The 142,746-nt window shown below is 53.5% G+C and overlaps 2 protein-coding genes and 1 long non-coding RNA gene across 4 annotated transcripts in view; 1 reads left to right on the top strand and 2 right to left on the bottom strand.

The window, feature by feature from the left end:
- The window catches only part of LOC140411751 (uncharacterized), a 94,450-nt gene extending 92,414 nt beyond the window's left edge, over positions 1 to 2,036 (bottom strand). Inside the window, exon 1 of the mRNA XM_072500738.1 lies at positions 2,009 to 2,036. Coding sequence (XP_072356839.1) covers positions 2,009 to 2,036 — 28 coding nt within the window. The remainder of the gene's footprint in view (positions 1 to 2,008) is intronic.
- The window catches only part of LOC140410097 (uncharacterized), a 116,241-nt gene extending 93,046 nt beyond the window's left edge, over positions 1 to 23,195 (bottom strand). The window contains exon 1 of the long non-coding RNA XR_011940501.1: positions 22,680 to 23,195. This is a non-coding gene — a long non-coding RNA (uncharacterized lncRNA). The remainder of the gene's footprint in view (positions 1 to 22,679) is intronic.
- An 11,527-nt stretch (positions 23,196 to 34,722) lies between these two features.
- clp1 (cleavage factor polyribonucleotide kinase subunit 1) lies at positions 34,723 to 108,961 on the top strand. Of its 2 annotated transcripts, none has more exons than XM_072498032.1 (3): positions 34,723 to 34,867; positions 36,465 to 37,089; positions 106,902 to 108,961. In XM_072498032.1, exons 2-3 carry the CDS (start codon positions 36,487 to 36,489, stop codon positions 107,571 to 107,573), a joined length of 1,275 nt encoding a protein of 424 aa, XP_072354133.1. In that variant the 5' UTR covers positions 34,723 to 34,867; positions 36,465 to 36,486; the 3' UTR covers positions 107,574 to 108,961. The 2 variants fall into 2 exon arrangements, with proteins under 2 accessions (XP_072354133.1, XP_072354132.1); XM_072498031.1 differs by having other exon boundaries at positions 34,817 to 34,905.
- Positions 108,962 to 142,746: the final 33,785 nt, after the last annotated feature.

Raw genomic sequence — 142,746 nt, 5'->3', positions numbered from 1 at the left:
ACCAGATCACCGCCTTCCGGGCCAATTCATTGGCCGTCAGCCCAACCAATCCGACTGAGACTCGGCCAATCTCCATCACTTTGCCGGTCAGTGCTCCAGTTTGAACCAGCGCAGGCTTCTGCTCGAACTAATGGCGCAGGCCGCTCTCCTTAAAGACACAGGTCCATTAATCATCCATGGATCAAAAACGTAGCGGCACAAATAAGGGGAAGGGGAAAATGAGGGAGTAAGCAGGGAATAAACCGGAACGATCAGGAAGAACCCTTAAAGAACCTATAGGTGTTGGATGCTCGTGGTCATATCCTGTCTTGATGTGGAGATGCCGGCGTTGGACTGGGGTGAGCACAGTAAGAAGTCTTACAACACCAGGTTAACTCAGCCGTACGACTCGGCCAACGTTGTCTACCTCATACGCTGCAGGAAAGGATGTCCCGAAGCGTGGTACATTGGCGAGACCATGCAGACGCTGCGACAACGGATGAACGGACATCGCGCGACAATCATCAGGCAGGAATGTTCCCTTCCAGTCGGGAACACTTCAGCAGTCAAGGGCATTCAGCCTCTGATCTCCGGGTAAGCATTCTCCAAGGCGGCCTTCAGGACCCGCGACAACGCAGAATCGCCGAGCAGAAACTTATAGACAAGTTCCGCACACATGAGTGCGGCCTCAACCGGGACCTGGGATTCATGTCGCATTACATTCATCCCCCACCATCTGGCCTGCAAAATCCTACCAACTGTCCTGGCTTGACACAATTCACACCTCTTTAACCTGGGGTTACCCCTCTCTCTGGATCTGTAAAGATTTAATTACCTACAACTAGGGGCTGGTTTAGCACAGGGCTAAATCGCTGGCTTTTAAAGCAGACCCAGGCAGGCCAACAGCACGGTTCAATTCCCGTACCAGCCTCCCCGAACAGGTGCCGGAATGTGGCGACTAGGGGCTTTTCACAGTAACTTCATTGAAGCCTACTTGTGACAATAAGCGATTTTCATTTCATTTCATGTTCGCATTCCAAGCATTGTCTGGCATCTTTGAATCTGTCTATATATATGTTTCTGGAACCTACCTCTTCATTCACCTGAGGAAGGAGCAGCGCTCCGAAAGCTCGTGATTCAAACCAAACCTGTTGGACTTTAACCTGGTGTAAAGCTTCTTACTGTAATATCCTGTCTTGTGGCTGATTCAACGTTGGACTCGTCAATCAATTAATCAACCTGTCCAATTGAATGTAGTCCACCGGGCACACATGACGGTGGCCCGGATGAGCAGGTTTTTTGGGGTAGAGGACAGGTGTGCGAGGTGCGCGGGAAGCCCAGCAAACCATGTCCACATGTTCTGGGCATGCCCGAAGCTTAGAGGGTTTTGTCAGGGTTTCGCTGAGGTAATGTCCACGGTGCTCAAAACACGGGTGGTGCCGAGTCCGGAGGTGGCGATCTTTGGATGACCCGGGAGTTCAGGGGGCGAAAGAGGCCCACGTCCTGGCCTTTGCCTCCCTGGTAGCCCGGAGACGGATCTTGTTAATGTGGAGGGACTCGAAGCCCCCGAGCGCAGAGACCTGGGTCAGTGAAGTGGCTGGTGTCATAATACACACCAGTATATCATGGTGCAGACACACACTGATGGACACGCAGTGGGACCAATCAGCACACACAACACCGCAGCCAATCACCAGTGAGAGCACACGCACTATAAAGACAGGAGAGTTCCCGCTCATTCTAGTAGCAGCCAGCTCGGAGCACAGAGCTCACAGCCTGCAACACAGACATTCACCCTGTGCTGAGTGCATCGACTGGTTAGGACTAGGCAAGGGTCAACAGTTAAAGCTGGTATTGCATTTACCCACAGTTCAAGTATGTTAATACAGTTAACCTTATAATAAAATAGAGTTGCACCACTTCCAGTGTTGGTGACCTGTTTGCGATCCTGAACACCCGACACATCAGCAGGGTTTCTCAGTCTCCAGAAAATAAAGTTCGCCTTAAGAGGGTCAATGGTCGGGCTCACCCGGAGGGGGCAGCCGTTTGTCGCACATGCAGTATTCCAAGGGGGGGGGGGAATTGTTGCATGGTTGGGGGGGAGGGGGGGTGAAGATTGAGATGGAGGGGGAAATGTTTATTGTACCACGCTGATGTCATTGACCATGTTATTTTTATTAACATTTTCAAATACCTTTAATGAAAGTGTTTACAAAAAAATAAAAAATTGATCAACCCCTCAAAGGTCTGATTCCATTCGCGAAGGAGATAGCTGTAGACGCTAGAGTGAGAGCAATGGTTTAATCGACCAGGCGGAGAAGTGGCAAATGGAATTAAATCCGGGTAAATGTGAGGGAAGGTATTTGGGGCGGGAAAAGAAAGGAAGGGAACACTCAATGAGCAGGAGGACATTACGAGGGGTTGAGGAAGTGAGAGTATTCGGACTCTGCCTCCACGGGTCCCTGAAGGTGCATGGTACCCAGAATCCCATTCACCGCATTCAGGACGTCAAGGAGGCCTGTACCTTAGGGGGGGGGGGGCTGGACGATTGCAGCTGTGAGGAGGGATGGGAGAGGGTCGGGTTGTTTCCCTTAGAACAGAGGAGGCCCCAACGAGGTGTACGAAATTCTGAGGGGCCCAGGGTGGACTAGAAGGACTTGTTCCCCCTTAGCCGAAGGGTCAATTAACAGGGGGGGGGCATAGATTGATGGTGATTGGGGGCAGGATTAGACGGGAGGTGAGGAAAAACGTTCTCACGCAAAGGGCGGTGGGAAAGTCGCTGCCTGGGCGGGTGTTTGAGGCTGGAACGTCGAGCGCATTTACAACGTCCCTGCACCTTCTTCTGACCACCCCGCGGGGCTGGCGAGTCTAGAACGGGGCTGGAGAATCTAGAACGGGGCTGGAGAATCGAGAACATTTACAAGGTCCCTGCATCTCCACGGGGCTGGAGAATCTAGAACCAGGGGAGGCTTCACACTCTCAGCACGAGGGGTCGGCCATTTTGGACGGAGACCAGGAGAAACGTCTCCATTCCGAGGCTGGGGAATCTTTGGAATTCTCGCCCCCCCCCCCCCCCCCCCCCCCCACCACCACCACCTCACGCGTGGGAGCTCAGCCGCCGAGAAGGTTCCAGACTTGAGCTGGGAGAGGTTTTCTCGGGAGGCTGAGGGGGGAATCGAGGGTTTGCGGGGGGGGGGGGGGGGGGGGGGGGGGGGAGTGGAGTTGAGGGAGGAGGTCGCCCGCGAATGGGGAGGCAAGCTGGCTCGAAAGGGAGCCAGAAGGCCTCCTCCAGCTCCTTTCCCTTGTGACCGTTGGTCCACGGCACCGTGTGAATGCAGTTTGTTTTTGTAAGTAACAAGTGGATGGTGTGGAAGTCAACTTTAGGAGGACATAGATGCACAAATTATTAACGATGGTGGAACAGGTGGAGAGACCAGTGAGTGACGCATCCTGTGTCCCGGGGCATCATTAGGGAGTCAAGAAGGCAGACGGCATGCTTGCCTTCATCGGCCGGGGCATTGAGTATAAGAATTGGCAAGTCATGTTGCAGCTGTACAGAACCTTAGTTAGGCCACACTTGGAGTATAGTGTTCAATTCTGGTCGCCACACTACCAGAAGGATGTGGAGGCTTTAGATGCAGAAGAGATTTACCAGGATGTTGCCTGGTATGGAGGGCATTAGCTATGAGGAGCGGTTGAATAAACTCAGTTTGTTCTCACTGGAACGACGGAGGTTGAGGGGCGACCTGATAGAGGTCTACAAAATTATGAGGGGCAGAGACAGAGTGGATAGTCAGAGGCTTTTCCCCAGGGTAGAGGGGTCAATTACTAGGGGGCATAGGTTTAAGGTGCGAGGGGCAAGGTTTAGAGTAGATGTACGAGGCGAGTTTTCCACACAGAGGGTAGTGGGTGCCTGGAACTCGCTGCCGGAGGAGGTGGTGGAAGCAGGGACGATAGTGACATTTAAGGGGCATCTTAACAAATACATGAACAGGATGGGAATAGAGGGATACGGACCCAGGAAGTGTAGATTTTAGTTTCGACGGGCAGCATGGTCGGCACAGGCTTGGAGGGCCGAAGGGCCTGATCCTGTGCTGTACTTTTCTTTGTTCTTTTATTAGGGGTAGGGAGTGCAAAGAGCAAGGAGCTCATGATAAAACTGTCCAAACTTGGGCTGCACTGGAGTATCGTGTCCAGTTCCGGGGCGGCCCACTTCAGCAAGGATGTCAAGGCCTCGGAGAGGGTGCACGAGGGCAACTGACCAGAACGGTGCCGGAGGTCAGAGAGCTTCACCGAACGCAGAGGGACCAGGAGGAGCCCGGAACGTTCTCCCCTGAGCGGAGGAGGTTAAGGGGGAGATTGAATCGAGGGGTTTGGAATCAGGAAGGGTTTTCCGTCGAGGGGATGAGGAGACAGTGCCTCCGGTGGTAGGAGGAGGCGGTCGGTAACCAGGAGGGGAGGAGACAGATTGAAGAGAATGGGGACCAGAGTCAGAGGGAGGAGGTGGGGAGGAGGATAAATTTTTTTTTTTATAGACACGGCGAGTTGTCGTCACGTGGAACCCGCTGTCCGGGAGGGAAGCAGATCGAACAGGAACGCCCAAAATGGCGGATTGGATAAAGACCTGAAGGGTAAAGGTTAGTCAGTGAAGTTAGGGTGGGGGGGGAGGGGGGGGGCGAGGAAAGCAGGAGTGGGCCCAACTGGATTGCCCTTCGAAAGAACCAGCACATTGTCAAAGGGCTCAAGGACGAGCTCAGATCCTGCTGAGAGAAAAAAAAAACACGCGTTAGAAAAGCTGCCCTTAAACACGGGGAGCGGGAGGCCGTCAGGGGGTATGTTGGCGACTTTCCGCGCGACTGCTTCCTCCGCCTGGCCCTCCTCCTGACGTTTGTCCGACGCGAGGGTCTCCCGCTGTCCAGAACCCTATAAGCAACATTGCACTACTGTGAGAATATCCGAACAGCAGAGGCAACATTGATAGGGTCTCGGCCTACCGGGAAAGGCTTCAGGCTAATTCAGATGTTTGACTCCATTCGACGGCGGGGGGGGGGGCTTTGGGCCCAGTTCAGGAGATAATGATCGTGGCCCACAGCGAAAGCTTCTGTCGCTGACTCCGATCTCGGGCCACCACAGGAAAAAGCTTCCGAACAGATCTGGTGCAGCACAGGAACAGGCCTCTCGGCCTACAGGAAGAGGCTTCTATCAGTCCACAGAATCAGAGCAGAGGTCTCGACCTACAGGAGGAGGCTTCTATTGTCTCCCCACAATCAGAGACCGCGGTCTCGGCCGACAGGAAGAGGCTTCTATCACTCCCCAGAATCAGAGACAGAGGTCTCGGCCTACAGGAAGAGGCTTCTATTGCTCCCCACAATCAGAGACTGAGGCCTCGGCCTACAGGAAGAGGCTTCTATTGCTCCCCACAATCAGAGACTGAGGCCTCGGCCTACAGGAAGAGGCTTCTATTGCTCCCCACAATCAGAGACTGAGGCCTCGGCCTACAGGAAGAGGCTTCTATTGCTCTCCACCATCAGAGACCGCGGTCTCGGCCGACAGGAAGAGGCTTCTATCACTCCCCAGAATCAGAGACAGAGGTCTCGGCCTCCAGGAAGAGGCTTCTATTGTTCCCCACAATCAGAGACTGAGGCCTCGGCCTACAGGAAGAGGCTTCTATTGCTCCCCACCATCAGAGACTGAGGCCTCGGCCTACAGGAAGAGGCTTCTATTGCTCCCCACCATCAGAGACTGAGGCCTCGGCCTCCAGGAAGAGGCTTCTATTGTTCCCCACAATCAGAGACTGAGGCCTCGGCCTACAGGAAGAGGCTTCTATTGCTCCCCACCATCAGAGACTGAGGCCTCGGCCTACAGGAAGAGGCTTCTATCGTTCCCCAGAATCAGAGACAGAGGTCTGGGCCTGCAGGAAGAGGCTTCTACCATTGCATGCAACCAGAGACTTGGGCCTCGGACTGGAGAAGGAGGCTTCTATCACCGGCCTCGGGCAACACAAAGCTCAGGAAGCGTTGCTATTTTTGTCACTTGCCAACCTTCTGAAAACCGGAAGTCTTTACTCCAAGGCCTCCGGCCTGCCTTGTCGTCGAGCCCAGTCCAAATGGTTGCTCCGGTTGTTGGTACGGGGCGCCTAGGCTTTTCCCCCACTTGCGAAATGATCCCCTTTCAACGTCTAGGTGGTGGTGAGGCTTAATCTCGCTCGGTCCAATGCCCCTTTAATATTGCACTGCCTACCAATATACACAGTAGCACAACCTGAAAAGGGCATTGGCCAGGGAGGGAACCAACCAGTCAACCATCCAGCGTCTGCTGGTCCTTTAATCACCAGTGCCACATTCACCCCCCCCCCCCCCCCCCCCCCCGCCACGGCCGGGCCCAGCCCCCTCCAGCCCCCGCTCCCCCCTGATACAGGCCTCCTTGACGTCCTGAATGTGGTGAATGGGATTCTGGGTACCACGGCCTCCCATTCCCATGCGCAGGTCCCACCCAACCTTTTCGCCCTGGCGATGACGGGAGAGATTCACGCACACAGGGCAGCGATGCAGGGCGGACTGGGAGAGCACCCTCGGGCCTTCAACTTCACCCCACCCTCGCTTCCCGAAGTGGGGCCCTTTGCAACGGGAGTCCTCCTGGGCACCGGCTGGACCTGCGGCAAGGGAGAGAGAGAGAGGACAGGAGACTTGAGATTGCAAGCAGCACACCAGCTGACAAACTGGACAGCCTCATTTCAGACAGCTGTGACCCTGACGTAACGGTCTATTCTCAAGCTTCATGTCCGATTTAATTCCGGGGCGAACTCCCGACCTCTAATCCCGAAGAGCGGAGATTTCAACCTCGGTAATGACTCCTGACTCTGCCTCGTCCCTCATCTGCTACTGAAATCTCAGTCAACCTTCCCTATCTCTGTCACCTCCTCGAACCCCTCCAGCTCCCCCAACCCTCCCTATCTCTGTCACCTCGAACTCCCCCAACCCTCCCTATCTCTGTCACCTCGAACTCCCCCAACCCTCCCTATCTCTGTCACCTCGAACTCCCCCAACCTTCCCTATCTCTGTCACCTCGAACTCCCCCAACCCTCCCTATCTCTGTCACCTCGAACTCCCCCAACCCTCCCTATCTCTGTCACCACAAACTCCCCCAACCCTCCCTATCTCTGTCACCTCGAACTCCCCCAACCCTCCCTATCTCTGTCACCTCGAACTCCCCCAACCTTCCCTATCTCTGTCACCTCGAACTCCCCCAACCCTCCCTATCTCTGTCACCTCCTCGAACCCCTCCAGCTCCTACAACCCTCCCTATCTCTGTCACCTCCTCGAACCCCTACAACCCTCCCTATCTCTGTAACCTCCAGCCCCTACAACCCTCCCTATCTCTGTAACCTCCTCCAGCTCCTACAACCCTCCCTATCTCTGTAACCTCCAGCCCCTACAACCCTCCCTATCTCTGTAACCTCCTCCAGTCCCTACAACCCTCCCTATCTTTTTAACCACCTCCAGCCCCTACAACCCTCCCTATCTCTGTAACCTCCTCCAGCCCCTACAAGCCTCCCTATCTCTGTAACCTCCTCCAGCTCCTACACCCCTCCCTATCTCTGTAACCTCCTCCAGCCCCTACACCCCTCCCTATCTCTGTAACCTCCTACAGCCCCTGCAACACTCCCTTTCTCTGTAACCTCCTCCAGCCCCTACAACCCTCCCTATCTCTGTAACCTCCTCCAGCCCCTACAACCCTCCCTATCTCTGTAACCTCCTACAGCCCCTGCAACACTCCCTTTCTCTGTAACCTCCTCCAGCCCCTACAACCCTCCCTATCTCTGTAACCTCCTCCAGCCCCTACACCCCTCCCTATCTCTGTAACCTCCTCCAGCCCCTACAACCCTCCCTATCTCTGTAACCTCCTACAGCCCCTGCAACACTCCCTATCTCTGTAACCTCCTCCAGCCCCTACAACCCTCCCCATCTCGGTCACCTCCTCCAGCCCCCTACAACACTCCCTATCTCTGTAACCTCCTCCAGTCCCGACAACCCTCCCTATCTCTGTAACCTCTTCCAGCCCCTACAACCCTCCCTATCTCTGTAACCTCCTACAGCCCCTGCAACACTCCCTTTCTCTGTAACCTCCTCCAGCCCCTACAACCCTCCCTATCTCTGTAACCTCCTCCAGCCCCTACAACCCTCCCTATCTCTGTAACCTCCTCCAGCCCTTACAACCCTCACTATCTCTGTAACCTCCTACAGCCCCGGCTACCCTCCCTTTCTCTGTAACCCTCAATATCTCTGTAACCTCCTCCAGCCCCTACAGCCCTCCCATCTCTGTAACCCTCCCTATCTCTGTAACCTCCTCCAGCCCCGGCAACCCTCCCTTTCTCTGTAACATCCTCCAGCCCCGACAACCCTCCCTATCTCTGTAACCTCCTCCAGCCCCGGCAACCCTCCCTTTCTCTGTAACCTCCTCCAGCCCCGACAACTCTCCCTATCTCTGTAACCTCCTCCAGCTCCTACAACCCTCCCTTTCTCTGTAAGCTCCTCCAGTTCCTACAACTCTCCCTATCTCTGTAACCTCCTCCAGCCCCGACAACTCTCCCTATCTCTGTAACCTCCTCCAGCTCCTACAACCCTCCCTTTCTCTGTAACCTCCTCCAGCCCCGACAACTCTCCCTATCTCTGTAACCTCCTCCAGCTCCTACAACCCTCCCTTTCTCTGTAAGCTCCTCCAGTTCCTACAACTCTCCCTATCTCTGTAACCTCCTCCAGCCCCGACAACTCTCCCTATCTCTGTAACCTCCTCCAGCTCCTACAACCCTCCCTTTCTCTGTAACCTCCTCCAGCCCCGACAACTCTCCCTATCTCTGTAACCTCCTCCAGCTCCTACAACCCTCCCTATCTCTGTAACCTCCTCCAGCTCCTACAACCCTCCCTTTCTCTGTAAGCTCCTCCAGTTCCTACAACTCTCCCTATCTCTGTAACCTCCTCCAGCCCCGACACCTCTCCCTATCTCTGTAACCTCCTCCAGCTCCTACAACCCTCCCTTTCTCTGTAACCTCCTCCAGCCCCGACAACTCTCCCTATCTCTGTAACCTCCTCCAGCTCCTACAACCCTCCCTTTCTCTGTAAGCTCCTCCAGTTCCTACAACTCTCCCTATCTCTGTAACCTCCTCCAGCCCCGACAACTCTCCCTATCTCTGTAACCTCCTCCAGCTCCTACAACCCTCCCTTTCTCTGTAACCTCCTCCAGCCCCGACAACTCTCCCTATCTCTGTAACCTCCTCCAGCTCCTACAACCCTCCCTATCTCTGTAACCTCCTCCAGCTCCTACAACCCTCCCTTTCTCTGTAACCTCCTCCAGCCCCGACAACTCTCCCTATCTCTGTAACCTCCTCCAGCTCCTACAACCCTCCCTTTCTCTGTAACCTCCTCCAGCCCCGACAACTCTCCCTATCTCTGTAACCTCCTCCAGCCCCTACAACCCTCCCTTTCTCTGTAACCTCCTCCAGCCCCTACAACCCTCCCCATCTCTGTAACCTCCTCCAGCCCCTACAACCCTCCCTATCTCTGGAACCTCCTCCAGCCCCTACAACCTTCCCTATCTCTGTAACCTCCTCCAGCCCCTACAACCCTCCCTATCTCTGTAACCTCCTCCAACCCCCTACAACCCTCCCTATCTCTGCAACCCCCTACAACCCTCCCTATCTCTGTAACCTCCTCCAGTCCCTACAACCCTATCTCTGTAACCTTCTCCAACCCCCTACAACCCTCCCTATCTCTGTAACCTCCTCCAGCCCCTACACCCCTCCCTATCTCTGTAACCTCCTCCAGCCCCTACACCCCTCCCTATCTCTGTAACCTCCTACAGCCCCTGCAACACTCCCTTTCTCTGAAACCTCCTCCAGCCCCTACAACCCTCCCTATCTCTGTAACCTCCTCCAGCCCCTACAACCCTCCCTATCTCTGTAACCTCCTACAGCCCCTGCAACACTCCCTTTCTCTGTAACCTCCTCCAGCCCCTACAACCCTCCCTATCTCTGTAACCTCCTCCAGCCCCTACACCCCTCCCTATCTCTGTAACCTCCTCCAGCCCCTACAACCCTCCCTATCTCTGTAACCTCCTACAGCCCCTGCAACACTCCCTATCTCTGTAACCTCCTCCAGCCCCTACAACCCTCCCCATCTCGGTCACCTCCTCCAGCCCCCTACAACACTCCCTATCTCTGTAACCTCCTCCAGTCCCGACAACCCTCCCTATCTCTGTAACCTCTTCCAGCCCCTACAACCCTCCCTATCTCTGTAACCTCCTACAGCCCCTGCAACACTCCCTTTCTCTGTAACCTCCTCCAGCCCCTACAACCCTCCCTATCTCTGTAACCTCCTCCAGCCCCTACAACCCTCCCTATCTCTGTAACCTCCTCCAGCCCTTACAACCCTCACTATCTCTGTAACCTCCTACAGCCCCGGCAACCCTCCCTTTCTCTGTAACCCTCAATATCTCTGTAACCTCCTCCAGCCCCTACAGCCCTCCCATCTCTGTAACCCTCCCTATCTCTGTAACCTCCTCCAGCCCCGGCAACCCTCCCTTTCTCTGTAACCTCCTCCAGCCCCGACAACCCTCCCTATCTCTGTAACCTCCTCCAGCCCCGGCAACCCTCCCTTTCTCTGTAACCTCCTCCAGCCCCGACAACTCTCCCTATCTCTGTAACCTCCTCCAGCTCCTACAACCCTCCCTTTCTCTGTAAGCTCCTCCAGTTCCTACAACTCTCCCTATCTCTGTAACCTCCTCCAGCCCCGACAACTCTCCCTATCTCTGTAACCTCCTCCAGCTCCTACAACCCTCCCTTTCTCTCTAACCTCCTCCAGCCCCGACAACTCTCCCTATCTCTGTAACCTCCTCCAGCTCCTACAACCCTCCCTATCTCTGTAACCTCCTCCAGCTCCTACAACCCTCCCTTTCTCTGTAACCTCCTCCAGCCCCGACAACTCTCCCTATCTCTGTAACCTCCTCCAGCTCCTACAACCCTCCCTTTCTCTGTAACCTCCTCCAGCCCCGACAACTCTCCCTATCTCTGTAACCTCCTCCAGCCCCTACAACCCTCCCTTTCTCTGTAACCTCCTCCAGCCCCTACAACCCTCCCTATCTCTGTAACCTCCTCCAACCCCCTACAACCCTCCCTATCTCTGCAACCCCCTACAACCCTCCCTATCTCTGTAACCTCCTCCAGTCCCTACAACCCTATCTCTGTAACCTCCTCCAACCCCCTACAACCCTCCCTATCTCTGTAACCTCCTCCAGTCCCTACAACTCTCCCTATCTCTGTAACCTCCTCCAGCTCCTACAACCCTCCCTTTCTCTGTAACCTCCTCCAGCCCCGACAACTCTCCCTATCTCTGTAACCTCCTCCAGCCCCTACAACCCACCCTTTCTCTGTAACCTCCTCCAGCCTCTACAACCCTCCCTTTCTCTGTAACCTCCTACAGTCCCTACACCCCTCCCTATCTCTGTAACCTCCTCCAGCTCCTACAACCCTCCCTTTCTCTGTAACCTCCTTCAGCCCCGACAACTCTCCCTATCTCTGTAACCTCCTCCAGCTCCTACAACCCTCCCTTTCTCTGTAACCTCCTCCAGCCCCGACAACTCTCCCTATCTCTGTAACCTCCTCCAGCTCCTACAACCCTCCCTATCTCTGTAACCTCCTCCAGCTCCTACAACCCTCCCTTTCTCTGTAACCTCCTCCAGCCCCGACAACTCTCCCTATCTCTGTAACCTCCTCCAGCTCCTACAACCCTCCCTTTCTCTGTAACCTCCTCCAGCCCCGACAACTCTCCCTATCTCTGTAACCTCCTCCAGCCCCTACAACCCTCCCTATCTCTGTAACCTCCTCCAGCCCCGGCAACCCTCCCTTTCTCTGTAACCTCCTCCAGCCCCGACAACTCTCCCTATCTCTGTAACCTCCTCCAGCTCCTACAACCCTCCCTTTCTCTGTAAGCTCCTCCAGTTCCTACAACTCTCCCTATCTCTGTAACCTCCTCCAGCCCCGACAACTCTCCCTATCTCTGTAACCTCCTCCAGCTCCTACAACCCTCCCTTTCTCTGTAACCTCCTCCAGCCCCGACAACTCTCCCTATCTCTGTAACCTCCTCCAGCTCCTACAACCCTCCCTTTCTCTGTAACCTCCTCCAGCCCCGACAACTCTCCCTATCTCTGTAACCTCCTCCAGCCCCTACAACCCTCCCTATCTCTGTAACCTCCTCCAGCCCCTACCACCCTCCCTATCTCTGTAACCTCCTCCAGTCCCTACAACCCTCCCTATCTCTGTAACCTCCTCCAGTCCCTACAACTCTCCCTATCTCAGAAACCTCCTCCAGCCCCTACAACCCTCCCTATCTCTGTAACCTCCTCCAGCCCCTACAACCCTCCCTCTCTCTGTAACCTCCTCCAGTCCCTACACCCCTCCCTATCTCTGTAACCTCCTCCAGCCCCTACAACCCTCCCTATCTCTGTAACCTCCTCCAGCCCCTACAACCCTCCCTATCTCTGTAACCTCCTCCAGCCCCAACAACCCTCCCTATCTCTGTAACCTCCTCCAGCCCCTACAACCCTCCCTATCTCTGTAACCTCCTCCAGCCCCTACAACCCTCCCTATCTCTGTAACCTCCTCCAGTCCCTACACCCCTCCCTATCTCTGTAACCTCCTCCAGCCCCTACAACCCTCCCTATCTCTGTAACCTCCTCCAGCCCCAACAACCCTCCCTATCTCTGTAACCTCCTCTAGCCTCTACAACCCTCCCTATCTCTGTAACCTCCTCCAGTCCCTACACCCCTCCCTATCTCTGTAACCTCCTCCAGCCCCTACAACCCTCCCTATCTCTGTAACCTCCTCCAGCCCCAACAACCCTCCCTATCTCTGTAACCTCCTCCAGCCTCTACAACCCTCCCTATCGCTCTAACCTCCTCCAGCCCCGACAACCCTCCCTATCTCTGTAACCTCCTCCAGCCCCTACAACCCTCCCTTTCTCTGTAACCTCCTCCAGCCCCTACAACCCTCCCTATCTCTGTAACCTCCTCCAACCCCCTACAACCCTCCCTATCTCTGCAACCCCCTACAACCCTCCCTATCTCTGTAACCTCCTCCAGTCCCTACAACCCTATCTCTGTAACCTCCTCCAACCCCCTACAACCCTCCCTATCTCTGTAACCTCCTCCAGTCCCTACAACTCTCCCTATCTCTGTAACCTCCTCCAGCTCCTACAACCCTCCCTTTCTCTGTAACCTCCTCCAGCCCCGACAACTCTCCCTATCTCTGTAACCTCCGCCAGCCCCTACAACCCACCCTTTCTCTGTAACCTCCTCCAGCCTCTACAACCCTCCCTTTCTCTGTAACCTCCTACAGTCCCTACACCCCTCCCTATCTCTGTAACCTCCTCCAGCTCCTACAACCCTCCCTTTCTCTGTAACCTCCTTCAGCCCCGACAACTCTCCCTATCTCTGTAACCTCCTCCAGCTCCTACAACCCTCCCTTTCTCTGTAACCTCCTCCAGCCCCGACAACTCTCCCTATCTCTGTAACCTCCTCCAGCTCCTACAACCCTCCCTATCTCTGTAACCTCCTCCAGCTCCTACAACCCTCCCTTTCTCTGTAACCTCCTCCAGCCCCGACAACTCTCCCTATCTCTGTAACCTCCTCCAGCTCCTACAACCCTCCCTTTCTCTGTAACCTCCTCCAGCCCCGACAACTCTCCCTATCTCTGTAACCTCCTCCAGCCCCTACAACCCTCCCTATCTCTGTAACCTCCTCCAGCCCCGGCAACCCTCCCTTTCTCTGTAACCTCCTCCAGCCCCGACAACTCTCCCTATCTCTGTAACCTCCTCCAGCTCCTACAACCCTCCCTTTCTCTGTAAGCTCCTCCAGTTCCTACAACTCTCCCTATCTCTGTAACCTCCTCCAGCCCCGACAACTCTCCCTATCTCTGTAACCTCCTCCAGCTCCTACAACCCTCCCTTTCTCTGTAACCTCCTCCAGCCCCGACAACTCTCCCTATCTCTGTAACCTCCTCCAGCTCCTACAACCCTCCCTTTCTCTGTAACCTCCTCCAGCCCCGACAACTCTCCCTATCTCTGTAACCTCCTCCAGCCCCTACAACCCTCCCTATCTCTGTACCCTCCTCCAGCCCCTACCACCCTCCCTATCTCTGTAACCTCCTCCAGTCCCTACAACCCTCCCTATCTCTGTAACCTCCTCCAGTCCCTACAACTCTCCCTATCTCAGAAACCTCCTCCAGCCCCTACAACCCTCCCTATCTCTGTAACCTCCTCCAGCCCCTACAACCCTCCCTATCTCTGTAACCCCCTCCAGTCCCTACACCCCTCCCTATCTCTGTAACCTCCTCCAGCCCCTACAACCCTCCCTATCTCTGTAACCTCCTCCAGCCCCTCCAACCCTCCCTATCTCTGTAACCTCCTCCAGCCCCAACAACCCTCCCTATCTCTGTAACCTCCTCCAGCCCCTACAACCCTCCCCATCTCTGTAACCTCCTCCAGCCCCTACAACCCTCCCTATCTCTGTAACCTCCTCCAGTCCCTACACCCCTCCCTATCTCTGTAACCTCCTCCAGCCCCTACAACCCTCCCTATCTCTGTAACCTCCTCCAGCCCCAACAACCCTCCCTATCTCTGTAACCTCCTCCAGCCTCTACAACCCTCCCTATCTCTGTAACCTCCTCCAGTCCCTACACCCCTCCCTATCTCTGTAACCTCCTCCAGCCCCTACAACCCTCCCTATCTCTGTAACCTCCTCCAGCCCCAACAACCCTCCCTATCTCTGTAACCTCCTCCAGCCTCTACAACCCTCCCTATCGCTCTAACCTCCTCCAGCCCCGACAACCCTCCCTATCTCTGTAACCTCCTCCAGTCCCTACACCCCTCCCTATCTCTGTAACCTCCTCCAGCCCCTACAACCCTCCCTATCTCTGTAACCTCCTCCAGCCCCAACAACCCTCCCTATCTCTGTAACCTCCTCCAGCCCCTACAACCCTCCCTATCACTGTAACCTCCTCCAGCCCCTACAACCCTCCCTATCTCTGTAACCTCCTCCAGTCCCTACACTCCTCCCCATCTCTGTAACCTCCTCCAGCCTCTACAACCCTCCCTATCACTGTAACCTCCTCCAGCCTCTACAACCCTCCCTATCTCTATAACCTCCTCCAGCCCCTACAACCCTCCCTATCTCTGTAACCTCCTCCAGCCCCTACACCCTCCCTATCTCTGTAACCTCCTCCAGCCCCTACAACCCTCCCTATCTCTGTAACCTCCTCCAGCCCCTACAACCCTCCCTATCTCTGTAACCTCCTCCAGCCCCTACAACCCTCCCCATCTCTGTAACCTCCTCCAGCCCCTACAACTCTCCCTATCTCTGTAACCTCCTCCAGCCCCTACAACCCTCCCTATCACTGTAACCTCCTCCAGCCCCGACAACCCTCCCTATCTCTGTAACCTCCTCCAGTCCCTACACCCCTCCCCATCTCTGTAACCTCCTACAGCCCCTACACCCCTCCCTATCTCTGTAACCTCCTCCAGCCCCGACAACTCTCCCTATCTCTGTAACCTCCTCCAGCCCCTACAACCCTCCCCATCTCTGTAACCTCCTCCAGCCCCTACAACCCTCCCTATCTCTATAACCTCCTCCAGCCCCTACAACCCTCCCATCTCTGTAACCCTCAATATCTCTGTAACCTCCTCCAGCCCCTACAACCCTCCCTATCTCTGTAACCTCCTACAGCCCCGGCAACCCTCCCTTTCTCTGTAACCTCCTCCAGCCCCTACAGGAGAGGATCTAACCCCCGGCCCTTGACGTTCGACGGCATTACCGTCGCTGAATCCCCCACAATCCACATCCTGGGGGTTACCATTGATCAGAAACTGAACTGGACCCAGCCACATTAATACTGTGGCTACCAGGGCAGGTCAGAGGCTGGGAATCCTGCGAAGCGTCACTCCCAGAAGGACAAGAGCAGCAGATACCCGGGAACCCCTCCCACCTGGAGGCTCCCCTCCGAGTCACTCCCCACCCCGACTGGGAAAAATATCGGCCGTTCCTTCACTGCCGCCGGGGCAACACCCTGGAACTCCCTCCCTAACAGCACAGTGGGTGTAACTACACCTCAGGGACTGCAGCGGTTCGAGAAGGCAGCTCCCCCCCCACCTTCTGAAGGGGTAACGGGGGATGGGCAATGAATGCTGGGCCTACCCGGCGACGCCCACCCCCCCGGAAGCTTCTTGCAGGGTTCCATTCCTGTCGATACCCTCTCCGAGCTTTGGACATCGTTCCGCCAACGTGAGGCCTGGAATTGGACACGGGACGATCGCAGGACTCCCGCTTCCTGAATGGCCGTGAGCATCAGAACCGAGAAAGAGAGAGAGAGAAAGAGGGTGAACAGGGAGGAGCGAGCCAGTCATTCATGCACTCAGGGTCCCACATGAGGAATCACCAATGATTAATATTGTAATGCCACACAGCAAGATCCCACAAACACGGGACAAGGTGACAGAGGTGGTGTGGATTGAGGATTTAACTTTAGGCCCAGACCACCACAAGGTACACCTCGCACTATTCTACATCCAGCGCTGACCCTCTGACAGTGCAGCTCTCCCTCAGTACTGACCCGCTGACTGTGCAGCACTCCCTCAGTCCTGACCCTCTGACAGTGCAGCACTCCCTCAGTACTGATCCTCTGACAGTGCGGCACTCCCTCAGTACTGACCCTCTGACGGTGCGGTGCTCCTTCAGTACTGACCCTCTGACAGTGCAGCACTCCCTCAGTACTGACCCTCTGACAGTGCAGCACTCCCTCAGTACTGACCCTCTGAGAGTGCAGCTCTCCCTCAGTACTGATCCTCTGACAGTGCAGCACTCCTTCAGTACTGACCCTCTGAGAGTGCAGCACTCCCTCAGTACTGACCCTCTGACAGTGCAGCTCTCCCTCAGTATTGATCCTCTGACAGTGCAGCACTCCCTCAGTATTGACCCTCTGACAGTGCAGCACTCCCTCAGTACTGACCCTCTGACAGTGCAGCACTCCCTCAGTACTCACCGTCTGACAGTGCAGCACTCCCTCACTACTGACCCTCTGACAGTGCGGCACTCCCTCAGTACTGACCCTCTGACAATGCAGCACTCCCTCAGTATTGACCCTCTGACAGTGCGGCACTCCCTCAGTACTGACCATCTGACAGTGCAGCACTCCCTCAGTACTGACCCTCTGACAGTGCTGCACTCCCTCAGTACTGACCCTCTGACGGTGCGGTGCTCCTTCAGTACTGACCCTCTGACAGTGCAGCACTCCCTCAGTACTGACCCTCTGACAGTGCAGCACTCCCTCAGTACTGACCCTCTGACAGTGCGGCACTCCCTCAGTACTGACCCTCTGACAGTGCAGCGCTCCTTCAGTACTGACCCTCTGACAGTGCGGCACTCCCTCAGTACTGACCTTCTGACAGTGTAGCACTCCCTCAGTACTGACCCTCTGACAGTGCAGCACTCCCTCAGTACTGACCCTCTGACAGCGCAGCACTCCTTCAGTACTGACCCGTTGACAGTGCAGCACTCCCTCAGTACTGACCCTCTGACAGTGCAGCACTCCCTCAGTACTGACCCGTTGACAGTGCAGCACTCCCTCAGTACTGACCCTCTGACAGCGCAGCACTCCCTCAGTACTGACCCGTTGACAGTGCAGCACTCCCTCAGTACTGACCCTCTGATAGTGCAGCACTCCATCAGTACTGAGCCTCTGACAGTGCAGCACTCCCTCAGTACTGACCCGTTGACAGTGCAGCACTCCCTCAGTACTGACCCTCTGACAGCGCAGCACTCCCTCAGTACTGACCCGTTGACAGTGCAGCACTCCCTCAGTACTGACCCTCTGACAGTGCAGCACTCCCTCAGTACTGACCCGTTGACAGTGCAGCACTCCCTCAGTACTGACCCTCTGACAGTGCAGCACTCCCTCAGTATTGACCCTCTGACAGTGTAGCGCTCCATCAGTACTGACCCTCTGACAGTGCAGCACTCCCTCAGTACTGACCCGTTGACAGTGCAGCACTCCCTCAGTACTGACCCTCTGACAGTGCAGCACTCCCTCAGTACTCACCCTCTGACAGTGCAGCACTCCCTCAGCACTGACCCTCTGACAGTGCAGCTCTCCCTCAGTACTGACCCTCTGACAGTGCGGCACTCCCTCAGTACTGACCCTCCGACAGTGCAGCACTCCCTCAGTACTGACCCTCTGACAGTGCAGTACTCCCTCAGTATTGACCCTCTGACAGTGTAGCGCTCCATCAGTACTGACCCTCTGACAGTGCAGCACTCCCTCAGTACTGACCCGTTGACAGTGCAGCACTCCCTCAGTACTCACCCTCTGACAGTGCAGCAATCTCTCAGCACTGACCCTCTGACAGTGCAGCGCTCCCTCAGTATTGATCCTCTGACAGTGCAGCACTCCCTCAGTACTGACCCTCTGACAGTGCGGCACTCCCTCAGTACTGACGCTCTGAGAGTGCAGCACTCCCTCAGTACTGACCCTCTGACAGTGCAGCACTCCCTCAGTACAGACCCTCTGACAGTGCGGCACTCCCTCAGTACTGACCCTCTGACAGTGCAGCGCTCCCTCAGTACTGACCCTCTGACAGTGCGGCACTCCCTCAATACTACCCTCTGACAGTGCAGCACTCCTTCAGTACTGACCCTCTGACAGTGCAGCACTCCCTTAGTACTGACCCTCTGATAGTGCAGCACTCCCTCTGAACTGACCCTCTGACAGTGCAACACTCCCTCAGTACTGACCCCCTGACAGTGCAGCACTCCCTCAGTACTGACGCACTGGCTGTGCAGCACTCCCTCGGTACTGACCCGTTGACAGTAGCACTCCCTCAGTACTGACCCACTGACAGTGCAGCACTCCCTCAGTACTGACCGTCTGACAGTGCGGCACTCCCTCAGTACTGACCCTCTGACAGTGCGGCACTCCCCTCAGTACTGACCCTCTGACAGTGCAGCACTCCCTCAGTACTGACGCTCTGACAGTGCAGCACTCCCTCAGTACTGACCTTCTGACAGTGCAGAGCTCCCTCAGTACTGACCCTCTGATAGTGCAGGGCTCCCTCAGTACTGACCCTCTGACAGTGCTGCTCTCCCTCAGTACTGACGCTCTGACAGTGCAGCACTCCCTCAGTCCTGACCCTCTGACAGTGCAGCACTCCCTCAGTACTGACCCTCTGATAGTGCAGGGCTCCCTCAGTACTGACGCTCTGACAGTGCAGCACTCCCTCAGTACTGACCCTCTGGCAGTGCAGCGCCCCCTCAATACTGACCCTCTGACAGTGCAGCACTCCCTCAGTACTGTCCCTGTGACAGTGCGGCACTCCCTCAGTACTGACCCTCTTCCAGTGCGGCTCTCCCTCAGTACTGACCCTTTGACAGTGCAGCGCTCCCTCAGTACTGACCCTCTGACAGTGGAGCACTCCCTCAGTATTGACCCTCTGACAGTGCTGCTCTCCCTCAGTACTGACCCTCTGACAGTGCAGCACTCCCTCAGTACAGACCCTCTGACAGTGCAGCACTCCCTCAGTACTGACCCTCTGACAGTGCAGCTCTCCCTCAGTACTGACCCTCTGACAGTGCGGCATTCCCTCAGTACTGACCCTCTGACAGTGCGGCACTCCTTCAGTACTGACCCTGTGACAGTGCAGCACTCCCTCAGTACTGACCCTCTGACAGTGCAGCACTCCCTCAGAACTGACCCTCTGACAGTGCAGCACTCACTCAGTACTGACCCTCTGACAGTGCAGCACTGCCTCAGTACTGACCCTCTGACAGTGCGGCACTCCCTCAGTACTTACCCGTTGACAGTGCAGCACTCCCTCAGCACTGACCCTCTGACAGTGCGGCACTCCCTCAGTACTGACCCTCTGACAGTGCAGCACACCCTCAGTACTGACCCTCTGACAGTGCGGCACTCCCTCAGTACTGACCCTCTGACAGTGCGGCACTCCCTCAATACTGACCCTCTGACAGTGCAGCACTCCCTCAGTACTGACCCGTTGAGGGTAGCACTCCCTCAGTACTGAGCCTCTGACAGTGCGGCACTCCCTCAGTATTGACCCTCTGACAGTGCGGCACTCCCTCAGTACTGACCCTCTGACAGTGCGGCACTCCCTCAGTACTGACCCTCTGACAGTGCGGCACTCCCTCAGTACTGACCCTCTGACAGTGCAGCACTCCCTCAGTACTGACCCTCTGACAGTACGGCACTCCCTCAGTACTGACAGTGCAGCACTCCCTCAGCACTGACCCTCTGACAGTGCGGCACTCCCTCAGTCCTGACCCTCTGACAGTGCAGCACTCCCTCAGTACTGACCCTCTGACAGTGCAGCACTCCCTCAGTACTGACCCTCTGACAGTACGGCACTCCCTCAGTACTGACCCTCTGACAGTGCGGCACTCCCTCAGTACTGACCCTCTGACAGTGCGGCACTCCCTCAGTACTGACCCTCTGACAGTGCAGCACTCCCTCAGTACTGACCCTCTGATAGTACGGCACTCCCTCAGTACTGACCCTCTGATAGTGCAGCGCTCCCTCAGCACTGACCCTCTGACAGTGCAGCACTCCCTCAGTACTGACCCTCTGACGGTGCAGCACTCCCTCAGTACTGACCCTCTGACAGTGCAGCACTCCCTCAGTACTGACCCTCTGACAGTGCAGCGCTCCCTCAGTACTGACCCTCTGACAGTGCAGCACTCCCTCAGTACTGACCCGTTGAGGGGAGCACTCCCTCAGTACTGACCCTCTGACAGTGCGGCATTCCCCTCAGTACTGACCATCTGACAGTGCAGCACCCTCAGTACTGACCCTCTGACAGTGCGGCACTCCCTCAGTACTGACCCTCTGACAGTGCAGCACTCCCTCAGCACTGACCCTCTGACAGTGCAACACTCCTTCAGTACTGACGCTCTGACAGTGCAGCACTCCCTCAGGACTGACCCTCTGACAGTGCGGCACTCCCTCAGTACTGACACTCTGACAGTGCAGCACTCCCTCAGTACTGACCCTCTGACAGTGCAGCACTCCCTCGGTACTGACCCTCTGCCAGTGCAGCACTCCCTCAGAACTGACCGTCTGACAGTACGGCACTCCCTCAGTACTGACCCTCTGACAGTGCAGCACTCCCTCAGTACTGACCCTCTGACAGTGCGGCACTCCCTCAGTACTGACCCTCTGACAGTGCGGCACTCCCTCAGTACTGACCCTCTGACAGTGCAGCGCTCCCTCAGTACTCACCCTCTGATAGTGCAGCACTCCCTCAGTACTGACCCTCTGACAGTGCAGCACTCCCTCAGTACTGACCCGTTGAGGGTAGCACTCCCTCAGTACTGAGCCTCTGACAGTGCGGCACTCCCTCAGTACTGACCCTCTGACAGTGCGGCACTCCCTCAGTACTGACCCTCTGACAGTGCGGCACTCCCTCAGTACTGACCCTCTGACAGTGCAGCACTCCCTCAGTACTGACCCTCTGACAGTGCGGCGCTCCCTCAGTACTGACCCTCTGACAGTGCGGCACTCCCTCAGTACTGACCCTCTGACAGTGCAGCGCTCCCTCAGTACTGACCCTCTGACAGGACGGCACTCCCTCAGGACTGACAGTACAGCGCTCCCTCAGCACTGACCGTTTGACAGTGCGGCACTCCCTCAGTACTGACCCTCTGACAGCGCAGCACTCCCTCAGTACTGACCCTCTGACAGTGCGGCACTCCCTCAGTACTGACCCTCTGACAGTGCAGCACTCCCTCAGTACTGACCCTCTGACAGTACGGCACTCCCTCAGTACTGACCCTCTGACAGTGCGGCACTCCCGGTACTGACCCTCTGACAGTGCGGCACTCCCTCAGTACTGACCCTCTGACAGTGCAGCACTCCCTCAGTACTGACCCTCTGACAGTACGGCACTCCCTCAGTACTGACCCTCTGATAGTGCAGCGCTCCCTCAGCACTGACCCTCTGACAGTGCGGCCCTCCCTCAGTACTGACCCTCTGACAGTGCGGCACTCCCTCAGTACTGACTCTCTGACAGTGCAGCACTCCCTCAGTACTGACCCTCTGACAGTGCAGCGCTCCCTCAGTACTGACTCTCTCACAGTGCAGCACTCCCTCAGTACTGACCCGTTGAGGGGAGCACTCCCTCAGTACTGACCCTCTGACAGTGCGGCATTCCCCTCAGTACTGACCCTCTGACAGTGCAGCACCCTCAGTACTGACCCTCTGACAGTGCAGCACTCCCTCAGTACTGACCCTCTGGTAGTGCAGCACTCCCTCAGCACTGACCCTCTGACAGTGCAACACTCCCTCAGTACTGACGCTCTGACAGTGCAGATCTCCCTCAGTACTGATCCTCCAACAGCGCAGCACCTCCTCAGTACTGACCCTCTGACAGTGCAGCACTCCCTCAGCACTGACCCTCTGACAGTGCAACATTCCCTCAATACTGACGCTCTGACAGTGCAACACTCTCTCAGTACTGACCCTGTTCCTGCGTAACAGGCTGGAGAAGAGGCTGAATGGGCCCTCCTCCTGTTCCTGTGTAACAGGCTGGAGAAGGAGCTGAATGGGGCCTCCTCCTGTTCCTGTGGAACAGGCTGGAGAAGGGGCTGAATGGGGCCTCCTCCTGTTCCTGTGTAACGGGCTGGAGAAGGGGCTGAATGGGGCCTCCTCCTCTTCCTGTGTAACGGGCTGGAGAATGGGCTGAATGGGGCCTCCTCCTGTTCCTGTGTAACGGGCTGGAGAAGGTGCTGAATGGGGCCTCCTGTTTCTGTGTAACAGACTGGAGAAGGGGCTGAATGGGGCCTCCTCCTGTTCCTGTGTAATGGGCTGGAGAAGGGGCTGAATGGGGCCTCCTCCTGTTCCTGTGTAACAGGCTGGAGAAGGGGCTGAATGGGGCCTCCCCCTGTTCCTGTGTAACGGGCTGGAGAAGGGGCTGAATGGGGCCTCCTCCTGTTCCTGTGTAACAGGCTGGAGAAGGGGCTGAATGGGGCCTCCTCCTGTTCCTGTGTAACGGGCTGGAGAAGGGGCTGAATGGGGCCTCCCCCTGTTCCTGTGTAACGGGCTGGAGAAGGGGCTGAATGGGGCCTCCTCCTGTTCCTGTGTAACGGGCTGGAGAAGGGGCTGAATGGGGCCTCCCCCTGTTCCTGTGTAGGGTTTCAGTGAGTGAGAACAAAGGACAAAGAACAAAGAAAAGTACAGCACAGGAACAGGCCCTTCGGCCCTTCAAGCCCGTGTCGACCATGCTGCCCGACTAAACTAAAATCTTCTACACTTCCTGGGTCCGTATCCCTCTATTCCCATCCTATTCATGTATTTGTCAAGATGCCCCTTAAATGTCACTACCGTCCCTGCTTCCACCACCTCCTCCGTCAGCGAGTTCCAGGCACCCACTACCCTCTGTGTGAAAAACTCGCCTCGTACATCTCCTCTAAACCTTGCCCCTCGCACCTTAAACCTATGCCCCCTAGTAATTGACCCCTCTACCCTGGGGAAAAGCCTCTGACTATCCACTCTGTCTATGCCCCTCATAATTTTGTAGACCTCTATCAGGTCGCCCCTCAACCTCCGTCGTTCCAGTGAGAACAAACCAAGTTTATTCAACCGCTCCTCATAGCTAATGCCCTCCATACCAGGCAACATTCTGGTAAATCTCTTCTGCACCCTCTCTAAAGCCTCCACATCCTTCTGGTAGTGTGGCGAGCAGAATTGAACACTTTACTCCAAGTATGGCCTAACTAAGGTTCTACACAGCTGCAACATGACTTGCCAATTCTTATACTCAATGCCCCGGCCAAGGAAGGCAAGCATGCCGTATGCCTTCTTGACTACCTTCTCCACCTGTGTTGCCCCTTTCAGTGACCTGTGGACCTGTACTCCTAGATATCTTTGACTGTCAAAACTCTTGAGGGTTCTACCATTCACTGTATATTTCCTACCTGCATTAGACCCTCCAAATGCATTACCTCACATTTGTCCGGATTAAACTCCATCTGCCATCTCTCCGCCCAAGTCTCCAAACGATCTAAATCCTGCTGTATCCTCTGACAGTCCTCATCGCTATCCGCAATTCCACCAACCTTTGTGTCGTCTGCAAACTTACTAATCAGACCAGTTACATTTTCCTCCAAATCATTTATATATAGTACAAACCCTAAAGGTCCCAGCACTGATCCCTGTGGAACACCACTGGTCACAGCCCTCCAATCAGAAAAGCATCCTTCCATTGCTACTCTCTGCCTTCTATGACCGAGCCAGTTCTGTATCCAAGGTATTCAGTATCCATCTCTGGGTGGAAGGTTCTAGAACCACGGGGGTTACAGTCTCAGGATACAGGGACAGGCCATTTAGGACTGAGCCGAGGAGACAGTCCTTCACCCGGAGACTGGTGAACCCCTGGAATTTTCCACCACAGAGGTCACGGAGGCCGAGTCGCTGAGTACATTTCAGAAGGAAAAGGATTTCTAGACTCTGAAGGGACCAAGGGGATATGGGGAGAGAGCGGGAGTGCGATGTTGAAACAGGGGATCCGCCATGATCATGAGGGCGGTGCAGGCTCGCGTGCTGAATAGCCTCCTCCTATTCTCTGTGAGATCACCTCTCATCCTTCCAAACTCCACAGAATATAGATTCAATTTACTCAGCTTCTCATCAACGGACAACCTTCTCAATCCAAGCAAGCATGCTCTTCCGAAATAACAGGAATACATTTGTAAAAAACGTTTTCAATCCACCGTGCATGACCGTGGACATCTTTGGACACTAAGGGACAATTTAACACGGTCAATCCACCCAACCTCAACACCTTTGGACACTAAGGGACAATTTAACACGGCCAATCCACCTAACCTGCACATCTTTGGACACTAAGGGACAATTTATCATGGCCAATCCACCCAACCTGTACATCTTTGGACACTAAGGGACAATTTAACACGGCCAATCCACCCAACCTGCACATCTTTGGACACTAAGGGACAATTTAACACGGCCAATCCACCTAACCTGCACATCTTTGGACACTAAGGGACAATTTAACACGGTCAATCCACCTAACCTGCACATCTTTGGACACTAAGGGGCAATTTAACACGGCCAATCCACCTAACCTGCACATCTTTGGACACTAAGGGACAATTTAACACGGCCAATCCACCTAACCTGTACATCTTTGGACACTAAGGGACAATTTAACACGGTCAATCCACCCAACCTGCACATCTTTGGACACTAAGGGACAATTTAACACGGCCAATCCACCTAACCTGTACATCTTTGGACACTAAGGGACAATTTATCATGGCCAATCCACCTAACCTGCACATCTTTGGACACTAAGGGACAATTTAACACGGCCAATCCGCCTAACCTGCACATCTTTGGACACTAAGGGACAATTTAACACGGCCAATCCACCTTACCTGCACATCTTTGGACACTAAGGGGCAATTTAACATGGCCACTCCACCTAACCCGCACATCTTTGGACACTAAGGGACAATTTAACACGGCCAATCCACCTAACCTGCACATCTTTGGACACTAAGGGACAATTTAACACGGCCAATCCACCTAACCTGCACATCTTTGGACACTAAGGGGCAATTTAACATGGCCAATCCACCTAACCTGCACATCTTTGGACACTAAGGGACAATTTAACACGGCCAATCCACCTAACCCGCACATCTTTGGACACTAAGGGACAATTTAACACGGCCAATCCACCCAACGTGCACATCCTTGGACACTAAGGGACAATTTAACATGGTCAATCAGAATTCTTAATAATCTTTATTAGTGTCACAAGTGGGCTTACAGTAACACTGCAATGAAGTCACTGTGGACAGCCCCTAGTCGCCACATTCCGGCGCCTGTTCGGGTTCACAGAGGGAGAATTCAGAATGTCCAGTTCACCTCACAAGCACGTCTTTCGAGACTTGTGAGAGGAAGCCGGAGCACCCGGAGGAAACCCACGCTGACACGGGTGCAGATTGTGCACCCGAGGCCGGAATGAACCCGGTTCCCTCGCGCCGTGAGGCAGCAGTGCTAACCCACTGCTCCACCGTGCGATTTCGGGGAAATATCTTTTTAGAAAAATGAGCATCAAACCTACTGAAGAGCTTTATTTCTTTTTTTTAAGAAACAAACTCGTCCGGACAGACAGGACTGATTGAGACAATTTGCCCTCGCTGGTTCCTGCAGCATTCAAAGAAAATGACGCAGAAAAACCTTTGGCCAGAAACGAACTCTCGTTCGCCCCGACCTTTGCCCCTCGGCCCACTCCTGCAAACTCTGCCGGGACCCCCTCCCGGAACACTCGTCGGCAATTGGTCCAGGCTGGGAGTTGATGGGCTGAGGCTGTCAGGCCGGACTGGCCCAGTCTGTACGAGAGGGGGTGGCCTCAAGTTAGGATACGCTTTAAAGTTAAACCAGCCTCCCCCCACCCCCCCACCTCATCCCCCTCCCCCGACAACCCCTCCCCCTCACACATACACACACTCGCTGCTCCATCTCTAAACTTAAGGCAAAACGTTCGCTGGAAACTGGGGAGGGGGGAGAGTTCAAAAAAGAAGGAGGCAGTTTCAGAGACAGATAAAAAGTTTTGAAGACTTTACCTCACTGCTGCCATTGGTGGAAAGTTGATTCCTGCCCCCCCACCCCCCCACACCCCGGAGGGAAAACTCCACCTTTCCCAGCTGGGGACCTCCAGCAGGAATCTCTGCCCGCTGTCCCACTGGAGTTGACCCGATGCAGCGAGAGTTCTGGTGATTTTAAACTGCAGCTTGACTGTTGTGCTCTCACTGTCCCCTCTCCGAATCTTTCCCCTCGCTCCACCATCTTGCGAATATTTTGAATTCCTCAACGGGATCAGGTCGGAGACTCGCCTGCCATTGGTTCCAGCCCTGGGCTTTTTGAATGCAGACCGCTGCACTGATTGGTTGGGACTGCCCTGCCAGCCACACAGCCTTCGCTACCTCCCCCTCCCTTACCACCCACCCGCCACCAACCCCCCTCCCCCCCCCCCCCCTTACTCCCCACCTCCCCCTCCCAATGATGTAACAGCTTTTGCTGTATTTAACTTTGCAAAAGTAGAATCTAAGAGAGACTCTGTGTGTGTTTGTGGGGGGGGGGGGGGAGGAGATAATGGACAGAGAGCGAATGCGAGACAAAAGGAGGGAGAGAGATGGCACTGTCTGTGAGATAGTGTGAAAGTGAGAGAGAGAGAGTGTGTGTGTGTGTGTGGGGGGGGGGGGGAAAGAAGAAGGGACAGTGAAAGTGAGACAAAGGGAGAGAGAGAGCGAGAGAGAGAGAGCGATAGTGTGAAAGTGTGTGAGTGAGAGAGGGTGTGTGCGTTGTCATGATATGCAACCAATGAACACTCAGAACAGGACACAACCAATCGGCAGTCAGGACACTCAGAGGTGGCATCACCACAAGGGGGCATGACATAAACACTATAAAAGGGATGATTCACTCACACCCGGCCTCTTACCACAGACAGACATCCAGAGAGTTAGACAGGGTTGATCAGCAGCCGCACACCCCAGCACGTGGCTTAGAGCAAGCTGGTACAGTTAGACTGAGTTACTGCAGTTAGGTTAGCAGAGAGTCGAACTCATTTGAGAACTGTGTTAATAGTTCAATAAACACGTTGAACTGATTTCAGAGTCCGGAGCATCCTTTAGTTAAGACTGCATCAAGTAGCAGCCCGTGTTATCCGAAGCAGCAGAACACAACATGGTACCAGGAGTGACTGTTCAATCTATTTAGTTCAACTCAGCAAGATCCGTGACAACCAGCGACTGAATACAGGCACAATGGACAAGGTTCAGGCTCCTCATCAGCTCAGGACCACCGGCAATCTTAGTGCCAACTGGCGATCATTCAAGCAGAAATTCCAAGTATACGTGGAAGCATCCGACCTCAATGGCACGACCGATGCTCGGAAGATAGCTCTTCTGCTCACCACTGCGGGTGACCATGCGATAGAGATCTTCAACTCCTTTCACTCTTCCGAAGGGCAGGACAAAGCGAAGTACCAAAGAGTGTTCAGGCCATCTCCCGGACACAGCGCCTCCACATTGACGAAAGCGGCCATTTCGCGCGCGTCTTCCCGGGGCCCGGCGCATGCGCAATGCGGTCGGGAACACGAAGCGGCCGAAAACCGCGCTGTGCAGGTGCAGACGTCCGAGAACCGCACCGCGCATGCGCAACGACGCACTGAGCGTCATGACACCGACGTCATGACGTGTGCCAACTGCGGCACCGCCCGTTTTTGAAAAAACTGCCCTGCAAGAGACAAACGCTGTTTAAACTGCGGGAAGCCAGGCCGCTATGCAGCCCTGTGCAGATCTGCACCGCCAGTCAGGAGCCAGCGCTCCCGATTCCGACAGCGGCGCATCAGAAGTGTGCAACACCGAATGCATGACTCTGATCCAGGCAGTGCGACGGACCCAGATGCTGACTAGCTGGACAACACTTACCGAGTGGGCATTATTACGAAGTGCGAATACGCCACACCGGACACATCGCGAGTCCAATCAATCCTGGCCGTGGATTCCGAGGACGAATGGCGAGCAGTGATGAGGGTCAACCACCGCCCCATCCAGTTCAAACTGGACACAGGTGCCTCCGCCAACCTGATTTCGCAGGCGGACTTCAAGAGAATCAAGAAGCCCCCCCACAATCCTTCCAGCTGCCTGCAAACCCCTGGACTACAACAGAAACACAATCAAGGCACTGGGGTCCTGCCATCTGCAGGTGTCCAGCCGACACACACAAGCAAGCTTACGCTTCGAGATTGTTAAACCAGACAGAGCGTCCCTGCTAGGTGCGCACGCCTGCAAGCAACTGAACCTCATTCAAAGGGTCTACACCACAACGCCGTCCCATTCGGATCTTCAGGCCAGCATCGACGACATCCTAACCCAGTACCCAGGTGTATTTAGTGGGATGGGCATGCTGCCGTACGAGTACAAGATTCTACTGCGGCCCGATGCCAAGCCAGTGGTCCACGCACCACGACGAGTCCCTGCCCCACTGAGAGAGCGCCTGAAGGCAGAGCTCACGAGTCTACAACAAAAAGGCATCATCTCCAAGGTCACTGCACGAACCGACCGGGTCAGCTCGATGGTGTGCGTAAAGAAGCCTTCGGGGGACCTACGCATCTGCATTGACCCCAAGGATCTAAACAAAAACATTATGCGGGATCATTACCCCATCCCGAAGAGGGAAGAAATCACGAGTGAGATGACACACGCGCGCTTCTTCACAATATTGGACGCATCCCAAGGATTTTACGCAAATCCAACTTGAAGAATCCAGCAGAAGGCTCTGCACCTTCAACACGCCTTTTGGCAGATTCTGCTACAACCGAATGCCATTTGGCATCATCTCGGCATCAGAGATTTTCCATCGCATCATGGAACAGATGATGGAGGGAATAGACGGGGTTCGTGTCTACGTCGACGATTTCATAATCTAGTCCACAACCCCAGAGGAACATGTGTCGCGACTCAAGAAAGTATTCCGACGCATACATGAACATGGCCTCAAGCTAAACAGGTCCAAGAGCTGTTTTGGGACATCCACGCTGAAGTTCCTGGGCGATCAGATTTCCCAACACGGTGTCCGCCCGGACACAGACCAAATTAAAGCCATCAAGGCATTGAAAGTCCCCGAGGATAAGAAGGCAGTACTGCGCTTCCTGGAATGGTCAATTTCCTTGGCAAGTTCATCCCGAATTTGGCCACACACACCACGGCCCTACGCAACCTGGTGAAAAAATCAACCGCCTTTGAGTGGAAGGCGGAGCACTGAACAGAGTGGCTGGAGCTGAAAGCCAAGCTCACCACTACACCCGTCCTTGCATTCTTTGACCCAGACCGAGAGACCAAGATATCCACAGATGCGAGTCAGGGTGGCATTGGGGCGGTGTTGCTTCAAAGAGATGACACGTCATCCTGGGTACCAGTAACATACACGTCACGGGCAATGACAACCACTGAGACCAGATATACGCAGATTGAGAAGGAGTGTTTAGGTCTTCTCACCGGCATCCTCAAATTTCATGATTATGTCTACGGCTTGCCAACATTTACTGTTGAGACGGATCATAGGCCTCTGGTCTACATCACCCAAAAGGACCTGAGCGACATGACGCCCGTTTGCAGAGAATTCTGCTCAAACTCCGGAGGTATGATTTCAATTTGGTGTACACACCTGGCAAGGAGCTCATCATCGCCGATGCATTGTCCCGCTCCGTCAACTCACCCAGTGAACCACTGGAGATCATCCAGCACATTGAATTGCAGGTACAACTGTGTGCAAGCGCTCTCCCGGCAACAGGTGAGAAGATCGTTCTCAGCCGAGAAGAGATGGCCAAAGACCCCCTGTTGCAGCGAGTCATCCACAACCTCAGCAATGGCTGGCAGAAAGGGCAATGTCCTCAATTCTACAACGTCAAGGACGACCTGACGCTGATCGGCGGCATCCTGCTCAAGCTGGACAGGATAGTCCTCCTGCTACGTCTCCAGAGCATGGTGCTGCGGCAGATTCATGAGGGACACCTGGGCGTAGAAAAGTGCAGACGCAGGGCCCGGCAAGCTGTCTACTGGCCCGGCATCAACCAGGACATCACGGACATGGTCCTGAACAGCGAAACCTGTCAGACGTTCCAACCAGCGCAGAGCAAGGAGGCGCTCCAACCACATGGCATAGAGACCTCTCCGTGGTCCAAGGTTGGCATTGACCTATTCCATGCGAATGGTCGTGACTATACCTTAATCATCGATTACTTCTCGAACTATCCTGAGGTGCTGAAGCTGCCAGACCTCACCTCACGGACCGTCATCAAAGAGACATTCTCACGGCCTGGCATCCCGAACACTGTCACGAGCGACAATGGCCCCTGCTTCCACAGTCGAGAATGGTCCACGTTTGCCAAGAGCTACAATTTCAGGCCTGTCACCTCCAGTCCGCACTACCCGCAGTCCAATGGCAAAGTCGAGAAAGGGGTGCACATCGTTAAGCAGCTCATCCGCAAGGCCCCGGACTCCGCTTCCGACATACACCTTGCACTATTGCGTACCGGGCGACTCCCTTGTCCCCTGGCATGTCGCCAGCTCGACTGCTGATGAACAGGGACCTGCGGACGACGCTTCCAGCCATACACCTGCCCAACATTGATCACCTCCCGGTGCTGCAGAAGATGCAGCAGCTTCGCGACAGCCAGAAGCAGGGCTATGACGCACTTGCCACCGATCTGGATGTGCTATCCCCGGCAGGCACGGTCAGGATCAAGATACCTGCAGCACGGTAGCATTGTGGATAGCACAAATGCTTCACAGCTCCAGGGTCCCAGGTTCGATTCCGGCTTGGGTCACTGTCTGTGCGGAGTCTGCACATCCTCCCCGTGTGTGCGTGGGTTTCCTCCGGGTGCTCCGGTTTCCTCCCACAGCCCAAAGATGTACAGGTTAGGCGGATTGGCCATGATAAATTGCCCTTAAGTGTTCAAAATTGCCCATAGTGTTGGGTGGGGTTACTGGGTTATGGGGATAGGGTGGAGGTGTGGACCTTGGGTAGGGTGCTCTTTCCAAGAGCCGGTGCAGACTCGATGGGCCGAATGGCCTCCTTCTGCACTGTAAATTCTATGATACCGGATGGTGGGTGGTCTGCTCCGGCTGTCGTTGTTCGACAGGCCGCGCCCAGATCCTATGTCATACGTATGGCTGATGGCTCCATTGTGCGAAGGAATCGAAGGGCACTGCGAAAAGTTGCTTGCCCACAACCACTTTCCCCTCCATTTCCACATGTCAAATTGCCACCTCCAGACACTTCGATCCACGAGGCCACCAGTCGTGCCTCCCACTTGCCTGTCAAGACACCGTCATCCCCTCCACCACCTCTCCGGCGGTTGACGAGGATCAGACGCAAGCCTCAGAGACTGGACTTATGAGCATTTGTTTTGTTTGTTCTGTTCTGTATTCCTCAGTCAGTCACATTAGACACAATCACATGTATACACATCTACAAAAAAGGGGGAGATGTCATGATATGCAAACTTGCAACTCAGAATGGGACACAACCAATGGGCAGTCAGGACACTCAGAGGTGGCATCACCACAAGGGGGCATGACATAAACACTATAAAAGGGATGAGGCACTCACACCCTGCCTCTTTCCACAGACCGACGTCGAGAGAGTTAGACAGGGTTGATCAGCAGCATCACACCCCAGCACGTGGCTTAGAGCAAGCTGCTACAGTTAGACTGAGTTACTACAGTTAGATTAGCAGAGGGTCGAACTCATTTGAGAACTGTGTTAATAGTTCAATAAACACGTTGAACTAATTTCAGAGTCTGGAGCATCCTTTAGTTAAGACTGCATCAAGTAGCAGCCCGTGTTATCCAAAGCAGCAGAACACAACATGTGCGAGAGAGACATCAGGCAGCGTGAGATGGTGTGATAGTAGAGAAAGATAAGAGACAGAGAAATAGAGAGTGAAAAAGTGGGAGAGAGAGAGAGTCTGTGTGTGTACGATGTTGCTCGTTTTAGCCTTAGTTTAATTGCTCTTGTTCTATCACCTTTGCTCTTGAGTCGCCAGGTATCTTTCTGATACCGCCACGTGGGTCAAGTCCGAGTAATGATCAGTAATCCAACACACCGCTTAGTAAGAGTTAAATCAACGCTCATTTATTATATACAGCAATCAATACTTATACATTAATTCTACTTCTAAGCTACTTCCTACCACTAACAGGCCAATACTTAACTTTGGAAATGGCCCACCAAGTCAGGGAAATGAATGGCCTTTCGAATGGGCTCTGAGCCTGCGGGATTTAAAAGCTGGTACAGGTCGATAGTCAGGAGTGCCTATCTGGTAGCGATCGCTGGAGTAAAACTTACGTTCTCTTGCCGAAGGGTCTCGAAGGGTGTGGAGAGGAGAAGAAGGGTCGATTTGAACTTGGCCCCTATTCTTATAGTCCCCAGGGGCTTCCTGCCTCTCGGGGCGGACCTCGTACCTGGTTCCAAGTGATTGGACTTGGTCCCAATCACTTGGTTCGATATGCTCCAATGCTGGAGCGATTCCTTGATCGGGGGGGTGGTCGTTTACCTTTCTTTGTGTCAGCTCCTGCTGGCGCCGAAAGGTCTGGGTCGGCTTTGTGTTACTAATTTGTAGCAATTGTTCCCGGGGATGGCTGCTTAATATGCAGATGGCTGGGTTGTTGTGATGTTGATGGCTGCAGGTATCGGTCTGGGCTGACTCCCTCAGAGGCGAGTACACTGTTTTACCTGCAGCTGTCCGTTTGAGTCCTGTTGGCTGATTTTCCCATCAGCCTCTTCCGTTCGCCATTTTAAATCGGGGTTTGGCCATTCTAATCGGGAGTCAGCCATTTTACATGGCTACAAAATAGAGAGGGGAGAGAGACAGAGACAAAAACAATAAAGACAAAGAGATAGCGATACATAGACCGGGAAGTGGGAAAAGGAGAAATACGTGGCGAGGGAGAAAAACAGGAAAAGAAAGATGGAGAGAGAGAGAAATACACGGAGAAGAGAATGTGATTATATGGAGAGAGATAGCAGGAAAACATTTCGCGGCCTCCTAATCACAAGCTATGCCTGTGGAACACCTTTTGTTGTGTGATTCATCCACTAGGGACCACTGTGCGGCTCAGTGACACAGTGGTTAGCACTGCTGCCTCACAGCGCTGGGGACCCAGATTCTATTCCCGCCTGTGCGGAGTCTGCACGCTCTCCCCGCGTCTGCGTTTCTTTCCTCCGGGTGCTCCGGTTTCCCCTCGCAGTCCAAAGATGTGCAGGTTAGGAGGACTGGCTACCATCAATGTGTGTGTGGGGGAGGAGGGGGCGTGATGGAGATGGGCCCTGGGGCAGGGGGTAGTGTTCTTTCAGAGGGTCGGTGCAGACCTGATGGGCCGATTGGCCTCCTTCTGCACTGTATGTTCTATGTTCAGTCCACTACTCTGCACATTCTTTTTTGGGCCTCCTCTGGTTCCCATCCCTCACGGTCTAAGGCTGCCATAACCTCACAGTGTGATGTGTGGGGGGGGTCAGGGATTTGGTCTGGTCAAGACTACATCTCCCATGGGGCCTGGCGAGGAGCCGCATGCGCAGTGCTGCCCCGGGATGGAGGACCGGAGGAGGAACTGCATCTCCCATGGGGCCTGGCGAGGAGCCGCATGCGCAGTGCTGCCCCGGGATGGAGGACCGGAGGAGGAACTGCATCTCCCATGGGGCCTGGCGAGGAGCCGCATGCGCAGTGCTGCCCCGGGATGGAGGACCGGAGGAGGAACTGCATCTCCCATGGGGCCTGGCGAGGAGCCGCATGCGCAGTGCTGCCCCGGGATGGAGGACCGGAGGAGGAACTGCATCTCCCATGGGGCCTGGCGAGGAGCCGCATGCGCAGTGCTGCCCCGGGGTAGAGGGCGGGAGGGGGAACTACATCTCCCATGGGGCCTGGCGAGGAGCCGCATGCGCAGTGCTGCCCCGGGCTAGAGGGCGGGAGGGGGAACTGCATCTCCCATGGGGCCTGGCGAGGAGCCGCATGCGCAGTGCTGCCCCGGGATAGAGGGCAGGAGGGGGAACTGCACCTCCCATGGGGCCTGGCGAGGAGCCGCATGCGCAGCCAGACGCCGAGGCACAAGGCCACATCCGGGTCCTCGGGCTCCGGATGGCGTCACGAGAGGTTGAAGCGTGATGCCTCTGCGTCACCCCACCCAGCTCCTCCCATTGGCCCAGCCCCGGGCTACCCACAAGGCACCGCACCTGGATACGGTTGTCAAGGCAAGTTTGGGGCAGTGGGTCAGGCCAGGTGGCTGGAGGTGAGCAGCACACGTGGGTGAGGGGGGCAGGGCAGGAACACCTGGGTGAAGGGGCAGGGCAGGAACACACCTGGGTGAAGGGGCAGGGCAGGAACACCTGGGTGAGGGGGCAGGGCAGGAACACACCTGGGTGAAGGGGCAGGGCAGGAACACACCTGGGTGAGGGGGCAGGGCAGGAACACACCTGGGTGAGGGGGCAGGGCAGGAACACACCTGGGTGAGGGGGCAGGGCAGGAACACACCTGGGTGAGGGGGCAGGGCAGGAACACCTGGGTGAGGGGGCAGGGCAGGAACACACCTGGGTGAGGGGGCAGGGCAGGAACACACCTGGGTGAGGGGGCAGGGCAGGAACACCTGGGTGAGGGGGCAGGGCAGGAACACACCTGGGTGAGGGGGCAGGGCAGGAACACACCTGGGTGAGGGGGCAGGGCAGGAACACACCTGGGTGAGGGGGCAGGGCAGGAACACACCTGGGTGAGGGGGCAGGGCAGGAACACACCTGGGTGAGGGGGCAGGGCAGGAACACACCTGGGTGAGGGGGCAGGGCAGGAACACCTGGGTGAGGGGGCAGGGCAGGAACACCTGGGTGAGGGGGCAGGGCAGGAACACACCTGGGTGAGGGGGCAGGGTTGGAACACACCTGGGTGAGGGGGCAGGGCAGGAACACACCTGGGTGAGGGGGCAGGGCTGGAACACACCTGAGTGAGGGGGCAGGGCTGGAACACCTGGGTGAGGGGGCAGGGCAGGAACACACCTGGGTGAGGGGGCAGGGCAGGAACACACCTGGGTGAAGGGGCAGGGCAGGAACACCTGGGTGAGGGCAGTGCTGGAACACACCTGGGTGAGGGGGCAGTGCTGGAACACCTGGGTGAGGGGGCAGGGCAGGAACACACCTGGGTGAGGGGGCAGGGCAGGAACACACCTGGGTGAGGGGGCAGGGCAGGAACACACCTGGGTGAGGGGGCAGGGCAGGAACACACCTGGGTGAGGGGGGCAGGGTAGGAACACACCTGGGTGAGGGGGGCAGGGCAGGAACACACCTGGGTGAGGGGGCAGGGCAGGAACACACCTGGGTGAAGGGGCAGGGCAGGAACACACCTGGGTGAGGGGGCAGGGCTGGAACACACCTGGGTGAGGGGGCAGGGCAGGAACACCTGGGTGAGGGGGCAGGGCAGGAACACACCTGGGTGAAGGGGCAGCACAGGAACACCTGGGTGAGGGGGCAGGGCAGGAACACCTGGGTGAGGGGGCAGGGCAGGAACACACCTGAGTGAGGGCAGGGCAGGAACACACCTGGGTGAGGGGGCAGGGCAGGAACACACCTGAGTGAGGGGGCAGGGCAGGAACACCTGGGTGAAGGGGAGGGCACCTTCTCTCCGTGTCTGCGTGGGTCTCACCCTCACATGTGCAGGTTAGGTGGATTGGCCGCGCTAAATTGCCCCTTAATTGGAAACAACATAATTGGGTACTCTAAATTTATATAAAAAAGAAAGAGTAGGGCCGGCGAGCTGAGGGAGTGCTGTGTATAATATCTGTCTCCTCCCTCTGCCCACGGACAGATCTCGCCGGGAGGGAACAAACATGACGGAGGAGCAGAAAGATGACCAGCCAGTCACCAAGTTCGACCTGGAGAAGGAGACGGAGCTGCGTTTCGAGGTGGAAGCCCACGAGATGGTGCAGTTGGAGCTGCTGGCGGGCATGGCCGAGATCTTTGCCACCGAGCTGACCCGCAACAAGCGCTTCACCTTCGACGGGGGCTCCAAGGTGGCCGTCTTCACCTGGCATGGCTGCTCGGTGCAGCTGCGGGGTCGCACCGAGGTGGCATACGTGTCGCGCGAGACGCCCATGCTGCTCTACCTCAACTGCCACGCCGCCCTGGAGCAGATGCGGCAGCAGGCGGAGCGCGAGGACGAGCGGGGCCCCCGCGTCATGGTGGTGGGCCCCACCGACGTGGGCAAGACCACGGTCTGCCGCCTGCTGCTGAACTACGGCGTGCGGCTGGGCCGCCGGCCCACCTTCGTGGAGCTGGACGTGGGCCAGGGCTCCATCTCCATCCCCGGCACCATGGGGGCCCTGTACATCGAGAGGCCGGCCGACGTGGAGGAGGGCTTCTCCGTTCAGGCGCCGCTCGTCTATCACTTCGGCTCCACCACGCCGGGGACTAACATCAAACTCTACAACAAGGTAAAGCAGTTCCGGAAATTGGTCATTAAAAGCTCCCAGATTCCTCCGTCACGCAGGTGGCCGAGTGGTCGGGCTAGCATTGCAGAGACCTGGGGTAATGCTCTGGGGTCCCAGGTTCGAATCCCACCGTTGAAGATGGTGAAATTTAAGTTTGACAAAAATCTGGAATTAAAAGTTGACCATGAAATTGTGGTTAAAAACTCACCTGACTCACCAATGTCCATTCGGGAGGGAATTCTGCCGTCCTTACCCGGTCTGGCTGACATGTGCCTCCAGACCCACATAGCAACTCTTAAAATGCCCTCGCACGCCACTCCGTCCACGGGCAATTGCGGAGCGGTGACTGTCGGCGATGCCCGCATCCCCTGAGTGAATGAAGATAAATAACATCCATCTTGCCGAGGAGCGCCATCTTTCCTCTTTTGCAGTCAATCTGGACAAACACAAGAATGCCAAATTTCAGACAACCGGGACAATTTATACCGCGGGAAAAGGGGGTGCTGATTGGTTGACCAATAAGCCACGCCTCATTCTTCTAAACTCCAGCGAGTGCAGGCAACTCGACTCTGATTTGCCAGAAGGCAGGAGCAGAAGTCGGCCACTCGGCCCGTCGAGTCTGCTCTGCCACTCAATGAGATCATGTCTGATCTGATGTGACAATCCTCAACTCCACTTTCCCGCTTTATCCCCATAACCCTCGACCTCCTCACTGATTAACAATCTGTCTCTCTTGGCCTTGAACATACTTAACGGCCCAGCCTCTACAGCTCTCTGCGGTGAAGAGTTCTGCTAAAGTCAATATTTTCCCGCTTCTATAGTAGAAAGATTCAACACACTCGTTAAGACAAAATAACAAAGCTTTATTTTCGAAAAGGCTGCATGCAGTACTGGCTGAAACTTGAAGTCAGAGAGCAGTCAACAAAACTGCTGAGTCTTTCGCAAGTTCCGCGCTTTCGCAGAGAATTAGCTCGATATTTATACATTATCATTATCAAGATTGCGTGACAACAGTATAGTCAGGAATTTGATGGGAAATACAAACGGAAGCATAGAACAGACCTTTTTTGGTCACATCACTCATACCATTATCTTGTCCTTGGAGGGAACATTGAAAGGTCGGAATAGAATTATTTCTTCCTGAACTTATCTTGTTTAATTCCTACAGCCCTGGGCTATGACGAGTTAGTTTTATCAGGAGTTGCCGAGGTCCGGTGTTTTGGAATGGCTCGACCTTCGCTGATCTTTTCAGACTTCCAAGTTATGTAGAGTTGGCCTTATCCGTCTTACAGTCTGAAATGGTGAGGGCAGCATTTCTTACAGGGGTCTGGTGAACTGTGAGCATTCTTTACCTGGGCCTGGGGAGCTGGAATGAGGAGTTCAGCCTTTCTTACATTGTATCAAACATTTTGTCCAGTCTTCCCATTGACCAGTTTTCCCATCATGCCATTACTTAATTCGTACCATATCACATTCCCTCCTTTTGTCATATCATGACAACTAGTTAAATAGGTATATCCATGACTCGATTGAAAATGCATTTACACAAGCAACCAAGCAATCCTATCCCGAGTAGCATTAGGAGCAGTAGAATGAAGGCCTGAAAGATCCAATCAAATAATCCGTGACCCAACCATCCTAGCCAACCCGGCGGGTCACAGTCATGAAATTCACTGCCAATCTCTTGAATTTGAGCCGCCTGTCTCTTAATATGGTCGGCCAGGTTAGTGATATTTTCAGAGCCACCTGGAATATAAGTACAGCACTCCTGACCTATGATAGCGCACGTTCCTCCCTGCGAGGCTAACGGATAATCCAAAGCCAGTCGATTTTGTAATGCCACGGTCCGGACAGCTACTAGCTCAGCTGAGACCTCGGCCAGTGCCTGTCCAATTTCCCTGGCTTCTGCTGCCGTTACGTTCGCCAGTTGTCCCAATGCTCTGGCCATGTGGATCAGTTCGTCGGATGCCTTGCCCGTTCCGTACAAGGGAAAGGCCATCATAAAGAACTGTTCCGTTTTAGAAATCCTCCTTTTGGCTCGCGAGGGGGAGTGCTTAAGGGTGGGTAGGTGACGCATTTGAGGTACGACATATCCCAAAAAGCAGGATCCTGTCCAATCAATGGGGAGCCTTGGATATGCTTTAGTGCCGCATATGAAATAGGTTCCATTATCGGCCGTAAAATCATCAGCAGATGTCATCCAGGGGATTGGGGATGTCTGTCCCCATGAAATGTTAGAGGTTATATTCCACACCCTGGACCAATCACAGTTAAACATGCCCTTGTTGGATATGCCTGGTACCAGTTCTTGCCAGTCAACTGTAAGGTTGCACCTACTTTGCCCCATTAACTTTCCTTTCCCTGATTTATTAAAACACATGGACCCTTGAACATTATGCGAGTGGACAGTGAGGGAGGGTGGAGACAAGGCATGATTATAGGTAGGTTGATACGAAGCTGAAAATTTAGTCATGTCATAGCCAGCAGATCTTCATATTTCCATATCCCCCCTATCTCCCCTGCTCCCTGTTTGATTTTGTCGTAAAATCCATTCAAACGTCTCTGCGATATGAAAGGGGAGGGATTGGAGAGGTATTCCTTCCCTCGAATGGACGGGGATGTGGGTACAAACCCAACGCTTGCTTAAGTTCAATCTTTCGGCATAAAGCTATGACATATATAAATAGGTATTGGAAGGCAGGTCCCGTTTCGGTCATTTTTTTTACTACCGAGTGGCCATTAAGGCTAAATAGTTCAGAGAGACCAAAAATTATAATGAAGATCTTCATCCTGTGTTCTCGTCTGGGTTGGAGACTATCTTCTTGCAATCGGATAGATGTATCCAATTTGAAAGTCCTTCAAGCTTGACGGAAGTCGGTGCAGTCAGCAGTACGAGGAAGGGTCCGGGCCGCTCCAGCGTTGTCCTAGTTTCTTTCTGTCCCAGTTTTTCACCAACACGTGGTCTCCGGGTTTGATCACTGGATATCGAGGGACGGCTGTCCCTGCCGTTACTGGGAGATGTGCCTGTTTTACCTGTGAGTGGGGAAACTTCAGAGAAAGTGTTAATTGCTCCAAATAGTTCTGCATTTGTTCCCCCATCACATGGAGGTCTACTCCCTCTAGGGGGTTTTCATGGGCATCCCAGGGAGTCCTCATTGGCCGACCATAGACTATCTCTGCAGCTGACAGTCCGGTCCGCGAATGGGGAGTCACTCGCATGTGAAACAGTGCCAAGGGTAATAATACCTTTAGCCAATTTAACCCAGTTTCTTCAGTTAATTTAGATAATTTTTCTTTTAAAGTCCCGTTGGCTCTTTCCACAATTCCTGCAGCCTGCGGGTGATACGCGCAGTGCAGTTGCTGTTTAACTACGAGTGCTTCGCACAATTCAGTATTGATCCGAGCCACAAAATGTGATCCATTGTCTGAGCTCACCATTTTGGGTACTCCAAAACGAGGAATGACTTCCGTTAACAACAACTTCACCACCGTATGTGCCGTACAATTAGTGGTGGGGAAAGCTTCAATCCATTTACTAAACACGTCGATTATTACTAAGCAATATTTATAGCACTGTGCTTTTGGCAATTCGATAAAATCAAGCTGTATACAGGCAAACGGGCCATCTGGCAAGGGAGTGGTTCCTGGAGGGCATTTAATGCCTTTACCCTTATTATGTTTCATGCAAATAACGCATCGGTCCAGCCGCGTTTGCGCTGCTGTATTCAAATCTGGGTGTCACCAAGTTTTCAGGAGTAGCTGTACCATTCCCTCCTTCCCAAGATGGGTACAAGTATGCAAATAATCAATAAGTACCGGCAATAAAGAATTCGGAATACAAACTTGACCAACGGGAGTAAGCCAGAGGCCTCGTGCCAGGAGTGTGAACACCCCATTGACTTCCATAGTGTGCGCTCGGAATCAGAGGCGTCCCTCTGTAGATTTTGAACTTCAGTTGTGTCTGGCATGCCCTTCGTTCCTAATGCAGGTACCTGGTTTAGAGCCTGATTAGCCCCACTGGGAACAATCAGAGAGGCTGATATAGCCGCAGCCTTAGCAGCTGAATCAGCACGGGCATTTCCTAATTGAACAGGAGTGTCCCCCTTTGTGTGCGCAGCACATTTAATAATTGCCAATTGATGGGGAAGCTGAATAGCACCGAGGAGATTTTTAACCCAAAGAGCATTTTGAATGGGAGGTGAGAAAGCCTCGCTGTTGCCAGAGGTGGGCAAAATCGTGGGTCACGCCAAAGGCATACCTAGAAACAGTGTAGACATTAGTACTTTTATCTGTGGCCAAAATACATGCTCGAGTAAGGGCAAATAGCTCGGCTTTTTGTGCAGAGACAGGGGTCTGGAAGGCTGCTGCTTCCTGCACATCAGTGTCGATTACCACGGCATATCCCGACTGTGGGATGCCAGTGAGAGAAATGGCGGAACTGCCATCAACATAAAAAATGAGATCTGGATTGTCAATAGGCCGGTCCGTTAAATCCGGGCGAGGCGCGGTAAGGAAATGATTCCGAAGCAAACAATCGTGTGGTGGGTCCGCAAGGTTATCGGGGGGCTGCTCGAGGAACACAGCAGGATTTAAGGTAGAACAGTAATGAAAAGAGAGGTAGGGGTTTTGCAATAGTGAAACCTCACAGCGGCTCAAGCGGGCTTGAGTCAGATGCTGGGTTTGCTGAGATGTTAGGAGAGCCACAATAGAGTGCGAGATATGCACTTGTACTGGCTGGTGAAGGGTCAGATTAGAAGCCGCCTGTGCTAACAAATGGACAGCCGTAAGAATTTGGGTGCAGGGAGGTAGACCGCAAGCTACAGGATCCAATTTCGTAGAATAGTCGGCGACCGGGCGACGCCGGTCACCGTGTTCTTGTGTCAGAACACCAGTGGCACATTCATCAAGAACATTAACGTACAACTGAAAGGATCTGTCATACATAGGTCGTCCTAGCGCTGGGGCGGTAGCCAGGGCGTTTTTGAGAGTAACAAAAGATTGTTTTGCTGAATCAGGAAGTTCAAACTTAAGAGGAGCATTCTGAGAGGAGTACGGAGTTAAATCTTTAGTATGGACAGTAACATTCGGAATCCATTGTCTGCAAAAGTTCACCAATACTAAAAAGGCTCGCACCTGCTTGGGCGATGTCGGAAATGGGGTCTGCAGTATAGGAGTAATGCGTTCCTGAGTAAGGGAGCGATCCGTAGCACTTATTAGGACACCCAAAAATTTGACCTGCCGTTAGCCTTTATGAACTTTAGCGGGCGGGGTCACCTATCCCCATGAATGGAGACGGAGGAGCGGGTAAACGGTGTCACGCTGGTTAGCGTTGAAGTCAGGGCTGGCAAGGAGTAAGTCATCAACATATTGGATGACGGTGGAGCCACCAGGAGTTGATAATGTCGCTAACTGGGAGTGCAATGCTTGTGAGAAAAGGGTTGGAGAATGAATGGAGCCCTGTGGGAGCCTAGTCCAGGTGTACTGGTTGCCCTTAAATGTAAAGGCAAACAAATACTGTGATTCAGGGGCGAGGGGTATCGCAAAAAAGGCATGTTGTAAATCAACAAGGGTGAAAACAGCGGTGGGACATTACTAAGGATTGTCGTCGGGTTTGGGACAATAGGATGTAAGGGTTCCACTATCTGATTAATAAGTCGCAGGTCTTGGAACAAACGCCATTCGGATGGTCTTCCTATCTTAGGAACTGGAAGAATCGGGGTGTTACAGGGCGATTGGCATGGTACCACAATTCCCTGTTGAAGGAACAATGACCGAGACTCCTTCTTCAGCCTCGGGGCCAAAGGGTACCGTGAAATCGAGGGCAAGGGCATGTCAGGTTTAACTCTAATAACAACGGGAGGGACATTAGTGAGACCAACTTCGTGTTTGGAGGCCGCCCATAAATCTGCGGGTAGTTCAGAAGTCGTTGATTGGACTGAACGATGGTGGTGCAGTGTGCCAATGAGGACAACTGGGCGTTGAAAATATTCTAAAGTGCCTGCGGGTAGGGTTTGACTTCCATTAAAGAAAGGATCAGCTTGTCCTCGCAGTGCAGCTGCCAGAAATCCCAAGGACTTGGCACTGTAGCCTTCGTTCACAGAAAGGGTCACGTGGGGTGACACAAGTGTGAGGGATCAAAATCGACCGACCACCACTGTGGAGGAGTGAAAAGGGGAACATTTCGAAGCTGGGCCTGCGGGAAAGCTGATACAGTAATGCCGTTATCAAGGCAAACAATTTCCCCCTGCAAGGGACACAGCAAGTCACGTCCGGCCAGGTTGACACCGAGGACGCGGGTAACCGTGAAAGGGATGCAACATTCCCGGCCCTCAAATTGAACAGAGAGCGGCTTCGTAAGCGGATAAACAGCACCTTCCCCCATGAACCAGCAAGTCCCACATGCTTATCAGAAAGGGGGAAGCCATGTTTCTGAATTAATGTCCAGTCTAGCGTAGAATGAGTCTCGCCGGTGTCAATCAGGAAGGGGATAGGCACGCCCTCTATGTAAATCGTAGCGGTGGGCTCGTCAGAGTGGTCTGTTGAGAGGACTGGAAAGTTCGATCGGGCTAGTCAGTAGGGTTCGAGGTAGTGAAGGGTGTCTGCCGACGGGGTTGAAATCTACCTTGTCGTCGGGGTGCTGGACAATCCCTAGCGTAGTGGCCTGTACGTTGACAGTTGAAGCAAGTGACATTATATTTGGCAGAAGGACGCCGCGGAGGAGCGCTGTCGAAATCCTCCATATGCGGAGTGTGGGCGGCAACCAAATTCAGGAGGGTCCGTGCAACCTGGGCGATAGTGACGTGAATCTGTCTGAGAGTTCTGACCTTTAGGAGCTCTTCTTTGAGAGGGACGTTGGACGAATTCGGATTTAATTTTGGGCAGTGTCTTTGTAACAGGTCTCACGGTGGCGGCCACTGCTCCATTAATAAGACACAGCGTGTTTCATTTGAGGTTTAGAATTGTCAGACCAGTCCATGTTATTAGTTTCAATACTGGATGCTACGCGATCAGGCAATACCTGCATTAGCAGTGCAATAAATTGGGGAGACTGTGTGCCTGCATTGAAAGCAATGTCCCCGGAGTAAAGAGTGTACACGCCACAAAAGTGGTCAAAAAATTCTGGACCATCTTCCTTAGAAGTGGGGGTACATTCAAGGAGTTTGGCGATGTCAGCGTGTTTACGGAGAGCCCGTTTTAGGGCGGGGACCATTAAAGTACGCTGATCGTCCTCCGTTTGGTGAGCGACGCTGAAGGCCGTCCACGTGTCCCCATGAAGTCCTAATTCATTTTTCCATCTTTCCCCTAATTCTGGGGGAAGGGATGAATAAATCAGAGAATATTGATCATGTGCGGTAGCACCTTACATGGTCGCAGTTCTCCTCAAAAACTCAGTGAACCCCTCTGGGTCCTCTTTGCAGGAGGGACATTGGGCCATGATCAAACATAGCTCATGGGGTTTAAAAGCCTGCCACACCTCAATGAATGGGTCGTCATTATCACCAGCATTAATAACACTCCTAATGGGATAATTTGCAGGGAGGAGGTGGTGGCGGAAAAGTTTCCTCCTCCTTAGGTTGGAGTGATAAATCAAGAAAAGCCTCATTAACAGAGGTGAAGGGTTGTTCCATATTAACGGCTTGCGTATGTGACCGAGTGCGTGTTGCTATGGGGGATGCGTCAGCAGGAGTTTCATTGGAAGTGGGACCATAAGGGGGAGTCTGGACTTGGGACGGTGTAATTGTAGGATCGGGGAGTGCAGGATGAGGGTGGGGTCCAGGGGTCAAATCCTCCTCCTCCGTATCGCCTGAATAGGGAAACATCGGCATTCCAGAGCAACTGGGAGGATCCTCCTTTCGTTTAATTTGATGTGCTAGCCCTCCCTGCCTATTGGTTGGAGATTTTTTATTTTCACCTTGTTGTTTATGCTTTCTATCCCAAAGTTCACATTCCAATTTTAAAGTCTCCCAATTTTTTGCTTTACCATCCACACAATCATCAATCCCTTTTCTACGGGCGTTATCTCTCCAACTCATTAATAGTGATTGTTCGTGGCGTTTAGTGGACTGTTACTTCCACTGTGAAATTAAAGATTTCCATTTGAAGTTTCCGTTTTTCTGCCAAATGATTTTCTCAGCCGAAATGCAATTATCGTAGTTCCAAGTGCCCCCTAGTGGCCAAATATCATTACCCAATTTATTGTTCAGCGCTGCAGATAATCTCCGGAAATTACGTTCTTGAGAAGGGTTTTCGGAACACATAAAAAATAGAGGGGAATTGCCCCCGGTTTTGTCTAAACTCTGTCCCATAATGTCAATAAAATGTGCCCCGGCAACAAACAATGATCAAAAAAAATCTCTGGTACCAAATCAAATTGCAGGGTCCCTGACCCAAACTTCAGCCTGTAAGACAAGAGGTCCTTGACCTAAGGCTAACCACAATTGGGGTCCCTGACCTTAAGTACTCTACTAGCAGTACAATTTAGATTCGAGCACCGTCACCTGTTTAGTTACTTCCGTCAGGGATGAGGGGTCGAACCACCAATCCGAGAGCGAGAGAGAGAGAGAAAGACCAAGGTTAATCTTACCTTGTGCCGGCGTCTGTCTCTTTCCTCCGGGTCTGGCTCGATCACTTCTTCAGTCCCCCACGGAATTCACTCAGGATGTTGGTAACTGCTCGCTTGCGCCAAACGCTCAAGTCAATATTTTCCCGCTTCTGTAGTAGAAAGATTTAACACACTCGTTAAGACAAAATAACAAAGCTTTATTTTCGAAAATACCGCATGCAGTACTGGCTGAAACTTGAAGTCAGAGAGCAGTCAACAAAACTGCTGAGTCTTTCGCAAGTTCCGCGCTTTCGCAGAGAATTAGCTCAATATTTATACATTATCATTATCAAGATTGCGTGACAACAATATAGTCAGGTATTTGATCGGAAATACAAACGGAAGCATAGAACAGACGTTTTTTGGTCACATCACTCATACCATTATCTTGTCCTTGGAGGGAACATTGAAAGGTCGGAATAGAATTATTGCTTCCTGAACTTATCTTGTTTAATTCCTACGGCCCTAGGCTATGACGAGTTAGTTTTATCAGGAGTTGCCGAGGTCCGGTGTTTTGGAATGGCTCGACCTTCGCTGGTCTTTTCAGACTTCAAGTTATGCAGAGTTGGCCTTATCCGTCTTACAGTCTGAAATGGTGAGGGCAGCATTTCTTACAGGGGTCTGGTGAACTGTGAGCATTCTTTACCTGGGCCTGGGGAGCTGGAATGAGGAGTTCAGCCTTTCTTACATTGTATCAAACATTTTGACCAGTCTTCCCATTGACCCGTTTTCCCATCCTGCCATTACTTAATTCGTACCATATCACAGTTCCACACTGGCTCCCCTCTGAGAGAAGAAATTCCTCCTCATCTCCGTCTGAAATGGGTGACCTCTGGTCCCAGACTCTCCCACACGGGGAAACATCCTCTCAGAATCTCCCCTCACTCTGAGATTCTGCCCTCTGCTCCCAGACTCTCCCGCACGGGAAACATCCTCTCAGAATCTCCCCTCACTCTGAGATTCTGCCCTCTGGTCCCAGACTCTCCCACACGGGGAAACATCCTCTCAGAATCTCCCCTCACTCTGAGATTCTGCCCTCTGGGCCCAGACTCTCCCACACGGGGAAACATCCTCTCAGAATCTCCCCTCACTCTGAGATTCTGCCCTCTGGGCCCAGACTCTCCCACACGGGGAAACATCCTCTCAGCATCTCCCCTCACTCTGAGATTCTGTCCTCTGGGCCCAGACTCTCCCACACGGGGAAACACCCTCTCAGAATCTCCCCTCACTCTGAGATTCTGTCCTCTGCTCACAGACTCTCCCACATGGGGAAACATCCTCTCAGAATCTCCCCTCACTCTGAGATTCTGCCCTCTGGGCCCAGACTCTCCCACACGGGGAAACATCCTCTCAGAATCTCCCCTCACTCTGAGATTCTGTCCTCTGCTCCCAGACTCTCCCACACGGGGAAACATCCTCTCAGAATCTCCCCTCACTCTGAGATTCTGCCCTCTGGGCCCAGACTCTCCCACACGGGGAAACATCCTCTCAGAATCTCCCCTCACTCTGAGATTCTGCCCTCTGCTCCCAGACTCTCCCACACGGGGAAACATCCTCTCAGCATCTCCCCTCACTCTGAGATTCTGTCCTCTGGGCCCAGACTCTCCCACACGGGGAAACATCCTCTCAGAATCTCCCCTCACTCTGAGATTCTGTCCTCTGCTCCCAGACTCTCCCACACGGGGAAACATCCTCTCAGAATCTCCCCTCACTCTGAGATTCTGTCCTCTGGGCCCAGACTCTCCCACACGGGGAAACATCCTCTCAGCATCGACCCTGTCAAACCCGTGATATCAGGAAACGGCTGGACACTGGATACTGCAAAGGCTCTGGGCCCCGACAATATCCCGGCAATAGTACTGAAGACGTTTGCTCCAGAACTTGCCGCACCCCCTAGCCAAGCTGTTCCAGTGCAGCTACAACACTGGCATCTACCCGGCAATGTGGAAAATTGCCCAGGTGTGTCGTGTACACGAGAAACAGGACAAATCCAACCCAGCCAATTGCCCCCCCCGATCAGTCTCCTCTCCATCATCAGTAAAGTGTTGGAAGGGGTCATCAACAGTGCGGCACTTACTCAGCAATAACCTGCTCACGGATGCTAGTTTGGGTTCCGCCGGGGTCACTCAGCTCGACCTGATTACTGCCTTGGTTCAAGGGGCAGCACAGTGGTGCAGTGGTTAGCACTGCTGCCTCGCGACGCCGAGGTCCCAGGTTCGACCCCGGCTCTGGGTCACTGTCCGTGTGGAGTTTGCACATTCTCCCCGTGTGTCTGCGTGGGTTTCGCCCCCACAACCCAAAGATGTGCAGGGTAGGTGGATTGGCCACGCTAAATTGCCCCTTAATTGGAAAAAATGTATTGTGTACTCTAAATTTATAAAAACCAAATTGCAGCCTTGGTTCAAACATGGACACAAGAGCTGAATGCCAGAGGTGAGGTGAGGGTGACTGCCCTGGACATCAAGGCAGCGTTTGACCGAGTCTGGCATCAAGGAGCCCGAGCTAAACTGGAGCCAGTGGGAATCAGGGGGGAAACTCTCCGCTGGTTGGAGTCATACCCGGCACAAAGGAAGATGGTTGTGGTGGTTGGAGGTCAATCATCTCAGTTCCAGGACGTCACGGCGGGAGTTCCTCAGGGTCGTGACCTCGGCCCTCGACCATCTTCAGCTGCTTCATCAGCGACCTCCCTTCCATCAGAAGGTCAGAGGTGGGGGTGTTTGCGGACGACCGCGCGATGCTCAGCACCATTCGCGACTCCTCAGATAGCGAAGCAGTCCCTGTCCAAATGCAGCGAGACCCGGACAATATCCAGGCTCGGGGCTGACAAGGGGCAAGTTCCATTCGCGCCGCACACGTGCCCGGCAACGACCGTCTCCGACAAGAGAGGGTCTAACCCCCGGCCCCTTGACGTTCGACGGCATTACCATCGCTGAATCCCCCACAATCCACATCCTGGGGGTTACCATTGATCAGAAACTGAACTGGGCCCAGCCACATTAATACTGTGGCTACCAGGGCAGGTCAGAGGCTGGGAATCCTGCGGAGAGTAACTCACCTCCTGACCCCCCCCACCCAAAGCCTGCCCACCATCGACAAGGCACAAGTCAGGAGTGTGAGGGAAACTCTCCACTTGCCTGGGTGAGCGCAGCTCTGACAACACTCGAGAAGCTCGACACCATCCAGGACAAAGCAGCCCCGCTTGATCGCTCCCCTTCCACAAACATTCACTCCCCACCCCGCCGACGCACAGTGTCAGCCGTGTGTCCCATCTACAAGATGCACTGCAGCAACTCACCAAGGCTCCTCAGGCAGCACCTTCCAAACCCACAAACGCCTCCATCTAGAAGGACAAGAGCAGCAGATACCCGGGAACGCCACCGCCCGGAGGCTCCCCTCCGAGTTACTCACCCCCCCCCCCCCCGACTGGGAAATATATCGGCCGTTCCTTCACTGTCGCCGGGGCAACATCCTGGAACTCCCTAACAGCACAGTGGGTGTACCTACACCTCCAGGACTGTAGCGGTTCAAGAAGGCAGCTCACCCCCACCTTCTGAAGGGCAACTAGGGACGGGCAATAAATGCTGGGCCTAACCAGCGACACCCACATCCCGCAAATGAATTTTAAAACAGTCCTTCAAGCCTGCTTCGGCATTCAATCAGATCATGGCTGATCTCTCCCTGGTCTCAAATCTACCTCCCCAACTGTGGCCCATATTTCTTTAACCTGTTTTGTTTATCATAAGTATATCTCTCTCTCTCCTTGAACCCATTTAATGACTCAGACTCCACCGCACGCTGGGGCAGAGAGTTCCACAAATTCACCCCCCCTCTACGAGAAGTAGTTCCTCCTCGTCTCAGTTCGAAATCTACCGCCTCTCAATCTATATCCGTGACCTGCCGTTCTAGATTGGGCCACAAGGGGGAGCATTTGGTCTGCGTTTACTTTGTCAATCCCCCTTAGTATTTTAGACAACTCAATCAGCTCCTTCTAAACTCCCAACGCGTATAAGCTCAAACTGTTTAATCTCTCCTCATTCGCCAACCCTTCCATCCCCGGAATCGATCTGGTGAACCTCCTCTGAACTGCCTCCGATGCCCCTACATCCTTCCTCAAATAAGGAGACCCAAACTGTACACAATACTCCAGATGTGGTCTCACCAACACCCGAGACAATCGCAACACCCCTTCTCAACGTTTATACCCCAGTCCATTTGCAATAGACGCTAACATTCCATTCGCCTTTTTAATTACATGCTGTACCTGCATACCTTTCATACAAATGAAATGAAAATCGCTTATTGTCACAAGTAGCCTTCAAATGAAGTTACTGTGAAAAGCCCCTAGTCGCCACATTCCGGCGCCTGTTCGGGGGAGGCTGGTACGGGAATTGAACCGTGCTGCTGGCCTGCCTTGGTCTGCTTTCAAAGCCAGCGATTTAGCCCCGTGCTAAACCAGCCCCTGTGATTCATGAACTAAACACTCCCGGATCCCTCTGCCCAGGGGCATCGTGAATCTGTTTTGCTGCAATTGTAGAAGGTGTTAGTGAGGCCACACCTGGAGTATTGTGTTCAGTTTTGGTCTCCTTACCTGAGATAAGGACGTACTGGCACTGGAGGGTGTGCAGAGGAGATTCACTAGGTTAATCCCAGAGCTGAAGGGGTTGGATTACGAGGAGAGGTTGAGTAGACTGGGACTGTACTCGTTGGAATTTAGAAGGATGAGGGGGGATCTTATAGAAACATATAAAATTATGACGGGAATAGATAGGATAGATGCGGGCAGGTTGTTTCCACTGGCGGGTGAAAGCAGAACTAGGGGGGCATAGCCTCAAAATAAGGGGAAGTAGATTTAGGACTGAGTTTAGGAGGAACTTCTTCACCCAAAGGGTTGTGAATCTCTGGAATTCCTTGCCCAGTGAAGCAGTTGAAATGTTTTTAAGATAAAGATAGATAGTTTTGTGAAGAATAAAGGGATTAAGGGTTATGGTGTTCGGGCCGGAAAGTGGAGCTGAGTCCACAAAAGATCAGCCATGATCTCATTGAATGGTGGAGCAGGCTCGAGGGGCCAGATGGCCTACTCCTGCTCCTAGTTCTTATGTTTTGGATTGGATTGGATTTGTTTATTGTCACGTGTACCGAGGTGCAGTGAAAAGTATTTTTCTGCGAGCAGCTCAACAGATCATTAAGTACATGAGAAGAAAAGAGAATAAAAGAAAATGCATAATAGGGCAACACAACATATACAATGTAACTACATAACAGCGACATCGGATGAAGCATACAGGGTGTAGTGTTAATGAGGTCAGTCCATAAGAGGGTCATTTAGGAGTCTGGTGACAGTGGGGAAGAAGCTGTTTTTGAGTCTGTCCGTGCGTGTTCTCAGACTTCTGTATCTCCTGCCCGATGGAAGAAGTTGGAAGAGTGAGTAAGCCGGGTGGGGAGGGGTCTTTGATTATGCTGCCCGCTTTCCCCAGGCAGCGGAAGGTGTAGATGGAGTCAATGGACGGGAGGCAGGTTCGTGTGATGGACTGGGCGGTGTTCACGACTCTCTGAAGTTTAAGGTGGCCACCGGGCACACATGACGGCGGCGAGGATGAGCAAGTTTTTCGGGGTGGAAGACAGATGTGCGAGGTGCACGGGAAGCCCAGCGAACCACGTCCACATGTTTTGGGCATGCCCGAAGCTTGGAGGGTTTTGGTAGGGTTGTTATAAAAGTTGACAAATACTTCAATAAAAATAAACTGGATTAAACTGAGCCTAGCACATGATGAGGAGGAATTGACCCTACTTAGGGCTCCCGCCCACAGACCCGGCTCTAACTCTCCTCCTAACTCCTCCTCCCATTTGCCCTTAAGCTCCTCCACCGGGGTTTCCTCTGCCTCCAACAGGTCCTGGTAGATGTCCGACACTTTCCCCTCCCCCACCCAGGTACCGGAAACTACTCTATCCTGTATCCCCCGTGGCGGCAGCAGCAGGAAGGCCACCACCTGCTTCCTCAGGAAGGCCCCGCACTTGTAAATATCTAAAGCCGTTCCCTGGCGGCAGTTTAAATTTGTCCTCCAGCGCCTGCAGGCTGGGAAAGCTCCCATCGATACACAGGTCACCCATCCTAATACCCGCCCTCTGCCAGCTCTGGAACCCGCCATCCACCCTGCCCGGTAGAAACCTGTGGTTATTACATATCGGGGACCAGACCGACGTGCCCTCCACCCTCTTGTGTCTCCTCCGCTGCCCCCAGATCTTCAGTGCCGCCACCACCACCCGGCGTGTGGAGTATCGGGCCGGCGAGAACGGCAGAGGTGCCGTTACCGACGCTCCCAAACTGGTGCCTTTACATGACGCCGCCTCCATCCGCTCCCACGTCGACCCCTCCCCCACTACCCACTTCCTAATCATGGCTATATTGGCCGCCCAGTAGTAGTTGCAAAAGTTCGGCAATGCCAGCCCTATACTCGCGGGGTCTTATTCGCCCACACAAATCCCGAGATGATCTTATTCACCCGCTTGACAAAGGCCTTGGGGACGAAGATGAGAAGGCACTGGAATACAAATGAGAACCTGGGAGGGCCCTCATTTTCACGGTCTGTACCCTCCCCGCCAGTGACAGCGGGAGCATGTCCCATCTCTTAAAGTCCCCTTCCATTTGTTCCGCCAGCCGGGTCAGATTAAGCTTACGCAACGAATCCCACTTCCGGGCCACCTGTATACCCAGGTAGCGAAAGCTCTTCTCTACCCTCCTCAGCGGCAGCTTCCTCAGTCCCTTCTCCTGCCCTTTAGCCTGGATCACAAACAGCTCGCTCTTCCCCACTTTTATACCCCGGAAAACTGCCAAATTCCCTCAAGATCCGCATGACCTCCCCCCCCCCCCATCCCCTCCAGTGGATCCGAAATACCCAGGAGGAGATCATCCGCGTAGAGCGAGACCCGATGGTCCACCCTCCCCGGACCCTGCCAGTTCCTTGAAGCTCTCAACGCCATGGCCAGCGGCTCAGTGGCTAGAGCAAATAATAACGGGGAGAGGGGACACCCTTGCCTCGTCCCCCCCGGTGCAATTCAAAATACCGCAACCTAAGCCGGTTCGTGTGGACGCTTGCCACCGGCGCCTGGTACAGCAACCGCACCCACCAAATAAAGCCCTCACCAAACCCAAACCTATCCAGCGCCTCCCACAGGTACTCCCACTCCACCCGGTCAAACGCTTTCTCTGCCTCCATCACTGCCACAACCTCTGCTTCCTCCCCTTCATAGAATTTAGATCATAGAATTTACAGTGCAGAAGGAGGCCATTCGGCCCATCGAGTCTGCACCGGCTCTTGGAAAGAGCACCCTACCCAAGGTCCACACCTCCACCCTATCCCCATAACCCAGTAACCCCACCCAACACTAAGGGTGATTTATCACGGCCAATCCACCTAACCCGCACATCTTTGGACTGTGGGAGGAAACCGGAGCACCCGGAGGAAACCCACGCACACACGAGGAGGATGTGCAGACTCCGCACAGACAGTGACCCAAGGCCGGAATCGAACCTGGGACCCTGGAGCTGTGAAGCAATTGTGCTATCCACAATGCTACCGTGCTGCCCACTTTCCGAGGGCATCATAGCAATATTTAAAAGCCTCCGCACATTGGCATTAAGTTGCCTGCCCTTAACAAATCCCGTCTGGTCTTCCCCTATCACCCCCGGGACACAATCCTCTATCCTCGTGGCCAAGATCTTAGCCAGTAGCTTGACATCCACATTTAGTAACGAGATTGGCCTGTAAGACCCACACTGTTCAGGGTCCTTCTCCCGTTTAAGAATGAGTGAGATCGAGGCCTGCGACATTGTAGGGGGGGAGGGTAGAGATTGTAAACCGTTGAGGTCGGAGGACTGACCCCTGCGGCACTCCGCTGGTTACAATGCGCCAACCAGAGAAGGACCCATTTACCCCGACCCTCTGCTCTCTGTCAGTCAGCCAATCCTCAATCCAGTCTAGTACTCTACCCCCAATCCCTTACAATCTCACCTTCTGGATTAATCTTTCATGTGGCACCTTATCAAAAGCCTTCTGGAAGTCTAGATATACCACATCCATAGGTCCCCCATTATCCACCTTGCTGGTTACACCCTCAAAGAACACAAGCAGGTTTGTCAAGCATGACTTGCCCTTCGTTAAACCCTGCTGACGATGGTGAATTGAGCTTTGTCTTTCCAAATATTCAGTCATCCCCTCCTCAGTGATCGATTCCAGCGGCTTCCCCCCCCCCCCACAGAGGTCAAGCTAACCGGTCTACAGTTTCCTATTTCCTGCCCCTCTCACTTTTTGAATAGTGGCATCGCATTAGCGCGTTTCCGATCCACCGGGACCCTTCCAGGATCCAGGGATTTCTGAAATATCATAACCAATGCGCCCACGATCTCCTCTGCCAACCCCTTAATACCCAAGGGTGCAGGCCATCAGATCCCGGCGACTTATCTGCCTTTAATCCCATCCGTTTATTTAATACCGTCTACCTTGTGATGGTTATTGCATTGACTGCAATTTTTGGAAATGTTTTATTACCCGCTACCATGAAGACAGAGGCAAAATATTGGTTCAGTGCCCCTGCCATATCTGTGATCCCCATTATTAAAAACCTGGTACCTAAATGCTCCCAGTATTGGGAATAAGGTCAACGAACTGACAGCACAAATAGAGACAATTGGGTATGATTTGGTGGGGATCACTGGAGCATGGTTGCAAGGGGACCAGGACTCATAGATTATCATAGAATTTTACAGTGCAGAAGGAGGCCATTCAGCCCATTGAGTCTGCACCGGCTCTTGGAAAGTGCACCCTACCCAAGGTCAACACCGCCACCCTATCCCCATAACCCAGTAACCCCACCCAACACTAAGGGCAATTTTGGACACTAAGGGCAATTTATCATGGCCAATCCACCTAACCCGCACATCTTTGGACTGTGGGAGGAAACCGGAGCACCCGGAGGAAACCCACGCACACACGGGGAGGATGTGCAGACTCCGCACAGACAGTGACCCAAGCCAGAATCGAACCTGGGACCCTGGAGCTGTGAAGCAATTGTGCTATCCACAAGGCTACCGTGCTGCCCCTGGGAGTTGAATTTCCAAGGATACTGAAAGAATAGACAGGATGGAACAGGAGGTGGAGTATCGTCCTCTAAAGGGCCAACATTTACTTCAGCTATTCCCTTCCTCTTTATAAACGTATAGAAGTTTTTGGCATCAGTGTTTATGTTTTCTGCTACTTTCCTTTCGTAGTTCACCTTAGCTCTTTGGATATTATTTTTAGTAGCCTTTTGCTTAATCTTAAAGTTCTCAGGGCAGCACGGTGGCGCAGTGGGTTCGCCGTGCAGTCTCACGGCGCCAGGGTCCCAGGTTCGACCCCGGCTCTGGGTCACTGTCCGTGTGGAGTTTGCACATTCTCCCCGTGTTTGCGTGGGTTTCGCCCTCACAACCCAAAGATGTGCAGGTTAGGTGGATTGAACACGCTAAGTTGGCCCTTATTTGGAAAAAATGAATTGGGTACTCTAAATTTTTTTTAAAAACCTTAAAGTTCTCCGAATCCTCCACCTCACCACTAGCTTTTGCGGTACGGTACGCTCTAGTTTTTGCCTATGCGCCCTCCTTGACTTCCTTATTTAGCCGTGGACCATCCTTCTCCCTTTTACAATCCCTCTCAGGAATACACTTTAATTGCGCGGTATTTAATATCTCCCTGATCATCTGTCCTTGTCCCTCAACTGTCCTCCCCTCAATTATCTGTGCCCAGTCCACTTGGGCCAACTCTTTCCTCAGGCCTGCCCTCTGCTCAAACTCTAATCTGGCACTCTGTCCTCTCTCACTCAATCTGAATTGAAAATTCAGATTGCTGCGATCTTTGCTGCCAAGAGGATCCTTAATGACAAGATTATTTATCAAACCTTCTTTACTAAATCTAAAATAGCCTGCTCCCTGGTTGGCTTCATAGAAACAATCCCTCATACACTCTCTTAAATCTCCCTTGTCGCTACCCTTGCCAATTTGATTAATCCAGTCCATATGCATGTTAAAATCACCCATGGTTACCGTTGGGCCTTTCTCACAAGCCCTCATTATTTCCTGGTTTATACTATTGTTCTGGGCGAGGCGTTTTCAGAACCCCCAAAATGTTTCATGGAGTTCAACCCACCTCCCCCTTTAATGTATTTGTTGCTTTTCCGAGCACACGGCTTGTTCTCCAGGTGTGGGATTACAATTATGGACACGTGGGTTTTTAAACGCAAAACAATGTTTATTCCATGAACTCAACTTAACTTCTTAAATAAACATTGGATCTCTTAACACCCCTTACTTCAAAGATAACTCCGAAAATATTACAACAGTAAATAATTCCTCAAAATGTTCCTTCGAACTTCCAAGAGACTTAACACCTTTAAACAGAATCACATCAGGTTAAAGGCTTTACTATTATGAGTTTAAATCACCCAAATGATCCAGAGATGGTCTTTCATGGCAGAGATCCAGCTCACTGCAAACACAGACACTCCCAAGCTCTTTTCCTCCAAACTGAAAATTCAAAATGGCTGACTGGAGCTCAGCTCCACCCACTCTCTGACATCACTGTTTTCTTAAAGGTACATTGCTAAAACATCCATGTCTTAAAGGTACTGTCACATGACACAATGCCCCACTCCTACCAAGGAGACTTTTCCCTTGTTTATTTCCACCCAGATTGATTCACCATCTTGCCCTTAGTGCCAATATCATTTCTTAATACAGCCTTAATGTCACCTTTAACCAATAAAGCAACTCCCCCTCCTGTTCCATCCTGTCTATTTCAGTATCCTTGGAAATTCAACTCCCAGTCCTGGTCCCCCTGCAACCATGCTCCAGTGATCCCCACCAAATCATACCCATTTGTCTCTATCTGTGCTGTCAGCTTGTTGACCTTATTCCCAATACTGGGAGCATTTAGGTACCAGGTTTTTCAATATACTGATTTGTCTTTCCCTCAGGATTGTCTTGTGCACTCCTTTGTTAACCTCTGATAACACTCAGCCTCATCCGCAACTTTCACTCCCACAGTCGCTTGACATTTTGCTTTTTTACATTTCCTTTCCCCTCTAGTCGTCAGACTGGCCCTGGCCTGTTCATCCTAACAACCTCCACCTTCTCCTCACATACTTACCTGCTGCTCTGGTCCCCATTAACCTTTGCACGTCTTGTAATTTTACCCTTCCCTCCCCATTTGCTGGTTTAAAGTCCTTGTGACCACCCTATTTATCCTTTCCACTAGAATACGGGTCCCAGGTCAGTTCAGGTGGAGACCGTCCCAAAGGTCCCAATACTGATGCCAGTGCCCCTTGGAATGGAGCCCCTCTTTCCCACACCACCTCTTTAGCCACGTGTTTCCTTCCCTAATTTCCTCATCGCTACGCCAATTTGCACGTGGATCGGGTAATAATAATTATAACCCTTGACGACCTATTCTTTCATTTTCTTCCGAGTTCCTGATAATCCCCAAACAGGTCCTCCTTCCGAGTCTTGCCCATGTTGTTTGTCCCAACGTGGACCACAACAACTGGTTCCTCCCCCTCCCTGTCCAATATCCTTTCAAGCCGGTTAGAGATGTCCCTCACCCTGGTACCAGGCTGGCAACACACCATCCAGGACTCTTGGTGCTGCTTGCGAAGGACGCTATCAGTTCCCTTAATTATGGAATCCCCTACAACTAACTACCTCTTGTCTTTTTGCTCTCCCGCTATTGTCTGGTCCGACTTTCTGCCTCTTTATGATGACTATGTTCATGGCAGGGTGCCCCGGAGAGGGAGCACATGGTGTCCGCTGGCACCAACAAGGCCGCCCGTGCTCGGTGGGCACCACGTGAAATGTGCTTCACCGACTCAACTCAACACATGTTTGATTTGGTGTTTTAAGTTGCCTTTGTGTTTTTGTTTTTTTAAATTAATTTACGGGTTGTGGGGGTCTCTGGCTGGACCAGCGTTTGTTGCCCATCCCTAATTGCTCCTCAGGAAGGTGGTGGTGAGCTGCCTTCTCGAACCGCTGCCGTCCCTGAGGTGTAGGTACACCCACTGTGCTGTTAGGGAGGGAGTTGCAGTACGTTGTCCCGGCGACAATGAAGGAGCGGCCGATATATTTCCCAGTCAGGGTGGTGAGTAACTCGGAGGGGAGCCTCCAGGTGGGGGGGATCCCAGATATCTGCTGCTCTTGTCCTTCTAGATGGAGGCGGTCGTGGGTTTGGAAGGTGCTGCCTGAGGAACCTCGGTGAGTTGCTGCTGTGCATCTTGTAGATGGGACACACGGCTGACACTGTGCGTCGGTGGGATGGGGAGTGAACGTTTGTGGAAGGGGAGCAATCAAGCGGGGCTGCTTTGTCCTGGATGGTGTCGAGCTTCTCGAGTGTTGTTGGAGCTGCGCTCATCCAGGCAAGTGGAGAGTTTCCCTCACACTCCTGACTTGTGCCTTGTCGATGGTGGACAGGCTTTGGGGGGGGTCAGGGGGTGAGTTACTCTCCGCAGGATTCCCAGCCTCTGACCTGCCCTGGTAGCCACAGTATTAATGTGGCTGGGTCCAATTCAGTTTCTGATCAATGGTAACCCCCAGGATGTGGATTGTGGGGGATTCAGCGACGGTAATGCCGTCGAACGCCAAGGGCCGGGGGTTAGACCCTCTCTTGTCGGAGACGGTCGTTGCATCACTTTACTGATGATGGAGAGGAGACTGATCGGGGGGCAATTGGCTGGGTTGGATTTGTCCTGTTTCTCGTGTACAGGACACACCTGGGCAACTTTCCACATTGCCGGGGAGATGCCAGTGTTGTAGCTGTACTGGAACAGCTTGGCTAGGGGGTGCGGCAAGTTCTGGAGCACAAGTCTTCAGTACTATTGCCGGGATATTGTCGGGGCCCACAGCCTTTCCAGTATCCAGTGTCCAGCCGTTTCCTGATACCACGCTGAGTGACTCGTATTGGCTGAAAACTGACGTCTATGATGCTGGGGACCTCCGGAGGAGACCGAGACGGATCATCCACTCGGCACGTCTGCCTGGAGATTGTTGCGAATGCCTCGGCCTGGTCTTTTGCACAGATGTGCTGGGCTCCTCCAGCATTGAGGATGGGGATATTTGTGGAGCCTCCTCCTCCAGTGAGTTGTTTAATTGTCCCCCGCCAGTCACTGCTGAGCGTGGCAGAGCTTCGATCTGATGCATTTGTTGTGGAATCGCTTCGCTCTGTCTATTCCTTGCTGCCTATGTTGATTGGAGCACAAGTACCCGTGTGGTTTAGCTTCACCAGGACAACACCTCATTGTTTCGGTCTGCCTGATGTTGCTCCCGGCTCTCCTGCAGTCTCCATTGAACCAGGGTTGACCCCCTGGCTGGGTGGTGATGGTAGAGTGGGGGATATGTCGGGCCCTGAGGTTAGATTGTGGTTGAGTACAATTCTGCTGCTCCTGGAGGCCCACAGTGCCTCCTGGAGGCCCAGCCTTGAGTTGCTGGATCTGTTTGAAGTCTGTCCCATTTAGCTCGGTGGTAACGCCACACAACACGATGGGGGGTATCCTAGATCTGTTCGAAGTCTATCCCATTTAACTCGGTGGTAACGCCACACAACACGATGGGGGGTATCCTAGATCTGTTCGAAGTCTGTCCCATTTAGCTCGGTGGTAACGCCACACAACACGATGGGGGGTATCCTAGATCTGTTCGAAGTCTGTCCCATTTAGCTCGGTGGTAACGCCACACAACACGATGGGGGGTATCCTAGATCTGTTCGAAGTCTGTCCCATTTAGCTCGGTGGTAACGCCACACAACACGATGGGGGGTATCCTAGATCTGTTCGAAGTCTGTCCCATTTAGCTCGGTGGTAACGCCACACAACACGATGGGGGGTATCCTAGATCTGTTCGAAGTCTGTCCCATTTAGCTCGGTGGTAACGCCACACAACACGATGGGGGGTATCCTAGATCTGTTCGAAGTCTGTCCCATTTAGCTCGGTGGTAACGCCACACAACACGATGGGGGGTATCCTAGATCTGTTCCAAGTCTATCCCATTTAGCTCGGTGGTAGTGCCACACACCACGATGGAGGGTATCCTAGATCTGTTCGAAGTCTGTCCCATTTAGCACGGTGATAGTGCCACACAACACGATGGGGGGTATCCTAGATCTGTTCGAAGTCTGTCCCATTTAGCTCGGTGGTAACGCCACACAACACGATGGGGGGTATCCTAGATCTGTTCGAAGTCTGTCCCATTTAGCTCGGTGGTAACGCCACACAACACGATGGGGGGTATCCTAGATCTGTTCCAAGTCTATCCCATTTAGCTCGGTGGTAGTGCCACACACCACGATGGAGGGTATCCTAGATCTGTTCGAAGTCTGTCCCATTTAGCACGGTGATAACACCACACAACACGATGGGGGGTATCCTAGATCTGTTCGAAGTCTGTCCCATTTAGCTCGGTGGTAACGCCACACAACACGATGGGGGGTATCCTAGATCTGTTCGAAGTCTGTCCCATTTAGCTCGGTGGTAACGCCACACAACACGATGGGGGGTATCCTAGATCTGTTCGAAGTCTATCCCATTTAGCTCGGTGGTAACGCCACACAACACGATGGGGGTATCCTAGATCTGTTCGAAGTCTATCCCATTTAGCACGGTGATAGTGCCACACAACACGATGGGGGGTATCCTAGATCTGTTCGAAGTCTATCCCATTTAGCTCGGTGATAGTGCCACACAACACGATGGGGGGTATCCTAGATCTGTTCGAAGTCTGTCCCATTTAGCTCGGTGGTAACGCCACACAACACGATGGGGGGTATCCTAGATCTGTTCGAAGTCTGTCCCATTTAGCACGGTGATAACGCCACACAACACGGTGGGGGGTATCCTAGATCTGTTCGAAGTCTGTCCCATTTAGCTCGGTGGTAACGCCACACAACACGATGGGGGGTATCCTAGATCTGTTCGAAGTCTGTCCCATTTAGCTCGGTGGTAACGCCACACAACACGATGGGGGGTATCCTAGATCTGTTCGAAGTCTGTCCCATTTAGCACGGTGGTAACGCCACACAACACGATGGGGGGTATCCTAGATCTGTTCGAAGTCTATCCCATTTAGCTCGGTGATAGTGCCACACAACACGATGGGGGGTATCCTAGATCTGTTCGAAGTCTGTCCCATTTAGCTCGGTGGTAACGCCACACAACACGATGGGGGGTATCCTAGATCTGTTCGAAGTCTGTCCCATTTAGCTCGGTGATAGTGCCACACAACACGATGGGGGTATCCTAGATCTGTTCGAAGTCTGTCCCATTTAGCTCGGTGGTAGTGCCACACAACACGATGGGGGGTATCCTAGATCTGTTCGAAGTCTGTCCCATTTAGCACGGTGATAACGCCACACAACACGATGGGGGGTATCCTAGATCTGTTCGAAGTCTATCCCATTTAGCTCGGTGGTAACGCCACACAACACGATGGGGGGTATCCTAGATCTGTTCGAAGTCTGTCCCATTTAGCTCGGTGGTAACGCCACACAACACGATGGGGGGTATCCTAGATCTGTTCGAAGTCTATCCCATTTAGCTCGGTGGTAACGCCACACAACACGATGGGGGGTATCCTAGATCTGTTCGAAGTCTGTCCCATTTAGCACGGTGATAGTGCCACACAACACGATGGGGGGTATCCTAGATCTGTTCGAAGTCTGTCCCATTTAGGTCGGTGATAACGCCACACAACACGATGGGGGGTATCCTAGATCTGTTCGAAGTCTGTCCCATTTAGCTCGGTGATAGTGCCACAAACCACGATGGGGGGTATCCTAGATCTGTTCGAAGTCTATCCCATTTAGCTCGGTGGTAACGCCACACAACACGATGGGGGGTATCCTAGATCTGTTCGAAGTCTATCCCATTTAGCACGGTGGTAACGCCACACAACACGATGGGGGGTATCCTAGATCTGTTCGAAGTCTGTCCCATTTAGCACGGTGATAGTGCCACACAACACGATGGGGGGTATCCTAGATCTGTTCGAAGTCTGTCCCATTTAGCACGGTGGTAACGCCACACAACACGATGGGGGGTATCCTAGATCTGTTCGAAGTCTGTCCCATTTAGCTCGGTGATAGTGCCACAAACCACGATGGGGGGTATCCTAGATCTGTTCGAAGTCTATCCCATTTAGCACGGTGGTAACGCCACACAACACGATGGGGGGTATCCTAGATCTGTTCGAAGTCTATCCCATTTAGCTCGGTGGTAACGCCACACAACACGATGGGGGGTATCCTAGATCTGTTCGAAGTCTATCCCATTTAGCTCGGTGGTAACGCCACACAACACGATGGGGGGTATCCTAGATCTGTTCGAAGTCTGTCCCATTTAGCTCGGTGATAGTGCCACACAACACGATGGGGGTATCCTAGATCTGTTCGAAGTCTATCCCATTTAGCTCGGTGGTAACGCCACACAACACGATGGGGGGTATCCTAGATCTGTTCGAAGTCTATCCCATTTAGCTCGGTGGTAACGCCACACAACACGATGGGGGGTATCCTAGATCTGTTCGAAGTCTGTCCCATTTAGCTCGGTGATAACGCCACACAACACGATGGGGGGTATCCTAGAACTGTTCGAAGTCTGTCCCATTTAGCTCGGTGATAGTGCCACACAACACGATGGGGGGTATCCTAGATCTGTTCGAAGTCTGTCCCATTTAGCTCGGTGGTAACGCCACACAACACGATGGGGGGTATCCTAGATCTGTTCGAAGTCTGTCCCATTTAGCTCGGTGATAGTGCCACACAACACGATGGGGGGTATCCTAGATCTGTTCGAAGTCTGTCCCATTTAGCTCGGTGATAGTGCCACACAACACGATGGGGGGTACCCTAGATCTGTTCGAAGTCTGTCCCATTTAGCTCGGTGGTAACGCCACACAACACGATGGGGGGTACCCTAGATCTGTTCGAAGTCTGTCCCATTTAGCTCGGTGATAGTGCCACACAACACGATGGGGGGTATCCTAGATCTGTTCGAAGTCTATCCCATTTAGCTCGGTGGTAACGCCACACAACACGATGGGGGGTATCCTAGATCTGTTCGAAGTCTGTCCCATTTAGCTCGGTGATGACGCCACACAACACGATGGGGCGTATCCTAGATCTGTTCGAAGTCTGTCCCATTTAGCTCGGTGGTAACGCCACACAACACGATGGGGGGTATCCTAGATCTGTTCGAAGTCTATCCCATTTAGCTCGGTGGTAACGCCACACAACACGATGGGGGGTATCCTAGATCTGTTCGAAGTCTGTCCCATTTTGCTCGGTGGTAACGCCACACAACACGATGGGGGGTATCCTAGATCTGTTCGAAGTCTATCCCATTTAGCACAGTGGTAACGCCACACAACACGATGGGGGGTATCCTAGATCTGTTCGAAGTCTGTCCCATTTAGCTCGGTGGTAACGCCACACAACACGATGGGGGGTATCCTAGATCTGTTCGAAGTCTGTCCCATTTAGCACGGTGGTAACGCCACACAACACGATGGGGGGTATCCTAGATCTGTTCGAAGTCTATCCCATTTAGCACGGTGGTAACGCCACACAACACGATGGGGGTATCCTAGATCTGTTCGAAGTCTATCCCATTTAGCACGGTGATAGTGCCACACAACACGATGGGGGGTATCCTAGATCTGTTCGAAGTCTATCCCATTTAGCTCGGTGGTAACGCCACACAACACGATGGGGGGTATCCTAGATCTGTTCGAAGTCTGTCCCATTTAGCTCGGTGATAGAGCCACACAACACGATGGGGGGTATCCTAGATCTGTTCGAAGTCTGTCCCATTTAGCACGGTGGTAACGCCACACAACACGATGGGGGGTATCCTAGATCTGTTCGAAGTCTATCCCATTTAGCACGGTGATGGTGCCACACAACACGATGGGGGGTATCCTAGATCTGTTCGAAGTCTATCCCATTTAGCTCGGTGGTAACGCCACACAACACGATGGGGGGTATCCTAGATCTGTTCGAAGTCTGTCCCATTTAGCTCGGTGGTAGTGCCACACAACACGATGGGGGTATCCTAGATCTGTTCGAAGTCTATCCCATTCAGCACAGTGGTAACGCCACACAACACGATGGGGGTATCCTAGATCTGTTCGAAGTCTATCCCATTTAGCACGGTGATAGTGCCACACAACACGATGGGGGGTATCCTAGATCTGTTCGAAGTCTGTCCCATTTAGCTCGGTGATAGTGCCACACAACACGATGGGGGGTATCCTAGATCTGTTCGAAGTCTATCCCATTTAGCTCGGTGGTAACGCCACACAACACGATGGGGGGTATCCTAGATCTGTTCGAAGTCTGTCCCATTTAGCTCGGTGATAGTGCCACACAACACGATGGGGGGTATCCTAGATCTGTTCGAAGTCTATCCCATTTAGCTCGGTGGTAACGCCACACAACACGATGGGGGGTATCCTAGATCTGTTCGAAGTCTGTCCCATTTAGCTCGGTGGTAACGCCACACAACACGATGGGGGGTATCCTAGATCTGTTCGAAGTCTATCCCATTTAGCTCGGTGGTAACGCCACACAACACGATGGGGGGTATCCTAGATCTGTTCGAAGTCTATCCCATTTAGCTCGGTGGTAACGCCACACAACACGATGGGGGGTATCCTAGATCTGTTCGAAGTCTGTCCCATTTAGCTCGGTGATAGTGCCACACAACACGATGGGGGTATCCTAGATCTGTTCGAAGTCTATCCCATTTAGCTCGGTGGTAACGCCACACAACACGATGGGGGGTATCCTAGATCTGTTCAAAGTCTATCCCATTTAGCTCGGTGGTAACGCCACACAACACGATGGGGGGTATCCTAGATCTGTTCGAAGTCTGTCCCATTTAGCTCGGTGATAACGCCACACAACACGATGGGGGGTATCCTAGATCTGTTCGAAGTCTGTCCCATTTAGCTCGGTGATAGTGCCACACAACACGATGGGGGGTATCCTAGATCTGTTCGAAGTCTGTCCCATTTAGCTCGGTGGTAACGCCACACAACACGATGGGGGGTATCCTAGATCTGTTCGAAGTCTGTCCCATTTAGCTCGGTGATAGTGCCACACAACACGATGGGGGGTATCCTAGATCTGTTCGAAGTCTGTCCCATTTAGCTCGGTGATAGTGCCACACAACACGATGGGGGGTACCCTAGATCTGTTCGAAGTCTGTCCCATTTAGCTCGGTGGTAACGCCACACAACACGATGGGGGGTACCCTAGATCTGTTCGAAGTCTGTCCCATTTAGCTCGGTGATAGTGCCACACAACACGATGGGGGGTATCCTAGATCTGTTCGAAGTCTATCCCATTTAGCTCGGTGGTAACGCCACACAACACGATGGGGGGTATCCTAGATCTGTTCGAAGTCTGTCCCATTTAGCTCGGTGATGACGCCACACAACACGATGGGGCGTATCCTAGATCTGTTCGAAGTCTGTCCCATTTAGCTCGGTGGTAACGCCACACAACACGATGGGGGGTATCCTAGATCTGTTCGAAGTCTATCCCATTTAGCTCGGTGGTAACGCCACACAACACGATGGGGGGTATCCTAGATCTGTTCGAAGTCTGTCCCATTTAGCTCGGTGGTAACGCCACACAACACGATGGGGGGTATCCTAGATCTGTTCGAAGTCTATCCCATTTAGCACAGTGGTAACGCCACACAACACGATGGGGGGTATCCTAGATCTGTTCGAAGTCTATCCCATTTAGCTCGGTGGTAACGCCACACAACACGATGGGGGGTATCCTAGATCTGTTCGAAGTCTGTCCCATTTAGCACGGTGGAAGTGCCACACAACACGATGGGGGGTATCCTAGATCTGTTCGAAGTCTATCCCATTTAGCTCGGTGGTAGTGCCACACAACACGATGGGGGGTATCCTAGATCTGTTCGAAGTCTGTCCCATTTAGCTCGGTGGTAGTGCCACACAACACGATGGGGGGTATCCTAGATCTGTTCGAAGTCTATCCCATTTAGCACGGTGATAACGCCACACAACACGATGGGGGGTATCCTAGATCTGTTCGAAGTCTGTCCCATTTAGCTCGGTGGTAACGCCACACAACACGATGGGGGGTATCCTAGATCTGTTCGAAGTCTGTCCCATTTAGCTCGGTGATAGTGCCACACACCACGATGGGGGGTATCCTAGATCTGTTCGAAGTCTATCCCATTTAGCTCGGTGGTAGTGCCACACAACACGATGGGGGGTATCCTAGATCTGTTCGAAGTCTATCCCATTTAGCTCGGTGGTAACGCCACACAACACGATGGGGGGTATCCTAGATCTGTTCGAAGTCTATCCCATTTAGCTCGGTGGTAACGCCACACAACACGATGGGGGGTATCCTAGATCTGTTCGAAGTCTATCCCATTTAGCTCGGTGGTAACGCCACACAACACGATGGGGGGTATCCTAGATCTGTTCGAAGTCTATCCCATTTAGCTCGGTGGTAACGCCACACAACACGATGGGGGGTATCCTAGATCTGTTCGAAGTCTGTCCCATTTAGCTCGGTGGTAACACCACACAACACGATGGGGGGTATCCTAGATCTGTTCGAAGTCTATCCCATTTAGCTCGGTGATAGTGCCACACAACACGATGGGGGGTATCCTAGATCTGTTCGAAGTCTATCCCATTTAGCTCGGTGATAGTGCCACACAACACGATGGGGGGTATCCTAGATCTGTTCGAAGTCTGTCCCATTTAGCACGGTGATAGTGCCACACAACACGATGGGGGGTATCCTAGATCTGTTCGAAGTCTATCCCATTTAGCTCGGTGGTAACGCCACACAACACGATGGGGGGTATCCTAGATCTGTTCGAAGTCTGTCCCATTTAGCACGGTGATAGTGCCACACAACACGATGGGGGGTATCCTAGATCTGTTCGAAGTCTGTCCCATTTAGCACGGTGATAGTGCCACACAACACGATGGGGGGTATCCTAGATCTGTTCGAAGTCTATCCCATTCAGCACAGTGGTAACGCCACACACCACGATGGGGGGTATCCTAGATCTGTTCGAAGTCTATCCCATTTAGCACGGTGATAGTGCCACACAACACGATGGGGGGTATCCTAGATCTGTTCGAAGTCTGTCCCATTTAGCTCGGTGGTAACGCCACACAACACGATGGGGGGTATCCTAGATCTGTTCGAAGTCTATCCCATTTAGCTCGGTGGTAACGCCACACAACACGATGGGGGGTATCCTAGATCTGTTCGAAGTCTATCCCATTTAGCACGGTGATAGTGCCACACAACACGATGGGGGGTATCCTAGATCTGTTCGAAGTCTGTCCCATTTAGCTCGGTGGTAACGCCACACAACACGATGGGGGGTATCCTCAATGTGAAGAAGGGACTTTGTCACCGCAAGGACTGTGCAATGGTCATTCCTACCAATATTGTCATGGACAGATGCGACTGCAGCAGGCAGGTTGGCGAGGATGGGGTCCAGTATGTTTTTCCCTCTTGTTGGTCCCTCACCACCTGCCGCAGTCCCAGTCTAGCAGCGATTCCTTTCGGACCCCGGCCAGCTCGGTCTGTGGTGGTACTACCGAGACACGTTTGGCGATGGACACTGAATTCCCCCCCACCCAGAGTACATTCTGTGCCCTCGTCCACCCTCAGCGCTTCCTCCAAGTGGTGTTCAACATGGAGGAGGACTGACTCACCAGCTGACGGTGTCCGGTACGTGGAAACCAGCAGGAGGTTTCCTTGCCCGTGTTTAACCTTCATGGGGTCCAGAGTCGATGTTGAGGAGTCGCAGGGCCACTCCCTCCCGACTGTATCCCACTGTGCCGCCAGCTCTGCCGGGTCTGTCCTGCCGGTGAGACAGGACGTCCCCAGGAATGGTGATAGTGGTGTCTGGGACATCTGTGAGTGTGACTACGTCAGGCTGTTGCTTATCCGGTCTGTGAGACAGCTCCCCCAACTTTGGCACAAGCCCCCGGACGTTAGCGGCCCGTCTGGCTTCTTTCCTTTTTATTGACTTTGTGGCGGTTCTGAGTGGTTTGCTGGGCCCTTTCAGAGGGCTTCACCGTGGGCCTGGAGTCACATGTAGGCCCCGACCAGGAGTGGACAGCAGATTTCCTTCCCAAAGGGGCATTCGTGACCCCGATGGGAATTTACGACAATTGATAATGGTTTCACGGCCATCGTTAAACTTTTAGTTGGAGATTTTTATTGAATCCAAATTTGGGCCGGCGGTGCAGTGGTCAGCACTGCGGCCTCACGCCGCCGAGGACCCGGGTTCGATCCCGGGGTCACTGTCCGTGTGGGGTTTGCACATTCTCCCCGTGTCTGCGTGGGTTTCGCCCCCACAACCCAAAGATGTGCAGGGTAGGCGGATTGGCCGCGCTAAGTTGCCCCTTAATTGGGAAAAAAACCCAAATAACTGGTCCCCACTCGTGTTGTCGTGGCCAATATTTAATCCCTCGGTCGACACTGTTCACACAGGACTGCCCAGCCACTGACACACTGGGAGAATGTGAAGTTATCCCATCTGGCGGGAAGACGTCACAAAAAGCAGGATTGCTGTTGAAATGAAAATGAAAATGAAAATCGCTTATTGTCACAAGTAGGCTTCAAATGAAGTTACTGTGAAAAGCCCCTAGTCGCCACATTCCGGTGTCTGTTCGGGGAGGCTGGTACGGGGAGGACATCAGCCCAGTAACCCTGCCTCCTGTGACATCATCCCATTAATCCTGCCCCCTGTGACATCATCCCAGTAATCCTGCCCCTGTGACATCATCCGAGTAATCCTGCTCCCTGTGACATCATCCCAGTAACCCTGCCGCCTGAGACATCATCTCAGTAATCCTGCCTCCTCATGACATCATCCCAGTAATCCAGCCTCCGAAAGACATTAGGCCAGTAATCTTGCCCACTGTGACATCATCCCAGTAATCCTGCCCCTGTGACATCATCCCATTAATCCTGCCCCCTGTGACATCATCCCATTAATCCTGCCCCCTGTGACATCATCCCAGTAATCCTGCCCCTGTGACATCATCCGAGTAATCCTGCTCCCTGTGACATCATCCCAGTAATCCTACCTCCTGTGACATCATCCCAGTAATCCTGCCCCTGTGACATCATCCCAGTAATCCTGCCCCTGTGACATCATCTCAGTAATCCTGCCTCCTCATGACTTCATACCAGTAATCCTGCCTCCTGTGAAATCATCCCATTAATCCTGCCCCCTGTGACATCATCTCAGTAATCCTGCCTCCTCATGACTTCATACCAGTAATCCTGCCCCCTGTGACATCATCTCAGTAATCCTGCCTCCTCTTTACACCATCCCTGTAATCCTGCCCCCGTGACATCTCCCAGTAACCCTGCCTCCTGAAAATGAAAATCACTTATTGCCGCAAGTAGGCTTCAAATGAAGTGACTGTGAAAAGCCCCTAGTCGCCACATTCCGGCGCCTGTTCGGGGAGGCCGGTACGTGGTGGACATCAGCTCAGTAAACCTGCCTCCTGTGACATCATCGCAATAATCCTGCCTCCTCTTTACACCATCCCAGTAATCCTGCCGCCTGTGACATCATCGCAATAATCCTGCCCCCTGTGACATCATCGCAATAATCCTGCCCCCTGTGACATCATTGCAATAATCCTGCCCCCTGTGACATCATCCCAGTAATCCTGCCCCCTGTGACATCTCCCAGTAACCCTGCCTCCTGAAAATGAAAATCGCTTATTGTCACAAGTAGGCTTCAAATGAAGTGACTGTGAAAAGCCCCTAGTCGCCACATTCCGGCGCCTGTTCGGGGAGGCCGGTACGTAGTGGACATCAGCTCAGTAAACCTGCCTCCTGTGACATCATCGCAATAATCCTGCCTCCTCTTTACACCATCCCAGTAATCCTGCCGCCTGTGACATCATCGCAATAATCCTGCCCCCTGTGACATCATCGCAATAATCCTGCCCCCTGTGACATCATCGCAATAATCCTGCCCCCTGTGACATCATCCCAGTAATCCTGCCCCCTGTGACATCTCCCAGTAACCCTGCCTCCTGAAAATGAAAATCGCTTATTGTCACAAGTAGGCTTCAAATGAAGTGACTGTGAAAAGCCCCTAGTCACCACATTCCGGCGCCTGTTCGGGGAGGCCGGTACGGTAATCGAACCGTGCTGCTGCCTTGGTCTGCTTTAAAAGCCAGCGATTTAGCCCATTGTGCTAAACCAGCCCCTGGATTTACTCCCGTTTGGAAGCAAATGGACATATAAGACCATAAGACATAGGAGCCATTCGGCCCATCGAGTCCACTCCACCATTCAATCATGGCTGATTTCAACTCCATTTATCCGCTCTCTCTCCATAGCCCTTAATTCCTCGAGAAATCAAGAATTTATCAACTTCTGTCTTGAAAGACACTCAGCGTCCCGGCCTCCACCGCCCTCTGTGGCAATGAATTCCACAGACCCACCACTCTCTGGCTGAAGACATTTCTCCTCATCTCTGTTCTAAAGTGACTCCCTTTTATTCTAAGGCTGTGCCCCCGGGTCCTAGTCTCCCCTGCTAATGGAAACAACTTCCCTACGTCCACCCTATCTAAGCCATTCATTATCTTGTAAGTTTCTATTAGATCTCCCCTCAACCTCCTAAACTCCAATGAATATAATCCCAGGATCCTCAGACGTTCATCGTATGTTAGGCCTACCATTCCTGGGATCATCTGTGTGAATCTCCGCTGGAACCGCTCCAGTGCCAGTATGTCCTTCATGAGGTGTGGGGCCCAAAATTGCTCACAGTATTCTAAATGGGGCCTAACTAATGCTTTATAAAGCTTCAGGAGTACATCCCTGCTTTTATATTCCAAGCCTTATTAGCGAGAGGCAGCATGGTTTTGTGAAAGGGAGGTCTTGTCTCACTAACTTAGTTTGTCGAGGAAGTGATGAAGATGATTGATGAGGGGAGGGCAGTGGATGTTGTCTACATGGACTTCAGTAAAGCCTTTGACAAGGTCATGGTAGACTAGTACAAAAGGTGAAGTCACACGGGATCAGGGGTGAGCTGGCAAGGTGGATACAGAACTGGCTAGGTCATAGAAGGCAGAGAGTAGCAATGGAAGGATGCTTTTCTGATTGGAGGGCTGTGACCAGTGGTGTTCCACAGGGATCAGTGCTGGGACCTTTGCTGTTTGTAGTATATCTAAATGATTTGTAGGAAAATGTGACTGGTCTGATTAGTAAGTTTGCGGACGACACAAGGGTTGGTGGAATTGCGGATAGCGATGAGGACTGTCAGAGGATACAGCAGGATTTAGATCGGTTGGAGACTTGGGTGGAGAGATGGCAGATAGAGTTTAGTCCGGACAAATGTAAGGTAATGCATTTTGGAAGGTCTAATGCAGGTAGGGAATATACAGTGAATGGTAGAACCCTCAAGAGTATTGAAAGTCAAAGAGATCTAGGAGTACAGGTCCACAGGTCACTGAAAGGGGCAACACAGGTGGAGAAGGTAGTCAAGAAGGCATAAGGCATGCTTGCCTTCCTTGGCCGGGGCATTGAGTATAAGAATTGGCAAGTCATGTTGCAGCTGTATAGAACCTTAGTTAGGCCACACTTGGAGTTTCGTGTTCAATTCTGGTCGCCACGCTACCAGAAGGATGTGGAGGCTTTAGAGAGGGTGCAGAAGAGATTTACCAGAATGTTGCCTGGTATGGAGGGCATTAGCTATGAGGAGCGGTTGAATAAACTCGGTTTGTTCTCACTGGAACGACGGAGGTTGAGGGGCGACCTGATAGAGGTCTACAAAATTATGAGGGGCATAGACAGAGTGGATAGTCAGAGGCTTTTCCCCAGGGTAGAGGGGTCAATTACTAGGGGGCACAGGTTTAAGGTGCGAGGGGCAAGGTTTAGAGGAGATGTACGAGGCAGGTTTTTTACACAGAGGGTAGTGGGTGCCTGGAACTCGCTACCGGAGGAGGTGGTGGAAGCAGGGACGATAGTGACATTTAAGGGGCATCTTGACAAATACGTGAATAGGATGGGAATAGAGGGATACGGACCCAGGAAGTGTAGAAGATTTTAGTTCAGACGGGCAGCATGGTCGGCACGGGCTTGGAGGGCCGAAGGGCCTGTTCCTGTGCTGTACTGTCCTATTGTGAGGGGAATTGAATGTGAAGGGAAGGATGATACGCTTCCAACGTACAGGGCGTATGTCAGGTTACATCTCGAAGACTGTGTGCAGTTTTGGGCTCCTTATTTAAGGAAGGATTTAAATGGGTCGGAGGAGGTTCTGAGGAGGTTTACTGGATCGATGCGTGGAATGAGGGGGGTGTCTGACGAGGGAAGGTCAGACAAACTGGGCTCGCTCCCAGCGGAGTTTAGAAGAGTGAGTGACGGAGGGTGGGGGGGGTGACAGGATTGAAGTTTATAAGATCCTGAACGTTCTCCACAAGGTGGCTGTGGAAAGGATGTTTCCTCTTGTGGGCGGGTCCTGGACGAGGGGGGGGGGTTAAAATGGGGGCCCTCCGTTTTAGGCCAGAGACCAGGGGAATTATTTCTCTCAGAGGGTCGGGCGACGGGGGGACCCGCTGCCTCAGGAGGAGGCGGCGGCCGCTGAATGTTTTTTGAGGTGAAGGGAGTGGATTCTGGGGAGGAAAAGGAATCAAAGGTTATCGGGAAAGTGGAATTCGGAACACTGACGGATCAGATGCGATCTTAGAGAATGGCAGACTCGAGGGGCCGAATGGCCTCACCACTTCATTTTGTACGCCGATTGCGTCAGCTTGCTGCGCACTACTTTGACTGCCGGCGGGTTACTGGAATGACGGCACTTGCAAAGCACCTCGTTGTCTGCGGAGTGAATGGTGTTCCACGTGACTGGATAGACTTGCTGCTGAATAGCCTGCAGCAAGGGTGTGGGCCGCTGGGAGGAGCCGGATCGCTCTCCTCCTCACAGCGCAGGAGGTTGAGGGGGAGATTGAATCTAGGCGTTTGGAATCGGGAAGGATTTCCCATCGTGGGGAGGGGGTTGGAGATGAGGAGAAATGTGTTTTTTTTTAATAGACACGGCGAGTTGTTGTTGATCTGGAACCCGCTGTCCATTGAACAGGAGCGCCCAAAATGAGGTGTTGGGTGAATGCCCAATTAGGTGCTGTACAACTCTGCGAAGCCCCTCGGGGATCTGCCGTCACCATAACTCGACTGATTGTTCTGACATATTAAAGCCAGGACTTTAATCCTGCCAAATCCTTTCACTAATAGGATCACCCTGAGCCAGTGGCCATTGCTCAGAAGGGATTTTGTGCCTGTTTGTGAAGTGGACAGAGCATGAGAGAACAGGAGAGGGGGAGAGAGAGAGAGAACACGAGAGGGAGAGAGAGAGAACACGAGAGGGAGAGAGAGAGAGAACACGAGAGGGAGAGAGAGAACACGAGAGGGAGAGAGAGCGAGAACACGAGAGGGAGAGTTAGAGAACACGAGAGGGAGAGGGAGAGAGAACACGAGAGGGAGAGAGAGAGAACACGAGAGGGAGAGAGAGAGAGAACACGAGAGGGAGAGAGAGAGAACACGAGAGGGAGAGAGAGAGAACACGAGAGGGAGACGAGAGAACACGAGAGGGAGAGAGAACACGAGAGGCAGAGAGAGAGAACACGAGAGGGAGAGAGAGAGAGAACACGAGAGAGAGAGAGAGAGAACACGAGAGGGAGAGAGAGAGAGAACACGAGAGAGTGAGAGCGAGAACACGAGAGGGAGAGAGAGAGAACACGAGAGAGAGAGAGAGAACACGAGAGGGAGAGAGAGAGAGAACACGAGAGGGAGAGAGAGAGAGAACACGCGAGGGAGAGAGAGAGAGAGAGAACACGAGAGGGAGAGAGAGAGAGAGAACACGAGAGGGAGAGAGAGAGAACACGAGAGGGAGAGAGAGAGAGAACACGAGAGGGAGAGAGAGAGAGAGAGAACACGAGAGGGAGAGAGAGAGAGAACACGAGAGAGTGAGAGCGAGAACACGAGAGGGAGAGAGAGAGAACACGAGACAGAGAGAGAGAACACGAGAGGGAGAGAGAGAGAGAACACGAGAGGGAGAGAGAGAGAGAACACGAGCGAGAGAGGGAGAGAGAGAGAGAACACGAGAGAGTGAGAGCGAGAACACGAGAGGGAGAGAGAGAGAACACGAGAGAGAGAGAGAGAACACGAGAGGGAGAGAGAGAGAGAACACGAGAGGGAGAGAGAGAGAGAACACGCGAGGGAGAGAGAGAGAGAGAGAACACGAGAGGGAGAGAGAGAGAGAGAACACGAGAGGGAGAGAGAGAGAACACGAGAGAGAGAGAGAGAGAACACGAGAGGGAGAGAGAGAGAGAACACGAGAGAGTGAGAGCGAGAACACGAGAGGGAGAGAGAGAGAACACGAGAGAGAGAGAGAGAACACGAGAGGGAGAGAGAGAGAGAACACGAGAGGGAGAGAGAGAGAGAACACGCGAGGGAGAGAGAGAGAGAACACGAGAGGGAGAGAGAGAGAGAACATGAGAGGGAGAGAGAGAACACGAGAGGGAGAGAGAGAACACGAGCGAGAGAGGGAGAGAGAGAGAGAACACGAGAGGGAGAGAGAGAGAGAGAACACGAGAGGGAGAGAGAGAGAACACGAGAGGGAGAGAGAGAGAGAACACGAGAGGGAGAGAGAGAGAGAGAGAACACGAGAGGGAGAGAGAGAACACGAGAGGGAGAGAGAGAGAAAACACGAGAGGGAGAGAGAGAGAAAGAGAGAACACGAGAGGGAGAGAGAGAGAACACGAGAGAGAGAGAGAGAGAGAGAACACGAGAGGGAGAGAGAGAACACGAGAGGGAGAGAGAGAGAGAGAGAGAACACGAGAGGGAGAGAGAGAACACGAGAGGGAGAGATAGAACACGAGCGAGAGAGGTTGAGTGAGAGAGAACACGAGGGAGAGAGAGAGAACACGAGAGGGAGAGAGAGAACACGAGCGAGAGAGGGAGAGAGAGAGAACACGAGAGGGAGAGAGAGAGAACACGAGAGGGAGAGAGAGAGAACACGAGAGGGAGAGAGAGAGCGAGAGAGAGAGAGACAGAACACGAGAGGGAGAGAGAGAGAGAAAACGAGAGGGAGAGAGAGAACACGAGCGAGAGAGGGAGAGAGAGAGAGAATACGAGAGGGAGAGAGAGAGAGAGAACACGAGAGGGAGAGAGAGAGAACACGAGAGAGAGAGAGAGAGAACACGAGAGGGAGAGAGAGAGAGAGAGAGAACACCAGAGGGAGAGAGAGAGAACACGAGAGGGAGAGAGAGAGAGAACACGCGAGGGAGAGAGAGAGAGAACACGAGAGGGAGAGAGAGAGAGAACACAGGAGGGAGAGAGAGAGAGAACACGAGAGGGAGAGAGAGAGAACACGAGAGGGAGAGAGAGAGAGAGAGAACACGAGAGGGAGAGAGAGAGAACACGAGAGGGAGAGAGAGAGAGAACACGAGAGGGAGAGAGAGAGAGAGAGAAAACACGAGAGGGAGAGAGAGAACACGAGAGGGAGAGAGAGAGAAAACACGAGAGGGAGAGAGAGAAAGAGAGAACACGAGAGGGAGAGAGAGAGAACACGAGAGGGAGAGAGAGAGAAAACACGAGAGGGAGAGAGAGAGAAAGAGAGAACACGAGAGGGAGCGAGAGAACACGAGAGGGAGAGAGAGAGAGAACACGAGGGAGAGAGAGAGAACACGAGAGGGAGAGAGAGAGAACACGAGAGGGAGAGAGAGAGAATACGAGAGGGAGAGAGAACACGAGACGGAGAGAGAACATGAGAGGGAGAGAGAACACGAGAGGGAGAGAGAGAGAACATGAGAGAGAGAGAGAGAGAACACGAGAGGGAGAGAGAGAGAGAACACGAGAGGGAGAGAGAGAGAACACGAGAGGGAGAGAGAGAGAACACGAGAGGGAGAGAGAGAGAACACGAGAGGGAGAGAGAGAACACGAGCGAGAGAGGGAGAGAGAGAGAACACGAGAGGGAGAGAGAGAGAGAGAGAGAGAACACGAGAGGGAGAGAGAGATAGAGAACACGAGAGGGAGCGAGAGAACACGAGAGGGAGAGAGAGAGAGAACACGAGAGGGAGAGAGAGAACACGAGAGGGAGAGAGAGAGAACACGAGAGGGAGAGAGAGAGAGAACACGAGAGGGAGAGAGAGAACACGAGCGAGAGAGGGAGAGAGAGAGAGAACACGAGAGGGAGAGAGAGAGAGAGAACACGAGAGGGAGAGAGAGAGAACACGAGAGGGAGAGAGAGAGAACACGAGAGAGAGAGAGAGAGAGAGAACACGAGAGGGAGAGAGAGAGAGAGAGAACACCAGAGGGAGAGAGAGAGAACACGAGAGGGAGAGAGAGAGAGAACACGCGAGGGAGAGAGAGAGAGAACACGAGAGGGAGAGAGAGAACACGAGAGGGAGAGAGAGAACACAAGAAGGAGAGAGAGAGAAAGAGAGAACACGAGAGGGAGAGAGAGAGAACACGAGAGGGAGAGAGAGAGAACACGAGAGGGAGAGAGAGAGAACACGAGAGAGAGAGAGAGAGAGAACACGAGAGGGAGAGAGATAGAGAGAGAACACCAGAGGGAGAGAGAGAGAACACGAGAGGGAGAGAGAGAGAGAACACGCGAGGGAGAGAGAGAGAGAACACGAGAGGGAGAGAGAGAGAGAACACGAGAGGGAGAGAGAGAACACAAGAAGGAGAGAGAGAAAGAGAGAACACGAGAGGGAGAGAGAGAGAGAACACGAGAGGGAGAGAGAGAGAACACGAGAGGGAGAGAGAGAGAACACGAGAGGGAGAGAGAGAGAGAACACGATAGGGAGAGAGAGAGAACACGAGAGGGAGAGAGAGAACACAAGAGGGAGAGAGAGAGAAAGAGAGAACACGAGAGGGAGAGAGAGAGAGAACACGAGAGGGAGAGAGAGAACGAGAGAACACGAGAGGGAGAGAGAGAGAGAGAACACGAGAGGGAGAGAGAGAGCGAGAACACGAGGCAGAGAGAGAGAAAGAGAGAACACGAGAGGGAGAGAGAGAGAGAACACGAGAGGGAGAGAGAGAGCAAGAGAACACGAGAGAGAGAGAGAGAGCAAGAGAACACGAGAGAGAGAGAGAGAGAGCGCGAGAAAACGAGAGCGAGAGAGAGAGGGAAGACGAGAGGGAGAGAGAGAAGACGAGAGGGAGAGAGAGAGAAGACGAGAGGGAGAGAGTGAGAACACGAGAGGGAGAGAGAGAACACGAGATAGAACATGAGAGAGACAGAGAACACGAGAGAGAGAGAACACGAGAGAGAGAGAGAGAAGACAAGAGAGAGAGAGAAGACGAGAGGGAGAGAGAGAGAAGACGAGAGGGAGAGAGAGAGAAGACGAGAGGGAGAGAGAGAGAAGACGAGAGGGAGAGAGAGAACATGAGAGGGAAAGAGAGAGAACACGAGAGGGAGAGAGAGAGAGAACACGAGAGGGAGAGAGAGAACACGACATGGAGAGAGAGACCACGAGAGGGAGAGAGGGAGAACACGAGAGGGAGAGAGAGAGAAAACACGAGAGGGAGAGAGAGAACATGAGAGGGAGAGAGAGAACATGAGAGGGAGACAGAGAACACGAGAGGGAGAGAGAGAACATGAGAGGGAGACAGAGAACACGAGAGGGAGAGGGAGAGAACACGTGAGGGAGAGAGAGAGAACACGAGAGGGAGAGAGAGAGAACACGAAGGGGGGAGAGAGAGAACACGAGAGGGAGAGAGAGAGAGAGAACACGAGAGGGAGAGAGAGAGAACACGAAGGGGGGAGAGAGAGAACACGAGAGGGAGAAAGGGAGAACACGAAAGGGAGAGAGAGAACACGAGAGAGAAGGAGAACACGAGAGGGAGAGCAAGGGAGAGGTCGAGAGGGGGGACAGTGGATGAAAGTGAGGGAGCAAGGGAAAGAATGAGCGAGGGGGGGGGGGAGATAGGACGGGAGGACAGAAGGGCGGAGCAGAAATGGGAGAATGGGTGAGCGGGAGGGGGAAAGGGGCGAACAGGAGCCAGCGGGGGAGATTGGGGAGGTGGGCACAATGACAGCGATACGGACAGAGGGTGGGAGGCCCCACACAATTTGGACAGTATTGGATTGCTGTCATTTCCAAGAAATGTTTGTTAGCTTGCCCTTCGTCTGCCTGCTTGCGAAGCTGCCATTTTGTGAACAGTATTGACAGCACAGAAATACGCCTTGTGTGAATAATACCAGAGCTGGGGGGGTTGTGTCTGCCAAAACAGATTGATTCTTCTGGATCTCTTCACTGGGAAAAGGAGGACTGTGGGGGTGAGCTGATCGAGCTGTTAAAGATCTGAGGGTCAGCCTCGAGAAGACGTTTCCCCCTGTCGGCGATGTTAGACGTTTTAGTTGCTGTGATATGATGAGTCCAAAGTTCTGTTCCTTTTTCACAAACACACATTTATTTCCTTCCAACAGCCTTTGCCCAAAACTCTCACTATACATCACCTGACAGAGGCCACCTGAAGCCCCTTTACATATCAGTGTCAATTAATGGATACTTAACAGAAATGAGACAACTAATTGCAATGTCTCTTCACCCATTACTTAACAGTCTCCCCTTCCTTGGAGAAAAAAAAAAAGAATTAGGTGAAAACAAAATTTCAATAAACTCAAAAACACACACATGATTTCCCCCCCTTTTTGTTTTGCACGAGAAAAAAAAAAGTCACAGAAACCAGCGCCCTTCATTAACAATATCCAAAAGTTTCTGTGAACTCGCCCCTCTTTTCGTAAAACAGTTTGACAGTTGATAGCTCCTGTCGACCCATTTAATTTTTGTTATTTCCCCTCTGTCCAACATCTGCTTCAAACTTGCGATGTCTATCCGTAACCTCTTTTCATTCACACTTTTTGTAGAGTGCACATTTTCCCACAGGGATTTATTGTCAATGTGACAGTCAATAGGTATATTACCCAAATCCCCTAATCCCAAAATTTCTGTCAATATCATACTTATATAAAAGGCCATATCCACCGCCTCTACAAGGCTTAACGTCTCAGCAGCCAAAGTGCTTTTTACCACTCTCCTTATTTTCTTTGCTTCCCACACAAGCGGGCAACATTTACCATTGTTCCCCAAAAGGAAAATTATAAAAACTCCTGCGCTTGAAACACAATCACATAAATTTGCGTAGGACGCATCACTTTTAAATTATGAGTTTCAAGTGCCTAAGGTCACCTAAAACCGTGAACTTCAAAACACGCTCCTGCCTTTTTAGTTTGGCCAACGCTTTATTTGCTCTTATTATGGGCGGGATTCTCCACTTCCACGCCGAAGTGTCCGCGCCGTCGAGGTTCACGGAACGGCCCCGGTTCCGACCGATTCAGGCCCTGACAATGGGCCAGGATCGGGGCCGCGTCATCTACACGCGCCAGGCCTTGTCGCCCGCGTAAAAGCGGCACCGCATAGATGACGCGGCCAGCGCCGCATAACGGGCGTCATCCGCGCATGCGTGGTTGCCGTCCTCTCTAAGTCCGCCCCGCAAGAAGATGGTGGACGGATCTTGCGGGGCCGCGGAAGGAAGGAGGTCCTCCTTCAGAGAGGACGGCCCGACGATCGGTGGGCACCGATCGCGGGCCACCCCACATTCCAGGTGAAGCCCGGTGCAGGATCCCCCCTCGCCCCCCCACAGGCCGCCCCCCCCCAGCGTTCACGCACCGCCCACGACTGCAGCGACCAGGTGAGGACGGCGCCGGGGGGAACCCGTTGTTTTGGCCTGGCCGCTCGGCCCATCCGGGCCTCAGAATAGCGGGGGTGCCGGAGAATCGCCATTTTGGGTGTCTCCGGCGATTCTCCGGCCTGCGGCCTGCGACACTCGACCGGGCCGTTCCCGCCGCTTGGGAGAATCGCGGGAGGGCGTCGGACCGGCGTCCCCGGGAAATTTTGGCGGCCCAGGCGATTCTCCCAACCGGCGTGGGAGTGGAGAATCGCGCCCTATGTCTTCCACTTTGGGATCATTCATTTTTGTACTCAACTCTAAGACATCAAAACTCACATCCGGTCTAGTTTGTCTACCTAACCAGTTCAGTTGCCCAATTAAACTTTGCAGTTGCTCTTTTTCTATCTTTGAAACCATTGCGTCTTTTTGTGAAACTCGGCCACGACTAATTGCTATTGGGCTGATGCTTTCCAAAATAAGATTGCTGACGTAAAGTTGCCCCTAACTTAGTCTGTCCAATTTCCAGACCAATATATTTAAATGCACCGGAAGCCTGGCTTCCAACCCTGAATTCTTTCCTCAAACCAGAGATTACAATAGCTTCAAAATCACTAGTCCCACCCCACAAAAAATCATCGACATGTATCATAAAAATGCCAGAAAGATTTCCTTTATAGTGCCAGTAAAACATTGCAGGATCTGCTTTCAACTGGCAACAGCCTAACTTTAACAAAACTGACCTTACCGAAAAATACCAGACTCCAGATGCATCATTTAACCCATATACACATTTGTTCAACTTCCAGAGTACCCCTTCTGTGTTAGCCGCTTCTTTAGGAGGACGGAGAAAAATGTCTCTCTGGAGCTGATGCCCCTGCAAAAAGGCAGCTTTTATATCTATAGATTTGCATTCCCATGCCTTTGTGACTAATAGAGCCAAGAAGATCTTTAAAATAACCTTTCCTGCTGTAGGTGAATCAACCCTTAAATCCTGATCTTCTAAGCTTTCTTCAAATCCCCTTGCCACAAGCCTGGCCTTTGCCTTATAAGTTCCATTCGGAAGAACCTTTTCTGTGCAAATCCATCTGGGGGATAGAGCTCTTTGTCCCCTATCCGGTACTTCCATGTATACCCCAAATTCACTCCAACTATGCAATTCTTGCTGTTTAGCTTCTTTGATAACTTTTTCATCTAATTTATTGGAAGCCACCAAAATCTCACGTGCATGTGGGCTTCCACTCCTATTAGTATTCGTAGTCTTACTCATGTTCCGAGATCTTGATAAACTACGTCCCCTCTCCCGCCTGGATGTCTCCACTTGTAGAAATTGGCTTAAAATTGAAATTCAAAATTGGGTAAGCTGCAGGAGACAGAGGGTGATGACAGACGGTTGCTTTACAGACTGGAAGGCAGTGTCAGGTGGCATACCACAGGGATCCGTGCTGGCTCACCTATTTGTCATTTATGTAAAGATATCGATGACGATGTGGGGAGTAGGATCAGTAAGTTTGCGGATGACACAAAGATTGGCCGGGTGGTTAACAGTGAGGTTGAGTGTCTTGGGTCCCAGGAAGATACAGACGGGATGGTCAAATGGGCAGGTAAGTGGCAGATGGAGTTTAACCCTGAAAAGTGTGAGCTGATACACTTTGGAAGGAGTAATGTGACCAGGAAGTATTCAATGAAAGGCCTGACACTGGGAGGTTCCGAGGACAAAGCGACCTTGGCCGCGTTTGTCTCCAGGTCTCTGAAGGTGGAAGGGCAGGTTAATAAGGTGGTGAAAAAGGCAAATGGGACACTCGCCTTTATCAATCGAGGGTAGATTACAAAAGCAGGGAGGTCATGTTGGAGTTGTACAGAACTCTGGTGAGGTCACAGCTGGAGCACTGGGAGCAGTTCTGATCGCAACATTATAGGAAGGATGTGATAGCGCTGGAGGGGGTGCAGAGGGGGATGTCCGTACACTCTCTCCGACCCCCCCCCCGCCCCACCCACACTCTCTCTCTCTCCCCCCCCCACTCTCTCCCACCGCCACTCTCTCTCTCTCTCTCCCTCCCCACTCTCTCTCCCCCCCCCACTCTCTCCCCCCCAGTCTCTCTCCCCCCCACTCTCTCTCCCCCCACTCTCTCTCCCTCCCACTCTCTCTCCCCCCCACTCTCTCTCCCCCCCCCACTCTCTCTCCCCCCACTCTCTCTCCCCCCACTCTCTCTCTCCCCCCCACTCTCTCTCTCCCCCCACTCCCTCCCCCACCCTCTCTCCCCCCACTCTCTCTCCCCTTCTCTCTCTCTCCCCCACACTCTCCCCCACTCTCTCTCTCCCCCCACTCCCTCCCCCCACTCTCTCTCCCCCTTCTCTATCTCTCCCCCTTCTCTATCTCTCCCCCTTCTCTCTCTTCCCCCCCCACTCTCTCTCTCCCCCCCCACACTCTCTCCCCCCACTCTTTCTCTCCCCCCACTCTCTCTCCCCCACTCTCTCTCTCCCCACTCTCTCTCTCCCCACTCTCTCTCTCCCCCCCACTCCCTCCCCCCACTCTCTCTCCCCCTTCTTCTCTCTCTCCCCCTCTCTCTCTTCCCCCCCACTCTCTCTCTCCCCCTCTCTCTCTCTCTCCCCCTCTCTCTCCCCCCACACTCTCTCTCCCCCCACTCTCTCTCCCCCCCACTCTCTCTCTCCCCCCACTCCCTCCCCCCACTCTCTTTCCCCCTTCTCTCTCTCCCCCCCACTCTCTCTCCGCCCCACTCTCTCTTCCCCCCCCCCCCCCCCACACACACACACACACTCCTTTCTTTCTCCGTCTCTGTCTCTGTCTCTCCCCACCTCCCCCCTCTATTTCTGTAAAGTTTTCGTTCCTGTTTCCCAAATCCCGGCAAGCCTCTGTCCAATTAGCCGGGATTAAACCCCCCCCCCCCCTGCTACTGGAGGTCAGAGTTTGGCTTGGCATGCGGATCAAAGCCGGGGGACCGGCGAGATGGGTGGTTTGGTGCGTCTCCGGCGCCTGGGCTGTGCGGAGGTGGCCATCCGACAGTCGATCCGAAATCTGTTCCCACGGCCCCGCTCGCGACTCAGACTCTCTCAGTCCGGGGAAACCCAGCTCGCGGCCCTCACGGGGGAGAACGCGGCGGGGGGGGGGGGGGGGGGAACGGGACAGGCCTGGGGAAGTCGCCCAATTCAGAGTTGTCTTTTTTAAATAAATAATTTTTATTGAAGTTTTCACAAAATATCAACAGCAAAATGTAAAAGGAACCCAATAGAATTAAATACAAAACAAAATAAAACAACCCCCGTGCCCCCTCCCCTTATACATAAATAATAAATTAACACCTCGAATTAACAGATAGCAAACATAGGAAATATATTCACCCCCCTCAGATCCCCCAGTATAGAACCCCCCCCCGGGCTGCTGCTGACCAATGTCTATCGTTCTGCCAGAAAGTCTAAGAACGGTTGCCACTGCTTAAAGAACCCTTGTACCGACCCTCTCAAGGCGAATTTCACCCTCTCCAATTTAATGAACCCCGCCATATCGCTGATCCAGAATTCCATGCTTGGGGGCCTCGCATCTTTCCACTGAAGGAGAATCCTCCGCCGGGCTACCAGGGACGCAAAGGCCAGAATTCCGGCCTCTTTCGCCTCCTGCACTCCCGGCTCCTCTGCCACCCCAAATATTGCGAGCCCCCAGTCCGGTCTGACCCTGGATCCTACCACCCTCGACACCGTCCTCGCTACGCCCTTCCAAAATTCCTCCAGCGCTGGGCATGCCCAGAACATATGGGTGTGATTTGCTGGGCTCCCTGAGCACCTAACACACCTGTCCTCACCCCCAAAGAACCGACTCATCCTTGTCCCGGTCATGTGTGCCCTGTGCAGCACCTTAAACTGTGTGAGGCTGAGCCTCACGCACGAAGAGGAAGAATTCACCCTCCCTAGGGCATCTGCCCACGTCCCCTCTTTGATCTCCTCTCCCAACTCCTCCTCCCACTTACCTTTCAACTCCACCACCGAGGCCTCCTCCTCCTCCTGCATCACCTGGTAAGTTTCCGAGATCTTCCCCACTCCCACCCACCCCCCCGAGAGCACCCTGTCCTGTACTGTGTGTGGCAGTAGCCGTGGGAATTCCACCACCTGCCGTCTGGCAAACGCCCTTACCTGTACATACCTGAAGGTGTTCCCCGGGGGGAGCCCGTTACTTTCTCCTCCAGCTCACCCATATTTGGACAAGGGAAGGGACGGGACCTTTCACTCGAAGTGCGGGGTTTGTGTGCTAAAACGGGGGATCTTTGGGCTTTCCTGGGGCCGGGCAAGGGGGAAAGGGACCCGGGCGGGGGCCTCCACGCTGGCCGGTTTAAGCCGGCCAGTGAACGGGGGTGAGGTGGGGGAGGGGCTGCGGCCATCGGAGCCTGGCAGAGCAGGGTCCGAGTGGTCTAGCCGGGGTAGTTTGGGGTGATGGGAGGATGGGATCGTTGGTATTGTTAAGGGGATTGATTTTGTATTTGTTACCATTTACTGTTTGTGGGGTGTAAAGTTTGAAGGAAAATGTGAAAATGGGGAATAAAAACATTAAAAAAAAAAAAAAAAAGACTTCTATATGCAAATACACACTGTGAGGAATAAACTGGATGAACTGCAAGCTCGAATGCAAATTGAAGATGATGATGTGGTAGCGATTACAGAGACATGGCTGCAGGATGTTCCGAGAATGGGATCTAATTATTCCTGGTGATAAAGTTTACAGGAGGGACAGGGAACATGGCAGAGAGAGTGGAGTAACTTTACTGCTTAGAAATACTATCACCTCAATGGTGAGGGAGGATATACTGAGGGGCAATCAGCCAGTGGACCCCCTATAGGGTGGAACTGATACGGATGTAAAACTAGAATGAGTTGTGTATCAATCCCCTGGTCGCAGGTCTGAGGTGCCAGATTGTATCAATGCAGAAATTAGCAGAGTATTAATGAGGGATTTACACTTAGAGTGGGAGAGACAGACAAGTGTGGGAAAGGTACCGAATTTCTGGAATGTGTCCAGGATAGTTTCCTGCAACAATATGTTCTGGATGCAACAAGGCATCAGGCAATGTCAGATTGAGCTCTTGAGCGATGAGCCCAGTTTAATCAACAGTCAAACTGCGCACGGACATTTAGCAAATAGTGATCACAACGTTACGGCGTAGCGTTTGAAAGTGAAACGCACCATTCAGACTCTAGAATTTTAGACGTGGGTAAGGCTGACTGAACGGGAAGAGACAGAGACACTGACAACGGTGAACCGGGAAGATCTGTTAATGGGATCATTGAGTAATATTTAAAGAAATATTACTATTTATGGGCAGCACGGTAGCATAGTGATTAGCACAATTGCTTCACAGCTCCAAGGTCCAGGTTCGATTCCAGCTTGGGTCACTGTCTGTGCGGAGTCTGCACGTCCTCCCTGTGTGGCGTGGGTTTCCTCCGGGTGCTCCGGTTTCCTCCCACAGTCCAAAGATGTGCAGGTTAGGTGGATTGGCCATGCTAAATTGCCCTTAGTGTCCAAAATTGCCCTTCGTGTTGGGTGGAGTTACTGGGTTATTGGGATAGGGTGGAGGTGTGGATCTTGGGTAGGGTGCTCTTTCCAAGAGCCGGTGCAGACTCGATGGGCTGAATGGCCTCCTTCTGCACTGTAAATTCTATGAAATCTATGAAACATTTAATGAGACATAAATGCAAAACACGCACAGGCCTGGACGAATGGGAATGGGTGCAAGAACTGGCAACGGGTCACAAAACAGCTGATAAGAGCTACTAAAAGGGATTATGAAAGTTCTATAAGGCCATGAAGGAGTCCACACCAGTTGTTTATTTGCAATAACCATGATGCACACCACACAGTTGATCCCGACTGAACCTGTCTTGCCGGTGCCGCAATGGACAGATTTGTATATCGTACATCTAGATATCGTGTAGCGGTCCTTCGGCCCCTTAACGGGGGCGCTCCTATCCTGCAAGGTTGACGGAGAAGTTAATTGTTCCAACCCTGAAAGATGCGGGTCATAACAGAAAGGACACTTGCACACTGAACATTACGATCAAGAAGAAGACATTTTGGAGTCGTCTCAAGGGAAAACAGATGGTCAAGAGCAATGAAAATGAAAATCGCTTACTGTCACAAGTCGGCTTCAAATGAAGTTACTGTGAAAAGCCCCTAGTCGCCACATTCCGGCGCCTGTTCGGGGGAGGCCGGTACGGGAATCGAACCGTGCTGCCGGCCTGCCTCGGTCCGCTTCCAAAGCCAGCGATTTAGCCCAGTGTGCTAAACCAGCCCCTAATGTGGGCCCAATAAAAGCTGAAAATGGAGATATTGTCAGTGCGAATGAATAGGGAAACGACAGACGTGCAATGACTTTGCTTCAGTATTTACTGCAGGAAAGGAGGATAATGTGCCGGAAGTCCCGAAGAAATTAACAAGTCAATAGAGGTCAGGGATTTAATACAATTAACGTCACTACAGCATTGGTAGCGAGGGAATGGATGGAACTAATCGCCAGGACCCGATGGTTTCCATCAGAGGTGATAAAGGAAGTAGGGGGAGCACATTGTAGATGCCCTGACTGTAATCTTCCATTGTTCCCGAGATTCGGGAGTGGTCCCCTCGGAATTGGAAAATTCCCCATGTCACGCCACTCTTTTTAAGAAGGGTGAAAGGGGGAAAATCAAGGAATTATAGACCGGTTAACCTCACCTCTGTGGTGGGGAAATTGCCGGTGTCCATACTGTTACTGATATGGACTTCCAGAGGCATTTGATAAAGTCCCACGTAAGAGACTCTTAACTACGGTGGGAGTTCCACGGAGTTGAGGGCAAATTATTGACCTGGTTAGGAAATTGGTTGAGTGGCAGGTGACAGATAGTGGGGATAATGCATAATAGAAATGTATTTATTTTGTAATGGGTCTAACTAGCAGGAGGTGACGAGTGGTGTACCAGACGGATCTGTGTTGGGGCCTCAGTTATTCACAATATTCATGAATGACCTGGACGTTGGCAGAGGAAGTCATATATCCAAATTTGTGGATGGTGCACGGTTAGGTGGACAGTCTAGACGTTAGGACAGAATTGAAGGCTGGTATTGACAGACGAGCTGAATGTGCAAAACTGTGGTGGGGTGGAATTAAATTAAGCCAGCGTGAGGTTATCCATTTCAGTCCAGAAATGGAGCGAGCAAATGGGAAGAGGTGAGGTGCAGTGCATGTCCAGGGAGACTTAGGGGTTCAGGTACATAAATGCCAGGAGCAAGTGGCGAGAATAATCAAAAAGGCGAGTGGAATGGTCGCCTTTATATCTAGAGGATTGGAGCATAAAGATACAGGGGTTATGCTGCAGCTGTACAAAACCCTGGTTCGAGCCCACTTGGAGTCACTGGGAGATGTTCGGAAGCACTTCTTCACTCGAAGGGTGGTGGATGTTTGGAGCTCTCTCCCCCACACACAGCAGCTGAGGCCGAACCGTTGTCAATGTTAAATCTGAGAGAGAGATTTGTTCAGCACTCGGGGATATGGCTCCCAAGGTCAACTGGGGCCTGGTCACAGATTAGACATGATCTCATTGAATGATGGGACAGGCTGGAGGGGCCGAATGGCCGTCTCCTGTTCCTATGTCCTTCCCCGCACCCCGGGGCATTCAAATAATCATCTGATCGCCCCGATTGAACCAGCCTCCGCCACACGCCCAGCGGCTCACTCCAGAACCAAACCACGCGCTTCGAACGAGAGGGTTTTTTCCGCTCGTCCCATTCGCTTCTTTTGCAAATCACCGCCAACCTCTCGATTTTCCACCCTTATACGAGCTGGAACAGTGCAGCCCTGTCTGCTCTGTCCAGCCCCATTCTGATTTTGAACGTCTCTATCTCCTCTCGGCCTTTTCTCCCCAAGGAGATCAGCCGCAATCCCTCCAATCTATCCTCGTAGCTGAAGTTTCCCCTCCCTGGAACCGTTCTTGTGAACCTCTTCCGCACTCCCTCCAATGTGCTCGCCTCCTTCCTGCAGCGTAGCACCCAGACCTGTGCACAATATTCCCGCTGAGGCCTAACTAGTGTCTTGTATAAGCTCAGTCGAGCCTCCCTGCCTCTTGTACCCGATATCCCTATTGGTGAATGCCAGAATACGGCGTGCTCTAATAGCTGCTCGCCACCGGTCCTGCTGGCTTCAACGATCCCTGTGTCAGGAAGTAGTGCTTTGGAGGAGGGTGGGGGGAGAGTTAGGGATGAGGCTTTGCGGGTTGGGTTTCGGGTTTTGGGGTTTGCTGTGTCGGAGCCAGCGGCGGGGGTTTAACGTGGATTGGGAGTTGGTTTGAGGTTGAGTTTGATGGGGGGTTTGGGGTGGGGCGGAGGGGGGGTGGCGGGTTGAGGTTTGGGCTGTTTAGTCGAGTTGGGTTTTGCTGCGTCGGAACCAGCCGAGGGAGGTTTAACTTGGAATGGGAGTTGGTTTGGGGTCAAGTTCGCAGATTAGGGTTGGGGGGGGGGGGGGGGATAGTTAGGGTCGGGTAGGAAAGGTACAATATTGGTGTGAGAGCCAGGCCGTTCATTGCCTGAGAGTGCCGAGGGGGCCTGGGAGGCTCCGTGGCGAGTTCAAGGACTTTGAACTCCCATTTTTCCCTTTCCGTGCCAGTCCCTCATCCAGAGGGCGTGGTGGGTGACGTCCAAGGTCAGTGCCAACCCAAATTCCCTGCTCTCACGATATAACGCAACAAGAGTAATTTAATGACTGTCTCCTTGGGCCTCAGCCAATTCCTGTGATCACATCATCGAGTCAAACAATTTATCTTGTGCAGATAGGTTGATAAAAAGCGGATACCCAATAGCTTGACTGTTACCGCGTAGGAGGAGGCCCCATTCAGCCCCTTCTCCAGCCTGTTACACAGGAACAGGAGGAGGCCCCATTCAGCCCCTTCTCCAGCCCGTTACACAGGAACAGGAGGAGGCCCCATCCAGCCCCTTCCCCAGCCTGTTTCAACAGGAACAGGAGGAAGCCCCATTCAGCCCCTACTCCAGCCCGTTACACAGGAACAGGAGGAGGCCCCATTCAGCCCCTTCTCCAGCCTGTTACACAGGAACAGGAGGAGGCCCCATTCAGCCCCTTCTCCAGCCCGTTACACAGGAACAGGAGGAGGCCCCATTCAGCCCCTTCTCCAGCCTGTTACACAGGAACAGGAGGAGGCCCCATTCAGCCCCTACTCCAGCCCGTTACACAGGAACAGGAGGAGGCCCCATTCAGCCCCTTCTCCAGCCCGTTACACAGGAACAGGAGGAGGCCCCATTCAGCCCCTTTTCCAGCCTGTTACACAGGAATAGGAGGCGGCCCAATTCCACCCCATCTCCAGCCTATTACACAGGAACAGGAGGAGGCCCCATTCAGCCCCTTCTCCAGCCTGTTACACAGGAACAGGAGGAGGCCCCAATCAGCCCCTTCTCCAGCCTGTTATTCAGGCCTTGCCTCCGGGACCTGATGGGAAGGTTTCAGGGAACTGGGGCATTGGGTGGGTGGACAGGGGTTGCAATTTGTTGTATTTATTTTTTGGTACTGACCCTCTGACAGTGCAGCACTCCCTCAGTACTGACCCTCTGACAGTGCGGCACTCCCTCAGTACTGACCCTCTGACAGTGCAGCACTCCCTCAGTACTGACCCTCCGACATTGCAGCACTCCCTCTGTACTGACCCTCTGACACTTGCAGCACTCCCTCAGTACTGACCCTCTGACAGTGCAGCACTCCCTCAGTACTGACCCTCTGACAGTGCAGCACTCCCTCAGTACGGACCCTCTGACAGTGCAGCGCTCCCTCAGTACTGACCCTCTGACAGTTGTTGCTCGTTTTAGCCTTAGTTTACTTCATTCTTATTCTGTCACCTTTGCTCATGAGTCACCAGGTATCTTTCTGATACCACCACGTGGTTCAAGTCCAAGTAATGATTAATAAGCAACACCCCGCTTAGTAAGAGTTAAATCAACGCACATTTATTATATACAGCAATTAATACTTATACAATAATCCTACTTCTAGACTACTACCGACCACTAAAGGCCAATACTTAACTTTGGAAATGGCCCACCAGGTCAGGGAAACGAATGGTCTTTCGAATTGGTTCTGAGCCTGCGGGATTCAGAAGCTGGTACAAGTCGATAGTCAGGAGCGCCTATCTGGTAGCGATCGCTGGAGTAAGACTTACAGTTTTGTTGTCGAAGGGTCTCGAAGGTTGCGAGCAGGAGAAGAAGGGTTGAGTTGAACTTGGCCCCTATTCTTATAGTCCCCAGGGGCTTCCCGCCTCTCGGGGCGGACCTCGTACCTGGTTCCAAGTGATTGGACTTGGTCCCAATCACTTGGTTCCATATATGCTCCAATACTGGAGCATTACTTGATCGAGGGGTGGTCGTTTACCTCTCTTTGTGTCAGCTCCTGCTGGCGCCGAAAGGTCTGGGTCGGCTTTGTGTTGCTAATTTGTAGCAATTGTTCCCGGGGATGGCTGCTTAAAATGCAGATGGCTGGGTTGTTGTGATGTTGATGGCTGCAGGTATCGGTCTGGGCTGACTCCCCCAGAGGCGAGTACACTGTTTCACCTGCAGCTGTCCGTTTGAGTCCTGTTGGCTGATTTTCCCATCAGCCTCTTTCGTTCGCCATTTTAAATCGGGGTTTGACCATTCTAATCGGGAATCGGCCATTTTAAGTGGCGACAAGCCCTCCTTGTGATCCTAACGCGAAGCGTGAAGGATCACATCACTTTGTTCCTTTCCATTCCCTGACCGGGGGGGGCACCTCCTCCAATGCCTCTGCTCTGACCCTAGCTAAGCACAAAAATGTTACCGAACAATTCTAAGGGCACTTTACAAAATGCATTACAAAATAACAAACTTGGAACCTCTAATTTTTCCTTATTACACTATACTCACTAAACATTGCATTATCCTATCTGCCTAAAACATACAACAAAATCACCTTATTCTATAGTCTTTCCTGGCTTGGCAGTCAAGCTCAGGATCATACGGTGTTTTTCATGAAAAATTTGTACATTTCTTTATTCACAGTAATAACGCAAGTGAATGCACTTTATTATTTTGTTATAGATCGCGGGGGTCTGGTCGTAACCGAATATAGGGGATCGGATCCGATATACCGGGGTTCGAGCGCGGTACGCTCTCCTTCTCCATTTACGGAGGCGCATAGTCTGCACTACACAGCAGAGTATCGCCAACGCTAACAGTGTTTCGATCACGTAGGACAGGGAGTACCAGGTTATGAACCTGGCACACCAGGAGAATGCAGTGTCGCTGGTGACTGGGCTTTGGGTACTGCGGGGCAGTGAAACATTAACGGCTGGGAGGTTTGAAGTCATGGGGTTCGCGTTCACGAGCAACCAAATGTCCACAGAAAGAATGTTGAACACGATGCAGGAAGTCCTCCTGGCTGTCCTCTTTCCTTCTCTTTCTGTGTGTTCTCTTGTATTTTCTCCGGTCCTGGAGCTTCTGGAGTTCTGTAGAAATAAACAGTGTCTGTAACTATCTTTGTTTAATATCCGGTATGCTAGTGTGTCTGTCCTTTGGGGCCAATTATTCCCTTATAATTGGTCACTATGTGTGACTCCCTCATTTTTTTAATCAAAAACAAATTTTTAGGACACGGCACACTTCCCAGTGACGGACCAGTGCTGATTTACCATCCAAATGTTCCAGGATGTAAATAGCAGATGGCATCAACATAAAGGTCGCCTAAACAAATAAAAACTTTTTGAAATGAAAAATGTCAAATGAGGTGCGTATGGGCCGCGACGGGTAAGATTTGGATGGAGTCCCCGGGTAGGACGGCTACCAATGCCGTATCTCCCCTACCCGAGCGTGTTTGACCAACGGTGGGGTCCCCAGGCAGGGCGGGTCTCACGCCGTTTCTCCACTGCCTGAGCAACCGCCAAGAACGGGCAAAAATGTAGTCATCGTGGTGGGGCTGCCGTAGTGGTTCTATCCCTTGAATCAGAAGGGCAGTTACGATCGGGCGTCTGATACCCGAACAACTATCAGCTGAAAAGCTAGTTCCGCTGAACAAGCGGCTGGAAAAAAATTCTCCTGTCGGACAAACAACATTAAACAAACGTACGAACAGCATAAAACATCCTGCAGGTTCCATCAGGAAGGACAACACTTTTCCCAAGCGTTTCCTTTAAACATCATGTGGACACCTCAGTTCTCGGTTGCGAACAGGGTCGCAAAGGGGTTGGCGGTTTGGGAGTCAGACCCAAGGTCGTCATCTTCTCCCGGGTGCCAAACTCTGGAGTGGATTAGGGCTGAAAGGGCTGCTTGGTGTGAGGTGGGGTCGCTCTCGTCGTTGCGGACGAGTCTGTAGGAGTTGTCGCGGTGCCAATGAGTTGTGTCGAGTTGTGTGGGGACAAAGTCGGGGCCGTCCGTGTGGTTCGGTGGTCGGTGGTGGGGTTTATTTAGAAAAGTGATCAGGAAGGGATCTCTTGGATCGGAGTCGGAGTCGCTGAGTGTGGGTCCGGTTGCATGGGGATAGTAGGGAGGCCATCGTCCGAGTCACAGTCGCTGTCTCTGCTGCTGCAGTCTGTGGGCGTTCCGGGGCGGAGTGTAGATTTCGGGGGTGGAGTCGAGGTCGAGTCCGTGGCTGGGCTGGACGTGGTGGGGGTTGGTAGGGTTACGTTGGCTGTGGGCGGGGCGTGGTCTGCTGCGTCAAGCATGACGTGGTGTGCGTGGTTCGACTGTGCTCCATAAACCTTCAGCTGGTTTATATGAAACCATTCGGGTACTTTATTTTGTAAACGGATGGGCTTACTTTATCCGCAATGGAATACGGACCCGAGTATTTTGGAGACAGGAATGTGCTGGGGTTATATACAGACAGCATCACTTGCTGTCCGATATCGTACTCCGTTTCATGCACTGTCTTGTCGAAACAAGCCGTGCTCTGTTTCTTTTTGGTGCCCAATTTAACTGCGGCTGCTAACTGAGCCGTTTGTACATTACCAACTAATTGCTCCACGGCTTTCTCGTGGGTGAGGGCCGTTACTTCGGGGCTGGTCAGGTCCAAACCTAACAAGTATTCTGTCCCTTTCATGGGGCGTCCGGTCATGAGGGTGTGTGGGGTGTAACCTGTGGAGGTGGAAATAGTGTTACGCAAAAACATCAGCGCAAAGGGGAGGACTGAGTCTCAAGTGGTGTTCTGCTGGACAATTTTTCGGAGGGTGGATTTTAGGGTCCGATTCATGCGCTCCACTATACCACTCGACTGTGGGTGGTATGCAATGTGGAATTTTTGGGTGATGCCAAATATCGTGAGGACGTTCTGCGTGACACGTCCCGTAAAGTGAGAACCTTGGTCCGATTCAATACTGCGGGGGAGTCCCCATCTTGTAAAGGTGTGGTGGGTTAGGATCTTGGCTGTGGTTTTCGCGGTGTTGGTGCGGGCTGGAAATGCTTCCACCCACTTTGTAAAAGTGTCTATGACCACCAGAACATATTTATAGCCATTCCTGCAAGTGGGCAATGGACCTATAAAATCAATCTGGAGGTTAGTCCAGGGGCCGTTAACGGGTCGGGTGTGGCTGAGTTGGGCCTTTTTGGCATATCTGTCGGGGTTATTCTGCGCACAGATAAGGCAATTCTCAATGTAATGGCTTACATCTTCCTTGAGATTTGGCCACCAACAAAGCTGTTTGAGGTGGGCTGTAGTGGGATCGATTCCCTGATGTCCATGACCATCATGGAACAAACAAATCAATTGGTTCCTGTCCTGTTCAGGAACTACATAAAGGGTGTCCTTTAACACCACACCATCATGTGTGGTTAGTGTATTTCTGAACCTCTCGTAGGAGGCTGGAAACCTCCCTTTCACAATCTCAGTGAGAGTGCTATCCTGCTTCTGGGCCTCTACTAGATCCTCTATTCTAGTCTGTGTGACCTGAACTGCACTCACTGGCGCACTCACTGGGGCGCTCCCGGGGGGCTTCCAAAAGTACCCATGCCTGGAACCTGCCTTAGCCAGTGCGTCGGCTTTTACATCCCCAGGGGGGGAGGAACGATGGTGGCTGCGGACTTTGATGATGCCAAAAGTCCTGTTCTGTGCTCTCTCTAAAATATGGCGGAGCAATGGAGCTGAGGGGAGGGGTTTCCCGTCCGCGGAAACAAATCCTCTTGCTTCCCACAGGGGCAGAAATTCCGTGAGGCTGTTACAGACATAGAGGCTGTCTGAGTATATGTCTGCTGGGCTGGGGAAGGAATCTGGGTGCTCTACTATGTACGCGATGGCCGCGAGCTCTGCTGCCTGCGGCCTAAGTGCCCGGGGAGTTTTAATGCTATTTCCTCGAGGGCACGTCCTCAACATAAATCCCGCAACCTGCTATGCGTTGCCCATCTAAGATTGTGGCAGATCCATCCACATAAATCTTAATGGGTTCACACGTGTCCGTGTGCGGGGGGCTCTGGGTTGAAGTACCTATCTTTCTGGGGGGTGTTTTAGCAATAAAGGGGCCTGTGTTGTGGTGTGGAGAGATAATCTCACATTCATGGGGGGTTCCGGGGTACTGTAAATTGTCCGCTAAGTAGGTGTGTGTCTTTGTCCGTTTTACTGTGATGTCCCGTCCCTGCAAAAGAAGGGTCCATCTAGCTGCGCGTATTTGGCTGACGGTACCGTCCTTGAGTCGTCCGTCCAGTAAAAGTTGGGTGGGGGTGTGTTCGGTCAGAATGGTGATGGGGTTCAGTCCGGTAATGTATGAAAAGTACTGGACTGCCCAGAAACCTGCGAGCAGGTGCCTTTCACAGGCTGAAAATCCCTGCTCCACAGCATCTAAAAGTCGGGAGGCGTAAGCTACGGGTCTTAACTAGTCGTGCTGTTCCTGCAGGAGCACGGCCGAAAGGGTGCGGTCTGTGCTTGCTACCTCTATAGCGTAAGGGGAAAGCGGGTCTGGAACTTGTAGTGCCTGTTTTAGTGATTCCACAGCATCCGTATGCTGCGGAAGCCATTCCCAGGGGGTTCCTTTCTTTAGGAGGTCCGAGAGGGGTGCTGCCTTGCTGGCGAAACCGTCAATGTGGTTTTGGCAGTAGCCAACCAGTCCTAAAAACGACCGGAGGGCTGCAACGTTCTGGGGAACGGGCAATTTAGCAATCGAGTCAATTCTTTTATGCTTGATCTCGCGTTTACCGTGCGTGATAATTGTTCCCAAATATACCACTTTTTCTTCCAAAATCTGGGCCTTTTGGGGGTTGACTTTACAACCAATGGAATGTAAGAGTTCCAGGAGTTCGGACAGAAGCTCGATGTGCTCTTCCTTAGTGTCTGTCTGCAGTAGTAGGTCGTCTACGTACTGGACCAGACATTCGGGGCGAGCGAATTTTGCTAGTCCATTTGCCAGCTGTCGGTGGAAAATGGAGGGGGAGTTGTGGAATCCTTGTGGCAGGCATGTCCACGTGTACTGCTGCGCTTTAAAGGTGAAGGCAAATTTGTGCTGGCACGCCTTTGCCAATGGGATGGACTAGAATCCATTACTGATGTCCAAAACCGTGAAGTAGCGGGAATTGAGTCCCTGCTGGAGCAAGGTCTCGGGACTTGTTGCTACGGTGGGGGCTGCTGCGGGGGTGACTTTGTTGAGTTCCCGATAATCGATGGTCAGTCGCCATGATCCATCGGGCTTTCTCACTGTCTAAATCGGGGCATTATTAGTTGAGGCTACCGATCTAAGTACGCCCTGCTCTAATAAGCTCTCTATAACTTTTAGGATTTCTCCCTCTGCCTCTAAGGGAAATCCGTACTGTTTCTGGGGTCTAGGGTCAGGTCCTGTGACTTGTACGGAGCCAGTCATCCGGCCACAGTCGTGTTTGTGGGTCGCGAATGCTGCCCTGTTCTTTTGCAGGACTGCCCTAACCTGTCTGTCCGTGCTAAGCGTGGTGGGGTTGAACCAAAACTCGCCTACTGCGCTAATTTTGTTCATGTAGTCCCCTATGTTGAGCGTTGCGGGTGCTCTAGCGGATTTCGCCATCTTCCAGACACACTGGTTGACTGGATCGAAGGATAGGTGGTGGGAATTCATAAAATCAATCCCCAGGATGTGTTCTGCTGTGTGGGGCAGGGCTACTAAAACTATGGGGTGCTTGGTGGTGATGTTGCTGATTTGAATGGGTACAGGGGCTGTGATGTGTCCCTGCTGCGAGTGGCCTGTAAAGCCGCTGAGGGTGATTGTGGCTGTAGTGGGCCACGTGTCCTTTTGAAATAGGGTGGAGGAATTTATGGTGGTGCGGGACCCTCCTGTGTCCCAGAGAAACTCGATAGGCTGTCCCCGAATCTTCGCTGCGACTACGGGTCGTCCTGACCTATCCCAAAGGGTATCGCAGACCCAACTGGGGGAGCCCGTACACCGTCAGCCTGTTTCGGTCAAGTCCGTCTGATCCGAACGGGCGCTAACGCTATGGATGGGCTCTGTCTTTTTCTTACTCAGAGTGCCTGTCTGTTGGGCTCTCTGTGGCTTTTTGGGGCCATTGCTCTCTTTCGCAAAATGTCCCAACTGTCCGCAGTTGTAACATTCTTGTGATTTGGGTGGGGGTGTTCTTTCCCTCATTTACCCAGGCGGGGGTGTGAGGTGTGGCTTTTACTGCCTGCATGTCTGCGGCGGCTTGCTTTTCCTCGGTGGTTTTAGCGGTGGGTTTATTCTGAACAGACTGCTCCCAAACGCGGGACAATCTTTTCACCACCCACTTCTCGTTCTGGGCCTCTTCTGAGGGATCATAACTATGACAGGTATTCTGTCCTGCATCTGTGGCATGGGAGATAAGGGTGCGGGTCCGTTTGGCCATATTGTCTGGGGACAAATGGGCACAGTCTACGTCGCCGAAAACGGCTTCGAAGTGAATCCACAGGCGTCCTGCAAACGCTGTGGGGTGCTCAGACTTCTTATGCCTACACTTATTTAGGCCATCTACGGGGTCACCCCGGTTATACCCGATCGCATCCAGGATCGCGGTATGCATTTCTGCAAGGGTGCCTCCTCCTGCATTCTGTGGGTCGGGAAGGGCTGCTGCTATCGATGGATCCAAACTTAGAACCATGAGCTTTACATGCTCTCTCTCATCCAGGCCGTACATGGTCGCCTGATGTTTGACGGTGGCAAAGAAATGGTGGGGGTCTGCGGCGGGGAGGAACGGTGTGATCTTCTCGCACGCGTCCTGTAATCGGGTCACTGTCAGGGGGGTGGAATATAGGAATTCCGCTTCGTCCAATGTGGCTGTGCGGTGGGTTGTTACAGGGTTCATTGGAACCTGAACTACCTGCTGTGTGGGGGGTGGGGGTGCTTTTTTCCTTTGGGGCTTTCCCTGCGCCCATGTTCCCTGAACATATCTCTGCGCTGTTTTCTGTAATTCTTCCCAATCAGGGCCGTCTTCCTGGTCTAACTTTTCCCCAAAGGTTTCCTGAAATCCTTTCTGGACAGAAAGCAGTGACTGCAGCTCTGCAATCTGCTTCCGGCACTTTGCATGGTCTATGGTGCTCTGTCTTTGTTCTGTGGTTGCAGCGTGGAGCGCTCTCAAGGCTGCCTTGAGATCACTACATTGTTTCTGTAGCGTCTCCACCTGCTTCTCTGTCTCTTTCTTTACCAGGACTGCACGCTGCGTGTTCTGATGGGCCTTTTCATACTGGGGTTGGAAACTGTTTAAATGCGCCAGACAAGACTGGTGACCCCGTTTGGCGTCAGCCACCTCTTCATCCTTTGCTGCTAATTTCCTCCTTCTCTTTCTCAACCTCGCATACATCAACTTTACTCATACGATGTATGCCCTCTACTTCTTTGCGAAGCGTCTTGACGACCTCCTCTGTGCCTCGCAATTGTGCCAGACAGGACACGATTGCCATCGGTTTGCGAGCTTTCGCTAAGCTCTTTTTATGTATTTCGCTCAGGTTCTCCCACCAAGTATGTCCTGTACTCCCGGGGCCTGATTCCTCATTATTGCAGAAATCATTCCACAGGGGCCATCCTTTGCCCTTGAGATATTTCCGGATTTCCTCTTCCCAAATGGGACACTGTCCCACTCTACTGCTGCTGGCCGCTGCGACCGCAAATTCCTCGGGGTTCATGAGGCGTTGCATTGCCTGCATGGCCATCTTTCCTATCCGCTTGCTTCGTTTAGATTTGGAACACGGGGCTAAGGTGGTGTCGTAGATGCGGGTACGGCTTGCGCTAATTTCCGAAAATACAGACTTCCGAGTTTTGACGCAACAAAAATCTATCAGTTTTACCTTATAGCCCTGTTAGTTACGCGTGCATACACACACTTCCGAATTATGATTATTAATCAGAACTGCTTGAACACTTGTGGGTTTTTTTTGTTTCCAATTGGATTCTAATTCAAAATTTCTTGGGTTCTCCCGGAGTGGTTTTCCACTTCTTGATTGGGTCCCACCAGAGTCGCCAAAATGTTGCTCATTTTAGCCTTAGTTTACTTTATTCTTATTCTGTCACCTTTGCTCATGAGTCGCCAGGTATCTTTCTGATACTGCCACGTGGTTCAAGTCCAAGTAATGATTAATAATGCAACACACCGCTTAGTAAGAGTTAAATCAATGCTCATTTATTATATACAGCAATAAATACTTATACAATAATCCGACTTCTAGACTACTACCTACCACTAAAGGCCAATACTTAACTTTGGAAATGGCCCACCAGGTCAGGGAAACGAATGGTCTTTCGAATGGGCTCTGAGCCTGCGGGATTCAAAAGCTGGTACAAGTCGATAGTCAGGAGCGCCTATCTGGTAGCGATCGCTGGAGTAAAACTTAGTTATCCTGTCGAAGGGTCTCGAAGGTTGCGAGCAGGAGAAGAAGGGTCGAGTTGAACTTGGCCCCTATTCTTATAGTCCCCAGGGGCTTCCCGCCTCTCGAGGCGGACCTCGTACCTGGTTCCAAGTGATTGGACTTGGTCCCAATCACTTGGTTCGATATGCTCCAATGCTGGAGCATTCCTTGATCGAGGGGTGGTCGTTTACCTTTCTTTGTGTCAGCTCCTGCTGGCGCCGAAAGGTCTGGGTCGGCTTTGTGTTACTAATTTGGAGCAATTGTTCCCAGGGATTGCTGATTAAAATGCAGATGGCTGGGTTGTTGTGATGTTGATGGCTGCAGGTATCGGTCTGGGCTGACTCCCCCAGAGGCGAGTACACTGTTTTACCTGCAGCTGTCCGTTTGAGTCCTGTTGGCTGATTTTCCCATCAGCCTCTTTCGTTCGCCATTTTAAATCGGGGTTTGACCATTCTAATCGGGAGTCAGCCATTTTACGTGGCTACACAGTGCAGCACTCCCTCAGTACTGACTCTCTGACAGTGCAGCACTCCCTCAGTACTGACCCTCTGACAGTGCGGCACTCCCTCAGTACTGACCCTCTGACAGTGCAGCACTGCCTCAGTACTGACCCTCTGACAGTGCAGCACTCCCTCAGTACTGACCCTCTGACAGTGCAGCACTCCCTCAGTACTGACCCTCTGACAGTGCGGCACTCCCTCAGTACTGACCCTCTGACAGTGCGGCACTCCCTCAGTACTGACCCTCTGACAGTGCGGCACTCCCTCAGTACTGACCCTCTGACAGTGCAGCACTGCCTCAGTACTGACCCTCTGACAGTGCAGCACTCCCTCAGTACTGACCCTCTGACAGTGCAGCACTCCCTCAGTACTGACCCTCTGACAGTGCGGCACTCCCTCAGTACTGACCCTCTGACAGTGCAGCACTGCCTCAGTACTGACCCTCTGACAGTGCAGCACTCCCTCAGTACTGACCCTCTGACAGTGCGGCACTCCCTCAGTACTGACCCTCTGACAGTGCGGCACTCCCTCAGTACTGACCCTCTGACAGTGCGGCACTCCCTCAGTACTGACCCTCTGACAGTGCAGCACTGCCTCAGTACTGACCCTCTGACAGTGCAGCACTCCCTCAGTACTGACCCTCTGACAGTGCAGCACTCCCTCAGTACTGACCCTCTGACAGTGCGGCACTCCCTCAGTACTGACCCTCTGACAGTGCAGCACTCCCTCAGTACTGACCCTCTGACAGTGCTGCGCTCCCTCAGTACTGACCCACTGACAGTGCGGCACTCCCTCAGTACTGACCCTCTGACAGTGCGGCTCTCCCTCAGTACTGACCCTCTGACAGTGCAGCACTCCCTCACTACTGACCCTCTGACAGTGCAGCACTCCCTCAGTACTGACCCTCTGACAGCGCAGCACTCCCTCAGTACTGACCCTCTGACAGTGCGGCACTGCCTCAGTACTGACCCTCTGACAGTGCAGCTCTCCCTCAGTACTGACCCTCTGACAGTGCAGCTCTCCCTCAGTACTGACCCTCTGACAGTGCAGCTCTCCCTCAGTACTGACCCTTTGACAGTGCAGCTCTCCCTCAGTACTGACCCTCTGACAGTGCAGCTCTCCCTCAGTACTGACCATCTGACAGTGCAGCTCTCCCTCAGTACTGACCCTCTGACAGTGCAGCCCTCCCTCAGTACTGACCCTCTGACAGTGCAGCACTCCCTCAGTACTGACCCTCTGACAGTGCAGCACTGCCTCAGTACTGACCCTCTGACAGTACGGCACTCTCTCAGTACTGACCTTCTGACAGTGCAGCACTCCCTCAGTACTGACCCTCTGACAGTGCAGCACTGCCTCAGTACTGACCCTCTGACAGTGCGGCACTCCCTCAGTACTGACCCTCTGACAGTGCTGCGCTCCCTCAGTACTGACCCTCTGACAGTGCCGCACTCCCTCAGTACTGACCCTCTGACAGTGCGGCGCTCCCTCAGTACTGACCCTCTGACAGTGCGGCACTCCCTCAGTACTGACCCTCTGACAGTGCGGCACTCCCTCAGTACTGACCCTCTGACAGTGCTGCGCTCCCTCAGTACTGACCCTCTGACAGTGCAGCTCTCCCTCAGTACTGACCCTCTGACAGTGCAGCCCTCCCTCAGTACTGACCCTCTGACAGTGCAGCACTCGCTCAGTACTGACCCTCTGACAGTGCAGCACTGCCTCAGTACTGACCCTCTGACAGTACGGCACTCCCTCAGTACTGACCTTCTGACAGTGCAGCACTCCCTCAGTACTGACCCTCTGACAGTGCGGCACTCCCTCAGTACTGACCCTCTGACAGTGCAGCACTGCCTCAGTAATGACCCTCTGACAGTGCGGCACTCCCTCAGTACTGACCCTCTGACAGTGCAGCACTCCCTCAGTACTGACCCTCTGACAGTGCTGCGCTCCCTCAGTACTGACCCTCTGACAGTGCCGCACTCCCTCAGTATTGACCCTCTGACAGTGCGGCATCCCTCAGTACTGACCCTCTGACAGTGCGACACTCCCTCAGTACTGACCCTCTGACAGTGCGGCACTCCCTCAGTACTGACCCTCTGACAGTGCTGCGCTCCCTCAGTACTGACCCTCTGACAGTGCCGCACTCCCTCAGTACTGACCCTCTGACAGTGCGGCGCACCCTCAGTACTGACCCTCTGACAGTGCGGCACTCCCTCAGTACTGACCCTCTGACAGTGCGGCTCTCCCTCAGTACTGACCCTCTGACAGTGCGGCTCTCCCTCAGTACTGACCCTCTGACAGTGCAGCGCTCCCTCAGTACTGACCCTCTGACAGTGCAGCACTCCCTCACTACTGACCCTCTGACAGTGCAGCACTCCCTCAGTACTGACCCTCTGACAGTGCAGCACTCCCTCAGTACTGACCCTCTGACAGTGCGGCACTCCCTCAGTACTGACCCTCTGACAGTGCGGCACTGCCTCAGTACTGACCCTCTGACAGTGCAGCTCTCCCTCAGTACTGACCCTCTGACAGTGCAGCTCTCCCTCAGTACTGACCCTCTGACAGTGCAGCTCTCCCTCAGTACTGACCCTCTGACAGTGCAGCTCTCCCTCAGTACTGACCCTTTGACAGTGCAGCTCTCCCTCAGTACTGACCCTCTGACAGTGCAGCTCTCCCTCAGTACTGACCCTCTGACAGTGCAGCCCTCCCTCAGTACTGACCCTCTGACAGTGCAGCACTCCCTCAGTACTGACCCTCTGACAGTGCAGCACTGCCTCAGTACTGACCCTCTGACAGTGCGGCACTCCCTCAGTACTGACCCTCTGACAGTGCGGCGTTCCCTCAGTACTGACCTTCTGACAGTGCGGCACTCCCTCATTACTGACCCTCTGACAGTGCGGCACTCCCTCAGTACTGACCCACTGACAGTGCGGCGTTCCCTCAGTACTGACCCTCTGACAGTGCGGCACTCCCTCATTACTGACCCTCTGACAGTGCGGCTCTCCCTCAGCACTGACCCTCTGACAGTGCGGCACTCCCTCATTACTGACCCTCTGACAGTGCGGCTCTCCCTCAGTACTGACCCTCTGACAGTGCGGCACTCCCTCAGTACTGACCCTCTGACAGTGCGGCACTCCCTCAGTACTGACCCTCTGACAGTGCGGCACTCCCTCAGTACTGACCCTCTGACAGTGCGGCACTCCCTCATTACTGACCCTCTGACAGTGCGGCTCTCCCTCAGTACTGACCCTCTGACAGTGCAGCTCTCCCTCAGTACTGACCCTCTGACAGTGCAGCTCTCCCTCAGTACTGACCCTCTGACAGTCCATCACTCCCTCAGTACTGACCCTCTGACAGTGCGGCGCTCCCTCAGTACTGACCCTCTGTCAGTGCAGCACTCCCTCAGTACTGACCCTCTGACAGTGCAGCTCTCCCTCAGTACTGACCCTCTGTCAGTGCAGCACTCCCTCAGTACTGACCCTCTGACAGTGCAGCTCTCCCTCAGTACTGACCCTCTGATAGTGCAGCACTCCCTCAGTACTGACCCTCTGACAGTGCTGCGCTCCCTCAGTACTGACCCTCTGACAGTGCAGCACTCCCTCAGTACTGACCCTCTGACAGTGCGGCACTGCCTCAGTACTGACCCTCTGACAGTGCAGCTCTCCCTCAGTACTGACCCTCTGACAGTGCAGCTCTCCCTCAGTACTGACCCTCTGACAGTGCGGCTCTCCCTCAGCACTGACCCTCTGACAGTGCGGCACTCCCTCATTACTGACCCTCTGACAGTGCGGCTCTCCCTCAGTACTGACCCTCTGACAGTGCGGCACTCCCTCAGTACTGACCCTCTGACAGTGCGGCACTCCCTCAGTACTGACCCTCTGACAGTGCGGCACTCCCTCAGTACTGACCCTCTGACAGTGCGGCACTCCCTCATTACTGACCCTCTGACAGTGCGGCACTCCCTCAGTACTGACCCTCTGACAGTGCGGCGTTCCCTCAGTACTGACCCTCTGACAGTGCGGCACTCCCTCATTACTGACCCTCTGACAGTGCGGCACTCCCTCAGTACTGACCCTCTGACAGTGCTGCGCTCCCTCAGTACTGACCCTCTGACAGTGCCGCACTCCCTCAGTACTGACCCTCTGACAGTGCGGCGCTCCCTCAGTACTGACCCACTGTCAGTGCGGCACTCCCTCAGTACTGACCCTCTGACAGTGCGGCACTCCCTCAGTACTGACCCTCTGACAGTGCTGCGCTCCCTCAGTACTGACCCTCTGACAGTGCAGCTCTCCCTCAGTACTGACCCTCTGACAGTGCAGCCCTCCCTCAGTACTGACCCTCTGACAGTGCAGCACTCCCTCAGTACTGACCCTCTGACAGTGCAGCACTGCCTCAGTACTGACCCTCTGACAGTACGGCACTCCCTCAGTACTGACCTTCTGACAGTGCAGCACTCCCTCAGTACTGACCTTCTGACAGTGCAGCACTCCCTCAGTACTGACCCTCTGACAGTGCAGCACTGCCTCAGTAATGACCCTCTGACAGTGCGGCACTCCCTCAGTACTGACCCTCTGACAGTGCTGCGCTCCCTCAGTACTGACCCTCTGACAGTGCCGCACTCCCTCAGTACTGACCCTCTGACAGTGCGGCATCCCTCAGTACTGACCCTCTGACAGTGCGACACTCCCTCAGTACTGACCCTCTGACAGTGCGGCACTCCCTCAGTACTGACCCTCTGACAGTGCTGCGCTCCCTCAGTACTGACCCTCTGACAGTGCCGCACTCCCTCAGTACTGACCCTCTGACAGTGCGGCGCTCCCTCAGTACTGACCCTCTGACAGTGCGGCACTCCCTCAGTACTGACCCTCTGACAGTGCGGCTCTCCCTCAGTACTGACCCTCTGACAGTGCGGCTCTCCCTCAGTACTGACCCTCTGACAGTGCAGCGCTCCCTCAGTACTGACCCTCTGACAGTGCAGCTCTCCCTCAGTACTGACCCTCTGACAGTGCAGCCCTCCCTCAGTACTGACCCTCTGACAGTGCAGCACTCGCTCAGTACTGACCCTCTGACAGTGCAGCACTGCCTCAGTACTGACCCTCTGACAGTACGGCACTCCCTCAGTACTGACCTTCTGACAGTGCAGCACTCCCTCAGTACTGACCCTCTGACAGTGCGGCACTCCCTCAGTACTGACCCTCTGACAGTGCAGCACTGCCTCAGTAATGACACTCTGACAGTGCGGCACTCCCTCAGTACTGACCCTCTGACAGTGCAGCACTCCCTCAGTACTGATCCTCTGACAGTGCAGCACTCCCTCAGTACTGACCCTCTGACAGTGCAGCACTCCCTCAGTACTGACCCTCTGACAGTGCAGCACTCCCTCAGTACTGACCCTCTGACAGTGCAGCTCTCCCTCAGTACTGACCCTCTGACAGTGCAGCACTCCCTCAGTACTGACCCTCTGACAGTGCAGCACTCCCTCCGTACTGACCCTCTGACAGTGCAGCACTGGTGGTTGTGGCCTGTGGCCTATTTGGTGATGTGGGGCCTGACTGGTGGTTGAGGCCCATGGCCTAGTTGGTGGTTGTGGCTTGTGGCCTAGTTGGTAGTTGGTGATGTGGGACCCAACTGGTGGTTGAGGCCTGTTGCCTAGTTGGTGGTTGGGAAGCGGGACCTTACTAGTGGTTGAGGCTGTGGCCTAGTTAGTCATTGAGATGTGGGACCTGACGGGTGGTTAAGGTGGTAGGTGGTAGTTGAGATGTGGGGCCTGACTGGTGGTTGAAACCTGTGGCCTAGTTGGTAGTTGGGATGTCGGTCCTGACTGGTGGTTGAGGCTGTGGCCTAGTTCGTAGTTGAGATGTCGGACCTGACTGGTGGTTGGGGCCTGTGGCATCGTTGGTGATTGAGATGTGGGACCTGACTGGTGGTTGAGGCCTGTGGCCTAGTTGGTGATGTGGGGCCTGACTGGTGGTTGAGGCTGTGGCCTAGTTGGTAGTTGAGATATGGGACCTGACGGGTGGTTGAGGCCTGTGGCCTAGTTGGTCGTTGAGATGTGGGACCTGACTGGTGGTTGAAGCTGTGGCCTAGTTGGTGATGTGGGGCCTGACTGGTGGTTGAGGCTGTGGCCTAGTTGGTAGTTGAGATATGGGACCTGACTGGTGGTTGAGGCCTGTGGCCTAGTTGGTTGTTGAGATGTGGGACCTGACTGGTGGTTGAGGCTGTGGCCTAGTTGGTGATGTGGGGCCTGACTGGTGGTTGAGGCTGTGGCCTTGTTCGTAGTTGAGATATGGGACCTGACTGGTGGTTGAGGCCAGTGGCCTAGTTGGTAGTTGAGATGTGGGGTCTGACTGGTGGTTGAGGCTGTGGCCAAGTTGGTGATGTGGGGCCTGACTGGTGGTTGAGGCTGTGGCCTTGTTGTAGTTGAGATATGGGGCCTGACATGTGGTTGAGGCCTGTGGCCTAGTTGGTAGTTGGTGATGTGGGGCCTGACTGGTGGTTGAGGCCAGTGGCCTAGTTGGTAGTTGGTGATGTGGGGCCTGACTGGTGGTTGAGGCTGTGGCCTAGTTGGTAGTTGAGATATGGGACCTGACTGGTGGTTGAGGCCTGTGGCCTAGTTGGTCGTTGAGATGTGGGACCTGACTGGTGGTTGAGGCTGTGGCCTAGTTGGTGATGTGGCGCCTGACTGGTGGTTGAGGCTGTGGCCTAGTTGGTAGTTGAGATATGGGACCTGACTGGTGGTTGAGGCCTATGGCCTAGTTGGTTGTTGAGATGTGGGACCTGTCTGGTGGTTGAGGCTGTGGCCTAGTTGGTGATGTGGGGCCTGACTGGTGGTTGAGGCTGTGGCCTAGTTGGTAGTTGAGATATGGGACCTGACTGGTGGTTGAGGCCTGTGGCCTAGTTGGTTGTTGAGATGTGGGACCTGACTGGTGGTTGAGGCTGTGGCCTAGTTGGTGATGTGGGGCCTGACTGGTGGTTGAGGATGTGGCCTTGTTCGTAGTTGAGATATGGGCCCTGACTGGTGGTTGAGGCCAGTGGCCTAGTTGGTAGTTGAGATGTGGGGTCTGACTGGTGGTTGAGGCTGTGGCCTAGTTGGTGATGTGGGGCCTGACTGGTGGTTGAGGCTGTGGCCTTGTTGTAGTTGAGATATGGGGCCTGACATGTGGTTGAGGCCTGTGGCCTAGTTGGTAGTTGGTGATGTGGGGCCTGACTGGTGGTTGAGGCCAGTGGCCTAGTTGGTAGTTGAGATGTGGGGCCTGACTGGTGGTTGAGGCCAGTGGCCTAGTTGGTAGTTGGTGATGTGGGGCCTGACTGGTGGTTGAGGCTGTGGCCTAGTTGGTAGTTGAGATATGGGACCTGTCTGGTGGTTGAGGCCTGTGGCCTAGTTGGTCGTTGAGATGTGGGACCTGACTGGTGGTTGAGGCTGTGGCCTAGTTGGTGATGTGGCGCCTGACTGGTGGTTGAGGCTGTGGCCTAGTTGGTAGTTGAGATATGGGACCTGACTGGTGGTTGAGGCCTGTGGCCTAGTTGGTTGTTGAGATGTGGGACCTGACTGGTGGTTGAGGCTGTGGCCTAGTTGGTGATGTGGGGCCTGACTGGTGGTTGAGGCTGTGGCCTTGTTCGTAGTTGAGATATGGGACCTGACTGGTGGTTGAGGCCAGTGGCCTAGTTGGTAGTTGTGATGTGGGGCCTGACTGGTGGTTGAGGCTGTGGCCTTGTTGTAGTTGAGATATGGGGCCTGACTGGTGGTTGAGGCCAGTGGCCTAGTTGGTAGTTGGTGATGTTGGGCCTGACTGGTGGTTGAGGCCAGTGGCCTAGTTGGTAGTTGAGATGTGGGGCCTGACTGGTGGTTGAGGCCAGTGGTCTAGTTGGTAGTTGAGATGTGGGGCCTGACTGGTGGTTGAGGCCTGTGGCCTCGTTGGTAGTTGGTAATGTTGGGCCTGACTGGTGGTTGAGGCCTGTGGCCTAGTTGGTAGTTGGTGATGTGGGCCTGACTGGTGGTGGAAGCTTTGTGTGTGTGTTGTGCCCTCTGTCTATCTTTCTTTCTTCCCTTCTCTCCGGGAAGCATTCGGCCAAAAACTCCCTTGACGCTCTAACCTGTAACCTCTGCCCTCTGCCCTTCTTCAGATCACTTCACGACTGGCCGAAGTCTTCAACCAGCGGTGCGAGGTGAACCGGCGGGCAGCCACCAGCGGCTGCGTCATCAACACGTGCGGCTGGGTCAAGGGCTCGGGCTACCAGGCTCTGGTGCACGCTGCCTCTGCCTTCGAGGTTGACGCCGCCATTGTGCTGGACCAGGAGCGCCTGTACAACGAGCTGAAGCGTGACCTGCCCCACTTCGTCAAGACAGCGTTGCTGCCCAAGTCGGGTGGCGTGGTCGAGCGCTCCAAGGACTTCCGGCGGGAGAGCCGCGACGAGAAGATCCGCGAGTACTTCTACGGCTTCCGAGGCAGCTTCTACCCCCACGCCTTCGATGTGCGCTTCTCCGACGTCAGGATCTTCAAGGTTGGCGCCCCCACCATCCCCGACTCCTGCCTGCCACTGGGCATGTCGCAGGAGGACAACCAGCTGAAGCTGGTGCCCGTGCAGCCGGGCCGGGACCTGGTCCACCACCTGCTCAGCGTCAGCACGGCCGACTCGCCCGAGGAGAACCTGATTGAGACCAGCGTGGCGGGCTTCATTGTGGTGACCAGTGTGGACGTTGAGCGCCAGCTCTTCACGGTGCTGTCACCGGCCCCCCGACCCCTCCCCAAGAGCATCCTGCTCATCATGGACATCCGCTTCATGGACCTCAAGTAGGAAGGGCGGCGAGAGCTCAGGGCGCCCTCTTCTGCTCCCCCTCCCCGCACCCACCATCCCAGGTCGCTGACCCCCAGCAGGGGCGGACAACGTCGGACTACAGGAGGATAAAGCTCCAACAAATCACCCCAAACTGGATTTGCATCATCTGAAAACATGTATCAGTAAAACTCTCCACAGGCTGACTGGAATCTCTCACTCTCATTCCCCCTCGGAGACATAGCTGCTGACTGCATCTCTCTGTCTCTCTCTCGCACTCTCTCGTGCTCTCTCTCACTCTCTCTCGCGCTCTCTCTCGCTCTCTCTCGTGCTCTCTCTCTCTTGCGCTCTCTCGCTCTCTCTCTCGCGCTCTCTCGCGCTCTCTCGCGCTCTCTCGCCCTCTCGCTCTCTCGCTCTCTCTCTCGCTCTCTCTAGCTCTCTTGCTCAATCTTACTCTCTCTCACGCTCTCTCTGTCTCTGTGTCTCTCTGTGTCTCTCTCTCTCTCTGTCTCTCTCTCTCTGTCTCTTTCTGTCTCCCTCTCTCTCCCTCTGTCTCTCTCTGTCTCTCTCTGTCTCTCTCCTTCTCTCTCTCTCTGTCTCCCTCTCTCTTTCAGAGACATAAACGTACACTGACTGGTGTCTCTCGGTCCCTTTCTCTCTCAGGGAGATTTCTGCACACTGACTGGTGTCTCTCAGTCCCCTCTCTCTCTCAGGGAGATATCTGTACACTGACTGGTGTCTCTCAGTCCCCTCGCTCTCTCAGGGAGATATCTGTACACTGACTGGTGTCTCTCTGTCCCCTCTCTCTCTCAGGGAGATATCTGTACACTGACTGGTGTCTCTCAGTCCCCTCTCTCTCAGGGAAATATCTGTACACTGACTGGTGTCTCTCAGTCCTCTCTCTCTGAGGGAGATATCTGTACACTGACTAGTGTCTCTCAGTCCTCTCTCTCTCTGAGGGAGATATCTGTACACTGACTGGTGTCTCTCAGTCCCCTCTCTCTCTCAGTCCCCTCTCTCTCTCAGTCCCCTCTCTCTCTCAGTCCCCTCTCTCTCTCCATCCCCTCTCTCTCTCCGACCCCTCTCTCTCTCCGTCCCCTCTCTCTCTCCGTCCCCTCTCTCTCTCTCAGTCCCCTCTCTCTCTCAGTCCCCTCTCTCTCTCAGTCCCCTCTCTCTCTATTCCGGGTGATATTGGTACAGTTACTAAGCAATATAGGACAGCTGTTTTTGTCAGGGGGATTGTTTTGAATCCCCTGAATAAATTCCACTTTGTAGGGATGGTTGGTGATCTATCAGAGGGACGCCTGCATATACTCTCACTTCCCCAGCTCTCTTTCAATTGAAATCGCCATGTTTTGTAATCAGTTTTTACTTGTGAAGCAATAAATCATTTCCTGTTCAAACCAAAACACTGTATTCTTTACAAATTTAACAGTATTTATAAAGCATATATTTATAAAGCATACTTGGCCTCCAAACACATCCCAAAGCCCTTTGCATGTAATGGTACAACCTCAGTACTGACCCTCTGACAGTGCAGCACTCCCTCAGCACTGACCCTCTGACAGTGCAGCTCTCCCTCAGTACTGACCCTCTGACAGTACAGCAGTCCCCCAGTACTGACCCTCTGACAGTGCAGCACTCCCTCAGCACTGACCCTCTGACAGTGCAGCACTCCCTCAGTACTGACCCTCTGACAGTGCAGCACTCCCTCAGTACTGACCCTCTGACAGTGCAGCGCTCCCTCAGTACTGACCTTCTGACAGTGCAGCACTCCCTCAGTACTGACCCTTTGACAGTGCGGCAGTCCCTCAGGACTGACCCTCTGACAGTGCAGCACTCCCTCAGTACTGACCCTCTGACAGTGCAGCACTCCCTCACTACTGACCCTCTGACAGTGCAGCACTCCCTCAGTACTGACCCTCTGACAGTGAGGCATCCCTCAGTACTGACCCTCTGACACTGCAGCACTCCCTCAGTACTCACCCTCTGACAGTGCAGCACTCCCTCAGTACTAACCCTCTGACAGTGCGGCACTCCCTCAGTACTGACCCTCTGACAGTGCAGCACTCCCTCACTACTGACCCTCTGACAGTACAGCACTCCCTCAGTACTGACCCTCTGACAGTGAGGCATCCCTCAGTACTGACCCTCTGACACTGCAGCACTCCCTCAGTACTCACCCTCTGACAGTGCAGCACTCCCTCAGTACTGACCCTCTGACAGTGCAGCACTCCCTCAGTACTGACCCTCTGACAGTGCAGCTCTCCCTCAGTACTGACCCTCTGACAGTGCAGCACTCCCTCAGTACTGACCCTCTGACAGTGCAGCTCTCCCTCAGTACTGACCCTCTGTCAGTGCAGCACTCAGTACTGACCCTCTGACAGTGCAGCACTCCCTCAGTACTGACCCTCTGACAGTGCAGCTCTCCGTCAGTACTGACCCTCTGTCAGTGCAGCACTCCCTCAGTACTCACCCTCTGACAGTGCAGCTCTCCCTCAGTACTGACCCTCTGAAAGTGCAGCTCTCCCTCAGTACTGACCCTCTGACAGTGCAGCTCTCCCTCAGTACTGACCCTCTGACAGTGCAGCACTCCCTCTGTACTGACCCTCTGACAGTGCAGCACTCCGTCAGTACTGACCCTCTGACAGTGCAGCACTCCCTCAGTACTGACCCTCTGACAGTGCAGCACTCCCTCAGTACTGACCCTCTGACAGTGCGGCACTCCCTCAGTACTGACCCTCTGACAGTGCAGCACTCCGTCAGTACTGACCCTCTGACAGTGCAGCACTCCCTCAGTACTGACCCTCTGACAGTGCAGCACTCCCTCAGTACTGACCCTCTGACAGTGCGGCACTCCCTCAGTACTGACCCTCTGACAGTGCAGCACTCCCTCAGTACTGACCCTCTGACAGTGCAGCACTCCCTCAGTACTGACCCTCTGACAGTGCGGCACTCCCTCAGTACTGACTCTCTGTCAGTGCAGCGCTCACTCAGTACTGACCCTCTGACAGTGCATCACTCCCTCAGCACTGACCCTCTGACAGTGCAGCACTCCCTCAGTACCGACCCTCTGACAGTGCAGCACTCCCTCAGTACTGACCCTCTGACAGTGCGGCACTCCCTCAGTACTGACGCTCTGACAGTGCGGCACTCCCTCAGTACTGACGCTCTGACAGTGCGGCACTCCCTCAGTACTGACCCTCTGACTGTGCTGCACTCCCTCAGTACTGACCCTCTGACAGTGCAGCACTCCCTCAGTACTGACCCTCTGACAGTGCAGCACTCCCTCAGTACTGACCCTCTGACAGTGCAGCACTCCCTCAGTACTGACCCTCTGACAGTGCAGCGCTCCCTCAGTACTGACCCTCTGACAGTGCGGCACTCCCTCAGTACTGACCCCCTGACAGTGCGGCACTCCCTCAGTACTGACCCTCTGACAGTGCAGCACTCCCTCAGTACTGACCCTCTGACAGTGCAGCACTCCTTCTGTACTGACCCTCTGACAGTGCAGCACTCCCTCAGTACTGACCCTCTGACAGTGCAGCACTCCCTCAGTACTGACCCTCTGACAGTGCGGCACTCCCTCAGTATTGACCCTCTGACAGTGCAGCACTCCCTCAGTACTGACCCTCTGACAGTGCAGCACTCCCTCAGTACTGACCCTCTGACAGTGCGGCACTCCCTCAGTACTGACCCTCTGACAGTGCGGCACTCCCTCAGTATTGACCCTCTGACAGTGCAGCACTCCCTCAGTACTGACCCTCTGACAGTGCAGCTCTCCCTCAGTACTGACCCTCTGACAGTGCAGGGCTCCCTCGGTACTGACCCTCTGACAGTGCAGCACTCCCTCAGTACTGATCATCTGACAGTGCAGCACTCCCTCAGTACTGACCCTCTGACAGTGCAGCACTCCCTCAGTACTGACCCTCTGACAGTGCGGCACTCCTTCAGTACTGAACCTCTGACAGTGCAGCTCTCCCTCAGTACTGACCCTCTGACAGTGCGGCACTCCCTCAGTACTGACCCTCTGACAGTGCAGCACTCCCTCAGTACTGACCCTCTGACAGTGCAGTGCTCCCTCAGTACTGACCCTCTGACAGTGCAGCTCTCCCTCAGTACTGACCCTCTGACAGTGCGGCACTCCCTCAGTACTGACCCTCTGACAGTGCAGCACTCCCTCAGTACTGACCGTCTGACAGTGCGGCACTCCCTCAGTACTGACCCTCTGACAGTGCAGCACTCCCTCAGTACTGACCCTCTGACAGTGCAGCTCTCCCTCAGTACTGACCCTCTGACAGTGCAGCTCTCCCACAGTACTGACCCTCTGACAGTGCGGCACTCCCTCAGTACTGACCCTCTGACAGTGCAGCACTCCCTCAGTACTGACCCTCTGACAGTGCGGCACTCCCTCAGTATTGACCCTCTGACAGTGCAGCACTCCCTCAGTACTGACCCTCTGACAGTGCAGCACTCCCTCAGTACTGACCCTCTGACAGTGCAGCACTCCCTCAGTACTGACCCTCTGACAGTGCAGCACTCCCTCAGTACTGACCCTCTGACAGTGCAGCACTCCCTCAGTACTGACCCTCTGACAGTGCAGAACTCCCTCAGTACTGACCCTCTGACAGTGCGGCACTCCCTCGGTACTGACCCTCTGACAGTGCAGCTCTCCCTCAGTACTGACCCTCTGACAGTGCAGCTCTCCCACAGTACTGACCCTCTGACAGTGCGGCACTCCCTCAGTACTGACCCTCTGACAGTGCAGCACTCCCTCAGTACTGACCCTCTGACAGTGCGGCACTCCCTCAGTATTGACCCTCTGACAGTGCAGCACTCCCTCAGTACTGACCCTCTGACAGTGCAGCACTCCCTCAGTACTGACCCTCTGACAGTGCAGCACTCCCTCAGTACTGACCCTCTGACAGTGCAGCACTCCCTCAGTACTGACCCTCTGACAGTGCAGCACTCCCTCAGTACTGACCCTCTGACAGTGCGGCACTCCCTCGGTACTGACCCTCTGACAGTGCAGCTCTCCCTCAGTACTGACCCTCTGACAGTGCAGCTCTCCCTCAGTACTGACCCTCTGACAGTGCAGCACTCCCTCAGTACTGACCCTCTGACAGTGCAGCTCTCCCTCAGTACTGACACTCTGACAGTGCAGCACTCCCTCAGTACTGACTCTCTGACAGTGCAAGGTTCTATTTAATTCAGTATTTGGTATGTTCAATTGATGCAGGTTCTAAGCAATAAAAGTGACAAGACAACGTCACTCCAAAGCTGATCAGATGTAACAATCTGTATATTGTGTGGGAGATAAAGAGTTAACAATTTTATGAAAAGACATCTTGCCACCAGTTGGCGATCAAGAGCAGTCACATATATATCACGTGTCCACCCTTGATTCTAGGAGAAGGTGAGATGGAGTAGTTGGTGTGTTTGAGAGTACTGGAGTTCGAGATAGCATCGTTTATTTTCGCAACCTTATACTTAGAAATACGTTCGAATTTAGTTGAAGTGGTGTCAACGAATTAGCTTTGTTACAGGTTCTACCAATGGTGCTTTAGCCTCTCGGGTACCGTAATACCTACAATACCACATTCACCCCCTGTTTAAAAAAAAAAATCCGGCGGGGGTGGAGGCCAGAAACTACAAAACATAACAACATGGTATAATTAGTTATGGAGGTACCATAATACCTCCGTACAGTGTTTAGTAACTATTTACAGGTCTGGTAGCCATGTACATTTGATGGTTTATATTTACAGATTACAGTTAAAATGAAGGAATCAGTTGATCGGGGGCCCTGGTCGTCCTCTGTGATCGTCGGAGCTTCGGCGGTGCCTCCGGTGGAGGCTCGGGCGTCTGTGACTCCGGGAGCGTGGCTTCGATCTCCACGGCAGCTTCGGCACCCCTAGACGGCGCTGGTGGGAAAAACGGCTGACCTGGGAAGGAAGCGCCTGCGGGGGGGGCGTTGGAGGGGGGGGGGGCCTAGACGGGGCCGGCGGAAGGACCGATCCTCCTTTCAGGTGCTGCGGTGTAGGGGAGGGTGGGACTGGCGGCTGGAATGTGCGTGGTGTTCCGGCGGGCACCAGGTCCCATAGGGAGTCCATATCTTGTCGGCCGTCGGGGTACGCCACGTAGGCGTACTGGGGGTTAGCATGGAGCAGATGGACCCTCTCAACCAACGGGTCTGACTTGTGCGCCCGCACGTGTTTTCGGAGCAGGATGGGTCCGGGAGCTGCCAGCCAGGTCGGGAGCGAGGTCCCAGAGGAGGACTTCCCAGGGAAGACAAGGAGACGTTCGTGAGGTGTCTGATTGGTGGTTGTACAAAGTAGTGACCGGATGCAGTGGAGGGCAACCGGGAGGACTTCTTGCCAGCGGGAGACTGGGAGCTTCCTGGACCGAAGGGCCAGCAGGACGATCTTCCAGACTGTTCCGTTCTCCCTTTCTACCTGCCCGTTTCCCCGGGGGTTGTAACCGGTCGTCCTGCTCGAGGCGATGCCCCTGCTGAGCAGGAATTGACGCAGTTCGTCGCTCATAAAGGAGGACCCCCTATCACTGTGTATGTAAGCGGGGAACCCGAACAGTGCAAAGATGCTATGGAGGGCCTTGATGACGGTGGTGGGCGGCCATGTCGGGGCAGGGGATGGCGAATGGGAACCGGGAGTACTCGTCAATCACGTTCAGGAAGTACGTGTTGCGGTCGGTGGAGGGGAGGGGGCCTTTGAAGTCCATGCTGAGGCGTTCAAAGGGACGGGAAGCCTTTATCAGGTGCGCTTTCTCTGGCCGGTAGAAGTGCGGTTTGCACTCCACGCAGATTCGGCAGTCCCTGGTGACTGTCCTGACCTCCTCGATGGAGTAGGTTGCGGGTCTTGACGAAGTGGAAGAAACGAGTGACCCCCGGGTGGCAGAGGTCCTTGTGGAGGGCTCGGAGGCGGTCCACTTGTGCGGTGGCACATGTGCCGCGGGACAGGGCGTCAGGAGGCTCGTTTAGCTTCCCGGGACGATACAAGATCTCCTAGTTGTAGGTGGAGAGCTCGATCCTCCACCGCAAGATCTTGTCGTTTTTTATCTTGCCCCGCTGTGCATTATCGAACATGAAGGCCACCGACCGTTGGTCAGTGAGGAGAGTGAATCTCCTGCCGGCCAGGTAATGCCTCCAGTGTCGCACAGCTTCTACTATGGCCTGGGCCTCCTTTTCGACTGAGGAGTGGCGGATTTCGGAAGCATGGAGGGTGGTATGGGAGAAGAAGGCCACGGGTCTGCCCGCTTGGTTGAGGGTGGCCGCCAGAGCTACGTCGGATGCATCGCTTTCGAATTGGAAGGGGAGGGACTCGTCGATGGCGTGCATCGTGGCCTTTGCAATGTCTGCTTTGATGCGGCTGAAGGCCTGGCGGGCCGCTATCGACAGGGGAAAAGTTGCGGATTGGATCAGGGGACGGGCCTTGTCCGCATAGTTGGGGACCCACTTGGCGTAGTAGCTAAAAAACCCTAGGCAGCGTTTCAGGGCCTTAGAGCAGTGAGGGAGGGGGAACTCCATAAGGGGGCGCATGCGTTCAGGGTCGGGGCCTAGAACTCCATTTCGCACTACGTAGCCGAGAATGGCTAGACGGTTGGTGCTAAACACGCATTTATCCTTATTGTATGTTAGGTTAAGGATTTTAGTGGTCTGGAGAAATTTTCGGAGGTTGGTGTCGTGGTCCTGCTGGTCGTGGCCGCAGATGGTGACATTATCGAGATAAGGGAATGTTGCCCGTAAACCGTACCGGTCAACTATTCAGTCCATCTCGCGCTGGAAAACCGAGACCCCGTCAGTGACACCGAAGGGAACCCTTAAGTGATAGAGCCCCCCGTCTGCCTCGAAAGCAGTGTATTTGCGGTCACTTGTGCGGATGGGGAGCTGGTGGTAGGCGGACTTGAGATCCACCATGGAGAAGACCTTATAATGCGCGATCCTGTTTACCAGGTCGGATATGCGGGGGAGAGGGTACGCGTCCAGCTGCGTAAACCTGTTGATGGTCTGACTGTAGTCGATGACCATCCTATGCTTCTCCCCGGTCTTTACCACCACTACCTGAGCCCTCCAGGGGCTGTTACTGGCTTCAATGACCCCTTCCCTCAGTAGCCTTTGGACCTCTGACCTAATAAAGATCTGGTCCTGGGCACTGTACCGTCTGCTCCTGGTGGCAACGGGTTTGCAATCCGGGGTGAGGTTCGCAAACAGGGAAGGCAGGTCGACCTTAAGAGTCGCGAGGCCGCAGACAGCAAGGGGGGGCGGGGGGGTGGTATAGGGCTGCTGAATTTGAAGGTTAGACTTTGAAGGTTACACTGGAAGTCTAAACCCAGGAGTGTAGCCGCGCAGAGGTGGGGAAGGATGTAGAGACGGAAATTTTTGAACTCCCTTCCCTGGACTGTGAGGTTTGCTACACAAAACCCCTTTATCTCCACTGAGTGGGAACCGGAGGCCAGGGAGATTTTTTGGTTAACAGGGTGGATGAGGAGGGAACAGCGCCTTACCGTGTCGGGGTGTAAGAAGCTCTCCGTGCTCCCAGAGTCAATTAAGCAGGACATCTCTTGCCTGTTGATGAAAACGGTCGTCGTAGCGGTTGAGAGTGTTCGAGGTCGGGACTGATCCAGGGTCACCGAGGCCAATCGCAGTAGTTGGGAATTCTGTTCAGGCAGTGTGTAGTCGGCCAAGCTGGGGTCCTGGGGGTTCTTCCAAGATGGCTTCTCCCATTGTCGGACATGGCCGGTGGTGCACAAAATAGCGGCGCCCATCCCTCCAACGTGGCGTCCGCGGAACAAGATGGTGGTGCCCGGGGTCCGCACGTGGCCCTGGGATATGGGAGTGGCGGCGACCGCTGACCGCATGGGTCCCGTGGCGAAGTTTGTGGTGGCGGTCCGGATTCGCCGCTGGGGACCGCGGCCACCGCTCGGGCCTGACATACCACCACAAAATGGCCCTTTTTGCCGCATCCCCTGCAGGTGGATGCGCGGGCCGGGCAGCGCTGGCGGGAGTGCTTGGCCTGCCCGCAAAAGTCGCAGCGGGGCCCCTCGGGGTTGGCAGGCCGCCTTGCAGCGCAGGCCTGTGGGGGAATGGGGGAAGTCTCGGGGTCGGCCGCTGCGGGGTTCCACGCTGCCCAGGGGGCTGCCGCGCGGTCGGGAACGTAGGCGCAGGCGTTCCTGGAGGCCATGTCCAGGGAGCCTACAAGGGCCTGTGCCTCCCTGAGACCCAGGGTGTCCTTCTCTAACAGGCGCTGACGGATTTGTGCCGAAAGCATACCTGCCACGAAAGCGTCCCGGACTAAGAGTTCCGTGTGTTCGCTCGCCAAACGTGCGGTCAGCCGCAGCTTCTTCCCAGTACCAGGAGTGCGCGGTAGAATTCCTCCAGCGATTCCCCTGGGGTTTGTCGCCTTGTTGCAAGCAGGTGCCGGGCGTAGACCTGGTTTACCGGGCGAATATAGTGTCCTTTTAGCAGCTCAATTGCTGCATCGAAGTCTTCCGCTTCCTCGATGAGGGTGTAAATCTCCGGGCTCACCCTTGAGTGTAGGACATGCAGTTTCTGCTCTCCCATGGGTGCATTTTCGGCTGTCTCGAGGTACCCTTTAAAGCACGCCAGCCAGTGCTTAAAGATTGCCGTTGAGTTCTGTTATAACCTGCCTGCTTACCATTGGCTGGGGACTAATGGCAATCCCACAATCCTGTGGGAGTATGAGCTTCCCTAATGAAGGGGGAGACGGAGAAACCATTAGTAAACTCCAAGTATAAATAAAGCAGGCCAGTTTGGAACCAGGAGGAAGGAGTGTGCAGCAAGGGAAGTTCCTGCTGCTGTATATATGTTATTGTAAATAAATGTTATTACTTTGTATCCTTAAAACTCGTGCAGGATTCTTCGTGGCCCACACAAAACTGGCGACGAAGGTGAAAGTGAATAGCTGTCTACACTGTTGAAGCCACCTCCCTGGATTTTTGTTGGATACAGGTTGGAAGTTGTTTTCTATTATACCATGCCTCTGTACGGACGTTTGGATGTTTTTGATGCTGCGCTGGAAAGCTGGAACCAGTACACACAACGGATGCGTTACTATTTCCGGGCAAACAATATCACCGAAAACGAGCGCCAGGTGGTCATATTGCTCACCGCCTGTGGCCCGCATACGTTTTGGGTGATTAGGAGCCTTACGTACCCAGCTGCGCCGGACACCAAAACGTTTGATGAACTTGTGAATATAGTGGGGCAACATTTTAACCCAACCCCGTCCACGATAGTCCAGCGTTACCGGTTTAATACCGCTGAGAGTACCCCTGGAGAATCCCTTGCCGATTTTCTATCCAGGCTACGCAAGATTGCGGAATACTGTGACTATGGTGAGACCTTGTCAGAAATGTTACGCGACCGTTTGGTTTGCGGTATTAACAATGCGGCCACACAGAGAAAGTTGTTAGCTGAGCCAACATTGACTTTTCAACAGGCAATTCAAATAGTATTGTCCCGAGAGAGCGCAGAACGAGGAGTACAGGAGCTACAGAGAATGGAAGTGCATGCCTTGGGGCGCAACCCCTTCCGTCCGAAAACGTCCCCCCGCACTCCTGCGGTACCTTGGGCGAGGCGACGTCCGGACCGACGCCAGAGGCCGTTGGACATTCCTCCCCGAAGGGAGCATTCTCCAGAACCAATGGATGAGGAGCCATGTCCGTGTCAGACTTGTACGCGCCGACCCCGTCGCGGACGGCGGTCCTGGGGACGCCAGAGACGCCATCGTTCCAACCGAAACTGGGACCAGCCCAGGGGCCGTAACTGGGACCAGCCCAGAGGCCGTACCTTCCATGTGGATGAACCTGCGGCGACTGCTCCTGAGGACGTGGAGACGGAGGACGACTGCCTGCAGCTGCATTGTGTGGCAGCTCCCCGTGTGGCCCCCATTAAGGTGACAGTGCGGGTCAATGGTCACCCACTTGAGATGGAGTTGGACACTGGCGCAGCGGTCTCCGTGATTGTCCAGAGGACATTCGACCGCATCAAGCAGGGTATACAGACCCTTACATTAACCGACTCACAGGCCAGGTTGGCCACCTACACAGGGGAACCACTGGACATTGCAGGAACTACAATGACCCCTGTTGTTTATGGACGCCAGGAGTGGCGTTTCCCACTTATCGTGGTGCGTGGCCACGGGCCCAGCCTGTTGGGTCGGGACTGGTTGCGCCATTTGCGGTTGCAATGGCAGCACATCCTCCAAACAGTTTCTGAAGGGTTGACTGAGGTGCTAGGACGATACCCAGATGTATTCCAGCCTGGTTTGGGGAAAATAAACGGGGCCGTAGCCCGTATCCAAGTCGAACCAGGAGCCACGCCGCGCTATTTCCGGGCGCGCCCGGTGCCTTTCGCCTTACTTGAGAAGGTAGAAGGAGAGCTCACTCGTTTGGAGAGTTTGGGTATTATCAGGCCTGTCCGTTTTGCTGACTGGGCAGCACCAATTGTACCTGTAATGAAGCCAGATGCCACAGTTCGCTTGTGTGGCGACTATAAACTTACAGTAAATACGGCTTCCCGACTCAACCGATATCCAATGCCTCGCATAGAGGATCTCTACGCGAAGCTTGCAGGTGGACTCTCGTTCACAAAATTAGATATGAGTCACGTCTACCTGCAGTTGGAGCTGGACCCTGCCTCCCGACCATATGTAACGATTAATACACACCGGGGCCTGTATGAATATACACGGTTGCCCTTTGGAGTATCCTCTGCCTGCGCTATTTTTCAATGTGCTATGGAGGGCATTTTGAGAGGTTTATCACGTGTTGCTGTCTACTTAGATGACGTTTTGATGACAGGGATGTCGGAGCAGGAACATTTGGAAAATATGGAGGCTGTCCTTAGACGCTTTTTGGAGGCTGGAGTCCGTTTACGTCGCACAAAGTGCGTATTTCAGGCAAAGGAAGTAGTCTACCTAGGTTATCGGGTGGACCGTGAAGGTTTGCACCCCGTCGCAGAGAAGGTGCGTGCGATTCAACAGGCCCCCGCCACGACTGACACTTCGCATCTTCGTTCGTTTCTCAGTCTCGTAAACTATTACGGGAAGTTCCTCCCCAATCTGACAACTACGCTGGCCCCTTTGCACCTTCTGCTAAAGAAAAATCACACCTGGGTTTGGGGTCAGCCGCAAGAAACCACTTTCCGGCGGGTAAAGCAACAATTGTCGTTGTCTGGGTTACTAACCCACTATGATTCTGGAAAGCCTTTGCTCGTCACATGTGATGCATCCCCGTATGGTATTGGGGCTGTCCTGTCCCACAAGATGGAGAACGGGGCCGAGCGACCGATAGCTTTCGCCTCCCGCACATTGACTGCAGCGGAGAAAAAGTACGCGCAGATCGAGAAGGAGGGCCTGGCAGTGGTTTTTGCGGTGAAACGCTTCCACCAGTACGTGTATGGCCGCCATTTCACTATCGTGACTGATCATAAGCCTCTGCTGGGACTTTTCAGAGAGGATAAGCCAATACCGCCCAATTCCGCACGGATCCAGCGCTGGGCTTTGTTGCTTGCTGCATACGAGTATTCTCTGGAGCACAAACCAGGAACGCAGATAGCAAATGCCGACGCACTGAGCCGATTGCCTTTATCAACCGGCCCCATGTCGACCCCCACGACCGGTGAGGTGGTTGCAACCCTAAATTTTATGGACACCTTGCCTGTCACGGCATCACAGATCCGTGAGTGGACCCAGACGGAGCCAGTCCTGTCAAAGGTTCGGCACATAGTCCTGTATGGTGGGCAGCATAGGCAGCTCCCAGGCGAGTTGCGGGCATTTTCCTCCAAGCTGTTAGAATTCAGCGTGGAAGACGGCATCCTCTTGTGGGGGACGCGTGTGGTTGTCCCGGAAAAAGACCAGGAGTTGATACTAAGAGACTTGCACAATGGGCATCCAGGTGTGACCAAAATGAAAATGTTGGCCCGGAGTTATGTCTGGTGGCCAGGCCTCGACACCGACATTGAGAAGGTGGCCCAAAACTGCTCCATTTGCCAGGAGCATCAGAAGCTTCCGCCGGCCGCGCCCCTACATCACTGGGAATGGCCAGGGCGGCCTTGGGCACGCTTGCATGCAGACTTCGCAGGCCCTTTTCAAGGATCCATGTTCCTTCTATTAATCAACGCCCAGTCCAAATGGCTAGAGGTGCATAAGATGCAGGGGACTGCACTGTAAATTCTATGATAATTCTATGATAATTCTATGACAACGTCCTGCACAACAATTGAAAAGATGCGTTTGTCTTTTAGTACGCATGGCCTCCCCGAGGTGCTGGTCACGGATAATGGCACTCCATTCACGAGTGAGGAGTTTGCGAGGTTCATGAAGATGAACGGCATACGCTATATCCACACTGCCCCTTACCACCCGGCTTCAAATGGGTTGGCAGAGCGCGCAGTGCAGACATTCAAAAGAGGCCTAAAGAAGCAGTTGTCCAGATCAATGGACACGAGACTGGCTCGCTTTTTGTTTACGTATAGGACCACCCCCCATGCGGTGACTGGGGTAGCTCCCGCAGAACTCCTAATGGGCCTTAGACTTCGCACCCGCCTTAGTATGGTTTTCCCGGACATTGGCGCAAAAGTACGCCGCACACAAGAACGGCAGGGACAGGGATTTTCTCGGCATCGGCCGATTCGGCAGTTTGCGCCCAGTGACCCACTGTTCGTTCGGAATTTTGCTGGTGGTGCCCAGTGGGTTCCTGACGTAATCTTTCGCCAAACGGGCCCTATATCTTACCAGGTGCAAGCCCAGGGTCGTCTCCAGCGCAAACATGTAGACCACGTTCGGTCCAGAAGACTATCCCCTCCAAAGGTTCCCCGCTCCCGGAGCTCATTTCTACAGCCGCAGAGACCAGAGACAAGGGAAGGTAGTCCTCACAATCTTCCTCAGGTGCCTCACTCAAAGCCTGCGCAGGTTGTTACGGAACGGAATGGAGCTAGCGACGCTGACATGACGGGAGGCAGCAGACTCTGACTCCGAGATGGAGACACAGGACGCATCAGAGGGGGAATCCTCGGGTCCACGGTCCGCGGATGTACAACCGTTAGGCGTTCATCACGGAAGCGCCGGTCTCCGTCTCGTTACACGACGCCTGATCCAGCGCCGCGTGCAAATGGTGTCCGGCCTGCGGCCAAACGAGTCCGACACCCTCCTTAGCCAGGGTCTTCGGTGGATTACTTGTAATTTGGGGGGGGGGGAGGGATGTTATAACCTGCCTACTTACCATTGGCTGGGGACTAATGACAATCCCACAATCCTGTGGGAGTATGAGCTTCCCCAATGAAGGGGGCGGAGAAACCATTAGTAAACTCCAAGGATACATAAAGCTGGCCAGATTGGAACCAGGAGGAAGGAGTGTGCAGCAAGGGAGGTTGCTGCTGCTGTTATATATATATATAGATATATATATGTTATTGTAAATAAATGTTATTACTTTGTATCCTTAAAACTCGTGCTGGATTCTTCGTGGCCCTCACAAAAAGTTCGCCGCGTGGGGGTTAAGTTGCAGACACTCCGGCTTGATTCGGAGATCCACCCTTCTTAAAATCTAGCTTATTAAATTGATGCACGATCAATGACCACTAAAGCGAGGCTGTAGTCCAACTGAAGGCTTTAATAAGCTAGATGTTTCCCCCAGCAGCTCAGGTACAGAATGAGGGCTGCTGGGGTGGCAAGGGTTCTTATACCCCGCCTATCAGGGCGGAGTTAATATACACTCTAGCTAATAGCAAGCATACAGGTTCTACCAATGGTGCTCGAGCCTCTCAGGTACTGCAATGCCTATAATACCACAAAGAGGAATGCTCTCCGTCAGGGACCCTGTTTAAAGAGGGTGTCTCTCCGTCAGGGACCCTGTTTAAAGAGGGAGTCTCTCCGTCAGGGACCCTGTTTAAAGAGGGTGTCTCTCCGTCAGGGACCCTGTTTAAAGAGGGAGTCTCTCCGTCAGGGACCCTGTTTAAAGAGGGTGTCTCTCCGTCAGGGACAGTGTTTAAAGAGGGAGTCTCTCCGTCAGGAACCCTGTTTAAAGAGGGAGTCTCTCCGTCAGGGACCCTGTATAAAGAGGGCGTCTCTCCGTCAGGGACAGTGTTTAAAGAGGGAGTCTCTCCGTCAGGGACCCTGTTAAAAGAGGGAGTCTCTCCGTCAGGGACCTTGCTAAAAGAGGGAGGCTCTCCGTTAGGGACCCTGTTTAAAGAGGGAGGCTCTCTGTCAGGGACCCTGTTTAAAGAGGGACTCTCTCCGTCAGGGACCCTGTTTAAAGAGGGAGTCTCTCCGTCAGGGACCCTGTTTAAAGAGGGAGTCTCTCCGCCAGGGACAATGTTTAAAGAGGGAGTCTCTCTGTCAGGGACCCTGTTTAAAGAGGGAGTCTCTCCGTCAGGGACAGTGTTTAAAGAGGGAGTCTCTCTGTCAGGGACCCTGTTTAAAGAGGGAGTCTCTCCATCAGGGACCCTGTTTAAAGAGGGAGTCTCTCCGTCAGGGACCCTGTTTAAAGAGGGAGTCTCTCCGTCAGGGTCCCTGTTTAAAGAGGGAGTCTCTCCGTCAGGGACCCTGTTTAAAGAGGGAGTCTCTCCTTTAGAGACCCTGTTTAAAGAGGGAGTCTCTCCGTCAGGGACCCCGTTTAAAGAGATTGTCTCTCCGCCAGGAACCCTGTTTAAAGAGGGAGTCTCTCCGTCAGGGACAGTGTTTAAAGAGGGAGTCTCTTCGTCAGGGTCCCTGTTTAAAGAGGGAGTCTCTCCGTCAGGGACCCTGTTTAAAGAGGGAGTCTCTCCGTTAGGGACCCTGTTTAAAGAGGGAGTCGCTCCGTCAGGGACCACGTTTAAAGAGATTGTCTCTCCGCCAGGAACCCTGTTTAAAGAGGGAGTCACTCCGTCAGGGACAGTGTTTAAAGAGGGAGTCTCCCCGTCAGGGAACCTGTTTAAAGAGGGAGTCTCTCCGTCAGGGACCCTGTTTAAAGAGGGAGTCTCTCCGTCAGGGACACTGTTTAAAGAGGGAGTCTCTCCGTCAGGGACACTGTTTAAAGAGGGAGTCTCTCCGTCAGGGACACTGTTTAAAGAGGGAGTCTCTCCGTCAGGGACACTGTTTAAAGAGGGAGTCTCTACGTCAGTGTGGTAGTATGTATTGGGGGTCATGTGGGACTCGAAGCCCTAATGTCATTGGCTGACAGATCCCGGGTCCTGGTTGGCCGTTGACCTCTAGCTCCGCCCTGAAGGCGGAGTATAAGAAGCCGGAGTCCTCCCCCGCAGGCCAGTCTACTATCGAGCTGCTGGGGAACAGACACGCTTAATAAAGCCTCATCGACTTCACTCTATTCGTTTCCCGGAGTCTTTGTGCGCTACAATTTATTAAGCGTTCCTAAAAAGGACTATGGAGCTCAGGATCATTCCGGAATGCCTGAGGATCAGCCCCCACGCAGTGAACGCGGCAGCAGCCTTCAAGCACTGGCAGACTTGCTTCGAGGCCTACCTCAGAACGGCCACCGGCCGGGTCACAGAAGACCAAAAACTACAGGTCCTGCACTCGAGGGTGAGCACGGAGATCTTCTCCCTCATCGAAGACTCGGAGGATTTCCAGACGGCGTTCGCAGCACTGAAAAGTCTCTATGTCCGCCCAGTTAACCAAATCTACGCTCGCTACCAGCTCGCGACGAGACGGCAAGGTCCCGGAGAATCGATGGACGAATTCTACACCGCGCTGCTGATTTTGGGACGAGCCTGCAGCTGCCCTTCGGTGAACGCAAATGAACACACGGACATGTTAATGCGCGATGCTTTTGGGGCAGGTATGAATTCCTCCCAAATCCGCCAAAGACTTCTAGAAAGAGAGTCGCTAGGACTCTCAGAGGCCCGGGCCCTAGCAGCCTCCCTAGACGTGGCCGCGCGTAATACCCGCGCCTACGGCCCCGACCGCGCGGCAGCCCATTGGGCTCCGTACGTACCCGTCGCGACAAACCCACCCCCCCCCCCCCCCGGACACCCCACAGGCTTGCGCGGTCCAAACGCCAAGTCGCACCGGGGGCGCCCGCTGTTATTTCTGCGGCGAGGCGAAACACCCCCGACAGCGCTGCCCGGCACGCGCAGCTATCTGCAAGAGCTGCGGGAAAAAGGGCCATTACGCGGTTGTGTGCCGGTCCCGCGAGGTCGCCGCTGTCCCGGGAGAACAGGGAGCCCTGCAGGCCGTTTACGCTCCCCAACCCCCCCAGCACGCTATGTACGACCCGCAGGCGCAGTCGCTCTGGGTCCCGACCACCGCGGTCCCGGGAGAACAGGGAGCCCTGCACGCCGCTTACGCTCCCCAACCCCCCCCCCCCCCCGCACCCCATGTATGACCCGCCGCCGGCGCTACCGCTTTGGGTCCCGGCCACCACTCTCCACGGAGAAGAGGGAGTTTTGCGCGTCCCGAACGCCCCCCCCCCCCGCGCCCCACGTCTGACCCGACGGCGCTACCAACTTGGGTCCCGACCACCGCTGTCCCCAGAGATGAGGGAGCCCCGCGCGGTCCTAGCGCTCCCCAGCCCCCCCAGCGCCCCATGTGCGACCCGCAGACCCCGCCATTTTGGGTCCCGGCCACCACGAGGGGAGGAAGGGCGCCGCCATCTTGGACCACCCCAGACCTGTACGACGCGTGGGGGCGGCCATTTTGTCCACCCCTGCCGCCATCTTGTGACCCCCCAGCCACGTGCGATGTATGGGGGCGGCCATTTTGTTCATCCCCGACGCCATCTTGGACGGCAACAACGGACCCCACTCCACTACTACAACCACGTCTCGCTTCAATTACGCTTGATCAAGCTCGGCCCCGGACACTCCAGACGACGACGACAACAGTGCTAATAAACGGACACGAGACACCATGCCTAGTCGACTCCGGGAGCACGGAGAGCTTTATCCACCCCGACACGGTAAGACGCTGTTCACTGACCACCTATCCCAGCGCACAAAAGATTTCCCTAGCTGCAGGACCCCACTCCGTACAGATCCAAGGATTCTGCATAGTTACCCTAATGGTGCAGGGGAGGGAGTTCAAAAACTACAAACTAAACGTCCTTCCCCAACTCTGCGCCCCCACCTTACTGGGATTAGATTTCCAATACAATCTACAGAGCCTTACGTTCAAATTCGGCGGCCCAATACCCCCACTCACTATCTGCGGCCTCGCAACCCTCAAGGTGCAACCCCCGTCCTTGTTTGCGAACCTCACCCCGGATTGCAAACCCGTCGCCACTAGGAGCAGACGGTACAGCGCCCAGGACCGGACCTTCATTCGGTCCGAAGTCCAGCGGCTACTAAAGGAGGGCATAATCCAGGCCAGCAATAGTCCCTGGAGAGCGCAGGTGGTAGTAGTGAAGACAGGGGAGAAACAAAGGATGGTCATAGACTATAGCCGGGACCATCAACAGGTACACACAACTAGACGCGTACCCACTCCCCCGCATATCCGACATGGTCAATCGGATTGCCCAATATAAAGTCTTCTCCACCGTGGACCTCAAGTCCGCCTACCATCAGCTCCCCATCCGCCCAAGTGACCGCAAGTACACAGCCTTCGAGGCAGACGGGCGATTATACCATTTCCTAAGGGTCCCATTTGGCGTCACAAACGGGGTCTCGGTCTTCCAACGGGAGATGGACCGAATGGTTGATCAACATGGGTTGCGGGCCACGTTCCCGTATCTCGACAATGTAACCATCTGCGGCCACGACCAGCAGGACCACGACGCCAACCTCCAAACATTCCTCCAGACCGCCAAAGCCTTGAACCTCACGTACAACGAGGACAAGTGCGTTTTTAGCACCAATCGGCTAGCCATTCTGGGCTACGTAGTGCGCAATGGGATAATAGGCCCCGACCCCGAACGTATGCGCGCCCTCATGGAATTCCCCCTCCCGCACTGCCCAAAAGCCCTGAAACGCTGCCTGGGGTTCTTTTCATACTACGCCCAGTGGGTCCCCCAGTACACAGACAAGGCCCGCCCCCTAATACAGACCACGACCTTCCCTCTGTCGTCAGAGGCTTGCCAGGCCTTCAGCCGCATCAAAGCGGATATCGCAAAGGCCACGATGCGCGCCATTGACGAGTCCCTCCCCTTCCAGGTCGAGAGCGACGCCTCCGACGTAGCTCTGGCGGCCACCCTTAACCAAGCGGGCAGACCCGTGGCCTTCTTCTCCCGAACCCTCCACGCCTCAGAAATCCGCCACTCCTCAGTGGAAAAGGAAGCCCAAGCCATAGTGGAAGCTGTGCGACATTGGAGGCATTACCTGGCCGGCAGGAGATTCACTCTCCTCACTGACCAACGGTCGGTAGCCTTCATGTTCGATAATGCACAGCGGGGCAAAATCAAAAACGACAAGATCTTAAGGTGGAGGATCGAGCTCTCCACCTTCAACTACGAGATCTTGTATCGTCCCGGAAAGCTGAACGAGCCGTCCGATGCCCTATCCCGCGGCACATGTGCCAACGCACAAATTAACCGCCTCCAAACCCTCCACGAGGACCTCTGCCACCCGGGGGTCACTCGGTTTTACCACTTCATCAAGTCCCGCAACCTCCCATACTCTTTAGAGGAGGTCCGTACAGTCACAAGGGACTGCCACATCTGCGCGGAATGAAAACCGCATTTTTTCAGGCCGGATGGTGCGCACCTGATTAAGGCTTCCCGCCCCTTTGAACGCCTCAGTCTCGATTTCAAAGGGCCCCTCCCCTCCACCGACTGCAACGCATATTTTCTTAATGTGGTGGACGAATACTCCCGCTTCCCATTTGCCATTCCCTGCTCTGACATGACCGCGGCCACAGTCATTAAAGCCCTGAACAGCATCTTCACACTGTTCGGTTACCCCGCATACGTCCACAGCGACAGGGGGTCCTCTTTCATGAGTGACGAGCTGCGCCAGTTCCTGCTCAGTAAGGGCATAGCCTCAAGCAGGACGACCAGCTACAACCCCCGGGGGAACGGGCAAGTAGAGAGGGAGAACGGCACGGTCTGGAAGGCCGTCCTACTGGCCCTACGGTCCAGGGACCTCCCAGTTTCACGGTGGCAGGAGGTCCTCCCGGACGCTCTCCACTCCATCCGGTCATTATTATGTACGAGCACTAATCAAACGCCTCATGAGCGTCTCCTTGTCTTCCCTAGGAGGTCCTCCTCTGGAACGTCGCTGCCGACCTGGCTGGCGGCCCCAGGACCCATCTTGCTCCGAAAGCATGTGCGGGCACATAAGGCGGACCCGTTGGTCGAAAGGGTTCACCTCCTCCATGCGAACCCGCAGTACGCTTACGTGGAGTACCCCGACGGCCGACAGGACACGGTCTCCCTGCGGGACCTGGCGCCCGCCGGCAACACACACACCCCCCCGACACCATTCACCCAACCCCCCCGCTTCCTGCCACCACCGCACCCCGCGACCGCCCCCTTCCCAGGAGGATCGGTTCCCCTCCCCTCAGGCCCGACCAAGAGTAAAGCCCAAGCTGAAACCGTAAGGCTCCCGGAGACGACAACACCGGTACAAGCACCACCACCGCCGGGGCCGAGGCGATCGACACGGACGACCAGACCGCCCGACCGACTCATGGCGTCGATCTAAATCAAAATATGGACTTTTCACAAGAACATTTTGCTTTTCTCCCTATACCCTCTGTAAATAGTCGAAACAGGACAAAATTCTACAATACTGTATTGCCATGTGAATGTTTTTTTTCCTCCCAGGACCAGCCCTGTAAACCCTTACCACCATACGAAGCATCACCCCGCCGGGTTCATTTTTGACAAGGGGTGAATGTGGTAGTATGTATTGGCGGTCATGTGGGACTGGAAGCCCTAATGTCATTGGCTGACAGATCCCGGGTCCTGGTTGGCCATTGACCTCTAGCTCCGCCCTGAAGGCGGAGTATAAGAAGACGGAGTTCTCCCCCGCAGGCCATTCTACTATCGAGCTGCGGGGGAACAGACACGCTTAATAAAGCCTCATCGACTTCACTCTATTCGTCTCACGGAGTCTTTGTGCGCTACAGTCAGGGACCCTGTTTGAAGAGGGAGTCTCTCCGTCAGGGACCCTGTTTTCAGAGGGAGTCTCTCCGTCAGGGACCCTGTTTAAAGAGGGAGTCTCTCAGTCAGGGACCCTGTTTAAAGAGGGAGTCTCTCCATCAGGGACATTGTTTAAACAGGGAGTCTCTCCGACAGGTGACCCTGTTTAAAGAGGGAGTCTCTCCGTCAGGGACCCTGTTTAAAGAGGGAGTCTCTCCGACAGGTGACCCTGTTTAAAGAGGGAGTCTCTACGTCAGGGACAGTGTTTGAAGAGGGAGTCTGTCCGTCAGGGACAGTGTTTAAAGAGGGAGTCTCTCCGTCAGGGACAGTGTTTAAAGAGGGAGTCTCTCCGTCAGGGACAGTGTTTAAAGAGGGAGTCTGTCCGTCAGGGACAGTGTTTAAAGAGGGAGTCTCTCCGTCAGGGACAGTGTTTAAAGAGGGAGTTTCTCCGTCAGGGATCCTGTTTAAAGAGGGAGTCTCTCCGTCAGGGACCCTGTTTAACGAGGGAGTCTCTCCGTCAGGGACAGTGTTTAAAGAGGGAGTCTCTCCGTCAGGGACCCTGTTTAACGAGGGAGTCTCTCCGTCAGGGTACCCTGTTTAAAGAGGGACTCTCTCCGTCAGGGACCCTGTTTAAAGAGGGAATCTCTCCGTCAGGGACCCTGTTTAAAGAGGGACTCTCTCCGTCAGGGGCCCTGTTTGAAGAAGGAGTCTCTCCGTCAGGGACAGTGTTTAAGGAGGGAGTCTCTCCGTCAGGCACCCTGTTTAAAGAGGGAGCCTCTCCGTCAGGGACCCTGTTTAAAGAGGGTGTCTCTCTGTCAGGGACCCTGTTTAAAGAGGGAGTCTCTCCGTCAGGGAACGTGTTTAAAGAGGGAGTCTCTCCGTCAGGGACCCTGTTTAAAGAGGGACTCTCTCCGTCAGGGACCCTGTTTAAAGAGGGACTCTCTCCGTCAGGGACCCTGTTTAAAGAGGGAGTCTCTCCGTCAGGGACCATGTTTAAAGAGGGACTCTCTCCGTCAGGGGCCCTGTTTGAAGAAGGAGTCTCTCAGTCAGGGACAGTGTTTGAGGAGGGAGTCTCTCCGTCAGGGACCCTGTTTAAAGAGGGAGTCTCTCCGTCAGGGACCCTGTTTAAAGAGGGAGTCTCTCCGTCAGGGACCCTGTTTAAAGAGGGAGCCTCTCCGTCAGGGACAGTGTTTAAAGAGGGAGTCTCTCCGTCAGTGGCCCTATTTAAAGAGGGAGTCTCTCCGACAGGGACCCTGTTTAAAGAGGGAGTCTCTCCGTCAGGTACCCTGTTTAAAGAGGGAGTCTCTCCGTCAGGGACCCTGTTTAATGAGGGAGACTCTCCGTCAGGGACCCTGTTTAAAGAGGGAGTCTCTCCGTCAGGGACCCTGTTTAAAGAGGGAGTCTCTCTGTCAGGGACCCTGTTTAAAGAGGGAGTCTCTCCGTCAGGGACCCTGTTTAAAGAGGGAGTCTCTCCGTCAGGGACCCTGTTTAAAGAGGGACTCTCTCCGTCAGGGACAGTGTTTAAAGAGGGAGTCTCTCTGTCAGGGCCCCTGTTTAAAGAGGGAGTCTCTCCGTCAGGGACCCTGTTTAAAGAGGGAGTCTCTCCGTCAGGGACCCTGTTTAAAGAGGGAGTCTCTCCGTCAGGGACCCTGTTTAAAGAGGGAGTCACTCCGTCAGGGACAGTGTTTAAAGAGGGAGTCTCTCTGTCAGGGACCCTGTTTAAAGAGGGAGTCTCACCGTCAGGGACACTGTTTAAAGAGGGAGTCTCTCCGTCAGGGTCCCTGTTTAAAGAGGAAATCTCTCCGTCAGGGACCCTGTTTAAAGAGGGAGTCTCTCTGTCAGGGACAGTGTTTAAAGAGGGAGTCTCTCCGTCAGGGACCCTGTTCAAAGAGAGAGTCTCTCCGTCAGGGACACTGTTTAAAGAGGGAGTCTCTCCGTCAGGGACCCTGTTTAAAGAGGGAGTCTCTCCGTGAGGGACAGTGTTTAAAGAGGGAGTCTCTCCGTCAGGGACTCTGTTTAAAGAGGGAGTCTCTCCGTCATGGACCCTGTTTAAAGAGGGAGTCTCACCGTCAGGGACCCTGTTTAAAGAGGGAGTCTCTCCGTCATGCTCCCTGTTTAAAGAGGGAGTCTCTCCGTCAGGGATCCTGTTTAAAGAGGGAGTCTCTCCGTCAGGGACCCTGTTTAAAGAGGGAGTCTCTCCGTCAGGGATCCTGTTTAAAGAGGGAGTCTCTCCGTCAGGGACCCTGTTTAATGAGGGAGACTCTCCGTCAGGGACCCTGTTTAAAGAGGGAGTCTCTCCGTCAGGGACCCTGTTTAAAGAGGGAGTCTCTCTGTCAGGGACCCTGTTTAAAGAGGGAGTCTCTCCGTCAGGGACCCTGTTTAAAGAGGGAGTCTCTCCGTCAGGGACCCTGTTTAAAGAGGGACTCTCTCCGTCAGGGACAGTGTTTAAAGAGGGAGTCTCTCTGTCAGGGCCCCTGTTTAAAGAGGGAGTCTCTCCGTCAGGGACCCTGTTTAAAGAGGGAGTCTCTCCGTCAGGGACTCTGTTTAAAGAGGGAGTCTCTCCGTCAGGGACCCTGTTTAAAGAGGGAGTCTCTCCGTCAGGGACAGTGTTTAAAGAGGGAGTCTCTCCGTCAGGGACCCTGTTTAAAGAGGGAGTCTCTCCGACAGGGTCCCTGTTTAAAGAGGGAGTCTCTCCGTCAGGGACCCTGTTTAAAGAGGGAGTCTCTCTGTCAGGGCCCCTGTTTAAAGAGGGAGTCTCTCCGTCAGGGACCCTGTTTAAAGAGGGAGTCTCTCCGTCAGGGACCCTGTTTAAAGAGGGAGTCTCTCCGTCAGGGACCCTGTTTAAAGAGGGAGTCACTCCGTCAGGGTCCCTGTTTAAAGAGGAAATCTCTCCGTCAGGGACCCTGTTTAAAGAGGGAGTCTCTCTGTCAGGGACAGTGTTTAAAGAGGGAGTCTCTGCGTCAGGGACCCTGTTCAAAGAGGGAGTCTCTCCGTCAGGGACACTGTTTAAAGAGGGAGTCTCTCCGTCAGGGACCGTGTTTAAAGAGGGAGTCTCTCCGTGAGGGACAGTGTTTAAAGAGGGAGTCTCTCCGTCAGGGACTCTGTTTAAAGAGGGAGTCTCTCCGTCATGGACCCTGTTTAAAGAGGGAGTCTCACCGTCAGGGACCCTGTTTAAAGAGGGAGTCTCTCCGTCATGCTCCCTGTTTAAAGAGGGAGTCTCTCCGTCAGGGATCCTGTTTAAAGAGGGAGTCTCTCCGTCAGGGACCCTGTTTAAAGAGGGAGTCTCTCCGTCAGGGATCCTGTTTAAAGAGGGAGTCTCTCCGTCAGGAACCCTGTTTAAAAAGGGAGTCTCTCCGTCAGTGACAGTGTTTAAAGAGGGAGTCTCTCAGTCAGGGACGCTGTTTAAAGAGGGAGTCTCTCCGTCAGGGACCCTGTTTAAAAAGGGAATATCTCCGTCAGGGACCCTGTTTGAAGAGGGTGTCTCTACGTCAGGCACCCTGTTTAAAGAGAGAGTCTCTCCGTCAGGGACGCTGTTTAACGAGTGAATCTCTCCGTCAGGGACCCTGTTTAAAGAGGGAGTCTCTACGTCAGGGACCCTGTTTAAAAAGGGAATATCTCCGTCAGGGACCCTGTTTGAAGAGGGTGTCTCTACGTCAGGCACCCTGTTTAAAGAGAGAGTCTCTCCGTCAGGGACGCTGTTTAACGAGTGAATCTCTCCGTCAGGGACCCTGACTAAAAAGGGAATATCTCCGTCAGGGACCCTGTTTAAAGATGGAGTCTCTCCGTCAAGGACACTGTTTAAAGAGGGAGTCTCTACGTCAGGGACCCTGTTTAAAGAAGGAGTCTCTCCGTCAGGGACCCTGTTTAAAGAGGGAGTCTCTACGTCAGGGACCCAGTTTAAAGAGGGAGACTCTTCCTCAGGGACCCTGTCTAAAGAGGGAGTCTCTCGGTCACGGACCCTGTTTAAAGAGGGAGTCTCTCCGTCAGGGTCCCTGTTTAAAGAGGGAGTCTCTCCGTCAGGGTCCCTGTTTTCAGAGGGAGTCTCTCCGTCAGGGACCCTGTTTAAAGAGGGAGTCTCTCAGTCAGGGACCCTGTTTAAAGAGGGAGTCTCTCCATCAGGGACCCTGTTTAAAGAGGGAGTCTCTCCGACAGGGACCCTGTTTAAAGAGGGAGTCTCTACGTCAGGGACCCTGTTTAAAGAGGGAGTCTCTCTGTCAGGGACCCTGTTTAAAGAGGGAGTCTCTCCGTCAGGGACCCTGTTTAAAGAGGGAGTCTCTCCGTCAGGGACCCTGTTTAAAGAGGGACTCTCTCCGTCAGGGAGTGTTTAAAGAGGGAGTCTCTCTGTCAGGGCCCCTGTTTAAAGAGGGAGTCTCTCCGTCAGGGACCCTGTTTAAAGAGGGAGTCTCTCCGTCAGGGACCCTGTTTAAAGAGGGAGTCTCTCCGTCAGGGACCCTGTTTAAAGAGGGAGTCTCTCCGTCAGGGACAGTGTTTAAAGAGGGAGTTTCTCCGTCAGGGATCCTGTTTAAAGAGGGAGTCTCTCCGTCAGGGACCCTGTTTAACGAGGGAGTCTCTCCGTCAGGGACAGTGTTTAAAGAGGGAGTCTCTCCGTCAGGGACCCTGTTTAACGAGGGAGTCTCTCCGTCAGGGTACCCTGTTTAAAGAGGGACTCTCTCCGTCAGGGACCCTGTTTAAAGAGGGAATCTCTCCGTCAGGGACCCTGTTTAAAGAGGGACTCTCTCCGTCAGGGGCCCTGTTTGAAGGAGTCTCTCCGTCAGGGACAGTGTTTAAGGAGGGAGTCTCTCCGTCAGGCACCCTGTTTAAAGAGGGAGCCTCTCCGTCAGGGACCCTGTTTAAAGAGGGTGTCTCTCTGTCAGGGACCCTGTTTAAAGAGGGAGTCTCTCCGTCAGGGAACGTGTTTAAAGAGGGAGTCTCTCCGTCAGGGACCCTGTTTAAAGAGGGACTCTCTCCGTCAGGGACCCTGTTTAAAGAGGGACTCTCTCCGTCAGGGACCCTGTTTAAAGAGGGAGTCTCTCCGTCAGGGACCATGTTTAAAGAGGGACTCTCTCCGTCAGGGGCCCTGTTTGAAGAAGGAGTCTCTCAGTCAGGGACAGTGTTTGAGGAGGGAGTCTCTCCGTCAGGGACCCTGTTTAAAGAGGGAGTCTCTCCGTCAGGGACCCTGTTTAAAGAGGGAGTCTCTCCGTCAGGGACCCTGTTTAAAGAGGGAGCCTCTCCGTCAGGGACAGTGTTTAAAGAGGGAGTCTCTCCGTCAGTGGCCCTATTTAAAGAGGGAGTCTCTCCGACAGGGACCCTGTTTAAAGAGGGAGTCTCTCCGTCAGGGACCCTGTTTAAAGAGGGAGTCTCTCCGTCAGGGACCCTGTTTAATGAGGGAGACTCTCCGTCAGGGACCCTGTTTAAAGAGGGAGTCTCTCCGTCAGGGACCCTGTTTAAAGAGGGAGTCTCTCTGTCAGGGACCCTGTTTAAAGAGGGAGTCTCTCCGTCAGGGACCCTGTTTAAAGAGGGAGTCTCTCCGTCAGGGACCCTGTTTAAAGAGGGACTCTCTCCGTCAGGGACAGTGTTTAAAGAGGGAGTCTCTCTGTCAGGGCCCCTGTTTAAAGAGGGAGTCTCTCCGTCAGGGACCCTGTTTAAAGAGGGAGTCTCTCCGTCAGGGACCCTGTTTAAAGAGGGAGTCTCTCCGTCAGGGACCCTGTTTAAAGAGGGAGTCACTCCGTCAGGGACAGTGTTTAAAGAGGGAGTCTCTCTGTCAGGGACCCTGTTTAAAGAGGGAGTCTCACCGTCAGGGACACTGTTTAAAGAGGGAGTCTCTCCGTCAGGGTCCCTGTTTAAAGAGGAAATCTCTCCGTCAGGGACCCTGTTTAAAGAGGGAGTCTCTCTGTCAGGGACAGTGTTTAAAGAGGGAGTCTCTCCGTCAGGGACCCTGTTCAAAGAGAGAGTCTCTCCGTCAGGGACACTGTTTAAAGAGGGAGTCTCTCCGTCAGGGACCCTGTTTAAAGAGGGAGTCTCTCCGTGAGGGACAGTGTTTAAAGAGGGAGTCTCTCCGTCAGGGACTCTGTTTAAAGAGGGAGTCTCTCCGTCATGGACCCTGTTTAAAGAGGGAGTCTCACCGTCAGGGACCCTGTTTAAAGAGGGAGTCTCTCCGTCATGCTCCCTGTTTAAAGAGGGAGTCTCTCCGTCAGGGATCCTGTTTAAAGAGGGAGTCTCTCCGTCAGGGACCCTGTTTAAAGAGGGAGTCTCTCCGTCAGGGATCCTGTTTAAAGAGGGAGTCTCTCCGTCAGGGACCCTGTTTAATGAGGGAGACTCTCCGTCAGGGACCCTGTTTAAAGAGGGAGTCTCTCCGTCAGGGACCCTGTTTAAAGAGGGAGTCTCTCTGTCAGGGACCCTGTTTAAAGAGGGAGTCTCTCCGTCAGGGACCCTGTTTAAAGAGGGAGTCTCTCCGTCAGGGACCCTGTTTAAAGAGGGACTCTCTCCGTCAGGGACAGTGTTTAAAGAGGGAGTCTCTCTGTCAGGGCCCCTGTTTAAAGAGGGAGTCTCTCCGTCAGGGACCCTGTTTAAAGAGGGAGTCTCTCCGTCAGGGACTCTGTTTAAAGAGGGAGTCTCTCCGTCAGGGACCCTGTTTAAAGAGGGAGTCTCTCCGTCAGGGACAGTGTTTAAAGAGGGAGTCTCTCCGTCAGGGACCCTGTTTAAAGAGGGAGTCTCTCCGACAGGGTCCCTGTTTAAAGAGGGAGTCTCTCCGTCAGGGACCCTGTTTAAAGAGGGAGTCTCTCTGTCAGGGCCCCTGTTTAAAGAGGGAGTCTCTCCGTCAGGGACCCTGTTTAAAGAGGGAGTCTCTCCGTCAGGGACCCTGTTTAAAGAGGGAGTCTCTCCGTCAGGGACCCTGTTTAAAGAGGGAGTCACTCCGTCAGGGTCCCTGTTTAAAGAGGAAATCTCTCCGTCAGGGACCCTGTTTAAAGAGGGAGTCTCTCTGTCAGGGACAGTGTTTAAAGAGGGAGTCTCTGCGTCAGGGACCCTGTTCAAAGAGGGAGTCTCTCCGTCAGGGACACTGTTTAAAGAGGGAGTCTCTCCGTCAGGGACCCTGTTTAAAGAGGGAGTCTCTCCGTGAGGGACAGTGTTTAAAGAGGGAGTCTCTCCGTCAGGGACTCTGTTTAAAGAGGGAGTCTCTCCGTCATGGACCCTGTTTAAAGAGGGAGTCTCACCGTCAGGGACCCTGTTTAAAGAGGGAGTCTCTCCGTCATGCTCCCTGTTTAAAGAGGGAGTCTCTCCGTCAGGGATCCTGTTTAAAGAGGGAGTCTCTCCGTCAGGGACCCTGTTTAAAGAGGGAGTCTCTCCGTCAGGGATCCTGTTTAAAGAGGGAGTCTCTCCGTCAGGAACCCTGTTTAAAAAGGGAGTCTCTCCGTCAGTGACAGTGTTTAAAGAGGGAGTCTCTCAGTCAGGGACGCTGTTTAAAGAGGGAGTCTCTCCGTCAGGGACCCTGTTTAAAAAGGGAATATCTCCGTCAGGGACCCTGTTTGAAGAGGGTGTCTCTACGTCAGGCACCCTGTTTAAAGAGAGAGTCTCTCCGTCAGGGACGCTGTTTAACGAGTGAATCTCTCCGTCAGGGACCCTGTTTAAAGAGGGAGTCTCTACGTCAGGGACCCTGTTTAAAAAGGGAATATCTCCGTCAGGGACCCTGTTTGAAGAGGGTGTCTCTACGTCAGGCACCCTGTTTAAAGAGAGAGTCTCTCCGTCAGGGACGCTGTTTAACGAGTGAATCTCTCCGTCAGGGACCCTGACTAAAAAGGGAATATCTCCGTCAGGGACCCTGTTTAAAGATGGAGTCTCTCCGTCAAGGACACTGTTTAAAGAGGGAGTCTCTACGTCAGGGACCCTGTTTAAAGAAGGAGTCTCTCCGTCAGGGACCCTGTTTAAAGAGGGAGTCTCTACGTCAGGGACCCAGTTTAAAGAGGGAGACTCTTCCTCAGGGACCCTGTCTAAAGAGGGAGTCTCTCGGTCACGGACCCTGTTTAAAGAGGGAGTCTCTCCGTCAGGGTCCCTGTTTAAAGAGGGAGTCTCTCCGTCAGGGTCCCTGTTTTCAGAGGGAGTCTCTCCGTCAGGGACCCTGTTTAAAGAGGGAGTCTCTCAGTCAGGGACCCTGTTTAAAGAGGGAGTCTCTCCATCAGGGACCCTGTTTAAAGAGGGAGTCTCTCCGACAGGGACCCTGTTTAAAGAGGGAGTCTCTACGTCAGGGACCCTGTTTAAAGAGGGAGTCTCTCTGTCAGGGACCCTGTTTAAAGAGGGAGTCTCTCCGTCAGGGACCCTGTTTAAAGAGGGAGTCTCTCCGTCAGGGACCCTGTTTAAAGAGGGACTCTCTCCGTCAGGGACAGTGTTTAAAGAGGGAGTCTCTCTGTCAGGGCCCCTGTTTAAAGAGGGAGTCTCTCCGTCAGGGACCCTGTTTAAAGAGGGAGTCTCTCCGTCAGGGACCCTGTTTAAAGAGGGAGTCTCTCCGTCAGGGACCCTGTTTAAAGAGGGAGTCACTCCGTCAGGGTCCCTGTTTAAAGAGGAAATCTCTCCGTCAGGGACCCTGTTTAAAGAGGGAGTCTCTCTGTCAGGGACAGTGTTTAAAGAGGGAGTCTCTGCGTCAGGGACCCTGTTCAAAGAGGGAGTCTCTCCGTCAGGGACACTGTTTAAAGAGGGAGTCTCTCCGTCAGGGACCCTGTTTAAAGAGGGAGTCTCTCCGTGAGGGACAGTGTTTAAAGAGGGAGTCTCTCCGTCAGGGACTCTGTTTAAAGAGGGAGTCTCTCCGTCATGGACCCTGTTTAAAGAGGGAGTCTCACCGTCAGGGACCCTGTTTAAAGAGGGAGTCTCTCCGTCATGCTCCCTGTTTAAAGAGGGAGTCTCTCCGTCAGGGATCCTGTTTAAAGAGGGAGTCTCTCCGTCAGGGACCCTGTTTAAAGAGGGAGTCTCTCCGTCAGGGATCCTGTTTAAAGAGGGAGTCTCTCCGTCAGGAACCCTGTTTAAAAAGGGAGTCTCTCCGTCAGTGACAGTGTTTAAAGAGGGAGTCTCTCAGTCAGGGACGCTGTTTAAAGAGGGAGTCTCTCCGTCAGGGACCCTGTTTAAAAAGGGAATATCTCCGTCAGGGACCCTGTTTGAAGAGGGTGTCTCTACGTCAGGCACCCTGTTTAAAGAGAGAGTCTCTCCGTCAGGGACGCTGTTTAACGAGTGAATCTCTCCGTCAGGGACCCTGTTTAAAGAGGGACTCTCTCCGTCAGGGACCCTGTTTAAAGAGGGAGTCTCTCCGTCAGGGACCATGTTTAAAGAGGGACTCTCTCCGTCAGGGGCCCTGTTTGAAGAAGGAGTCTCTCAGTCAGGGACAGTGTTTGAGGAGGGAGTCTCTCCGTCAGGGACCCTGTTTAAAGAGGGAGTCTCTCCGTCAGGGACCCTGTTTAAAGAGGGAGTCTCTCCGTCAGGGACCCTGTTTAAAGAGGGAGCCTCTCCGTCAGGGACAGTGTTTAAAGAGGGAGTCTCTCCGTCAGTGGCCCTATTTAAAGAGGGAGTCTCTCCGACAGGGACCCTGTTTAAAGAGGGAGTCTCTCCGTCAGGGACCCTGTTTAAAGAGGGAGTCTCTCCGTCAGGGACCCTGTTTAATGAGGGAGACTCTCCGTCAGGGACCCTGTTTAAAGAGGGAGTCTCTCCGTCAGGGACCCTGTTTAAAGAGGGAGTCTCTCTGTCAGGGACCCTGTTTAAAGAGGGAGTCTCTCCGTCAGGGACCCTGTTTAAAGAGGGAGTCTCTCCGTCAGGGACCCTGTTTAAAGAGGGACTCTCTCCGTCAGGGACAGTGTTTAAAGAGGGAGTCTCTCTGTCAGGGCCCCTGTTTAAAGAGGGAGTCTCTCCGTCAGGGACCCTGTTTAAAGAGGGAGTCTCTCCGTCAGGGACCCTGTTTAAAGAGGGAGTCTCTCCGTCAGGGACCCTGTTTAAAGAGGGAGTCACTCCGTCAGGGACAGTGTTTAAAGAGGGAGTCTCTCTGTCAGGGACCCTGTTTAAAGAGGGAGTCTCACCGTCAGGGACACTGTTTAAAGAGGGAGTCTCTCCGTCAGGGTCCCTGTTTAAAGAGGAAATCTCTCCGTCAGGGACCCTGTTTAAAGAGGGAGTCTCTCTGTCAGGGACAGTGTTTAAAGAGGGAGTCTCTCCGTCAGGGACCCTGTTCAAAGAGAGAGTCTCTCCGTCAGGGACACTGTTTAAAGAGGGAGTCTCTCCGTCAGGGACCCTGTTTAAAGAGGGAGTCTCTCCGTGAGGGACAGTGTTTAAAGAGGGAGTCTCTCCGTCAGGGACTCTGTTTAAAGAGGGAGTCTCTCCGTCATGGACCCTGTTTAAAGAGGGAGTCTCACCGTCAGGGACCCTGTTTAAAGAGGGAGTCTCTCCGTCATGCTCCCTGTTTAAAGAGGGAGTCTCTCCGTCAGGGATCCTGTTTAAAGAGGGAGTCTCTCCGTCAGGGACCCTGTTTAAAGAGGGAGTCTCTCCGTCAGGGATCCTGTTTAAAGAGGGAGTCTCTCCGTCAGGGACCCTGTTTAATGAGGGAGACTCTCCGTCAGGGACCCTGTTTAAAGAGGGAGTCTCTCCGTCAGGGACCCTGTTTAAAGAGGGAGTCTCTCTGTCAGGGACCCTGTTTAAAGAGGGAGTCTCTCCGTCAGGGACCCTGTTTAAAGAGGGAGTCTCTCCGTCAGGGACCCTGTTTAAAGAGGGACTCTCTCCGTCAGGGACAGTGTTTAAAGAGGGAGTCTCTCTGTCAGGGCCCCTGTTTAAAGAGGGAGTCTCTCCGTCAGGGACCCTGTTTAAAGAGGGAGTCTCTCCGTCAGGGACTCTGTTTAAAGAGGGAGTCTCTCCGTCAGGGACCCTGTTTAAAGAGGGAGTCTCTCCGTCAGGGACAGTGTTTAAAGAGGGAGTCTCTCCGTCAGGGACCCTGTTTAAAGAGGGAGTCTCTCCGACAGGGTCCCTGTTTAAAGAGGGAGTCTCTCCGTCAGGGACCCTGTTTAAAGAGGGAGTCTCTCTGTCAGGGCCCCTGTTTAAAGAGGGAGTCTCTCCGTCAGGGACCCTGTTTAAAGAGGGAGTCTCTCCGTCAGGGACCCTGTTTAAAGAGGGAGTCTCTCCGTCAGGGACCCTGTTTAAAGAGGGAGTCACTCCGTCAGGGTCCCTGTTTAAAGAGGAAATCTCTCCGTCAGGGACCCTGTTTAAAGAGGGAGTCTCTCTGTCAGGGACAGTGTTTAAAGAGGGAGTCTCTGCGTCAGGGACCCTGTTCAAAGAGGGAGTCTCTCCGTCAGGGACACTGTTTAAAGAGGGAGTCTCTCCGTCAGGGACCCTGTTTAAAGAGGGAGTCTCTCCGTGAGGGACAGTGTTTAAAGAGGGAGTCTCTCCGTCAGGGACTCTGTTTAAAGAGGGAGTCTCTCCGTCATGGACCCTGTTTAAAGAGGGAGTCTCACCGTCAGGGACCCTGTTTAAAGAGGGAGTCTCTCCGTCATGCTCCCTGTTTAAAGAGGGAGTCTCTCCGTCAGGGATCCTGTTTAAAGAGGGAGTCTCTCCGTCAGGGACCCTGTTTAAAGAGGGAGTCTCTCCGTCAGGGATCCTGTTTAAAGAGGGAGTCTCTCCGTCAGGAACCCTGTTTAAAAAGGGAGTCTCTCCGTCAGTGACAGTGTTTAAAGAGGGAGTCTCTCAGTCAGGGACGCTGTTTAAAGAGGGAGTCTCTCCGTCAGGGACCCTGTTTAAAAAGGGAATATCTCCGTCAGGGACCCTGTTTGAAGAGGGTGTCTCTACGTCAGGCACCCTGTTTAAAGAGAGAGTCTCTCCGTCAGGGACGCTGTTTAACGAGTGAATCTCTCCGTCAGGGACCCTGTTTAAAGAGGGAGTCTCTACGTCAGGGACCCTGTTTAAAAAGGGAATATCTCCGTCAGGGACCCTGTTTGAAGAGGGTGTCTCTACGTCAGGCACCCTGTTTAAAGAGAGAGTCTCTCCGTCAGGGACGCTGTTTAACGAGTGAATCTCTCCGTCAGGGACCCTGACTAAAAAGGGAATATCTCCGTCAGGGACCCTGTTTAAAGATGGAGTCTCTCCGTCAAGGACACTGTTTAAAGAGGGAGTCTCTACGTCAGGGACCCTGTTTAAAGAAGGAGTCTCTCCGTCAGGGACCCTGTTTAAAGAGGGAGTCTCTACGTCAGGGACCCAGTTTAAAGAGGGAGACTCTTCCTCAGGGACCCTGTCTAAAGAGGGAGTCTCTCGGTCACGGACCCTGTTTAAAGAGGGAGTCTCTCCGTCAGGGTCCCTGTTTAAAGAGGGAGTCTCTCCGTCAGGGTCCCTGTTTTCAGAGGGAGTCTCTCCGTCAGGGACCCTGTTTAAAGAGGGAGTCTCTCAGTCAGGGACCCTGTTTAAAGAGGGAGTCTCTCCATCAGGGACCCTGTTTAAAGAGGGAGTCTCTCCGACAGGGACCCTGTTTAAAGAGGGAGTCTCTACGTCAGGGACCCTGTTTAAAGAGGGAGTCTCTCTGTCAGGGACCCTGTTTAAAGAGGGAGTCTCTCCGTCAGGGACCCTGTTTAAAGAGGGAGTCTCTCCGTCAGGGACCCTGTTTAAAGAGGGACTCTCTCCGTCAGGGACAGTGTTTAAAGAGGGAGTCTCTCTGTCAGGGCCCCTGTTTAAAGAGGGAGTCTCTCCGTCAGGGACCCTGTTTAAAGAGGGAGTCTCTCCGTCAGGGACCCTGTTTAAAGAGGGAGTCTCTCCGTCAGGGACCCTGTTTAAAGAGGGAGTCACTCCGTCAGGGTCCCTGTTTAAAGAGGAAATCTCTCCGTCAGGGACCCTGTTTAAAGAGGGAGTCTCTCTGTCAGGGACAGTGTTTAAAGAGGGAGTCTCTGCGTCAGGGACCCTGTTCAAAGAGGGAGTCTCTCCGTCAGGGACACTGTTTAAAGAGGGAGTCTCTCCGTCAGGGACCCTGTTTAAAGAGGGAGTCTCTCCGTGAGGGACAGTGTTTAAAGAGGGAGTCTCTCCGTCAGGGACTCTGTTTAAAGAGGGAGTCTCTCCGTCATGGACCCTGTTTAAAGAGGGAGTCTCACCGTCAGGGACCCTGTTTAAAGAGGGAGTCTCTCCGTCATGCTCCCTGTTTAAAGAGGGAGTCTCTCCGTCAGGGATCCTGTTTAAAGAGGGAGTCTCTCCGTCAGGGACCCTGTTTAAAGAGGGAGTCTCTCCGTCAGGGATCCTGTTTAAAGAGGGAGTCTCTCCGTCAGGAACCCTGTTTAAAAAGGGAGTCTCTCCGTCAGTGACAGTGTTTAAAGAGGGAGTCTCTCAGTCAGGGACGCTGTTTAAAGAGGGAGTCTCTCCGTCAGGGACCCTGTTTAAAAAGGGAATATCTCCGTCAGGGACCCTGTTTGAAGAGGGTGTCTCTACGTCAGGCACCCTGTTTAAAGAGAGAGTCTCTCCGTCAGGGACGCTGTTTAACGAGTGAATCTCTCCGTCAGGGACCCTGTTTAAAGAGGGAGTCTCTACGTCAGGGACCCTGTTTAAAAAGGGAATATCTCCGTCAGGGACCCTGTTTGAAGAGGGTGTCTCTACGTCAGGCACCCTGTTTAAAGAGAGAGTCTCTCCGTCAGGGACGCTGTTTAACGAGTGAATCTCTCCGTCAGGGACCCTGACTAAAAAGGGAATATCTCCGTCAGGGACCCTGTTTAAAGATGGAGTCTCTCCGTCAAGGACACTGTTTAAAGAGGGAGTCTCTACGTCAGGGACCCTGTTTAAAGAAGGAGTCTCTCCGTCAGGGACCCTGTTTAAAGAGGGAGTCTCTACGTCAGGGACCCAGTTTAAAGAGGGAGACTCTTCCTCAGGGACCCTGTCTAAAGAGGGAGTCTCTCGGTCACGGACCCTGTTTAAAGAGGGAGTCTCTCCGTCAGGGTCCCTGTTTAAAGAGGGAGTCTCTCCGTCAGGGTCCCTGTTTTCAGAGGGAGTCTCTCCGTCAGGGACCCTGTTTAAAGAGGGAGTCTCTCAGTCAGGGACCCTGTTTAAAGAGGGAGTCTCTCCATCAGGGACCCTGTTTAAAGAGGGAGTCTCTCCGACAGGGACCCTGTTTAAAGAGGGAGTCTCTACGTCAGGGACAGTGTTTGAAGAGGGAGTCTCTCCG

This window comes from Scyliorhinus torazame, chromosome 4 (genome assembly GCF_047496885.1).
Source record: "Scyliorhinus torazame isolate Kashiwa2021f chromosome 4, sScyTor2.1, whole genome shotgun sequence".
Classification (NCBI taxonomy): Eukaryota; Metazoa; Chordata; class Chondrichthyes; order Carcharhiniformes; family Scyliorhinidae; genus Scyliorhinus; species Scyliorhinus torazame.
The sequence above is the reverse complement of the archived record's forward strand: the minus strand, read 5'-3'. Positions and strand labels throughout refer to the sequence as shown.

Coding starts and splice junctions, on each gene's coding strand:
- clp1 (XM_072498032.1), top strand. CDS start 36,487: ATGACGGAGGAGCAGAAAGATGACCAGCCAGTCACCAAGTTCGACCTG. Junction 37,090..106,901: donor ACATCAAACTCTACAACAAG/GTAAAGCAGTTC, acceptor GCCCTTCTTCAG/ATCACTTCACGACTGGCCGA.